At 38.9% G+C, this 144179-nt stretch overlaps 4 protein-coding genes across 9 annotated transcripts; 3 read left to right on the forward strand and 1 right to left on the reverse strand.

Annotated features, from left to right (window-relative positions):
* Positions 1–2967: 2967 nt before the first annotated feature.
* VIRMA (vir like m6A methyltransferase associated) lies at positions 2968–32745 on the forward strand. Of its 3 annotated transcripts, none has more exons than XM_062570503.1 (24): positions 2968–3053; positions 5862–5977; positions 6218–6304; positions 6726–6774; positions 7411–7579; positions 8460–8582; positions 9103–9387; positions 10129–11281; positions 12305–12796; positions 13176–13330; positions 14732–14814; positions 17148–17241; positions 17367–17911; positions 18526–18761; positions 19471–19723; positions 20902–21119; positions 22635–22767; positions 23774–23926; positions 25550–25710; positions 25878–25974; positions 27078–27244; positions 27420–27751; positions 28663–28806; positions 29265–32745. In XM_062570503.1, the coding sequence occupies exons 1-24, from the start codon at positions 2991–2993 to the stop codon at positions 29420–29422; spliced, it is 5466 nt and encodes a 1821-aa protein (XP_062426487.1). In that variant the 5' UTR covers positions 2968–2990; the 3' UTR covers positions 29423–32745. The 3 variants fall into 3 exon arrangements, with proteins under 3 accessions (XP_062426487.1, XP_062426488.1, XP_062426489.1); XM_062570504.1 differs by having other exon boundaries at positions 19474–19723; XM_062570505.1 differs by having other exon boundaries at positions 8463–8582.
* A 158-nt stretch (positions 32746–32903) lies between these two features.
* LOC134137482 (RING finger protein 151-like) lies at positions 32904–49074 on the reverse strand. Of its 4 annotated transcripts, none has more exons than XM_062570507.1 (9): positions 49004–49074; positions 48487–48589; positions 46674–46763; positions 42646–42871; positions 41280–41419; positions 39180–39342; positions 37876–37996; positions 37098–37337; positions 32904–36623 (listed from the first exon to the last, which is right to left on the reverse strand). In XM_062570507.1, the coding sequence occupies exons 4-8, from the start codon at positions 42849–42851 to the stop codon at positions 37104–37106; spliced, it is 864 nt and encodes a 287-aa protein (XP_062426491.1). In that variant the 5' UTR covers positions 42852–42871; positions 46674–46763; positions 48487–48589; positions 49004–49074; the 3' UTR covers positions 32904–36623; positions 37098–37103. The 4 variants fall into 4 exon arrangements, with proteins under 4 accessions (XP_062426491.1, XP_062426492.1, XP_062426490.1 ...); XM_062570508.1 differs by having other exon boundaries at positions 48816–49030; XM_062570506.1 differs by lacking the exons at positions 46674–46763; positions 48487–48589; positions 49004–49074 and adding an exon at positions 43756–43865.
* Positions 49075–51049: 1975 nt separating this feature from the next.
* RAD54B (RAD54 homolog B) lies at positions 51050–117007 on the forward strand. Its single transcript, XM_062568356.1, has 15 exons — positions 51050–51122; positions 52657–52810; positions 53737–53923; positions 92677–92877; positions 95999–96286; positions 98873–99035; positions 99696–99921; positions 105679–105886; positions 106136–106275; positions 107140–107430; positions 108821–108996; positions 111399–111660; positions 112992–113058; positions 113384–113584; positions 116646–117007. Exons 2-15 carry the CDS (start codon positions 52673–52675, stop codon positions 116861–116863), a joined length of 2766 nt encoding a protein of 921 aa, XP_062424340.1. The 5' UTR covers positions 51050–51122; positions 52657–52672; the 3' UTR covers positions 116864–117007.
* On the forward strand, positions 68849–75472 carry FSBP (fibrinogen silencer binding protein). The gene is made up of 2 exons (XM_062568357.1): positions 68849–69487; positions 73965–75472. The coding sequence occupies exons 1-2, from the start codon at positions 69117–69119 to the stop codon at positions 74488–74490; spliced, it is 897 nt and encodes a 298-aa protein (XP_062424341.1). The 5' UTR covers positions 68849–69116; the 3' UTR covers positions 74491–75472.
* Positions 117008–144179: the final 27172 nt, after the last annotated feature.

Below are 144179 nucleotides of genomic sequence, written 5' to 3' on the forward strand. Positions count from 1 at the left end.
CCAGTTCCTCCTGTTTGTTCCCCATGCTGTGTGCATTGGTGTACAGGCATTTCAAAGAGGTGGTCATGCCTGCAGGTTTCCCAGGAAGGGTGTACTGGGGTTCCCCATAGCCATGTCCCAAATGCACATCCACAGCTGCATGTTGGGCCCCTGTTGGAGGCCCCCCAACCCAACTGGTGTTTTGTTGTCTACCCTGTCTGTGTGACACCCTCCCTCCCCCTCCTACCTAGTTTAAAGCCCTCTTTACTAGGCTGGCTAACCTGTTTGCAAAGGCAAATGTGCCCCGCTTGATGAGGTGAATCCCATCTCTTCCCACCAGTTGTTGGTCTTCAAACCATGTTCCATGGTCATAGAATCCAAAACCCTGTTGCCAACACCAGCAAAATAGCCAGCTGTTGATTTGGAAAATCTTCCTACTCCTCCTCCCATGCCTCTCCCTAATCAGCAGGTCTTCCTGAAGCTTCCTCCCTCTCATCCTTCAACCCCTCACCTCATGGTTTCCTCGATGCAAACCCATGGCTCTGCATAGCTCTTCTTCTCCAGGTTTTCCCACAACCTTGAGTTCTGCATCTCGCACTGCTTTATTACCCTGTATGAGTCTTCTGTTCATCCCAGAGCCCCAGAGCCCATGACTCTCTTATTCTTCCCTGTGCAGACCTTTGCTCTGTGCTAGATCTCCCACTGCAGTTTCCTGTATCACTCTTCCCCATCAGCACTTAATGTTTTCTTCCACAATATCAACATTTTAAAACTGTAATGGGAGAATTAGCAGAGCTGTATCATTTTGTTGGAATGTGTTAATGGTTACCACCAACTGCTTTTTTAATCTAAGATAATTACTGCTGCTAACCTGATTGTTTTCTCCATTTTCATCGGTCAATAAATATCTATTGATATCTAAATCATTCCCTGAAATCATGCAACTAGAGATGAAGTAGAAACACTGCTGCTTTACCCTGAAGCACAGAAATGCCACTAACTTGTAAGCTCAGCCAAATACTGAAGTCAATGACATTACATTCATAGCCATCTGAATTTAATGCTGCTAATCTGATTCTTCTCATATCCAGAGCTGTAGCTCTCACTGACGGTGAGGGAGTCAGTGTAGACAAGAGCACAGGGCTGGAATTCCCCTGATGGTTACTGAAATTACTAGTGTTATCTGACCTCATTGTAGGTCAGTTGTCCCACACTGTCCCAAGAGAGAAGCCATCTGACTGGGACTGCACCCCCTTAGCACAGTGGTATGGACTACAATGTCCATGTTTGGAGAAGATCTACAAAAACTGTTCTTGCATAAAAGTCTACAAAGAGCACTATTAGCATAAGTAATAATAAATAAGTCATGGCAAGCGTAAGCCGTGCCTATAAGGCAATGAGCTATTTTAGCAAAATATATATAAATTCAAGATTTTGTTTTTCTACACAAAAGCTGTATACAAACTCCAGAAGTTTAGATCAGGTTAAGGATATCCATGAGGGCAAGAGTGGGTCTCTGTTTAGGGCTAGAATGAGAGCTGGCAAATCTTCTGCCAATATTGCCAAGAAGGCCCCTTGATTCTCAAATCCTGGAATATTTCCATGAAGAGATTTGCAAATATTTTAACTAGATCTGCTGAAATGTATGAGGAGGCAGTACCATGATTTCAGCAGATTCATAAGCGATTCCAGTTTATGGAGCTCCCTGAACTGCAGCAAAACACACCTTCATTTGTGCCAATAAAACTTGACTGTAGAACTGTGCGTTGTGACCCAGCTACCCAATACACAGTGTGGGCACAGGAACTTCCTGAACTAGTTTCACTACTGAAAATGGGAATGTAGAACCACACCTGTGTTTGAACTGATGCAGCTTTTCATATAAAGACCAACAAAGAGGACTACAACTCCTGGTACAAGTGAATCTCTGGAGTGCTGAGAAAGAAGCAAGTTTAGCTATTGAAACAAAAAGGGGACTCATGGTTTCCTGGTTTGTGTGTGCAAAACTGCTTACCTCTTTAAGAAGCTAATCCAGAACAAGACACAGATAACAAGGAATAACTGTTGTCGCTATCAACATTAAGGAAAGTGCAGGGATGTGGCTGGCGCTCGGGCTGGCTGTTCTGGGAACATGCTGCACATCCTTCTCTGGACTGCCTCTCAAAGACACACGGAGCAGCCTTCAGTCATCGGAGACCCACACCTAGTACCGAAGCTTGCAGAAGCACACACTGTTCGCGTAAGATCAGCCCTACTGCCTTCTCCCGAGCACAGGCTGACTTTGGCTTCTTGGCATCTCTAACACATCTAAGACTGCTGCTGTTATGGGGCAGCAGTTATCATTAAGCTCTGTGAAAATGCTGTATGGAATCGTTCCACATGTGTTTAAGATAAATGGCATTTTCTTATGTCCGAAAAGGGTTAAAGACAGGCTGGAAAATAAAGTTCTGAGGCTGGGCTGCATTTACTATACAGTTAATGTTGAGCGGGAGCTAGAACGGGTGGAGTCAAGCGCGGACAAGCTTTGGAGCAGACAGAAAGCACGAGCGCTTAGCCGGGATGCTCTCTGGAGAGCACAGGCGGCGGCGGGAGGACTCGGAGGCCGCTGCCTCGGTGTTTACAGGCCCTCCCGCGGGCACAAGTGCCACAGCAGCGGCCGTGCCGCTGGCCGCGGGGGCCATCCCCGGCGCCCAGTCCGCGGCTCCCGACGGGCAGGGAGCCGCCGCACGGCGCCCCTCGCTGCCCCCGCCCTCACCGCCGCTTTGCTCTCCTTCGGGCCGCCGCAGCGCCGCGGGGGATCCCGACGGCTGCCGCCCCCCGGGCCCCGCGCAGCGCCACAGCCCCGACGGCGGCGGCGGCGGGCGCGCTGTAACGGTCAGCGCCCCGCCCCGCGCCCCGCCCCGCGCCCCGCCCCGCGCCCCGCCCCGCGCCCCGCCCGCCGCCAACGGTCGCGCCGGCCCCGGAAGCGCTCGCGCGCCGCCCGGAAGCGCTTCCCCCTCGGCCGAGGCAAAATGGCGGTGGACACCGCGACGGAGCTGCTGTTTTTAGACACGTTCAAGCACCAGAGCGCGGAGGTAACGTGGCGGGGTGTGCCTCCTTCCTCCCCGCCAGTGTCTTGCCGCCCGCTCCTCGAGCAGGCCCGCGGTCCGCAGAGCCGCGGCAGGGCCGAGCGGCCCGGCGCGGAGGCTGGCCTAGGCCCGGCGCGGTACGGGCGACCGGGCCCGTGCAGCAGCCGCTGGCCCGGGTGCCCGCCGAGGGGGCGCCTCCGCCGCCCGGCCCACCTAGCCCGCCAAAGCCTTGCCGCGGCCCAGGGCTCCGCGGTGCCCGCCGCTTCGGAGCATCCTGACAGCCCCGGGCGCCGCTGGCAGGGGGCAAAAGAGAAGTATGTCCGTGGGGAAGAGGCGAAGACTCAGGCTTTAGGAGCTTAGTACCCTTCCCTTTTCTCTTGCTTAGCGAAAAATAAAGAGGAGAGGCTCGCTGAAAACAAAGGGGATACACTGGTTTGAAATGTGTGCGAGGGAAGATGTCAGGAAGACAGCTACATCCTGGGAACTTGTGAGACACATGTGCCCCTCTGCTGTTAGTGAGCATGTGTGTGAGACATGCCTTTAGATTTAGGCAGCCTGCCTGTATTCATGTGCAGCAGGAGCAAAACGAATATTTCAAACTTGCTTTAATAATGGGAGATCGTACGTGTTTTCTACTTAGGGGCTGCAGGGATCTTGAGCACCCTCAAAGCTCTTTGTGTTACAGCAGATTTGCTAAGGGTTTTGTCTGTTGTGCTGTTCAGGATGGAACAAGGGTAGTGTAGTTTGCATGACCGAGATGAGGAAGACCATAGAGAGGTGTTTTGCCTGTGGGTAGGCAGTAGGGAAAGAAAATGAAGTATTTTGAGCTAATGCTGCCGTAAAAACAAACCAGGAGTTATTTTGGACTTAGGATCACGGAGACTGAAATGTATTTTTAAACCAGCAACTTAAAATAGCAGTGAGTAGGAGACCCCAGCTACTTCTGTTCCCTTCTGGGACAGCACATTGTCTTAATGAAGTTTTTGAATTGCTTATAACTTTCTGGCGCTTTTGTCTTTGTCAATGACATCTTCTAAACCTGAACTATACTGAACTTTCACTAAAGAAAAAACTAAGTATGTTTTATATATTATAGAAAAGCTGCCTTGTCATTTTAATAATTTTCCAGCTAAATGGGTTGTGAAACTTGCTTTGGAAGTGGCATTTACTGCAAAGTACTGCTTAATTTCATAATAAAATTATTTATTTGGTCTAGCTGTGCATTTTAACATCCGTTTTGCAGCCCTCGTGTAATTTTTTTTAAAATGCTGTAGAGGAAAGGTGAATAAGATTCAGTTGTGGTCTTGATAAGGTTGCTGGTATGTCTTGGTAGTAGTTCCACATGATTTAACCGGGAATGCATCTTTGGCAGTGCTGCTGGTGGTACAGCCTTCTTAGCCGTATGTCTTCTCCCAGAAATGTGGCTCATACTTGATGCATATTCCTTTTTAAAGGCAAAGCAAATGGTTCCCATAGCTCTCTTTATCATTGATTATAGCCACTTTGAATAATGTGCATTCTGTTACAGCATGTTGTGCTTTTGTTCTACCATCCTGATGGTAATATGTCAGCCCCTAGGGCAAAATACTGTATTTGCATATCAAAAGATGTGTTTCTAGAATTCTAGTAATACGTGCCTCAAAGCACACACTTCAGCATTCTTTTAAAAACTTTACTTTTGATTGTTTCCTCATTTATTAGCTTTCTAAAAATCTTAGTACCTCCTTGCCTTATTCTGATAATTTTATGGGGTTTTTTTGCTTTCTAAGATCTTCTTCTGTGAAAGATGTTTTTCTGTGAAAGCTATATAATTTTTGATTGCAGATCAGATTTTTTTCATTTCATTTTTTTAAACTGTATTGGTAGACAAATATTGGTGGAAGCTTTTTTTGCTAGTGCATTCTTTGCTAATATAGCATTGGAAACAGTCAATAAGACTGTACTTCTGAGCTTGTGTTTAAGAAATAATCTTTATGTGCTTAAGGTTGGACATGTTTAATTTCCCTATTTTATGATTTTGTAGATAAAAATTATCTATAAATGTAATAATATCTAATATAATGAATTTAGTGAGAGGAGACTTTCAGCATTAACTGCTTAGTGGCTACTGCATGTGGAGTCAGTGTGACTTTTTGGTTGCTTCCTAGTTTGCTCAAACATAACTTTTAGGAGTGCCAAAGTGTAAATTGTCTTTATATTTGCCATATCTGTGTTGGAAATGGAAATGTTATTTCCAAAAGCGTTCAAGTGTTGTTACAAAATCAGAGAAATAAACATCATACATGATTTTGTATGTTTAAAAAAACAGTACTTACAGTATCATTAAGGTTTCTAACATTATGTTCCCTAATCTTTAAAATTAGAATACACACAGACACAGACACACACACACACACACACACACTTTTTCCTTTGATTATAAATTTGATATAGTTTGTTAAAAGGGAAACATATACTCGGAGTCCTTTTTTTTAATAATGTATGTTCAAATTTTTATCTTTACCAACATATCTTTCTATTAAAAGAAATCTATTGATGTTTAAAAGATTCTTGCAGGTAAAAGGAACTGATCATGAAGTGAAGTAATAACATTTTCTGTGAAGATGATATTAAATACAAGAAGTGTGAGAAGTTTATCTAAAAAAACCCACTTTCCTATTTAATAGTCAAAGAAGTTATACTCTTTACAGAGACACATTTTATAATTATTAGAGTTCCACCTTAATTTGGCTCTCTTTTAACAAGAAATGTATGAGTACGTTATTGTGTTTCCATTTTACATTTCTTAGGCTTTCTTTGTTTTTTGTTTTGCAGCAAAGTACCAATATAGATGTAGTTCGTTTTCCATGTGTCGTTTATATAAATGAAGTACGTGTCATTCCTCCAGGAGTAAGAGCTCACACCAGTTTGCCTGACAATAGAGCTTATGGGTAAGTGAAAGAAATGATGTGTCTGACTCAGATATGTCTTTCTATTATTGTGTTTAGAACTTGTATATCTCAGTAAAACTTCTTATGTAAAAAAGGTAAATTACGTTCATGTATATGTTGAACTTGTAATCATTTTTGGGAATTACTTTAACAATAAAAGTTTTTTTTTTCTTGTTTGTCCTACTTTTATTCTGACTAGGAGCTTGATGGGTTTAACTTTTGCCTTTACTTTGTTTCTAGAGAGACATCTCCACATACATTTCAACTGGATTTGTTTTTCAACAATGTCAGCAAGCCAAGTGCCCCTGTTTTTGATAGGCTGGGGAGGTATGTAGTTCCCAGATTACTTCATGATTTCATTGTCTACATTTTATTTTTCTTCCTGAGAATTTTTGAGTACAGAAGATGCACAATGGAAGATATGCATCTCCTATGCCTCTTGTTTGGTTTATCCTTTCCTAGTATGTATTCTTCTCGCCCTTTTCAATCAATCTGTGTGGGAGAAGCAGATGTTCATGCGTAAAAAATGAGAGTATTTTGTTATTTTTTAACTGACAGTACTCTTTCAGTCTGTGTATGTTAAAGAGAAGTATTTTATTAAAATAAATGTTTTTGCACTCTTGATAATTAAGCATGTATATTGTTCAATGTTCTATTATTAGCTTACCTGTTCAGTGCTGCCATGCTTCGTTTCTGTAAATGTGCTTTTTATTAATAGAAAAATAACTTTGTACATTTTACTTAACAGCCTTGAATATGATGAAAATACTTCAATTATTTTTAGACCTAATGCAAAGGTAATGCAGTGTCATTTAAACCTCCTCCTCTTTTTTACGTCTGTCATTTGAGTGCAGTATGGTTGTGCATGGTGTGTTAGCACTGTGTAAAGCATTTGTTGCTTAAGAGTGTTTAAGACCTTATTCTAAAACCTGCTTGTAGTTCTAATACTTATTACTTTAAAGCATGCCTAATAGATGCTGTGTAAATTGCATGAGTCTTAGATTATTTGTTTGCTTGACAATTCTTGTTGAGATTACCAAGAGTAGTATACATTACTTACCAGCAATGATAAATTAGAATGTTATGGCTGCAGGGCACAACCAAGCACGTCCTCTTCAGTTCTGTTTGAGTTTATTTAATTCCGGTCAGTGTTTGTGTGACTCATGCTAATTTTTTTATGAACTGGCTGTAGTAGATTAGGCAATACGTTGCAAGGAATTGAATGCTGTTAGAGAAAGATCAGTCATTTGTTGTAATGATTGATACATTTAAAGTTTTCTCAGTTTTCAAAATGCAAGGAAAAGAGATAGTGTAATGTTCCATTCTTGTTGCTTGCTTTTGTGCAGATACTGATACATCGATTTTAAAACAAAATAGCTTTTCTGAAATTCTCTTACGATGTTTTCAGCTGCTTTTTCTTTTAAAAAAAACAGGTCAACACAGATGGATTGGTTCTAAGAGGCTGGTACAACTGTCTGACTTTGGCAATATATGGCTCTGTCGATAGGGTAGTAAGTCATGACAGGGAATCACCTCCTCCACCCCCACCTCCACCACCTCCTCCCCAGCAACAGCCTGGTTTGAAAAGAAACCCAAAACATGGTAAGCCTGTTAGCATTAGTGGGAAGAAGACAGAGATTTTTTAGAAAACAAAATTACATTATTTCATCTGAAAAAAGCAATTCTTTCACATTTGAGATTTCATTTGGCTTATTTTGCTAACCTTATATCTTTGTCCTTTATCTTTCTTTTTTTAGATTTATGTTGAATGGTTTTGAGTAGATTTTTGTCTAGTGCTTTTTTTGAGAGTGGGTTAATCTGTTGCGAATTCCCTATGATAGTCAAAATTAAGTATTTTAATTTGTGTGAACTAATTAAAATTTAGATGATAAATCTCTTTACAAAAATTTGTAACAACAAAATTTCAGTCATGATTAACTTTCCTTTTGTGACCTGAAGGCAATAATATTACAGAAAAATATTTGCTTGTGTTGATGTTAGAATGGCCATGAGTGATTTTGTGAGGAAGTTTCTTTGTGCTTTAATTTTGTTTTTAGACTTAAAATTAGAACCGTCTTGTCCAATGTAGAGCTGTCATGCTGCAGAGATGGGAATACACTGTGCTGTAAAAAATCACTTGTAGATCAAAGTCTACAGAGATCACTTGTAGATTTTTTCTAAAGTAACTTCAGTTATTATTAGTAGTTACAATATTGCTAGATGTTGCAAGCTAAAAATGGCAATTATCCACCTTAATTTTAACTCAGTGTTATATTAACAAACATCTGTAGTGTTAATAGCTTTGCTGTTCTTCCTTATATCAGAAATGATTTCAGAAAACTCTGTCAGATACTACTTTATTGAAATATAGCTGAGAAATAAGGGTGCTTTCTAATGAGAAGTATCACTGAAATACTATAATGAACCGTTTCTATGCCTGTGATTCCTTTAAATACAATATTTATTTTCACAATAAATACAGTAGATGGGGAGAAAGAAGACCAGTTCAATGGTAGCCCTCCAAGACCACAACCTAGGGGACCAAGGACACCGCCAGGCCCCCCTCCTCCTGATGATGATGAGGATGAACCTATGCCAGTGTCAGGTAGGATGAGAGCAGACTGTTTTATCTGCTGCATATTATTACTTAGTGGAAGTAGAATTCTGCATTCCTATCTTGTGGTATGTTTCTTGTCTACTTCTACTGCTGCTGGACAGGTTGAGTTTTAGGAAAGAGATTTGTAAGAAAACCCGTTGGATATGTTAAGTTGTATCCGTTTAAGAGTTAGTACATTTGAGAGTATCAGCTGTTGACCAATACACTGATTGATCATATTTTATACAAAAATTCTGTTGACTTTGGTATTTATTATCCTCCTCCATCCCTCTGTTTGCATTATCTGCTGAGTTCTCTGGGCCCCATATCTGTTAAAAATGCTAAGAACTCTTTACATTATTCTTGTAGTCTTACTGAACTAAGTAATTGATGTTAGTGTTCAGTCAAATCATCTCAAATTTTCTCAGGATATTCTTTTTGTATCTCCACTGTGTAATGCTTAAGGTCTATTATTGAGCATTAAATTTCAGAGAATTACTCTTATTTTTGTATATTTTTCTTTTTTTAGTGGTTGGGGAAAAAGAAGATGATGTTGATCACAGGGAGGATTACTTTGAGCCCATTTCTCCTGATCGGACATCCATTCATCAAGAAAGTCAATATTCTGATGAGGGAGAAGTGGAAGAAGATCAACCAGAGGAAGGAGAGGATGAAGAAGAGGATGTGGATGTTGAGGAGGAGGAGGATGAGGAAGAAGACGATGGGCATACAGTAGAGAGTATTCCTGAGGAGGAAGAGGAAGAGGAGGAAGAAGATGAAGAGGAGGAGGGTGAAGAGGAAGAAGAAGGTGAAGGTAAGTAATCCTGTAAAAATCAAATAAAAAAAAATCGGTTTATAAAATTTTGATGGTTCTATTGTTGTGATGGCTGGGAGTGAAGAGAGCTGGGTCTCATTTTGCACTGGTCACTGCACCACTGCATTTATGGTTCTGACATCTCTCAAGGAGAACAGTGTTTTGCTGTGGAGTATTTATTCCTTTATGGTGAATCTTCCTGTTACTTTCTATAAAAAAAAAAAAAAGGAAAATAGATGCAACTTTTATAGGTGAGAATTAACCTGGTTATTTGTTTTGTTAAGAAAAAGTGGAAAGCTGTGGTATAAGCAATTTCTAAATTAAAAATAAAATTGTTTAACTCACCAAGAATGTGTATTATTTGCCATTAATCTTTATGTAAGAATGTCAGTAATCTCCTTGAATTATCTAAAGTTCCTATCCATGCTCATGCAAATCTAACTACACGTTTTATGATAGATACATCCTAGAAAGAAAATGAGACAATGTTCTTGTTATGATGTGTATCCCCGTTAAATGGACTTTTGTTTTCTGTGTACGTTTAAGTGTCTCAGTTGTTGTATAACAAGTATGTTAACAGGGGGATTCACTTACAGCTGGAGAGAGAAAGCTTCCTCTACATTTAATGTAGGATTGTTTCCTAAATTGTTCTTTTAATTTAGTTTCAGCAGTTTCTCAGCATTTATAAACAAGGTTATCCATAGTTGATTTTATTTCGTAAATGAATCTTTTTCTTCTTAGGAGATGATGGATATGAACAAATCTCAAGTGATGAAGATGGAATTGCTGATCTGGAACGTGAAACATTTAAATATCCAAGCTTTGATATTGAATATACTCCTGAGGATCTGGCATCTGTGCCTCCTGTGACATATGAGCCTTTTGAAAGGGAGCTTGGACCACTTTTATACTTCAGCTGCCCTTACAAGACTGTATTTGAGAATGAAGTTGGTAAAATAAAGGACCAGGACCCAGAAAAAGAAAATTCAGGGGTGGTGGAAGCCTCAGTTAAGTTAACTGAACTGTTGGAATTATATCAAGAGGAAAGGGGTGCGAAGTGGGTCACTGCATTAGAAGAAATTCCAAGTTTAATAGTAAAAGGATTGAGCTACCTGCAAGTGAAAGACACAAAGCAAGGCTATATTACCCAGCTAGTAGACTGGACCCTGCAAGCATTAAGCCTTCAGGTAGCTCTCAAACAGCCCATTGCTTTGAATGTCCGACAGCTGAAGGCTGGGACGAAACTGGTGTCGTCATTAGCAGAATGTGGGACTCAAGGAATAATGGCACTCTTGCAGGCAGGAGTTATTAATGTGTTATTTGAACTGTTGTTTGCAGATCATGTATCATCCTCCCTTAAACTTAATGCTTTTAAAGCTTTGGATAGTGTTGTTAGTATGACTGAGGGAATGGAAATGTTTCTAAGAGGTAGTGTAGATGTACATGAAAAAAGTGGTTATCAGAAACTCCTGGAACTCATACTGTTAGATCAGACTGTGAGAGTGGTTACTGCTGGTTCTGCAATTCTCCAGAAATGTCACTTCTATGAGATTCTGTCAGATATTAAAAAGGTGGTTGACCAATTAGCAGAGAACACTCCTTCTCTTCCTAATCACACTGAGCCAGAGCAGGACCAAGACTTGACAGGACTGGACAGAACCAACCAAGAATATGAAAACGATGTGGAGGCTCCTATGGATATGGATCATCTTTTGGAATCTTCTAATATAAGCGAAGGAGAGGTGGAAAAGCTTGTTAGCCTTCTTGAAGAAATCTTCCATTTGATGGAAACTGCTCCTCATACAATGATTCAGCCACCTGTGAAATCCTTCCCAACCATGGCACGCATTACAGGCCCTCCAGAAAGGGATGATCCTTACCCTGTCCTGTTTAGGTATGACAGCTGGAAGTTCACTTTCTGGTGTGTCTTTCACCCCCCCCCCCCCCCCCCCGAAAAAAAAATTGCTATAGGTAATAATTAGAGATGACCTTGTTGACTAACACTTTTCTAGATTTTTTCTGGGTTTTTCTCATAAAAGTCAGAGAATTGAACAATTAATGTTAACTGTTGATTTGTTGGCTTTCAATCAAGTCAACAGTGCCTGTAATGGAAAGTTAACATTTTGTTATTCCTGGTACTTCAGTCTCACTCACAGATCCTAAAAGCTGTGCTAGGTGCTGTACAAGTGCATAGCTGAAGATTGTTATGGATCTGGAGTTTTATTGCTTTGTGGTCTTGGGATGTGTCTATGCACATGGATAAAACCAAACTGGAATATCTCTGACTATATGCTGAACTGACTAGATATGTAATCCAGACCTTGTTGGAAGTCACGTAGTTGTGTCAGCATATCTTGCTGTTTCAGAGCATGGGGAGAGAAGATGAGGCCTGTCTGCATTCAGCTATATAAAAATTAACATTGGTTAATTCTTTGTTAGAAGGTTTCTATCTAAACATTCTATCTTAACACTCGTAGCTTTTTTTGATAGTAGCAGTGTAGGTCAGAGCTGAATATAAGTATTTAGAAGAAAGCAGCTTTCAAAGTAACCCCTTTCATATGCTTTAATGATTGTTTTCTTAGCACATTAAAAAACTACAAACTCTGTGTTAATAATAATTCAAATACAAGAGATTTAATAGAAGACAAAGGGGGTTTTGTGTAATGATAAGGTGGTTCAATGTTTGTTTTTTTATAATTAGTTCTTTATATGTCAAGGATTTAGGTCTTGTAGGTATTAAAGCAATTATGTGTTATGATTAGAATTTTTCTGCTACTTCATAACTGGTTGTTATTTTTCATAGTCCATAGAAGAGTAGAGACTGAAGCTCGGAAGCATATATTCTTATATTCTGTTACTGTATGGTGTTGACAGATGGTTGTAATATTACTGATTCTTTTCCTGGACATTTTTGCAGATATCTTCATAGTCACCATTTTTTGGAATGCATTACTTTGCTACTGTCTATTCCAGTGACAAGTGCTCATCCAGGTGTGCTTCCAGCTATACGAGATGTATTGCGTTTCCTGGCACAGTCGCAGAAGGGTCTTCTTTTCTTTCTCGCTGAGTACGAAGCAACAAACTTGTTGGTTAGAGCGCTTTGTCAGTTGTCTGATCCGGATCAAGAGGAAGGTCTCCAATCAGACAGTGCAAATGAGGATACTTTTGCCCTGTGGCTCCTGCACTCAACACAGACTTTACAGTGCATTTCTGAATTATTCTGCCACTTTCAGCGGTGCACAGCCAGTGAAGAAACTGACCATTCGGATCTGTTGGGAACACTTCACAACCTCTACTTGATTACCTTTAACCCTGTTGGACGATCTGCTGTGGCTCATGTATTCAGTCTGGAGAAAAACCTCCAAAGTCTTATAACTTTAATGGAGTACTATTCCAAAGAAGCCTTAGGGTAATTTATGTATTTATTTACCTTCTTTAGTTTTTTATATTTAAAAAGTGTCTACGCCTAAAAATAGTTCAGTAAATCTAAAAAGCCTTTAATTCTGTTAGACCATGATCTTTTTACAAAAACTTTTAAGTGGAACAGCATAATAGAAAGTCAGGCCTGTCATTTGTAATCAAGTACCTAATGCCCAGAAATTATGTAGGTCATCCAGAGAGGTGCTATGATGTATGTCAGACTTTTGGCTCATAAGAAAAGATTAATAAGCAGAGTTTTCATTCAAGCATAACTTCTGACTGTGAACAAGGCCTGGGGAAACTGAGCAGTATGAGAAATACCGGTTGCATTAGCTGAGACTTAAAGAAAATCTTTATCCTCGTTTCAGGGACTCAAAGTCTAAGAAATCAGTTGCTTATAATTATGCCTGCATCCTTGTTTTGCTGGTGGTTCAATCTTCCAGTGATGTCCAAATGCTGGAACAGCACGCAGCGCCTTTGCTGAAGCTTTGTAAGGCAGACGAAAATAACACCAAATTGCAAGGTACAGTATATGTCATTATCAACTGAATTGTTTGAATGTATAGAAGAAACCTTTTATGTGTGGGTAATTGGTACTTCACAGTCATCTGGTCTGGATAATGTATGTAACAAAATTCCTTTTCCAGCTGCATCTGTTTAGTTGAGTCACAGAGAAGATGTGTAATTCTTTTCTGTTAATGAGAGTTTAATAGGAAATTCTTTCTAGTTAAAATATTTTTCAAGTGATATTAACTGCTCTGAATTTTGGATAATTACAGGAAGTTTGCAGTTATTTTTGTGTTGAAAATAACTTAGGGCAGCAAGTTTTAGTAAAAATGGACTAGTCATTCAGTGAGCTGGCTTTACCTTGTTTCCTTTGGCGATACAGACTGTAGACTAAGAAAAAGAATGTTCCTGGAACTGTTTTGTGGCAGCTAGACCAACTGGCATGGTCTAAATCCCTATTACCAAAACCTTTGGCCTCCAGATTATCTCTTAGAGACATTTGCTGGCATGTGGTGACTTAGGTCATGCCTGAGTTATTGGGAATGGAGCTGGTCAAACACAATGTTGCTGGAGACCATTCTGGCATATGAGCAGTGAAGCTGTGCTGTGCAGGGATTCTCTCCTCTGCTTAACTGACTAGTATAAATGTACCATTAATTTCTCCCAAAGCTTAAATGCTCTAAAAGAAATCAGAACTCTTTTTAAAGAGTTTTAGTGTGATTTCCTCTTCTGCTGGGATCTTACTCTGTTTCTCTTTGCGTGGTCATTAGACCATTTCATGAGAAGAGGAGCTGGTTTATTAAACCAAATCATGAAGTCAAACTGAAAATCGTTGTCAGTTCCCAGCTGTTTGACCTTTGAACCTTCACATTCTTCTGAATATTTTTTTTAAGGAACAATAGGTTTTGAAAAGTTGCCCAAGAGGTAGGGACATTCAAGTTCTTTTAGACTAAGAGTATATCAGAGGATTTGTCCTACCAGCAGGGATGGGCTCCATTTGGGCACTTAATGAAAGGTTTGGAATTAGTTTGTAACAATATGCTATGTACAACAAGGGAAATGTACTTTGGTCCTTGTCTTTTTATTTAGTGATAAGTGGGACCCTTAGTGTCCTTTATCAGGTATGGTTAATCACAGATAATACAAATAATAAGCTGAAAATTATTTGACTGTTCAACTTGATCTGAGCAGAATTTTATCCATGAAGAAGAGATGGATTGACTATTCTGAAGTCTTACTGTTTTTGGTGATGCTTTTCAGCTGGCTATGACTACAGTGTGTTCCTCAAATTTCACATTTGGGCTTAGCACCTATTTTGTAATTTAAGTGTATTTGTATTTCAAAAAGTTCTATGTTATTAAATGCATTGACAAGATATTTGATTAAATGTAAATAACTTTTTATTTTTTTTCCCCAGAGCTCAGCAAGTGGCTTGAACCTTTGAAAAATCTTAGATTTGAAATTAACTGTATTCCAAATCTCATTGAATATATCAAACAGGTCAGTAAAATACTGATAGTGCTAACTTTTAGTGATGTCCTATGATCTTGCACTTTTTTAAGTTTAGTATTTATCTTCTCATATGTGTACTACAATGATTGCTTAAAAATGTATATTCAAAACATAAGTTTTTATTAAAGCTTATGCTCTAGGCCACTTGTTGCCCTCGCTTATCTTAATGGAACCAAAACTAAGGTAAATGTGAGATGCAAAGTTTATCTTATGCAAACTATCAAGATATAATTTGGAAAAATAAACAGATCCTTTTTATATATACATTTTTCTCTATTCCAAACACTCATGTAGCAAAACAAAATATAAAAACTTTGATTTAAATGATACAAATTTTTGGTTTACAGTGTGTTCTCATTAGTTGAAGAACTTTCAATGTTAGATCTGTTACTATATAGTGATCAAGAATAGCTGCATTGCTGTGATCAAAATAGAAAAGGTATGTTCTAATTTATTACAAAGACTGTAAGTAGGAGCTGACCTGAAAACCACAGATGCAAAGAAGAAATTTAAGAATTTAATTAGAAAAGCTGTCACGTCATCCAGCAATGTAGTGGGGATGAAGAGGCATTCTACAGTTACGTGGGGAAAATATATATATATGTATATATATAAAATCTATAAAATAATAGCTTGTTTCAGTGTTCAAAATTGTACTGCTGCTCAACTTTTTTTGGGTGGAATTGTTGTGGTTGTCTCAGAGACACTATAACTGCTTGATTTTTGGAAGAGTTTGGCTAAAATTACTGGAAGTTTTTTTACCTACTCTGATTTTTTTTCCCCTTCTGTCCATGCAGAGATCCAACCATTTTAATCTTTTAGCTTTCCATAAAACCAGAAAGAAAATCTTGGCCCTGTTTCCTTTTTCTTCTGGCATATTTGTGACTGCTTCCCAAAAAGTGGAGTAACTGAACTTAACTTTTAGAGAATACTTGCAGTAACTAAAAACAGAACTTGAGTAAGTGTTATTCTAAAAAGATGTATTTGCCTCAGGTAGGTTTTTAGAAAAGGGGTGATTAGAACTTAAAATGTTATTCTTTTTAGTATTTTTAATTTTTTAAAGATACGGGACATGATAGATTGTAATTTCCTCAATGCTTAATTTTGTTCATTTGACTTGAAGAATATATTTTCAGTCTTTCCCAACAAAACTTGAAAATTGCACATATCACAGCTTGGTTCAACTTCGAATTTGTGCTCTATTCAGAAGGGACTTCATTCTAAACTTATATTTTTTCCTAATGAAGAAATGTCCAAGGTGTCAATAGAAGGGAGCAGCAGTTTATTATAATCTCATGTAGGGTAAGCAAGTTATTCCAGTGCATTTTATTATTTATTTATTTATTTAATCTTCATAATAACATATCTGAAGAAGCTGCGTAGGGTCTCTATCAAATTCTGAGAATGCACAAAGGCTTACAGAATGGAGCTAAGATATATGATGCATGGAATATTTTAAACCTGAAGTATTTTAAAGGATATGCCTTAGTTGCCTAAACAGGAACAGGTTTTCCAAAGCTGAATACAGAGATCTCTTGGAAGACCAAGTGAAACCCAAGAGAGACTTAGGATAGGTGTGACTTCGAATTAAGCCAGTAATACTTCGTTAGAGACAAGAACCCTAGACTAGTATGTCTCAGGTATGCAAGGAGCCAAATTAATTAATCCAGAATTGAAGTTGCTGGGAAAAGCTTGGATGGCCTTCTGAAAGCTAGATTGTTAGCACACCCTGCCCTGCTTGTCTGCAGCACTCAAAGAACTGCATCTCAAGTCTGTTAATGATAAAAAAATATATAAAAAAAAAAAAAAAAAAAGAGAGAGAGAGAGAGAAGTCCTGTTAAGAATAAGGTGGATCATGTTGTTTTGTGCATGGCCTTGTTCCCAAACTATGCGACTACTCCTTCTTCTGAATCTTTGCTCAATCTTTGCTGTTACAAGTCTTTCCTTTTTTCATTGCCAGTTTGCGTATTGTCATGAGTATACATAAAGTGAGGTGAAACTGATAGCACACTACTTCTGTAAATGCAGCCAGTCAGTATAAAGATGGATCTGCCTCTGGACTGTAGAGACATGTATCCTGGACCTGTGCATTGGGAACCTGGGGTGTAGGGGTGTGTATTATGAGTCTGAAGAGGAGTCAGCATGGGTGCTTGAGCGGTCAGCTACCAGTTCTTGGTATTCTTCATCTGTGTAATTAGATGTCTTGGTGACTATGTAACTGATTGCCAAGCTATGTTTTTATGCCTGTTCAGAAAACTAAGCTAGTAATATATTTGTCATAAAGTTCTCTCTTGTAATACAGTTGTTTTGTTTTGTTTAAGAATATTGACAGTTTGATGACCCCAGATGGAGTTGGTCTTCCTACTGCACTTCGTGTTCTTTGCCATGTTGCATGTCCACCACCTCTGGTAGAAGGTATGACAAATGTCATGTGTACCACTTAACACAGAAATCTCAGATTTTTAAACTGTGTTGGAAGCATGACTGTGATTTCTGTACATCAAATTTCTCTTGGGCAATGTTATTTCTTTTCTGTACAGGTCAACAGAAAGATCTTAAATGGAATCTTGCAGTTATTCAGCTCTTCTCTTCTGAAGGAATGGACACCTTCATTCGGGTTCTACAGAAGCTGAACAGCATACTTATTCAGCCTTGGCGACTCCATGTTAACATGGGCACCACACTCCATAGAGTTACTACTATTTCTATGGCCCGCTGTACACTTACTCTCCTTAAAACCATGCTCACAGAACTGCTGAGAGGTGGATCTTTTGAATTCAAAGACATGCGTGTTCCATCAGCACTTGTCTCCTTACACATGCTGCTGTGTTCTATTCCTCTCTCAGGCCGCTTAGATAGTGATGAACAAAAAATTCAGAATGACATTGTTGATATCTTACTGACTTTTACACAGGGTGTTAATGAAAAACTTACCATTTCAGAAGAAACTTTGGCGAATAATACTTGGTCTTTAATGCTAAAAGAAGTTCTCTCTTCAATTTTGAGAATTCCTGAAGGCTTTTTCTCTGGACTTATACTGCTTTCAGAATTGTTGCCTCTTCCACTACCCATGCAGACAACTCAGGTATAATTCAGACTTATTTAGTTTTTGAAGACTTGTAATTATGCATAACCCTTTAGACCATTCTTATTTGTGGAAAAAACAGAGATCTATGAAAGGATAAATAACAGTTTCTATAAAGCACTTGTGTTCAGACACATTGGTTGGAGATGCATTTCTTCATCAGAAATAAAATTTTTCTTACTTGAAACATCTTTTTAAATTAATAGTTATATGTTTTTCTTTTGGCCCTTGTCAAATTCTCTAGAATTTCATTGTGTTACTTAAATGATTGATTCTGAAGCCTTTGAATTTAACACTGAATGCTAAACTCCTGGTGTATTAAGACTCTCCCTTCTTTTGTCATTAATCTTGAATTTGTTATCTTGAACAAAAAAGTCTGCATAAAAGGTGTGTGACTGCAGGTGTTCCCAAAGGAATACCTAATTTGTTGGAATTACTTTTTGATTTGTTCTTTTATGATCAAATTCTGCTCTGTCATTCAGTGATACTAATGAAAATGGCATTGCATGTTTTTGATGGACACAGTATTTTGTATTTATTTATGCCTTGTGGTAGAATTTAGGTTTTATGATAGAAGTCGAAAGTGAAACCCTTTTATTTTTCTGTTCCTTCAGGTAATTGAACCTCATGATATTTCAGTGGCACTCAACACCAGGAAGCTGTGGAGCATGCACCTTCATGTTCAAGCTAAGCTACTACAAGAGATAGTTCGATCTTTCTCTGGTTCATCTTGCCAGCCTATTCAGCATATGTTGAGACGTATTTGTGTTCAGTTGTGTGACTTGGCTTCACCTACTGCCCTTCTTATCATGAGAACTGTGTTGGATCTGATTGTAGAAGATCTACAAAGGTATTTGTTTTCTGTTGCAGAAATTTTATACTTTAAATTCACCTTTGTTCCATGCAGTAGGTTTATCATGAGAAAAATACTTAACTTTAGAGGTACTGTTTATCCTTTGTGAACTTGAGTGAGTTCTCAGTCCAGTACATAGTGCTTAGTGTTGCCAACCAACACCGTATCTTTTTTTTTTTTTTTTGATATACACAGCTTCACATTGTATGTTTATAGTAAGTGTTTTTAGGAAGGTGTTTTTCAAGTCCCTGTACAACCTTTTCAGTTTATGTGGGCTACTTCTAAGGGATCATTTGAAATAAATAAGAAAAGTAGGCCTACTGTTGGTTGAGTAAAACTTACTCTGTTGGGATGTGCATCTCAGCTGGAAAATATATAGGTGTCTGTAAGCTGGAAGAAGTTGACCATCACCATTTTAGAGGTTATTTAAACAAAGAGTACCATGTGTTTGAAAGCACATCTAATTAGATGCAGTATAGTATGTAAAATGAATGATAGATTAGTTAATTTATAATACAACCAAAAGTCAGCTAGTGGAATTTGAGCAGTTTTCCAAGAATACCAAAACTAGAAGTTTAAGTACGTAAACTAGGTGTTTTGTCTAAAATGCAGAATTATGGTTTGTGTAGTGGTTGCTTTTATAGTTTTAAAAATCACTTTAAAACAGCTTTTCCTACATATTCACAGTGCATTGATTTCCTTTCAGCAGCACAGAAGATAAAGAGAAGCAATACACTGGACAGACCACCCGATTACTTGCTTTATTGGATGCCCTGGCTTCACACAAAGCTTGTAAATCAGCTATTTTGCATCTCATCAGTGGAACTAGTAAAGGTGATGAAAAATATGCGGAAGTTTTCCAGGAGCTCTTGTCTTTAATGCGATCGGCTGGGGACAATGTTATACATCAACAGAGTGCTGAATGTGTAGCTTCCCTTTTGCAGTCCCTCTGTGATCAGGTATTTAAATATATAACACACAATATCTGTGGAAATTTTAATTATAGGAGACAAATTTAGTAAGGTTATTTCTTAGGTGCCTTTTTTTTTCTCAAAAGAAAAGCCCCATCAACATTGTTACAACACAAAAAGAAAAAAATTGTATGGTTGGCTGCTTTCACAGACTTGCTGTGGGTCTTATTGCTCTCTAATGTAAATCCTTTTATTTGTGACATCTCTTTTGCAGTAAACACACTATTCTTATAGGTCATTAGAGATTAAGAATTCAGTAGCACAAAGATTGACTGTCCTTCCAGCTGAGAGGGATGTCCTCTTTCTTTGTTGGAAGATTTTGGATTTTTTTTAATTCAACTTTTGCCCAGTTGAATAAATGTGTCTGTCTTAGCTGTCTAGATGATACCTCTTAAGAATTTATTCCAGGTGTAAAGATATAAGCAAAAAGCAAGAATGATATACTATTACCATAAAATTCCACCATTAAAACAAAGTATCATTACTCAAGCAAAACAAGAAATGTTACGTGGCAATTGATTCATGGACTAGACCAGCTAGTTTTTCATTGGCTGCATGCATAGACTTACATGCTGCTGTCTGTCTTACTAGCTGCACGTATTTGTTTGCTATAGTGCTTACCCATTTATGCAAAAGATATTTTGGCACTGTTGGCCAGTAAAGAGATCAGTCAGGCATATACATATAAATAAGAACTCTTTGCCTATGCAGATTTATTGTAAAATATTGTTTTATGTTGTATAAAATATGGAGGGGACAGTAGATCTTAAACTTTACAGATGGTATTTGCAACCTTTTAATTTTGATGAATATTTTGAAATCAAGGGACGGTTTGACTACCTAAGCAAGAAACTATATGCAAGTATGAAACATTATTCAGTGATAGTTTGGCTTTTAGTTTTGGCTCTGCTCTCAGTTTTTAGCCTATGAAGCTTTTATATTTTTAAAAATCAATAATTGTTTGTAACCTCTCAAAGAATCAAATTTAAAAGGGTACACTGGGTTAGTGTTTTACTGGTCAATAATCAGCTTTGTCAAATACAAGATTAAGATGATAGTGGGGTAGTGAGATAATTTAGTGTTTTCTGGATTAAAGTATGGTTTGTATTTATTGCTGGTATACTGAATATATTTTTTACTATGTATATAATAATCACTTCTTACAGGACATTGCACTCATTATACCAAATTCGTCAGAAGGTTCTGTCTCTGAATTAGAACAGCTTTCCAATTCCTTACCAAACAAAGAGATGATGCCCTTAATTTGTGACTGCCTGATGGAAACATTAACTAATGCTGAGAGCAGTTACAGTTGTCTGTTGACGTGTATCCGAACAATGATGTTCCTTACAGAGCATGACTATGGCTTCTATCACTTAAAGAGGTATGGTGTTTTAAGATAACTGTGACAACTTAAGATTTTAAAAAACTTCTGTAATGTGAAATCAGTGATGTGTTTAGAAAGATTTAGAGATTTTGTAAATTACTACTTCTCTGTCTAAAAGCACAAAAAACAATTGAAATAGTGATGTGCTAGAAAGACAATATTCAATGACAGTCTGCAAGATTTACGGTTTAAAATGAAAAAAAGACCATTGGGAAGACCACTGAGAAGTAGAGGTCTTTCTGTGTGTGTGTGGGTAGGGGAGGATAATCAAACGATCACAGTTTTGATCTAGGTAGGATTTTAAACACTGCAGAGTTCATCGTTTGGGTCCTATAAAGGAAAAGTGCGTAAGCTCTTTTATACTTTGCATGTGAAAAATGAAGTATCTTAACAATGAAATATTAGCAATATCCAACACACCAAGTAAGTTATTGCTGTACACAAATAAGAAATTCTGAGGATAAATCATCTGAACTTTCATTTTCTTGGGGCTTTGATGTTTTACTCTGTACTTTGATCTCCCTTCACTTGAATTTTTTAACTGACAATTATTCCTGTAATATGCACACAGAGGCACTTCTTTCAAAAAAAAAAAAAAAAAAAAAAAAAACAAACAAAACAAAACCCAAAAGCAAAAAAAAAAAAAAAAAAAAAAAAAGAAAAACATTTGTACCCTCATTTTCTTCACTCCAAGGCAAGAGGATTAGAGTAAGATATAGAGCTTTTGTAGTTCCATTCTATGCTATTCCATTTTGAATGGAATATACACGTGCATTGGACAGTACTGTGTCCTTTTGACACTTTATCACTTGTCTTGTATTTGGACTAATTTCTTTCTATTAAGGTGATGTGTAAACAGGCAAAAGTGTTGTGAGGCTCCAGAGGAGAAAAAGGCAGTACCTGGAGCCTCGCCAGTAAAAGGCTATGCCAGCCACTGTTCTATGTGGCGTTGCGGAGTTGTGCCGCTCAGGCTGCAAGAAGCTGCACTATCCACGAATGAAAGATAAGTAGGTTAAAGCTGCTGTTGTTTCTGTGACTCCTTTGCATCTGGCAATCGGCTTCAGTACGTGGCCTTGTTCTTTCTACGTTGATGATTACCTTTCTGGTTTTGTTCTCGTAGTTAAGCATTGTGGGATGCAATGAAATTGTAATGGCAAGCATAGTACCGCTGTACACACGAGACACTTGTTCAAGTGAATATTTCTGTACTACTATCCCTTGTCCACCAGAGCTGGAAATTTCATTTCTTACAGTTTTTAGAGATACTGTTATAGTATATATGACTGTATGTGCAGTCTGAAATATCTGCAGATGCCGCCAGTGAGAACAGCAGGTTAGTACAGAGAAAATAATGAAGCTCCAGCTTCATAATCAAATCCCAACATTGATAATTACCAAACTACCGTACTTGTTTTGTGTATGTTTTGATTTCTTCTTACAGCAAGTTACAGTGGAATGTGTTCACAATATATGTGTTAATAAAGTATTCTCTCTTTTTTATTGTGCAAACAGCTCCCTAAGAAAACACAGCAGTGCTCTGTACACTGTACTAAAGCGAGTAATAAGTAGCTTTAGCAAAGACACAGGTGAACTGGCCTCTTCTTTCTTGGATTTTATGCGACAGATTCTAAATTCTGATACACTGGTAAGTGAGTTTGTGTTAAATACTTAGAAAAATTCAGCTGCATCTCCTTGAAGTCTGCAGTGTGAGATGCATTTAAGAACTCATGTCAGAAAGCAGTTGACTATAGATTGTTGTGTAAACCTTTTCCATCAGTATTTTTAGTGACAGCTTTATTTTTTTAAATAAAAATAATCTGCCAACTTTTGTAAAAGCTGGGCAGATTATACATTTAGTAAGTTTTTCTTCAGTAGGAAGAAATGGTGTTGTGGCCCTTTAAGGAGAAAAGTGCAGTTACTTGTTTTCAAAATGGAAATTATATATTAAAAGAAGTCATTGGCAGTACCAATAAAGGGAAAGGCCTGAGCAAGCATTCCAAATGCTTACCCTGTGCAGAAAAAATATTTGTAGAACTGTTTAAACTGAATTCAATACATCTTATGAAAGCCAAAGTTCACTTATAGTTCTTGGTAGGAACTTTGGAAAAATGTGAAATATTTTAGTCCTTGCAGATTTTCATTTCTCAGGTAAAGTAAGAAAATTGATGGTAAAATATGTAATGTTTATGGGGGAAGAAAAGACTTTTGAAATATCGGTTTTATCTAAGTGTATATATTCAAAACTATCAGTGCTGTAAATTAGGTGTACCAACTATCCTAAGTGAACTGCATGTTCTTGTGTCCAGGTTTTAGGTTCATGTTATCCTGCTAGAGAGTTGCTGGGGTTTTAATTTAAAAGAAAAATAGCATAAATATTTAGTGCAGAAAGGAATCTAAAATATTTATTAGTTCTCTGATACAAACCCCAGCTTATACAGGAAAGGATTGCATTCATTTTGATACAGCAGCTGAACTTCCATATAGGATTGTACTTTATTAAAAATACTTTGCACAATATATTTTTGAAGCAGTAAAAATTACTCTTGTTTTCCTAGATTTGCTCTAATGTACATTTGAATTCTATGGGGTTGCAATCCAGGAGTATAATGAATATTTAAATATACTTATTTCCCACTTGTCATATTTTTCAGGGATGTTGTGGTGAAGACGGAAACCTTATGGAGGTAGATGGATCTCATCCAGGCAGAACACTAGGTCTAACCACAGCAGAGTTAAAACATCTGTTGCAGAACAAAGAAGAAACTCCAGAAAACCTACTGCTTGAGCTGGAGAAACATGTTATGGTAATCACCTTGTGCTGAGAGTGCTTATGCAGCACAAGAACTTAAGTAGTTAATTGTGTGATGAAAGGCAACCAGGGTATACAGTAGGGACCACTGGACACTGAGGAGCTGATTCTTAATGTAATAGCCAGCAGTTCCTGTTGCTCAGCACTGTTGTAAGCACACAGAGCTGAAAAGAATAACCTGAATATGATCTATGGTTTGATGTCCAGCTGGTGAGTAACAAGTGGAGCCCTCAGGAGTCAATACTGGCACCCATATGGTTGGACATTTTCAGCAGAGACCTAGATGATGATACGTGTTCAGCAAATTTGTGGATGACACTAAGCTGAGGTAGTTGCTAATGTGACGAACAGCAGAGCCTTGATCCAGAGGGGCCTGGATAAACTTTTGAGGATTGGATTGACAAGAGCCTACTGTGGTGCATTAGAAAAAATGAAAAGCTCTTCACCTAGAGCAGAATAAACCCATGGCTTGATGCAGACTGAGTAGCCATGGACAGAGTAGGAGCTAAGCTGAAAAGGGCCTATGGTGGATGTCAGGTTGCACATGCTCATTACAAAGAAGGCAGACTGTACTCTGAGCTGTACTGGAAGAAGCGGGGGCAGCAAACCAAGGGATATTATTGTGTCCCTCCACAGGGGGTTGGTGGATTGTCTTTTGGAATGTGGCGACCAACTTTGGCTGGCTTTGTCCTCTTCCTAGATGTAGAGAAACTGGAGAGGGTCCTACCAACATGGTCTGGGGCCTAGAGTACATGTGCTGTGGAGAAGGGTTGAGGGAGCTGGGTTGATTGCTCTGGTGAAGAGGGCTAAGGAGCCATCTAAAAGCTTTTTACAGCTCTTTGGAAGGTGATGTAACCAAACTCATCTTTGTAATATCAGATGATAAAACAAGGCAGTGGCCCCAGATGGTGGTTTTGGAGGTCCAGGTTGGACATTAGCAAAAAAAATTTCACTAAGAGGTTGTGGAATCTCTTTCATTGGAGTTCTTTTTATTTTAGACTTGGCGAAATAAAGCCATGGTTTACCTGATTTGGTTTTAGTGATAGTCCTGCTTCAGGCCCAGAGGTTGGACTAAATGACCTGCAGAACTTCCTCCATCCACTGTTTTTATGATCCTAATACTGGAATCTAATCTTCCATGATTTATGATAGCAGTGCAGTAGAGGGCTAATTTAAGACTTCAAAGAATATCTGTCCCACCAGCTGTTGGCCACAAATGCATTCCAGTGCTATATAATACCCTCTCCTTTCTTCTACCTCCTAAATGTATGGTAAACAAAAGCCATAGTTCTGCTGAAGGAGAAAGACCATTCCCAACGCCCTGTAGCAAAGGACTTATTAACTAAAAGCTGAGGTGGTTCCACAGACTAGACTGTGTTACAGTGACTGTTTCATCAGCTAGTAGCTAAGCCTAGCATGTACATATGCTGACTTGGTTTGTTTTATAGTATACTGAGGAGCGCTCTGCTGTTTGTGTGTTTAGGTGTATCAGTTTCAGTATTTATGGACAGCGGGACTGTTTTGTCTAGTGTCTCATTTTCTTTTATTAATCAACAAAAACATATTTACTCCTCTGGGAAGGGGAAGAAAGTTTCTGATTTGTCATGTGTTGACCTAGGATCGTTCTAAAGAAGATGATGGCCTTGAATCCTTACTGGACAACATTGTTGGTGTCAGGCAAATGTTGGAATCAGCAGGTGATTCTTGTCCGCTAAGTGACCAAGATGCAGAGCCAGTTCTTTCTGCACCAGACTCTCTTCAAAATTTATTTAACAACAGGTAAAATTGTTAAATATGGGAGTAACAAATTTTATTTGAAAAACAGTGTACTTAATTTCATTTAAATATCAAGGGTAAGGCAGCAGTAGGCACTCCAAATTCTCTCGTGCTATGTGTGCTTGCAGTTGTTCACAGTCAGAAAGGCATTTGACATTGCTATGTTGCAGGACTACGTATGTGTTGGCAGAAGTGATGGATGACCAGCTGAAGTCTATGTGGTTCTCACCCTTTCAGGCTGAAGAAATTGATACTGATCTGGATATGGTAAAAGGCTTTATTACTGTAACGGAAGTAGATTTAAAAATGAGGATTAACATGAGCTGGTAGCATCAGAGATTCACTTGGCTAAGTGATTTGTTTTCCTTAGCTTACTCTTTTAAATTGAGCCAGCCTGTAGAGTTTGTCATTTTTTAAAGTTTGTTATCAAATGCCTTCAGAGTCATATGGAAACAACCAGAAAATTAGCCTCATCCCCAGTGTCCTAGTGTGGGAGTCATCTCCTTTAGAGCCACAGTTGGTGCATCAGTCCTAGCCTACTTCTGTATTGCTGCTGGGCATTTTCAGCAATTTGAAATAAGTGTGGAAAAGGAGCATGATATCTTTGCTCTTTTTGTTGCTTACCTTCTATCTTTGCAGTAATATCCAAAGAACGTGGTAACTACACTGTGTTTTAAAATCTTCACTCTAAAGTGACAAAAGTGGAAAAAATGGCAGTAGTAAATGAAATTACTTGTACAAAAACTTTTCACTATACTTACAACTTGATTTTATAACCTAAAATGTAGTTGTCATTTTGAAAGATAACAATAACTCTCATATTTTATTCCTTATTATTTTTTTTACCTAAGCAACTGTTACAGTATCTTTGTTTCTTATGTGGAAAACTGTCAGCCTCTGCTGGCTTCATTCTTTTCTCTTTTTTTTTTCTAGCTTCACTCCTTTTTATGGTTACACACAAATAAATTTTTACTTCAGTTTCTGTAATTTCTTCAACAAAATCAAAACTGGTCATTCCTTTGTCAGTGCTGCTTTTATAAATTTGTAGAGCTGTATCTTAGGCAAAAGGAGGCCTTGCTGCAGGTCTTCTAGTGACAAGACAGCTGTTTGTATTTGAAACCTAAGCCTTTGCTTTCTTGAGATTCAGGACTGTAAAGATAGTAATGCTGCAGCTCGGCTTAGTTTGTTATTGCTGCTTTTTGTTTTAAGCCACACTAATGCATTAAAAGGGGGAGGATGGGGCTTTGTACCCTATAGCAAAGGAGGACCTAGAGTAGGTTAGGATCCTAGCTGATCCCTGCTGCAGCATGTTTTTTTCTTCAGAAGTACGAGAAAGATTGTTGTGATAAAGTTAAACTCTCTCACTGCAGGTAAAAGTTGACCTAATTGAACTGTCAGAGAAAGGCTGCAGTGACTTTGACTTGCAAGCTGAACTAGAAAGGTCATTTTTGTCAGAACCATCATCTCCTGGCCGTACCAAAACTACAAAAGGGTTCAAACTTGGCAAACACAAGCATGAGACCTTCATAACTTCAAGGTAAGATGATTTTAAACAGTTAATATGTTCTTGCTGTGAGAATTGGTAAATAATGTTTTGTATAGTCTCAAAATGTAGGCTGCTTTTTAAATTACATCTCCAATATGGAGAATGGCTGATATTCAGTAAGAACAAATTTTTACATTAACTAAATTATCACTGTTTGTCACAACAGTGGAAAATCTGAGTACATAGAGCCTGCAAAGAGAGCTCATGTTGTGCCACCACCACGAGGAAGAGGCAGGGGAGGATTTGGACAAGGGATTCGACCACACGATATCTTTCGTCAGAGGAAACAGAATACAAGCAGACCACCTTCCATGCATGTGGACGATTTTGTTGCTGCAGAGAGCAAAGAAGTGGTTGCTCCAGATGGAATACCACCAGCCAAACGACCACCAAAAGTATCACAGAAGATATCTTCCCGTGGTGGGTTCTCAGGGAATCGTGGAGGACGAGGAGCTTTTCACAGTCAGAACAGGTTCTTTACACCACCTGCTTCAAAAGGTGTGTTGTCTCTTAAAATTAGAATTGGAGTAAATGAATTAATGATGCTAAAAAATGCTTCAGTAGAACCCCACTTAACTAACAAAAATTAATCGTCCTTGCTGTGAATTGTTCTGGAGCAGTGTGTCTGAGAAGGAGATAAAACTCTTGAGCACTAGAAAAGTTCTCTGGAGTGCTGTGGAGTTAAACCAACGCTGCAAGTTGCTGTGTTGCCTACCTCTCTAGCCCTCTGGTAATCTTAGAAAAGTAGTTAGCTGTTTTCTTTTTGATCTAATGGTCTTGTGTATAACAACTGTTGGAGTGCCTCAGGGCTGTAGTGAGGGGAAAGAAAAACCCTTCTCTGCCATTTGTGATACGGTAGTTTCTAAAATGAGGCATTACAGTACATCTCTGCACTTAAATGAGACTTGAATAGAAAGGATGGAGGAGCCTAACAAGAATGAGACATAATTTTCAATGCATTTGGAGATTCTGCTAGAATGTTAAGTTTCTTTTATTTACAGACAAGGTTGCATTCCTTTTGTTTGCATCTTCTAATAAAGGCAAGTATTACCTTGCACAGTAGAAGCAGGAAATACTGGCGATTAGTAAAGTTATAAATACCAGGATTTACCTTGGCATAAAAACTTAAAATATAAGAGTCCATCTTAATACAGCAGGTAATGTTGTCTTTTTTTAAAAAAACTAGAGTTCATATCTGAAAAATGGATATTTTTTTCCTGATTCTGTGCATAATACAATAATGTGTAGACTGTGATGAGTTAGAATACTAGGGGCATGTTGATGCAGAGTTAGTTGTATTTATTTGAATTATGTAAATACTGCAATTACTCTCCCTGAGCATTGCAAAGATTAAAATGGAAAAAACGTGAGATTTACTCAAATGTGTGGGTTTTTTTCTCCATATCTAGGAAATTACAGTCGTCGCGAAGGTGCTCGAGGCTCAAGCTGGAGTGCACAGAGTACGCCCAGGGGAACCTACAATGACAGTAGAGGTGGTCAAAGCAATTTTAACAGGGGTCCACTGCCACCACTGAGACCATTAAGTTCAGCAGGTACATGGTATTCATATGGGCATCGAACTATAGAAAATTCCTTGAATTTCATTTTTGCTTTACAAATGAAACCATGCAAGGATGCTACAGACACCTTGAAATTCAGCAAATGTTTTAAGCATATATGAACCGTTGTCACTGAGACTGTCAAATACATGCTTTCATACGAACTGTCCTGTAATCCATAAAACTTGCTGAATTGAACACTTGATCGCAGAATCTTAATTTTGCATTCAGATTTTTGCAATTCAGTTGTCTTCGTAACTACATGGTAATTATAGAGCCAGTCAAAATGCTTGCCTAAAAGAAAAGTGAAAATTAAAAGGAGAAAACAGACCCAGTTTGTGTCTCGTCTTGTTTTTGTTTCTTATGTTTTCACAGCACCTACTACGCCTAGGGTTTTTTTCTTTTTTTTTTTTTTTTTTTTTTCAACTGAGTATACTTTTCTTTGCTTTAAGGCTACCGACCGAGTCCTCGCGATCGTGCTTCCAGAGGCCGGGGTGGAATTGGACCGTCTTGGACAAGTGCTAATAGTAGTAGCAGTGGTGGCTCAAGAGGGAAGTTTGTTAGTGGAGGCAGTGGAAGAGGTCGTCATGTACGTTCCTTCACACGATAAAATGAGAGCTAAAGGAAAAGCCAATCACGTGGACTTCTTGTGAAGATGACAAAGAAAAATGGAGGCACTAAAGGACTAATTTGGAGTTACTGGGTATCTGGAGGACACCAAGAGAATATTTTTGTCTGAAGAAAACAGTTTTTGTTTGATACAAGACTTGAAATTTCAATAAAATTCAAGACTTTTTATGTACAATTGTATATTTTTTGTTCCTTTTGAAAGAACGTTTTAATTTTTGTGGACTTCAGTACACAATATTCAGTAAAGAAACTCTCTGAGTTAAGACTTGAAGGACTTTTAAAATACTCATTGTGCCAAAAGAAAGGTACAGGTGTGTTGTATGTGACTTATTACTGCAAGAAAATTAAAAAAAAAAAACGTGTAAGGCAATTTTAGTTTTTTCTCTCAGGTTTAGAGCTGTTAGCCCTTTTTTTCTTTTTTTTTAAGCCAGTCTGTAATGAATGATTAAGGTATATTGGCCCCACAGTTGAAGTAGCAGGAGAAACATTTAATAGAAGATTGACTTAATCTGTGAAAGAAAACAAATGTATAAATGTAGTTTATATAAATTTTGTTGTACATCCTTGATGCCATGATTAGACATGTAAATAAGATCCTGCACCTGTTGAAATCCATAGAAAATCTTTCATTGACTTCAGTGAGAACAGGATAACATCCTAGCATTTACTTTACCGCTCCAGCTTCTCTATTAGGAATATAAATATCCTTTCACTGGAAAACAGAATATGCTTCAAGGCTAGAAGGCAAGATGCTCTTGCTTTGAGAGTCTGGAGTTTGCTTACCTGGCTGCAGGCTTGTGATATTTGGTGAGAGGGGCTAGAGACAGATGTGTAAACTGAACAATTTCATAGTGAAGCATTGACACCAAACCTTTCCTTTGAATAGATGGTTTGGATTTGTGTTCCTATAATTTGTTTTAGATTGACACATTACAAAAAGAGAAATTTTAGGAAGTAGGAACTCACAAAGAAATGTTACCACTAGATTTACCTCCAAATTTAATTTTATATTAAACTCAGTGACTGAAATAAGCTTTTAACAAGCCTGGATTCCTTTGAGCTCCATGAGGTTTCATAGAAATAACCAGTTCCAATAACCTTGCGTTGGATATTTGTAATGGGCTGAGCAGTGGTAGCTTTTTCTTAAAGATGATATAAAACTTTTGCATATGATTTCCACCATTAGACTTCACTGAGCTTGATTTTCACTTACCCTTTCATACAGAAGTGCTATGAAGGGGTCTCTGTCTACTCAAGCAAGGGCTGTTCTTGTTTTAAGTAATTGTCCATCTTGTCCTGTTCTTGTTTTAAGTAATCTTACTTCAGACAGCCAGTCTGCATAGTATCATAAGCTTTAACACTATATTTTAAGTGTTCCCTAAAATATGAGCATACTTTAAAATGAAAAAATTCAGCTTTGTGCTGACTGGCTGGATTAAGTAGGTTTCTGTCTGAACCGTAGAAGAGGCCCCCTTTTGCGTGTAGTTTCCTCTCCGGGTGAAGGCTGGGCCACACTGTCCCACTGAGAGCTGATTAGTTTGCACAAAGCCAATTAACATTAACCTATAAAAGTGGTAAATTTTTCTATTAGTCGGTGTGAATAATACTGGTTCACAGAGGTATGTATTTTAACATTGTTTAGATAATAGGGTAAACAAAAATTGCTTGAAAGTCAAAACTTTCTGAATGCTAAAACAGGAAGATATAATTTTACAATAATAAACTGTAATGACTAAAATGGGTGGAGCTCTTAGACATTACAGGTATTAATACTATTTTTTTTAAGGAGCACTGCATAAGTATTTTTAAAGCTGACTAGCTCCTTTATGCCACGTGTTTAAGGTTTTTTATTTTTTTTAGAAACTACAGCTTTTGAAACTAGCAGGGATGTGAATGATTTGTTTTCAATCAGGGAATTTGAAATGAGAAGTGAAGAAAAATACCAAGCGTGAAATAAAAGTGTAAATGTACTGGTTCTTGAAAATATGAAATGTGGCATGTCACGCTGTTCACTTTCAAACTAGGAAGAAATGAAGGGTTGGTTACATTGTTCAAGATGAACACAATCTTTGTAAATTTAGTCAAACTTGAAAAGTGTGTCTATTTTTTTTGAAAATAATTTAGTTCTGAGGTCCTTCACTGCACAGTGGTTCCTTTCTTGGATAAAGTTAACTTGAAATAATGCTGTAAATACCATGTTTAAAATTTTGAATTATTTGGTTTGACTCTTAATTCTTACCTTAAGTAAGTAACATTTAAGTCATTAAATTTCACTTTTTATACCATGCCGAAAAAAGAATTTAAGTTTCGTTTCCTAACTGAACCACTAGAAGTGGCTAATGCCAATGTCAAAATGCTATTTAGTATCATACCCTTACCTGATGAGCAAAGCACTTGGGAAGAGCAAGTAATGTTGCACAGTTCCACAATAGAATTCTTTCTCCTAAAGTCCTATGGTTGAGTACACAGACTGTATGTATGTCTGACAGTGTATGTTAAGAAAAGTTATACTAAAAGAGCTGCTTTTTAGATTTAAATTTGTAAGAACTGCCTCAGTTAATTTAATGTCCTAGTTAAAGGACTGATAAATGCATCGAATGCATAGTTCATGGGTTAATGGCGAGACAAGTTGTGTGCGTTTTTTTTTTTTAATATTTTCAAACTCTTCAGCAGCTTGTTGCTTGTTATTCTGTATTGTCTGAAGGCCAGATGAAGTCGATGTATATAAGCAGATAAACAGGTTATCTGCAAGATGTCACAGCTTAAAAGCGTAGTATATACAAGCTTTTAGCATTTTTTTTTCACTGAATAACTAGTCCTATCAGGTAAAATAATAAGCATGAGCAAATGCATGCTCTGGCTTCCCCTGTATCCTGACTGTTAATGTTTAATCAAATGCATCTCAAGGTTACAACCTATGAAGTGAAAGTTTTGAAAGACTTGTTTCCCTGATCTTACGTGTTCTTACCTCACATGTAGGATATATAGTGGATATGGAAAACCTACATTAAGGATAAGATCCCTTTAACTGATAATGTATTTTTCCCTTCTTGACAGTTTATTATCCTGCTGTCTCTGCAGGATTGGCCGTCTTACTCCTGTATTCTAGTTTTTGGCTTTGCTAGTTCTTCTCTCCTTCGAAATGGCTGCTTATCCCCGTTGGAAATTCCCATCTGGAAAGCAGGGAAAACATCCTTGAACAAGATGCTGTTTGATCAAATGCTTGCCTTATTTATTACTAAATATAGCCTCTGTACTTGGCATGTAACAAAAAGTTACATGACTGACTGGTATGTAGCCTTACCTACTTAATGCATTGCACCTCTACTACAGTTTGGTCATGGCTTTCTGTACTGTGCATCCAGTATACGTGATGTATGCTATTTCATCTGATAAAGAGGATACTCAAAATCAACAGAAAGAAGTGAAGCAAATTGCATTCATCATTATATACATATATATATATACACACACACCCTTTATTAATTCAACTTTTATACAAAGCGTATTTCAAATTGATACAAATACTGTTATTGTTTCTTTTACAGACTAGAGTTTAAGGTCCAAGATACCACTGTTTTATCCTTCTTGTATATATAAAGGTAGAAAATGTAAATAGATTGGCAGTGAACCATAATGCTGGAAGACAATTCAGTGTTTATTTGTTAATATAAAGTTGCATAGAATTGTAGGTCTTTATGAAGGCATCCATCTGTGCGATAAAATCTCCCTGACCTACCATTATTCATCCAAGAAGCAATACATGAGGAAGAAAAAGGCTAGTACTGCTCCATTTAAGTATTATCCAGCACTTCTAAATAAAACAGCTGTAGAAAAGCACCATGCCAAAAGCATCAAGGAGAACAGCATATGGAAAATTTAATTTGCAAGGCTCCCCATTCTAATTTATATCAGGAACTGTTAAATTTATCTGTCTTAAATGACTATTAATCTAGTACTAGAATCATACTAACTAAAAACACTTTGCTTAATTAGTAAGGCCAGCAAAACTCTACTGTACAGCTCTGATTGATAGAAATCACAGAATCAGGAAGGTTGGAAGGGACCTCTGGAGATCATCTAGTCCAACCTCCCACAGATCTCCTGGTGCTCGTTCCACTGAGGCTTGAACCCAGGACCTTCAGCATGTAAAGCAGATGTGATTACCACTACATCTTAGATGTGTGTTTGTTTATTCTAGAAACCTTTTGGAAAGTCATTTAAACCTAGAAGAAGCTTTCCCAAAAATTCCTGTCCCCTTTCACTATAGAATGAAAGCCTCGCCACAATGGTCCATACTGGCCAAGCCCATGGACAGTATTTTGCTTTGGGAGGAAAGGAGGACAGGGCATGTAGATTTAATACTGAATGAAGCGGAGGAAGCATGTTGTGAACTTGACCTCTCAAACGCAGAAGTCAGCGTAAGGGAGCTAATTTAAATATATCTGAATTGACCTCTTACGTCTTCAGAACAAACATGTAAATTCTGATTAAATTTTGATTTTCTTTCAAAGATAAACTTACCACTGACTTTAAAATGCTAATTAATATAGACCTTTAGTGTTACTATTACCCAGTTCAACGTGGTTGTTGGGATTTGCTCAACTCCTTGTAATTTCATGTACTTGATGACTTGTTCTCTATCAGAGTTTTATTAGAGAATCTCCCAGGTTTGGTACTGGTGCCTTTAGTACCCACTTAGTTGTGGATAAAGGTTTCATTTCCTTTTAATTCTAATGCTATTTTAATTGTAATGCCACAAGCTAACAAGCTAACAGTTATAATGGTGAGCTGGTACACAGGCACCTGGTCAGGTCAGGTGCAGCTGAATCATTGCTCTCAGGCTGAGGGAAGTTGACAGAACTGCAGTTACTCTTTCTTGCTGCCCTCCATTAACCTGGGCCTCCTCTACAGTTTGTGCTCTCCTTTTTCTAGCTGCAAAGTGCTATTAGAAGCCACTAATGGTTACTGGTCCATTTGAGTAACTGTTCAACTCCCTATCAGCACAGTCTCCACTGCGAGGAAACAGTCAAGATGTGAATCAGTCTGAGAATATTTAGGAACCTTGTTATGAGTAATTCAATGCTTGAACTTTCCTGTAATACAATTTTAGCAGTCTTTCATATAATCCTAAAATATGATTTTGACTAGGGAACTATGTATTTCAAAGTGAACATCTGCGCTTGTCTTACTTACTTGTCTGCTACAATATTTGGACCCTTAGTTTTTATGAAGAGGATTAACAGAGTATTTGAAAGGAAAAAAACCTTTTGCTTCTGTCATGTATTACAGCTTTTAGTAACAATTGAGATTGGAAAGCCTAAATTTAGATAAAATTCTAATATAACTGGCTATTTAATTTCACTCTAGTTTAAGAAATAGGTAAAATGGTGACTGTATTCACACATACACAACCCCATGTGTGAGTGGTTCATTAGCAGAAGAAAATCTTAATTGCATCAGTTATCATCACGAAGGAAAGTGATTAACCTCAGAATTGAATGATTTTCCAGTATAACTGGAGATATCTGGTGTTATTTGCTAATATACCTCCATTAAAAATATCACTGAGTGCTTTATGGAAATCTAAGCTGACAGGTCATTTCACCTGCAGATGGGCCCAAAGAATCTCATTTTTGAACACTGGAAGTTCAAACTCCATGCTGACAACTAGGAGCTACATACATTGCATAGCAGAAAGTGCTTACTTTACACCGAGGAGTAGTTTTCTTGTGGAGTTTTATGTCTGTCCCCTTAGGATACAGACAGCAGACCAAATGCTAAGTAAATATTAAATAAACCCTATTTTCTGCACTAAAATTAGGAATGTCACCCTCTTATTTATAACTAAAAACAAATACAGAGACCCAGTTAGGCAAAAAGCATGGAGCTAATAATGTTCTTTTTTGTGGTCAGAATGTAAAAGATAAGATGATCATACTGTCCTCCAATTCAGGAAGGATGATCCAGCTCATCTTGATAGGATGAAGGATACAGGATTTTGAAGGAATTTTCTTCTTTCACTTTAAGCAAGGTATATAAAGTTACATCAAAGAACCACACAGTTACAGTACACGGCAAAACATCCGGAAAAAACACTGATTCTAATGCATGAAATCTGGAATGGCCAAGCAGCTTCAAAATTAGTGAATGCTGAAACAGAACCACAAAGACCACAAACACTAACAGCTTGCTTATTTAGAGCACAAGATAATAAAAACATTTCTAGGTTCTAACTACTTTAATGTGTCCACTGATGTTTGTGTAGTGACCACTGAATACTTGGTGTGAATGAAGGTTAAATCAGCTACTATTTTACTGTCTCATATTGTTAGATATAGCTGCTTAAGAGATGTACTATGACATCTCTATGTCATGAGTTGGGAAAAATTACTGTAATGATCTAAATACTGTCAACAATTGTAATTCCATCTAGAATTTAAGTGTGAACTAAAACAAACAAACAAACAAAAAAAAAAAACAAATAAAATTTGGAAATAGCTATGAATGTTTTCTTCCAGAAAAAACCTTTACAGGAGAGTTATTTCAATCAATTTCTAAGTACGCACAACAGCTGAACAGGTATACATTTCCTTTCAGTGGCACTAATGAAAAAAGTGAATTAGAAGGTTTTATTAATGCCTGAAATTTAATTAAGAGAGCTCTAACCACACTTCTTTATAATGTAGTGTACGTGCTAAAGAAGGTTGCTGTCTCTCTCTTTGGTTACATTGTTAGCCATGAAAGCTTTGATCTGAGTGACAGCAAGGCACACACAGTAGTGAATTTGCTCCTAAACTAGAAAACTAGCTTATTAAGACTGTTGCACCTGCATACCATTTTCCTGAAAGTTCAGGACTGATTTAGCACATTCATTAAACAGGAGGCCAAGTTTCCCCCTAGTTACTCCACTGAAGAACTGCAACAGAGGACAGAATATGGCTCAATTATAGCACTGAAAACAACACAAATAGGCTGTGTGAGAAGTTTAGAGAAAACTCTTTGAACTGTACAAATTTTCCAATGCCTTACAGGCAAGTACCCCCTTGTTCCACAATTTGTGGGTCTACTATAAATTCTTCTTGTATAGTATACTTGACTACTAGTAAGGAAGTCCGAAGTCCATATGACTGGGCAAATTTTTGTCCATTGTGGATACTGATGTTCAAGTAGCTTTAAACCTGCCAAAAGAAAGTTAAAGATACTAAGATATTCATATATGCTTTAAAGATACTGAGTACTGCATAGTCTGGTCTTCAGCTCATAAGTCTCTGTAGAAATAGCTGATACACTCTAAAGGATCAGGAAGGAGAAAAACTTAATGTGTTACTTAATTAAAAAAGTTCTAATTTCCAGGCTTGAAGGAATCATGTAAATGATGCACCGAAGAGCTACAAATCAAGCCTTCTCACCCCCATTTTACAAAAATATTAGCTAAAAATGTCTTTTTAAATTACGGGGTTTAAAGTCCAACATTCCATAGGAGAAAATTCCCATCCATAGTTTTCACAGCCTAAGAGGAAAAAAGTAGTAATTTGGATTTAAAAAGAAAAAGAGTAAATCACAAGTTTTATAAAGTTCATCAATCTTTCATTCATAGAAAGCAGAAACATTTGCCAGTCAAAGAAATTAGAAAAAAATATTTTTGAGCTTACGTCTATTTAGATAACCGTAACTTCCCTAGGTTTTCGTTTTACACTTTCTAGCCGCGTCAGAGGACGGAAGTTTGACTTCTTGCTTCCTTCTGTAGTATTTAATCGACAGTCTTTCTGTAGGCCTTTCAGAAGCTCCATTAATTCGCGCTTCTCTAGCTCTGCCTGCTCCAGCTCTTGACGATGCTGTCTCTCTGCAGCCATTAAAGACCGTACATCCGACATCATTCGTGACATCTGACTCTGAAAAGCAAATAGAATCTACTGCAAGAAGCAAAACCAAACTCTTTTCTAGTGACAGTGATATGAAGGTGAAATGGCCATGCATGCAGGGCAATCGATTCTAAAGAACAGGCAACACTGAAATTATCTAGCATGTTTTTTGATAGCAGAACAAACATAAACAAGGTGAGACACAATCCAAATCTTGTTTCAAAGATTCCAATACAGTTTCCCCAAGAAGTACAAAAAGCTTCCTATAATGTGTAATATTCAGCAGTAGATTTAGCTAGCTGCTGCTTAGATTTTGTATTTCAAGACCCCAGCAGCACTCAGCTGGCTTCTCAGCAGAACTCATTAGCCTAGGCAAAGCACTGTGTTAACATCTGTCTTGTTTCCCATATTTAATGGGAACTCTTATGTCTATGAAATTCCATTTATAAAATTTGAAAAGAAATGCAAGTTTCTTTGCATACAAAAAAAAATAGAGACTTTTACTGGGAAGAGGAAAAAAAAAGAAATTATCAGGAGTTAAAAAAAAAAAAGAAAAGATCCCATTTACCTTTAGTTCTTCTATTTCATTTTGCAGAATACTCTCTTTCTGGACCATATGTCTTCTCTGTGAATCTAATCTGGACTCCATCTCATGCTTTGCCTCCTCCACTCTGCAGATCATTTCTGACCTAAAAAAGTTTACTTCTCCTTTTAAATCTTGTAAATATGGCCAAAAATATAATTTCAAATTCCAGAAAGACTTCTTGCAGCCAAACAGCCTGAACCTATTCCCATTGTACTCTCTAGGGCATCTCTCATTCTTGTTGCTCATCATGCAATATTCAGTATCTTTCTTATTCATGGCCAAAATGTCCCAGTCAAAAAGATACTAGCATCAAAGAAGAGGGTTTATGTTTAGCCTTAAATGATTTATTGCCTTTTCCCTATAGTATATACTTGGTTAATATTACTAAGCACAACTTGTCAAGATATAAACTATGAGTGCTACACTATCTGTAAACACATGATCTAATCACTTTTATGCTGGACATCAAAAAATAGAATACACTAAACTATCAATAAATATGATACACTAAACTATTAAAAACTTATTACAGCCAAGAACTGTTACTTTATTAACCTTTTGAGATTAGAAACTAGGCAAGCTAGCATCCTTATTACCAGAATTCCTTTGTGTCCCAATGCATTTAAAAAAGATTTGAGCCTGACTTCACAGAAATGTTCAAGATCACAGGACTTAAAGAACAAGTTAAGAGAGAGAAATGAGAAGAAACATGGGGAAAAACAGTCCAAATGGAAAATTATGGAAAAAAAGGGCATACTCACTGACCTGCCATGATTTTAATCAAAATTTAAAACTAGATTCTCAAAGGGAAAATATAGTAGAGAGAGGGAGAATACAGCTGAAGAGAGATTCTCCACCAGTTGGTATCTGCTTTTAACTGCTAAAATGATTAGAGATTTTTATTTTCAAGACTTAAAAAAAATTAATTATTAAATAATGTGACTCTGCCTCCATACCAGGCAAAGGGAAAAATGAAATTGTTTGTTAGCTTCAGTTTAGTTCCTAGTAAGTATTTGCAATTTTATGTTGTCAGTTCACAATTTGGTTCAATTGCAGCCAATGGTATTTTAACATTTGTAATGACTCAGACAAAAGAACAACAGCAAAAAAGTCAAAACAGTGAGTTTAAAGACTGCACTGACATATAATAATACTCTGGCCCATTAATATCAACAGGTTAACGGATTATTTAACAGATACCACAATCCAGTGCTAGTATTTGAAATGCTCTATGCAGTGACTTTAGGCCTAGATTAACAAACATGAAAGAAACAGAAGATTTGTACCGAAGTAGTTCTAGCTCAGTTCTTAGCTCTGCTACACAATTATGCTGGGTATCTTCTGCGCTGAGAATGGTGTAACCACAACCATTGGGGCACTCACGACTCCGATATTCACACACTGCCAAATGACCGTCTAAATTACGTCGTTCAATCTGAACTGTACAACCTGAACAAGGAACAGTAAGATAAGCCAGCCATTTACAACAAAAGCATTTTAATTAATTCCCCCCAAAAACCAAAAAAACAAAACACTCAAGCAAGCAAGTCACAATACCTTGAGCTAAACAACTGTCAATTTGTTAAAGCAATGAAAAGAAGTCATTTCTTCAGACTATGGATTGATAGGATTGTAACCAACATACTAGTAATAATACAGACTAAGTATCTTATCGGTGGTACGTATTTCCTGTAAATTATTCTGTAACTAGTCTAGTACTAGTGCAACTTTAGAAATGACAAAACTGATGTCAAGCTGAAACTATTGCAGCTTGTCTGCACTTCTACCACCGACTGCAATGATTTGGACTGAAGAAGAATGAAAATGTGTTAAAAAAAGGAAAAAAAAGTATATCTCAAAAATAGGAAAAAAAAAAGCGTAAGGACGCATAAGTAAACCAGTGGGTGAGCTGGAATGGTCCTTGTTTTCCTGACCATTGATACTGGATATGACATACCAGACCATATAAATAGTTGAAAACATTTATTTATGAACCTTTAAGAACCAGCTGCAAAAAAAGAAGCATTTACACAAAATTTCTAGGACACAAACTTTATAAATCTGTAGCGACTAAAAATAAAATGTGGAGAACTGAAAAAGAATACCAGATAAATTGTTGTCATGTTTAACACTCTAAAATCTGAAGTTTGTACTCTTTTAATCTTAGACACTGTTTGCTGTAGTATATATTTTTAGCTTGCATTTCATTTAAAAATAAGAGATGTTAAGAAAACTGAAAGAAAAATAGCACAACAAAACCTGTCAACAAACTATTCCAGAAAATTACAAAAGACAGCTCTCTAATGGAGATTTACTAATAAATATTATGATATGTAATCGAGGTACTTTGGCAAATGCTCTGATGTACTTTCGAGGAAAAGTTCAAGGTATTTCAGAATCCTCAGTTCCCAGAACATGATACATCAGAGCGATGTATGGTAACTATATAAATGCTACTAATCTGTTTCAGAAGAAAGTAAAACTAGTTAATTTAAAGCACCTACAATAGTTGCTTACTGCTGACAGAAACGTTAACTTTCAGTAGAGCTATACTAGCATCTCAATCTTTTCATTATTATTTACAATAGCAGACTTGACTGTGCTCTTTGTATCATTTATTAGATACTGAGTCTACCTAGTAACATAGCCTTTTGAATAAAGCTCACTGGGAAATTTTAATAGTATGTTTCTTCCTCAGGAAATGCAGGTTTGTTTAAAATAAAGACATGAACATTTCAATGCTGACAGAACTTTAGTTCAAAAAAATTCTCACATACAAGATAAGGTTTTGTTAAACCAAGAGAAAGTGAGTGATATTGTATGAAGGGCATATACCTAGGCAACTGGCCGTTTTAAAAATAAATGACCTATAAGCATGTGACTTCTGTAGATGCTATTACATTGATTCAGTGACAACAATAAACAGCCAAAGCTGAAAGACATACTCAGAACTTGACAAAAAGCAAAACAAATGCACTATTACATTTTGGCAAATTTGAAGTAGATCTTTCTGATTCAATTTAGTTTTTGCATAAGAGATTGTTGCTCATGATCAGAATTGCCGTAAACTGGAATAAATTTTGTACAAAGACTGCTGTAAGGAGTACAGCAAAAAAGAGCTGTTTAGCTCTTTTTTTGTACGTTTGCTGAACAATAGCACTCACGTACCAGAGATCATGTCCATACAGAGAGGCACTATGGGTAATACCTACTTGTTTCTGCCAAAAGAATATTTTCTTGGCTCATTTTGGTATTGCATTCAGAAGATCATGCAGAGTTCAACCTAGAAGCAAATGAATGGCCATTTTTGCCATTCCATTGGACAAAAGATGAAAAATACATGTTCTCTGAACAAAGATGATTTAACTTCTTTGACTATTACTCACCAGCATTGGAGCAAAGTATCTGACTGTATTCACATTCCCTTTCATGCCTGTCTATAGACTCTAGAGAACAAACCATTCCACAGCCATACTCTCTGTTTTTGCAATGTAGCTGAAGACGATTTAAATCGTTTTTCATATATCTATGTGTAAAAAAAACAAAACAAAACAAAACCAAAAAAAAAAAAATCAAATTCTGGATGGAGAATACATCATTGAAAATCCGTATTTTCCACTTTCAGGAAGAGAAAGTAGAATTCTAATTTCCATGAGGAAAACTGATGAATAACCTGTCTAAAATTTCTTTTTAGCATTCAAGCGACCATATTGGAAGAAAATGCGGAAGACCATGTTAGCTTACAAGAGAGAAGCAATCTAATGGAAAAGTTAGCCTCCAAAACCAACCATGCAAATGAATTCCTGAATAAAGTGATAACTGTATCCTTCAATTAGCTCAGTAGATATCAACAATAATAAACACCCATTTACTATTTACATTTTTTGTTTCCAAACACACCAAAATAAATTAACTACAATAAGCACAGACAATACAAAGTATAAATTAAACTTTGGGACTCTGTCCACATTATATTTCAGCTTTCCATACAGTATAATCTCATTATTGATAAAAATAATGGGAACACCAACAGAGTTAAAACTCTCAGTAATAGGAATTAAATTAAGCATAACATGATTTGTTAATTTGCTTGAGCAAAATTACAAGACACGGGGGTTAAAGAAACAGCAGTGTCTACTGATGAAACTGTGTGCTGGCAATAGTAGGAATTGCAGAAAAGTGACTTGTGAAAACAGCTTGCTTTGTGTGACAAGGACTAAAACAGATACTCTTACGGCTAAAGACCTTTTCTTAAAAGGGATTTGAAAGTAAGAAGTCTTATTCATATATACAGGAACCTATTCATTACAAATCCAACTACAAAAATACTGAAGTATGGTTGAGCAGAAAAAAATAAAGATATACAATGCTTAGTGACAGCTGTTGTCAAGAGCTGCATTGCCTCTTTCTCTAAAAGAGATGGGAAAGTATTTTAGTGCTGTAAAAGAGATTCAGAATAATAATCAGAAAGATATCTAAAATCAACCCTCACAATATAAAAAGGTGGAGAACACATAAGTGTTCTATCCATTTTGAAATCTTCAATACCTTTGAAGTCAGTTAAAATAAATAGAAAACATTAATGTTCTCATCCAAGTGATCAGTTGCTGCCATAGGTATCTGAGTTGCTGCCATAGGCACATTTGGTAAGAACAATCTGACAGATAGTAAATGAGAAGAGATGAAGCTCTGCAGGCAAAGGTGAGAAATCCTGTATTTATACAATTTCAACATAGCGCAATTGTTGCATACCTGTAGAGAGGTCGTAGTAAAGACACATCAAGTGTTTGTCTGTCTTCAGGGCAGTTACTGTGATGAATGAGCCACCCATGTATACAAGCAGTACAGAAAGCATGCTCACATGGAGCCTGTAATGGATCTTCTAACACATCTCGGCAGATGGAGCATAGCAGTCCTTCATTAACGTAGCCAACAAAACGTTCAATATCATAGCCCATGCCTTCCGCACACTTTCAACCTATTAAAACAACATACAGAAAAAAAATAGTTGTCCTGAATCCACAGGGCTAGATCCACAAGGGACCTGGAAGCAGATAGAGAAAACTGGAGAACTTAAGGTGCATGCAGAACTTAATTGGTGAGAATGCAAACACTTGCATAGTTTTGTATCAAGATTCTCGGAATGCTGAAAGCAAAGACATTAGCAGATACATGATCCTTGCTTGTTCTAAACTCTGCTACAGAACATGGTTCTCATAGCCATTGTGAAATATACAGGTTCTATTTACCTGAATTCTACCCAAAGTAGAAACATCAAAATGTTCAAATACAAGTGCTTGCTTTTTATTTTATTGCGTTTTATATAATGCCTAACAAACTTAAAAATAATATCCCTACAGATTTCAGCCGAGGTACTTTCAGCCAACAGATTTTGTATTTTATGCTGCTTTACCCCTCCCCCCCCCAAAAAAAAAAAAAAAAAAAAAAATCCTAAGATTCCCTGTACACTGTAGACTTCCATTCCAGAAGGAACAGGACAAAAACTCCACATGCCTAGAGAAGTACACAATCTTCAGGAAGAAAAAGAAGCCAGAACTGTAGCTAACCTTGAAGTATCTTCTCCTTCAGGGTCTTTTTTATAATACTGATTGCTTTTTAAACTGATTTGAAAGTTTTTTGAAGAAGAATTAATAAGCAATCAGTCTTTATCAAAACTGTATCAGCAAAAACTTACTTGAATGTGGTAAGACTCCACAGAACTCACTTAAAAGAATACAAAGGCTAAAACACTGTCCCTCTTAATCATATAGGTTTACATTTCCAACCCCACTGAGAATTACAAAACAAGTTTTCATTATTTTTGAAGTTTTCTAAATAAAATAGAAAAGTAAGAAATTCTACCTTTTTAGATTTAACTACATAAACACCTGGTTTGTCCAAAGACTTTGGAAACAGTTTTCAGATCAGTAAGATAGTAGTACTTCCTTCCTTCAGTTTCTCTTCAGTGCTTTATGTCTACGAGAAAATTAAAAAGAATAAGACTCAGCTGCATCCCCTAAGTTACTGAGTCCAATGTCTAACCAGCTAGCTGTGGAGTAAAATTCTGTCCTAGCAGCCCATTAAAACAAAGCTTCCAGAAGCATGTCACCACGAAACCTACCACTGAACACAAGAGATTTGATTAGAAAAAAAATCAAGAGTGCTAATGTAAGGTTTTTGGAAAGTGTCTGGTGTTTTAAGACAATGGATCTAGGCAATGAAATGTTTGTAAGACAAAGTTATAACCACAAACTGTTATAATAATAGATTTTTAAAGTTATTTCTGCCAAATTATACTTTTTAAGGTACTGATTTATAGATAGAATTAAAAGGAACATTTTAAAATGATTTTAAAAAAGCTAGGAGTACACACGCCCTGGTTTTAACTGGCATTAGATCATTCCCGGTGAAAGCCCATATTAAATCTTTTAATTATCACTAGTAATACATTTGAGACATGAAAAGGTAAAATAAAAAAAATACACATTTTTCCCAAAGTGTTTTACTTTAGAAAAACAGAGCAAGCTTTTCCTTTCCATTTTAATTCCCATTATGATTTCCGTACCTTAAAAGAAATCTCAAAGTCAGGACTTGCAGCTGTTAACTTTTCACTATAAACAAAAAGTAACTGTAGGAATCCCAACAGCACTGAAAGCTCTGACCTAAGTGTACTGAACTCCGCAGCTAGATGAAGCAAGAGAGAGCTTCTCTGAAGAAAACAAAATTCAGTATTATTAAAACTTTGCAACTAAAATCTATTAAAATTGTATTTCTTAAAATGATGAAAGATTCTTACCTAACCTGGTTTTATCCACACATGATACGCAGCTCATCTTTCAAACAGAACTGTCACAGACAAGTTCATAGTACTGACAAAAAACCATGGCTCTGATTCTTAGCATTACTAAGGATGCTCCCTTAGCACAAAAAATTAAAAAGGAAATCATTGCTTAAACACTCTATGCTGGTATCTAATTATTTTGATGACTTTCAAAGAGAATTCGTATCACCTAGTCAGAGTTCTGATGTATTTATCTACGCTGCTTTCAATCTGAATCAGAACTTTCTAAGAACAATATGAATCTGTAAGGACTAATGTTAAATTTTGTTCTAAAGTGAGAAACTACATTTGTAATTCCTTTTAAATGAGTAAAATAGTAACCTGGAATTGAGAAGAACCTATGTTATGTGTCCAGCTAGCAAAGCATACTTTCATTGATTATGAAAAGTGCTTCTGTTAATGGCATGTTAAGATTAGAGTCAGTAAAATCTGTAATGAAAATGTACAGAATACAAACAAGTGTACAATTAGCCAGACAGAAGACTCATCATTTGCTACACAGTTTAAACATTGCATTTTTTTTTCTACTGGTATGCTGTAGTACAACCAACTCCATGGCTTGTAGATATGCCTGAGCTAGCTTTAGATTAGCTGGGTCACCCACCAGCTCAGTGACCTAGTGACGGCTTTGCCACAGAAGCATGGAGCGTAACCCTTAAAAACTCCTGACAAAGTAGTTTTCACAGCCTGCATTTAGCTTTGTGCTTCTGTAGCTACACTGTTATCAGCAACAGAAACTAAACAAATTTACAGGTATCCTGGATATGCTATTCCTTCAGCTGCAATACAGATATTCTACGTTTTAGAAGAGTCTGCTCAAGAAAATACTGCTTTATGAAGATGATAACCAATTCTTTTCTTACTGTGTTCTCTTTTATGCGTCTCCTGTAAAGACAGAAGTTCAGAACTTTGCTAGGTCAGGGTGAACATAACAAGCAGTAGCTTTGCACAAAGTTGTGATTGTAAGGAGTGGTCAGCAAGGAACATAATGCAGAATTTAAGAAGTCGAAAACAATGCTAATCATTAGCAGTGAAGTCAAGTACCAGCTCCCAATACTGATGTAAGCATTGAAACATACAGTACGTTTTTGCTGGAAGACTGTTTACTGGCACATGCACTTTCTACCATTTGAATAGTGAGTCTAAAATTTTAGGTTGGCTTGGTGAATCTCAAAGGATCCAGCTTTCAGAATATTTTCATAGAGATATAATACTTTTAACAAAACTGTATACATTTTTGCTGTCCTAAAGTTTCTGTATTAATGGAACTGTAGGGGCAGTAAATTATATGCACTTTGCTGAGATCTGAACAGTGAGCCTTCAAGACACTCTTTGGCTTATTTTTAGCATCTTTGATGTCTATCAGAATGGAGGAAAGAATATTTTCATCAAGTGAGAAACAAAAATTTCATTTGAACTTGAAATAAAAATGAAGTGCCTCGAATATATATATGAAAAACATCAAATCAAAGGAGAATTTAAATGGAAGGTAGATGGGAACTCTGAGGTAAATGATACACTCAAAGTGGTTTTGATAAAACTTCAGTAAGATTTAAAGACTGATGTTGCAGCAGCACGTACACAATGCTAGGATCCTTGCGGCTGATATAATGAGTCAAGGCGTGTTTTCACTCTGAAACCTAAGACAACATCTTTCACTAAAGTTCCTGTCATGCCCTCTGCCGTAGTAAATTCTTGACCTGAAGAACTGGAGATGTTTTATCTTCTGCCAACTTCAAGAGATGTTCATTAGTCAGAAGACAAGGAGAATGAGAGCAGCAGATATATGACAACCTATCTAGCATTACAGACAGCTTATTTCAACCAAACAAATTGCATCAATTTCAACTTCTATTCTTTCCCAGCGATTTTTCTTTTCTTGACTTTGACCTCAAAACCTCTTCTCATGCTTTGACAGCATTTCCAAACCTTGACTTGCCTTTGCTTTCTCTAGTCCTCAAGCTTGCCCATTGCCTGGCTGTTACAAGCAACAGTATCCCTGTGGAGCTGGAATTTGCAGGTGTTAAACCTAGAAGGCAAGAAAAGACAAAATGTGACATGTTGCTTGGTTTCTGTTGTTTCAAATATATTTTATTTCTCCCTCCAGTTTTTGCTGTGCCACAGTCTTTCCTCATACCAGAGATATTATGTACTTTTTTAGTAGCTGTCACCCCATGCTGTCTGCAGATACACATCCACACCAGCCATGGTGCAGGCTATGGCCTGCATTGCCTTCACACAGATTCTGCAAATGTATACTAGCAGGAAGAAGGGTGGGGTGCAGTTCCCAAATAATTAATGGCAAAGCTTGCTAAATGCTGGCCTTGATCAAGGATACTACATTGGAAATCAAGACAGTGAAATAAGATTAATGACTTGCAGTTTTTTCTTCTGCACTAGTTTCTAATTTTGGAAAAAAAATGTTATTGCTCCAGGTGACAAAATAAAGCAAAGCTGTTTGAAAGGCTGAAAGGAGTCATGAATCATTGGATGTCTAGCACTAAGATAGCACTTCCACAAGTCCCATGTGAATAGGGAAAAAGCAATCTATGCAGGGCTCACAGAAGAGGTGACATTAAGATTCTGCTAAAACCCACTACTGCTGCTGCTTCTATTTTCACAAGTCATTATGGTCAAAAATATAGTGTGCTTTAAAACCTCCTATATAGCAAAATTTTAGAGTGTCTTATGCCACTGTCAGTCACTGTAACCCAGTTTAAGTCAGCATTAATGTCAAAGGAAGCACCCTCATTCATTCAACTATGACAGCAGAAGCCTGATGAATTGTAGGAATAATTGAACTGGTTTAAGACTGAACTGGCAAAAAAAAAAAAAAAAAAGGGTGTTTTAACTTTAACTGTGTTCCTACAGTAGTGTAAGTCAATCTACTACTAATTAATGTCCTTTTACCCTTTTTCTGCTTCTTCTCTTGAATCAGAACAGTTCATGTGGCCCTTTCCTCAGCTGGCTCAATACACTAACCAGACAGAAAACTTTTCACTGATTTGCCAAGTTAGGCTTTGTAGTATTAATAGGCTAAGATGGCTTAACACGAGTTACAATGATTGAGAAATTGGTGCAAGACAGTAGATGAGAACCTGCAGCAAGGGCAGAAAGGAAAAAAACCCAGCAGCACTGATCCTAGCTAAGCCTGCTACAGAACTACAGTTTCAGACCAGTTCCCCAAATTGGTACATCATGCAGCCACATTAATGTTTGTGCCAGCAAAATAAAGGAAGCAGAAGGGTCGAGTCTAAGCATAAATGGCTAGCTAATAGTGATGAAAAAAAAAGTGCCGTCAGCAACTTCTATGATAACCAGCAAGAGCCATACTGTCAATTTAAGGTCAATGCCTCTATCAGCAATCATTTAAGAAACTGAAACTACTTTGATAAGCAAATTTTAACACAACATTTTAATTTGCTCTCCTATTGCTCCTAACCCACTCTTCAAGCAGAGCAATACAAGATATTTATCTGATAGATTTTTTTCATGGTTTTTAAAGTCTGAAACTCAGGTGCACAAAGACGAAGGACAAACGACAGAAAAGTGTTGCTCAAGGGCTCTGGTGGAGAGGACCTTTGCATAGGTAAGAGAAAACGCGATGGGGAAATTGTTCTGTAACCACAGTTAATCATCTGCTTAGTTTAGAAAGAAACAGAATTGGAACAGATATTGACCCATACTAGAGCAGCAGCACAAACACTGAGCAACCACTCCTAAGCAGATTCAAACAGTTAACACATGCTTACCGTTATCCCTTTGATCTCTTCCAGAAAACAGCTGAAGAAGCCACCATCTGTCAGGCACAGGGACACAACTTCCAGCCTGCACTGCCTACAAAACTGGCCAGGCCTGCATGTGGCAAATAAACCTAAGCAAACACTAAGTTCCTTGCACAGCACCTCCAGTCCCCCTCCGCCCTGCCCCACAGCTCAGCTCAGCTCCGCAAAGGGCTTCGGCGGCTGCCACCCCCCAGTGCGATCTGCCTGCCAGTTCCTCGCCCACCGGCTCGGTGGGCACGGCGCTTCCGCCCCGCCGATTTCCTTCAGGCGGGATTTCTCGCCTCCCTTCCCCTCACCCGCGCAGGCGGAGGGCGAGCAGCGGCCCGCCCAGGTGTAACGGTCGCCACTTCGGCCCCGCTCCAGCCCCAGCCCCATCCGCAGCACGGCTCCCGGGGCGCCCCCACGGCAGGGGAGGGCAGAGCCCGCCAAAGCCGAGCCCGCCAAAGCCGAGCCCGCCAAAGCCGAGCCCGCCGCTGCCCCGCACCGGCTCGGCTCGGCTCGGCTCGGCTCGCCCAGCCCGCCGCCGCCGCCGCCGCCTCCCGCCGGCCCCCTCCGCACTGGCGTCGCGAAAGGGCGAGGCTGCTTTTGCTACCGATGTTGCTTGACGGCCGCGCGTCACTCCCCGCGGAATACGGCCTCTCGGCCATACTGAGTGCGGCACCAGACCTTCGCGCATGCGCAGCCGACAGGCAGGTCGGGGTGGGGCTAGGTGGCATTGCGCACGCGCACAACAGCTGTTCCCGGGCGGGTAAGGTCAGGCACGCGCAATTGAGCTAACGGCAGGCACGCGCCAGGAGCATGCGCACTTGGCGGAGAGCCCGGCTCTCGGCGGGCTGAGCCGCCAAGGGCGCGTGCGCGCCGCGCCGCGCGGGCTGACGGGAGCCGGCGGCTACGGCGGGACGCTTGAGTGGCGGGTGCGGGGCTCGGCGAGCGGCCGAGCTGGGGCCGCCGCGCAGGTACGGCCGCGGCGGGGCCGCTGCTCCTCCTCCCCCCTTCCCCCCTCTCCCCTCCTCGCCGGGGAGGCGGCCGGGCCTCCCCCCCACCCCCACCCCGGTGACCGTCCCCGGCGGGCCCGGGCCGGCTGCCGCGCGGCCTCGAGCGGCTCCCTCCTCACGGCCGCCCGCCGGGCAGGCGACCTGATTGGCTCGTAGCGCGGTAATCGGGGGCGTTCGGGGGCTTGGTTTCGATTTTTGAACTTGTAACGCTTTAATTTTCTTTAAAATCCATATTGAAATGTTTCATTGCCCAACTCCTGATACCGATTAGCATCTGGCCCAGGTTGTTTCTTCTCAGAGAACCTCTGTGAATCTCGTATGTGCATCTTGTGTAGGGCAGGCTTCTTTAATGGTTTTTTCTTTCACTATGGATGCGAGCACCATTGCGGTAACAGCCATTCGAGTACCATTGCGTTTTGTAGCTCCCCCAGTCCTCACAGCTACTGCTCGTCTAGAGTGATTTTTCACCAATACGATATACGAGAAGATACATTTGTTGTCTCTGGTAACTGTGTAAAACTTACCTTGTGTCTCATATTTGCAGCTGCGTGCAAAAAAATATGTAGCCCAGTCGTATATGCCAGGAATCTCTTAATATTCAAAAAAGCAGCATGTTAGATTTGTGCTAAAACTGGAATGTAATGGGTCGTGCAGCTGTCTTTAATGGGGCTCCATGCATAATACTCTGTTGGAGGTATAAAATTTTGAAATATCGTTTGTAATATACTTCATTTTAATGCAGCCGTTAAGCTATTTTAAGGAAATAATTGTTGCCTATTTTAATGCTTGCGAAAACAGATACATTTTGTGAGACATCTTAGGCTGTGGTTTCATGGTACACTTAATCTGGTCGGGCTACTTTGCTAATGAAAGTGGCAGCAGTGCTCTTCTCATTACATCCAGCTGTTTCCTTGGAACAGCACTTTACAGTATTTTCAGGACAGGGTGATTCAACTTGCTGGTGCCTATCTGATCAGAAGGAGTACACTTGGTTGCCTGTTGTTTTAGCTGTAATGTGGTACTGTTTCTTGAAACACATTTTTGGCTAAACTAGACTCAGCTACGTGTATTCTGAGTGTATGCAAAAAATCTAGTATCAATCACTTGTTGCACATCTGTAATGGCTTGTTTTCTGTATAGTATTATAGAAAGTTTATGTTTTATATTTTGATTTGTTAGGTTTTATGAAAGCTTGTATTTTGAGGATCTTGAGAGAGAAAATATGTATTACTAGAAGCAGTATTATATTTAAAAAAGCAGAAAATGCTAATGGTTTTCATAGTTGTGAATAGGTGCTACTCATAATACTCTTGGATGTTCTTAAATTTAACATGAATGAGGTTACTGAGTTATCAAGGGTCATATCTTTAAGCTTTTTCAGAATTTTTAGAACTCTTCTTACAAATCTATTGTTGAGATTTAAAATCAAACGGTGATGTGGAGACTAAATGGATTTGAAGGCCAAAACACTTTATTAATAGATAAATGCAATTTTATGAATATCATGGCTTGTAGGGCAGGTGAGCGAAGTGGTTCCAGCTGTGCTTGGCGTAGTCCTCATGCAGCGTTGGGGGCACCCTGGTCTCTCTCGCAGCATGTCACCATCAGGTACAGGATTGAGTAGAGAACACCTGATTCTGGACTGGCTTGTTCAAGTTCACATGGCATCTAATAGCTGGCTGTGGTTTGTGCTGGCAGTCTGCTCCTCTGGAAGGTTCTTGGCACCTTTGCAGCTTTCAGCGATTAACAGTTGTTAATGCTGCACGTGCTCCTCCACTCTTACGGTGAGGCTAACCCCTTCTCATATAGGGTTAACTGAAGTGCTTGTGCTAACACTGTGTCAAGTAGGCCCAACTTAATGTGAACTGCTAAACCTATTGACACAGAGACTTTCCTTGCATTTTTTAATAGCCAATCTATAATGGAAATTGTAGCAGTTAAGGCCGTTTTGCCATTAAGGTTTACCTCTACTAACAGCATTGTATATGTGCTCTTTGTTCAGTTATGAGGTGGAGGTGCTCCTACAGGTGTCTGTCTGCATGTTTGCAAAGTATTTTGACAGTACTCCTGTCAGTAACTTTTTTTTTTTTTTTTAACAAAAAGAGGCTGCTGTGTAGATAGTAGGCCACTAGAGTGCAGAGTAGCATAAAAAAGTGCAGATACACAGTGATTTTTAGACCAGTACTACAATGTGCTTTCTATGCTGTAGAGATGTTTGTGTCTGTAAATCATATTATGGCTTACTCTTACCTAATAGTTAGAGCAGCAATTAAAATAAACAGTCCACTTAGAAATGCAGAAAAAAACCAAAGGATGTTTCAGTAATTGCTGTACCATGCTAGTCATAATTTGTTCTGCTGGGTAACAATACTGGATTTTTTTGTTGTTGTTGTTTCCACTGCTTTAGAGTATGAATGATGATTTTTTTTTTTTTTGTAATGATTGGAAATATACTTTGTCATATTAACTTTATATGTTTGGTTTTGTCCTGTGTTTTTTTGGGAGAATAATGGTCTTCTACATTATATTCCTTCTGCTGTTCAAATACAGATAATACAAATTGATAATCTCCATTATAAGTTTGAGATCATTCTTTACTGATTCTTGTCTTATTATAGTGAGTCTGAATGATCAATATAATTGACCTGAATGCAAAATACTTCTCCCATATATTTCATATAACTTAAATATTCATTGCTCGTTGTGCGCTAATAATCATTTCTTTTCAAAATTAGATATTTCAAGTGTTTAGAACAGTTAGTTCTGTTTCAGATTCTCTTTTTTCATAGACTGATGTAAGTTTGATAAGAAGCTCCATGTTGCTCATTTTGAGAGCTCCAGTTGTTCTTGAACTGCATTATTTGGTTTTCAAATGAAAAAGTGTTCAACTGCTGAAGTTATATAGTGGAAATGTAGTCCATCTTTGTCTTACTTAACGCATTGCTGTTACATTAGTTTTTCATAATTGCATTATACTTGGGAATTAAAATTGTTACTTGGAATTGGAATTTTTTTAAAAGCTTTCAAGCTTTTTTTTTTCAATAATGCTTATATTGTTATCTGTGGATGTATTTTTATATTTAAAGCCTGTTCTGGGTACAGTTGTCTTATCTGCTTCCTTCCTTCCTTCTCCACCATCCAGAGCAATACAACTAAGTATGAGGCGATCAGCAGCTCCTAGTCAAGTGCTAGGAAGTGTAGCCAAAAGGCCAAGGTTTATACCACCAGGAAAAAGTAATGCGGTTTGTCTCGAGAGTGAAACTAAGGAATCGGATCAAGAAATGAAATCAAAAGAGGTAAACTGAACAGTGCCCTAAAAAGCATATTTGTTTGTACAGTCTTGCTATTAAAAGATAGCATCTGAGCTCACCACAAACAATCCTTGTTTAAATTACCAGCCTGTTTAGATTAAACTTTCATATCTCTGCTTTTACTGAATCTGATCCTGCTTCTCAGATTTCTCTCACCTCTGTGAAGCAGGAGAAAAAAATGTTTTCCAAATTGAAGTAATTGGTACTGAGCCCAAATGTAAGTTTCAGTGTAGCTGAGGCATGGATTGCATCTTGGCCTGGGCTTTGTTGGATTTGAATGTTTGGAAGCTTTGACAAAAGCAGTGCAGAAAATAACATTAAGAAATGTCAGTACATTAAGTTGTGGTTTTGCTGCAAGAAACTTTCTCTGAAACTTTTGATATCTAAAAAAGTATCACAATTTTTATTAATGTTATTATGAATGGAAGACTTCTGTTAAATGCAGTTCATAACACTGTATGCACACTACTTGTGTATATGGTGTTTGGTATTGTGTGCATGCATTTATTTTCATGAGCATTGGATGTACACAATGTACATGTTACATAGATAGTTTGGTATTTTTCATTCATAAATATGAACAATATCTGATTTATAGTACCAGTTAAGTCAGTAACACCTTGCTTTATTAAAAGATGTCAGAATTTGTATGTAACTTGTAAAGCTGCCATGGTAATATGGGTCATTCTGTTTTTCAGACTTGTGAAGAAATGCCCAAGTCTGCATGACAGCTGTAGCAAATTATCATCTTGAATTCTAATTTTCTCTTGTCTTTTATCAGTAAAAATGATACTTACTACATTTTACTAATGAGGATTATGCATCTACTAAGATCTTTTTGTTGTTCTGTTTTCCATTTTTCTTTGTCTGCATGAATGAAATACTATGCTGATCTTGTTTCTCTTTTGCAGGTAGATGAGAAACAGGGAAGTGCTCCAGGACATGCAAGAGCCCTTTCTAAAATACATAGCCAGAATCAAAATGTAAATTTTACACAGTCTGTGGAGTCAACTGGAAAAGTAAAGACTACAAAAGCGTGTAATGGAGTTAATAAATCTTGGAGGCTGGAAATGAAAACACTAAATCCACCCAAAGCTGGTAAGTGCTTGTTAACTACTGTCATGTACAGTGAGAGAATTTAAAAGCTTATGAGTGATGCAATGCTTATTTACATTAGTATTTCATAGAAGTTTGTTGTCATGTAATGGTGACGTTATTTGGTTGTTAGTATAACTTGTGTAATTATAGCTCTGGATGTTTTCTTTTGCTGTGTATCATAATTGTATAAAATGATTTATAAAGAAAATACATCCAAGAATTACCATGTTTTTTTTCAGTATGTTAATATTGAGATCTCTATTGGGAAGATAGTGAAAGGAACAAATGTTAAAAATTTTTTTTAACCTTTTTGAATTTAAATTCAAATTAATTGACCCTTTAGAAGCCAACTGGTAGTGCTGCTATTCATGTGTGTGGCTTTTGGAAGAGTATTATGGTCAACTCACTCTAATCCAGAGTAATACAAAGAAGAGAGTTGGGATACCTGAAATAATGGAAAACATGTGAGATGGATACCTTGCTGGCCTTGTGTGGCCACTCCTAACCACGCAGAGTAGATTCACATTTTTCAGGATTCATGAGTTTTTCACTGCAAGATTTGAGTTATCCTCAATATCTCCAGCAGGCACTCCAAATTCAAGCCTGGGTTATTGACTCTTGTGTAGCACCAGACCCAGATTGGCCTTTTTCATCTGTGTGTGTATATTCATTTGTTAGCCCCAGTAATGTGAATTACTCCATAAAGTTAGATGGTAAGCGCTGTAACGGTATTAAAGGGTCTCTGAACTGTAGCAAAGATCCCTTGATGGGCCTGACTGACTTGGTGGGATTGTGTGTCTTCATTTCACGCTTTTCACATGCCTTGCCCACAGATGTAGTGTATGGGCATTCCACGCTTTGTGAATGCAGATGCGTTGCCTCTTTCTCTTTGATTTACATTTAATTTAATTGATAATACTTCATAATGTTTAATGAGACCTGAAGTTTTAAATATCATTTAATGACTGCTTATCACTCTGACTCTGTTATGGCTGGAAATATAATTTAGAAGGCTATAACAAAATCATATTCAATTCTGTCCATGTGAAGAGCTGCTGAACCTATAGCCTGACAAAGGTGAACCTGCTATAGTTTCATGACCCCAGGCCCAGCCACTAGAGAGACTGAGCCTCTATTCCTGTTAGGCACATATGTATACATACATACATACACACACATATAATATATATAAATTTTATATATATATATATATATATATATGTATTTTATATATATTTTTTATATACACACACACACACAAACACACGCATGTATATGTACCTGGCTAGTAACATAGGTCTGCAGAAACAGAAGACAGCATTTTATGCAAACATAAGATGAGGCCATTGGCACCATCTGTTTCCCCTCTCTGGCTGAGCAGGATGAAATCCTGTTCATGCAAAATATATTTACAACATGAATCCCACCAGTAACCAGTCTTGGACATGCAGTCTGCCCAGTAGCTGGCTCCTGGATTCCTTGGTCACCCCAGTTGCTGGCGCCTTTATCAGTTGCTGGTATTCAGACCTATATACATACGGGCCCACACAGATAAAGACACTGTGTATCTCTTTGATAAAGGGCCTTAGGTACTTACTGTACCAATAGTTTGCCCCTAGATCCCCTAGTCTCCCAGTTGTCCCACGCACATGTAAACGTGCCTCTTCGGTAGTCCAGGCTTACCGGTAGGCAAACCCCAGGTGTCCTGGTCTCTCCAGTAACTGGCTTGTAACTCCTGCTCCCTACACGAGCCAGCTCTTTAACCCCTCTGGTCTCTCTGTTATCTGGCTCAGACTTGTAGCCACTCCATACTTGGCTCCTAAGCCTCTTACCCTACGTGTTTTGGGGGGCAGGTTTAGCTCAGTTGGTTAGAGCATGGTGTTGCTAATGCCAAGGTTGTGGGTTCAATCCCCGTATGGGGCTATGCTGAGGGTTGGACTAGATGATCACCAAAGGTCTCTTCCAACTTGAACCATTCTGTGATTCTGTGTCAGCTAGCTATCTTTATGTCCCCTAGCAGTCCCACGCTGACGCACATACTTGGACAATACGTGTGCACTCTGACCTCCGGTTGCTGGCACCTGAGGCCCCTGTGATCTAACTGCAGTTGCTGGAACTTAGACCTCCACGCACATGCATTCATGCAAATTAGAGTCACCTTACTCAGGAAAATAGTTAGAGATGGAGTTTAATAAGAAGATAGGACAAGCTGTGGTGGTAGCATGCAGAGCATGGGTGGACAAGTATACTGACCAGCCACATCTTTGCATGCAGCTGGCCCCTTTTATCCCTTTATCCTTCTGTTTTCACATGCTTGTTCCTTCCCAGACAGCCTTGATGTTCCTTTTCCCTGCCTTTCCAAACATCCTGAAATGATGCCTATACAATCCCAAACTGATCTTTTTGGCATCTCATAGTAAGTTCCATACTCTGGTAGGGAGTACCACCTTCAGGTTGTAAAGCGATCAGAGAGCCTCTCCCAGTGATACCTCTTGCAGCCCCATCATTGTCGGGTGAAACGTAGCAATAGCCTGGGGAGGATACTGCAGTCACCACATTTTGTGACCCAGAGCATGTGTTTTGCAGACTAACCCAGGAAAATGCAGCCTCTTTGTATGTCTCAAGTCCCTCTGGATCTAAGGCTTTAGTGTTCATCTGCCTTATACTGTAACTTCTGTTACTTCTCATAATGCTTGTAATTGCAGAAAATTTTCAGTGTGTATGGGACAAGGCTCTTTGAGTCCCTGTAGCTATATCTGCAAAAACTTATGTCTGCTGCTCATAGCTAACAGTACACCTGAAAGATAACTAGATTTCTTTCCAAAATATCTTCCTGTCATCTGGAGACAAATTAAGTCTTTCCAAAAAGAAAATTTGAAGCAAAATAAGATATTAAATGTTTTTTCAGTGTTATGAATTTCAAGTACAGCTGACATGGCTTCTCTGTGATTACTCTAGAAAAACAAAAAGTTATGGAGGGTTGACTGGGAGACCTGGCTTCTGTTGGTGCTGTGCTGCTAGCTTTCTGAGTGACTGAACAAACTATTTGTACTCTCTGTTCTATAGTACTTCTACATCTGTAGAATGGAGTTCATCTACCAGATTTTGTAAAGCAATGATTAAACGTGGTATAAAACAATTAAGGATATCTAATGTAAATGTTAGTTATGGTCATCAGGTTAGCTGGTGATATAAGCACTGTACAGTGAAGATACTGGGTGAAGGTTGCTGTATATCTTAAGTAATTTTTTTAATAACTTAGATTTTCCAAGACAACTTCTGCCCTTTATTTCACTTTTATTTGCTACTGATTACAGCTGAGGTAGCAATTACACAGACCATATAAACCATAACCTCCTCTGTAGTTTGAAGCTGAATTGTTTTGTCAAACCTGTTCTGGTATGAAATTCAAAAGTAATGGAAACCCACTGTGGAAGCTAGTCTTTTTTTTTTCATTATTGTAATGGAATTTTATCTGAATGTTAATCTCTTCAACCAAAGACTTCTATTAAATGGATGTTAAAATAATTTAAAAATTGAAAAAAATCTGTATGTGCGTTTTGGTTCTGTTATTTTGGTTTATCTATATCATTTAATGCAGATAACAAAGCTGTTTATATCATGCTCAAAGCTGTTGTGTTTGAGATACCAGTTTCAGCAGTGGAATGTGTAAATACATACCCTAGTTTCCATTGAAATTCTTATGAAACACCTGTAGACAGTCGGACAACTGTATAGAGCTAATCTTTCTAAAACCCAGCCTGAGAATGCTGCATATTCTTTCTGACAAACAGTATCCATTTCCTGGAGTAGACAAGTAAGGATTTAATCAGATAGCATCAATCTAAGAATTATAGCTTATCTAGATTTTTTTTTTAATCTTGTTTTGTTAGATTTCTTTTCAAAATGCACTTTTTGCCTGGAAATCTTGCTAATAAAGGTAAAATCAAATTAACTACAAACTTCTGTAAGATGACATTTTTTTAAATAGATTTCAGTAAGATTGTAGCAAGCATTGTAGAGTGGAACCTTTGCATGTGTTGTAATTCTAGGACAGTTTTGGTGATATCAGGGTTTGAATTTTTAAGTTATTTCAGATCTAAGTTCATAGAAACATTCTGTTCAACAGGCAGATTAGTAATCATGAGTATGATTTGTTACAGTAACAAACAGAGGCAAACAGTGTGGCAGTGTCTATGGTACTTTTTGGTATTCAGAATATGAACATATTGATGCTGACAATGGATGTGTTGATGGAAGATAATTTGTTTAACTTTCATTACTGCTTTTTCTCACGTGATCCACAGAATTCTATGAAATGTCTGTATGATCTTAAAAATGAAAATTGCTTTACCATACTAAAAATATTTAACAGAAATTGGATCCTCTTCAATATTAAATACGATCTATTTGGAAGAAGAATATTATTGTAGCTCTTAAATGTCTCTTCTTCTTGTCTCGTGAATTCTGAGGTCTTGAGCAATTATAAGAAATACAAATAATCTGCATTTGAAATAACAATGAACAGGTGGATGCCTGAAATACACTTACTATCTCCTCGGTGTCCTAGTACTCTGTCTGTATTAAATTTTTGGATATGTACTCTGTGAAACAGTCAGTTCTGTGCAGTGCTGATACATTTTTAGTAAGCAGGGCCATCCAGAACTCAGGTTCTCACCTATACTGCCTTCTTTAACATTATATAGTTAAAATGAATCTAACATTAATTTATGCCTACTATCTCTGTTTGCACCTTACGTTCTGCTGCTGTTTTTAGTTAGGAGGATGTTGTCCTGTTTTTCTTTGGGCTTTTTATAGCGTGTGTGGAGGTGAATGGATCTACCACTTGCCTACTTAAACATAACATTACAGTTGGACTGAGATTTCATTGTTTGAACCTTCTGTAAGTGAACAGAAAAGCTGGATACAGTCTGTCAGAAATTCTGTTACAACTCACCTCTTGTTTGGTTTTTGGTTTAGGAGTACTTTGTCTTTCACCCATGACTAATGTCTGTTAATACTTCTAAGAGCAACTTTGTCAGAAATCTTATATTCAAATATTTGAACTAATAATGCAGAGATTGTAACCCTTTTTCACCATATGTCTCTTGATGATGTTTTTCAGTGTCTTTTGTGCTTATGATATTAACCATGTTTATTATTTCATATAGTTTTGAAGCATATTTTTCCAAGTCTGCTGGGATGCTGATATTTACAGAGTGCATTTGGTTTATAAAATTTAGACCCTTTGTACATTTCAGTCAGTTTATTTCTGTAATAGGAATTTTTGGCCCCTTCGGCTTTCTAGAATATTTTTTCAGGTTAGTCTGATATCTCCTGTTGTTTGATATGAATACAAGGTCTTCTTAACTAAATCTTATGAATGTTATAAGAGAAAATCCAATTTTCATTCAGTTCTAGCAGCACCAACAATTGCTTATTGCTTTTAATCAGAAGATTAAAAAATGTTGTGTATTCAGGATTTGATTTCAGGCTAATTGCCTACTCATTTCTACATAACACATCTAAAAATGTTCAGACCTGATATCTCAGAATTAAGGATATTACTGCTAGAATTGCTTAGGTCTCTGCAAAAGTAGAAGTATTAATTCTAATTTCTATTACAGTCACTTTTATATTTTACAATTGAACTGTAAAAGAAATTCTAGATGAGTATTTTGATTTTTTTTTCTGTCCATATTAGTGGTGGAACTGCATATATGGCTGCAATTCAGTGGTCCCCTCAAACTTTATCTGATAAATGGTTAGTAAAGCACTTTAGATCTTTGAGTAGAAGATACTGCAGAAATGCCAGTAGCTTGTAGTAATAACTAGCACAGCTAAGGCATTACTGGATTCCTAAATGCAAATAACGTATTACTCCATTTCTTTGCAAGTAAGTTCTTACAAATTTGTAAGATTTGATACAGTTTCTTATTTGAAATAATATTAAACTACTTTGCTACCTCTTTGATTTTAAATTTACTCCTCCCTGTGGTGTTCTGGACAGAGTGGTTTAGAGTGAATAGACTAGCTGTTGCTAAGTTCAAGAATTTCTTTACTATGCAGGTATCTTCTGTAACTGATCAGTTCATTTCATGAGATGAGGTCTGATTAAGACAACTTGATTAGAGCTAAAGTGAATGTATCTGGAGAGAAACCATCCTTACTTCTGCTTTGACACTGGTTCCACAAATGTTCCTTCATGTTACCCATGGTAGGTAAACATGCAGATTGTCACCAGTTTGCCCTGCAACCCACTGTACAGCAGTCAACATGCTGTAGGTATACAAGACTGGTCACTAAGACTCCTGTGATTTGTTTAGTCCTATGACATCTTTTCCTTGGTGATCTTCTCTGGGATGTAGGATCATGTACTCTACTTTGCTGCTGGCATCTGATCTTATCTGGCCTTTCCACAACAGATTATGCACACTCAGTTTCCCCCTCGCTGTGGTTGCCTTTGGCTTTCAGCTATGTATAGAGGTGGTATGGTAGCAAAGCATTAATCTTAAAGCATTCAAAACTCTCAGGAGTTTAAAAAATAAACTACTAAGAGGTTTTCTGCCTTTGTCTGCCATTGCTTGTTCTCATCACTTTTGAGATTCTTTTTCCTTGACTCCTCCTTATAGATGATTCATCACCCTCTGTGTGGTAGTGGCCAGACCATGTACAGAACAAAACACTACCCTTCAGGGCTTCTGCTTCTGTGATACGCTTCAAACTCTGAAGGACCAAATGCAGCAGCCATGACTTACCTACTTTTCTAGTTTTAAGGTCTGTCTGTGGAGAAACCATTATTGTGCAGGTCTGTAGCAAAAGTCAAATAATTTAGAGTCAGTTGCTGTAGACTGAAAGCCAGCAAAAGAGTACAGCATGGTTACATGATACACTGGCCTGTTAAAGAAGTTCATATCCCTAATAACTAATGTTACTCAACTCGAATTTGGGCTGCCAACCACCTGAGTGGTAAAATACACTGTGGTAGTAGGAGCAAGCAGCCAAGAGTGAGATAGCAGGAAGGCACTTAGGCCAGCTTTGCCACCAAAGGGAACATATCATATAACCTTCAGTGAGTGCAAAGCTGCTTCCCTGGACAGGGTAGCCATCTGCAATGCAGTGTATTAGGCTGTGGTTAAAAAAAAAAAAAAAAAAAAAAAAAAAAAAAACAGACTTACGTAATTTTAGTGTGATATTTCCAGAGATAGTACAACATAATTTATAATTTGATATGATCTTATCTTGCTGTCATGTGAATAACTCTGCTTTATGTAATGAAAGATGACATAACCAGGATATTCACACATTTGAGAAAAGGGCAGTGAATTGCCAGTGAAATGTACTTTTCATGTGTCCTAGTTCAGTGAGCTCTGTTTGTGTAGTTGAACTAATAGGGGTAACGAAGGAGAGAGAAAAGAGACTAGAAATCAGAAGGATGTTACATGGAAAACAAATAAGAATAGAACTATCCTAGATGTAAAAGATCCAACATTTTCCAAAAAGTTGGGGGAGTCGAATGAAAATTTGCAGTAGTAACTTGCTTATGAAACTGGACCATATTTGCTGCTTTCAAACGAGAGGAAAAAAAGTACTGCTAGGCTTTTTACTTTTGAGTAATGACAGATATATCCACTGTTGAAGAGAACTGTGTTACACAGAAAGATACACTCATCTCTTATGCATATTTTCTTAGTTTTTGACAAATCAAAAATAAGGAAATTGTAGAGAAGAAGACTTACATACTCTGAAAGTTGTGTATATACAGAGACCTAATGTTGAAATTGCAGATATAGAAGAAACTCATCTCTTCAAAGGTATTTTGGGAAATGAATCTATTATCTCTGTATGTTTATTGTAACTTAAATCTTTTGAATTTGCATGTGAACAAATGGCACATATTCTGTGCTACATAGAAAATGAAATTATCTAATAGTTACTTTTGAAATAAGGAACTTAAGAAATATTCTGTATAGAAAGGATTGAGGCTTAGCAGTAATAATAATTCTTTCACTTTCCTCAATCATTCTGAGGGAGATATTTCACATAATTTCTTCTTAGTTTTTTCTTGACTTTCAAAATCTCTGATCGGGCCATGTATGTGGAAGAAATGAAGAAGGGCAAAAGAGAAAATACATGGCTGTTGTAAATCTTTTGAATCTCTTCTTTTCCACTTCCTCACCCTTTGGAAAATGCGAGGTTGGGGATGTGTGTGTTGTGTGTCTCTAGCCCCTCCCCTGTCCAATCCTCCTGTCTCTAATAGATATGAATATGGATTTAAGGGAAGATGGGAGAGAATGTAGCTACTGGGAAGAGGGACAAGAGATGCTTTATTCAAATGAACTGGGAGGTTTGGGGAGTTTTAAAGCACATTATTACAGACTTGGCCTGGATCCCTTCAAAAATAGCCACCAAATCTTTCTGTAGCTAGACCTATTGTTTGGATGCCCTTTGCTGACACACCAGTGTAACCAGTCAGCATGCCACTTCAGTCCCAGTTTTGGGCCTTAAGTTTCCCACTAAAACAGAAGCTTTGTCACAATACGATTTTCATGAAATCAGGAAGGTGGTGGTAAGATGGTTATCTCCGAGTCCTCAAAATATCCACAAAATTAGAAGAATAGAGAATGCTGCTCCTGTGTCAAATGCAGGGAGCCGTGCATTGGTGAAATATTTGGAGGTTAGTATTTAAAAGCATAATCTCTAAAAGATAGGAGAATTGCAAAAACCTGATTTCTCTCAGCTTCTAGAAAAAAATGGATGTGCTTTGCTATCAGGGACTTCAAGAATTAAACAAGATATCCAGAGAAAATCATAATTTTTAATCTTCCTATATTTCTCATCTGCTTTTGATTGGTGATCAGAAAGCTTGTTGGGAAAGAAGATCAGAAAAGTGCAAGCATGTATTAGGAACTGGAGACAGTTTGACAGTTCTGGATTTGTAAGGAATGATGCTATTAGCTTTTTCTTTGACATGACTTACAAAGTGAAAAGCTAACTTATGATGTTATATAGGCAATTATAATTCCTGTAGGTTTAAGTCCTTAGGTTTAAGCTGGACATAATTTGAAGGAATGCCTGGAATTTTAGATGATGTAATAAGTTTTGGAGTAGGCCATGCATAATAATGCTACTTTTAAGAGTGATGTAAAGGTAAAAATTACATTTAGTTTCTATGTTTTTTCTGCTTGTCAGGAGATATGTGTGCCCAGAGGCTGTAAGAACTGTTAGATGTTAGGAGTTAACACATGGCGGATGGTGATGATGAAAACAAAATGCAGCAAAACAGATGCAGCAAAAGAAGAGTTAAAGCTTCTCTCTGTTCCTTACCCCCCTCCTCCCTCAAAAAAAAGACAGGTTTAGAATGATCAGAATTAACTGCAGGAGAAAGGAAAGGAGTGGTCTGAGAAGTTCAGGTAGAGCACAAGAGGAGGAAAAGTGCAAAACTGATGATGGAAGTTTTGAGAAAGGGAAGAAGAAACATTGAGTCAAACTAGAAATGTCATCCTCCTCCCTTCCAGTAATGCGTGCAAACCTTAATTTTGGCGATCACCTATGAAACAAGCTCCTGAAATTTCATGAAGGATCACCAGACTCTGTGGGTTGTTACACTAGACCCTGATCTGCCCCAGGCTCTTAAGCCAGATCAAATGACTTGGCACCGTCTTGGGGCCCTGTCAGAAGTGAGGGCTGTATGATGAGCTAACGGAACTTCTGCAGCCCTTCATACCTATAGACACTCTCAAGTCATCTCATGCAGCTGCTAAATTCATTTGCAAAAGTAAGCAATTGCCTCAGTACCTGCCAAATGTGTCTGCTGCCAGTACGCCCAGTGTACTCAGTGATGTGTAACCTAGGCCATCCCAGCTGCTGAGTCCTGTTAGAGTTCCTATTTAGTGCAAGGTTATCAGGATTTTACCTCAGCTGAGGATCAAATCTACCTGCCATTCTGCTCTTTTTAAGATTCTGACTCCTGGGTGATGGTGAATACCAAACTCGGGTCTGGCCCAGGTCTAGTTTGCTTAGACATCATGAAATAAAATAAGAATGGACATCTTTCAGACTGGGGCTACCGATCTGTGGGCAGAGCACCTTCACAGAGTTAGCAATTCTTTTTTTGTCTGCTGACTCAAGATTTCTTACACTGAAAGGTCCCAGCCTGAATCTCTTCAGCCAGTGTCATTTTCTTCAATGTTCAAGTTTGCTGTCTGATCTAAACTATGTATTTCAAGATGCACTTTTTTAATAGCCTCCTTAATTCTCTCAAATATTTTATCTTTTGGTCAGGTACCGTATAGCAGTATTTATTTCCCCCCCCCCCCCAGCTGATACAAAGAGACTCTTCCTTGGTTCTGTGTGAAAAAGGATTTTCCCCCTCTCTCTTCCCCAGGTGTTCCCCTAATAACCCTTCTCCTATAGGGTGTTCTATCCCATACATGTCTAAATTTATACGGATCGCTTGATACAATTATTGGCCATGATCCAAATCTGTCATTTCACTCATAATTTGAGCCTTTTAAAATTATTTTTGTAGTCATTTGGCTACTTTAATCCCTGACTGTATTCTCTCTGTTATTCATTCTTCTCTTGATAGTTTTCCAGGAAGCACTGTTTGAATCCTTTTCTTGGTAATTATTCTAGACTGTTTTCCAAGGCAAAAACTTGAATTTACCTATTACCTGTAGTTTTGAGTCTCATTTCCCAACTGTTTAAGTTCTAGAACCCCATCAAGGGACTATTGCTTTTGAATAATCATGCTGATTTTCATTTTCACAGAAAAATATTTGGAACTACTCCCATAGCTTCCATTTGGTTCTGAACTCCCAAGTTCAACAGAACAGAAATGAAGATTTAATCCACTGGAAAGCTGGGTTTTTAAACATTAACATTTAAAATGTGAAGCATCTGGTATCTTTAAAAGAAAATTCAAGCAAATCCCCCCAAAATTACTGCTGAATGTAAGGCTGTCCTTTTTCCTTTTTTAAGGACAGAATTCTGAGTAGATTAGTGAATTTCACTCTGAAGATATGAAGGAAATAGTATCCTGGGGTGCATTGGGAAGAGTGTTGCCAGCAGGTCAAAGGAGGTGATCCTGCCCCTCTCCTCAGCCCTGGGGAGGCCTCATCTCGAGCACTGTGTCCAGTTCTGGGCTCCCCAGTCCAAGAGAGACATGGAGCTACTGGAGAGAGTCCAGCGTAGGGCTACAAAGATGATCAGAGGGCTGGAGCACCTGCCCCATGAGGAACGGCTGCGAGAGCTGGGCCTCTTCAGCCTGGGGAAGAGAAGACGGTGGGGGGGGATCAGAAAACTGTGTACAAGTACCTGAAGGGAGGGTGTCAAGGGGACGGGGACAAACTCCTTTCAGTTGTCCCATGTGACAGGACAGGAGGCAATGGGCAGAAACTGAAGCACAGGAAGTTCCGCCTGACCGTGAGGGGGAATTTCTTCCCTGTGAGAGTGACGGAGCACTGGAACAGGTTGCCCAGCGAGGTTGTGGAGTCTCCTTCTCTGGAGATCTTCAAGGCCCGCCTGGATGCAACCCTGTCTAACATGCTGTAGGTGACCCTGCTGAGCAGAGAGGTTGGACTAGATAATCTCCGGAGGTCCCTTCCAACCTTACCGATTCTATGATTCTATGGAAAACGAGCTGTGCCTTGTTCATAGGATTAAAGCAGGAGGTAGAGAAGGCATAATGAAGTGATGTGTGAGAGTACATGTATGAGTATTTTCTTCAGCAGTGGTAATTTCTTCCCCACCAGCTATGGGTTGCTGTCCTCACTGTTATGTCAGTACAAGTGTATGTAGGGCATGATCCAGATTGAAAAACTTTCTTTGGAGGCTGTATTTATCTCTTTTGTGCTGGTTCTTTGTCCTGTGGAGCACTGGATCAGGGGACTGATGTTGCTTAAAACTAACCTAGCTTAAAAAAATGATTAATTTGCAGACAATCAGTTCCCTGGTCTGCCTTTCTCAGAAGCTTTGTTAAGTGCTAATATCAGCACAGTGAAGGGATCAGGAATGTGGCAGGGATGGGGGGGTAGGACAGGACTGCCTGGTTTGGCAGTGTCTTAAAATTATATTGACTTAAACCAAATATTAAACTGTATACCTGCCTGCCAAAAATGTTGATTTGTTTTTAGCTGGATCATCTCCCGGATCTGGCTGTGCACGGTGTTGCATAAATGCTAGTGTTGCTGGAAGATACAGGATGGAGTGTGGACTGCGGCAACAGTTTTGGCTTGTAGGTTTTGTTATGTTTTGTAGTTTTCTTGGAATTGCACCTATTGTTTTGGCTGAAAAGTCTAAATGTTCATTAACATTCAGGCTTTTCACCTTCTATGATTTCTCATCCAAGTACTGACATGACCTTAGGCTGATGAGCACTGATTAATTTTTTTTTTTTTTTTTAAGGAACAAAAAGAAATATTGGTAGGCAGCCAGCTTCATTTTTACAAGGGTTATTTTACACTCCAGCTGAACAATATGTAATTCAGACTCTGATTCCTTCAGGCACTTGCTCAGAAGAAATCATTGTAGTGGTATATTGCTAAAATTGCATTAGTGTGGAAATATGGTCTCTCTAGCAACATTAAGCAGTAAGGTGATAAAATAACACAGCTTTAGCTAGGTCTGTATTAGGAGTTGCTGCACCTGGTAGCCCAATAGAGGCTATAGCTTCATGTTGCCAGGGCCAGCCTGTAGCAAGGATGAGAATATATTCCTGTGCACGCATGTGCACGATACATACGTACACAAAAACACAAGCCTGGCCAGCGGATCAACACAGAAACCACAGCGCTCACGCAGATGTAAACAGCACCGTGGCCTCATCCCTTCCTCTCTATGGCTGATCAAGATGAAAGCCTGTTTTGTGGAGAATAAATGCATGCTATGCATCCCTCCAGTAACTGTTCTTAGATGCTTACTCTACGTGGTAGCTGGCCCCTGGATCCCCCAGTCTCCTGGTTGCCACATGCACAGAGACATAAACCTGTAACGGGTCTTTCTGGTAACTGGTCCAAATTTACAACCTTATAAGCAGGCAACCTCCCAGCGCCACAGTCGCTCCGGTAGCTGACTTGGACCCGGTCCTCCATGCTGACGGACACGCCGGGCAGCAGCTGGGCCGGGAGGCTCCGTCCCTTCGGCCGGGGTTGGTGGCGTTCCTTCGCCTGTCGCCCTTTGGCTGTGCGCCTTTGTGGCCGGGCAGAGGAGGAGCCTTTCCTCATACAGTTTGATACCGTCTTTATTTATTTATTTATTTATTGTCACTAAAATGCCGAGAGATTAGGTACTGCAGAACAACTTAAACATCAGAGGGTATATGGTGTAAACGCTTCCGTGACTCCTTAATTCTGCTACTGCCAGCTAGTTAAAATGTGAGGCATATTCTGTTTTTCTGTTGCAGTTGCTGAAGAACAATCAAATATGTCAATTTAAAAAAATAATTGTCAGGAAAAAGTATTTACTCTTAATGTTAGTAAAGAGTGAAGTGTGTGGGGATATACAGAGGGCAAGATGATTAAATGCGATGGTTTTCATAAAGTGCTTCTAACCACATGAGTATTTAGTTTCTTAAATTCTATTGAAATAGGCTTCAGACTATAAAATGCTTTATTTCATCTTGGCTTGAAAGCCGTTCCAGCAAAGCAGACTGGTCCAATTTTGCTAGGTGCTACAAACAAGCCAAGTTTCAGAAATTCTTTAAAAAATGCTTGCTATTCTAAACGGCAATTGACTCTTTGCAGTTAAAGTCTCCCTTTGTTTAGTTGAATTTCATGTTTTGAATATGGCTTGTGTCTGCTTTGTTTTTCCCCCTTTGAGCAAACAAGTTCCTACTTAGATCTTTATTGCCTTACGATATTTCAAACTATAATTAGATTTCTCTTTTTGTGTGCCTCCTGCCCCCCTCCCGCCCCCGGGCTCCCTTGGTTTCAAGGCTGGACATGTAAAGCTTGAGGAGCCGTTGCCACCAGCCTCTGAGGCTGTGTGTTTCCACCCTTTGGCCTCTTGCAACGATGCACGTAATGTTTCAGGCTTAATTTTTGCTTTGTGTATTTGTGAGGACCTTTTCTTATCTCTGCAAGCTCTTCTGAGATTTGTTGTGGTTTAGTTTAGACTACGGATGTTTAAAACCTTGTGTTTTTATGTTAAAACTTGGCTTACGGTGATGTATTTCTGAGCAAACATTAGAAATGCACAAGCATAACGTGCACATCTTGTTACTAAAAAGATCAGATTTTATCCTGAAGGAATGCCTGGAGGTTATCACCACAGGAGCAGATCGTTTCCTGGTGGCTATGAGGAAAACCCTCGGACCCAGGGGCTGTAACGCGCGCGGTGAATCTGTCCTGACCGACCGTAACCCTTCTCGCGCGCAGCCCGCGCCGCTGCTCGCTGCCCGCGGCCCGGCGGCCGCGCACACAGGCCCGCGGGGGCGGCCGCGGGGCGCAGCCGCAGGCCGCGGGCGGGCGGGCGGGGCGCTCGCTCTGCCGCGCGCACCGCGGCCTCTTTAAGACGCGGCGGCGGGAGCCGCAGCCGAGCTTTGCTGCGGCGCCCGGGTGTAACCTAACGCGCTGGGGGATCCGCGCCGCCTGACTGACAGCGGGAGCGGCGCTATGCAAATGCGGCGGGGGCGCGGCGGCGGCGCGGGGCGGCGGCGCGCGCCGCGCTCGGCCGCCCGCCCGCGGGTTCCGCGCTCCCCCCTGCGCCCTGCCGCCCGCCCCGCAGCGCGCTGGCCCCGGGCGGTCGTGCCTGCTCCTCGCCGTCGGCACATTCAGAACCCCGAGCGCGGTTTCTGCTCGATATATGTGCGAGAGAGCTGGAGATATGTGTCACAGCTTGTTACTCGAGCTAAATTAGGTAATTTTTAGCCGGGTAATGTGCTAATCTTTAAACCTTTATGTTTTCAAATCCTGCGTGTGTCTGGGCTCTTCACACAAAAGTGTATTTTGCTTGTTTCTTCTCGTCTTCTTCAGTCTGAAGCCTTATGTAGGTCAGGCTTGGCTTAAGCAGATTTCCTGAACCTGCGTCAGCTTAAGCTGAAGGAATTTTAATAAACCCTCCCTTGTAGGCGTGGGCCTAAATGAGACTAGCCTAGTTAAGCCTGATCTTTTTCTGTTTGTGAAAAAGAGCTGAGCAGAGCTAGGGACTGCATGGTGGCTTCAGGAACTGCTTCCTTAATTCAAAGATAACAATGGTTGGGAAGGCCAGATCTTCTAATTTTACCTTATCTGAAAAGCTTGATTTGCTAAAACTCGTGAAGCCGTATGTTCAAATTCTTGAAGAACATACTAATAAGCATTCTGTAATAGTGGAAAAAAACAAATGCTGGGATATCATAGCTGATAACTACAATGCCATCGGAGTAGATCGCCCTCCTCGCACTGCACAGGGCCTGCGCACGCTGTACAAGAGGCTCAAAGAATATGCCAAACAGGAGCTATTGCAGCAAAAGGAGACTTATTCAGACTGTAAAAGCAGCATTTCCGAGCCAACCAAGAAAGTTGTAGAGATGATTCCACAGATTTCCAATGTGTGTTTAAGAGACAGGAGCATTTCACAAAGGTGAGATAATTTTTTTTTTTCCCCTGAATGAAAATTATGGCGCCTCCTACCTACTCTGTAAGGCTTTTCTTAACTTGTGTTCAGTGTCCTAAAGAAAAGGCTTATAAGAGAACATCCCAAAATTGGGAGCCATGGCAAAATAATAGTTCTTTTGTTTTTATGGCAAGCTTGATGGTTATTTAGCACTGCATTCATTTTTCAATTCTGGTTTCAAAGCCTGTTTCAGAGTCTTTGTCATACTCTGGAAAGTGAGGGTTAAGAGGGAATCAAAGAGAAATAGTAGCTCCAACCTCTACCCCTCCCCTACCTTTTAATAGGCAGATTATTCAAACACTGGCAAAGTCATGGCTATTCTCCTCCATTTAAGGTAATACTGCAGTCATTTTGCAGCATATGGAACAATTACTAGTTTATGTAAGATCTTCAATAAAGTTAGCTCATAGGATTAAGCAACCTTGTTCATATACCTTTTTTCTCTCATTTACTGTGATATTTGTATATTATTTTAACTGATCTCAGTCCTTAAAAAAAAAAAAAAAAGACTCCCTACACCACAGTGCCTTTGTGAGTGCATATGTATTTTTATATTATACTTCTCTTGCACTGACAGTCATTCTCTGAAACTGGAGCAAAGCTAATCTCGATCTAAACTCCAAATAGTTTTGTATTGTATGTTAGGTAGTTTAAATAGAGAGAGAAACTGAGAGGTACAGCAGCAGAAGTTTTCTTTTTTGTAGTGTGTTTTTTTTTTTTTTTTTCTTAGCTGCTCAGGAAAGTGAGACACACTGTCTAGATTTGAGCCAGACATAATACAGGCAGGCAGCATGCAGGCTTTCTCACACAGCTGGCTCTGACTTGCCACACTCTGCTGGATCTGTATGGGTCCTGGAGGGATCAAAAAATGCCTGGGTCAGGTTTTGGTTCCACTAGATAAAAAAACTAAGATGGAGTGGGGAGGGGGGGAGTCAAATCACTCCACAGCAATCTTAAGAAAGCTCTGATTTTTATTATTTTCGCTGGCAGATTAATGGGAAATGAACTTGCCATATTTTAATCAGATATACTGATGGCTGGTGCCACAGCTGAACTCTAAGAGAAGCTGGCGTGTGCACACAGGATGAATTTTATTCATGGTGCCACTGGTTGAATTGAATGCTGACAATTGTCTAAATCCCAACGTGCCAGATGCTCTAAAAATATGCTGTTGTGGGTCCTGGCGTAAAGCATGCTGAGGCAACTGGGCTGCATTGCTGCTGCTGGTGAATGGCCTTGGAGGAGCAGCGCCAAAGGAACAAAACAGGGCTTTTAATTGCGCTAATAAAGGTTGCAGTGTCTTGACTACCAACCTTTTTGTAAAGAAAGAGGGAGGGAAAAGAAAGTGTGAGAACTTTGGTTTGTAGATCAGCTTATAAAAAGCAGTGACGCTTTTTATGAATGGTTAAGAGCTAATGATGTCCATAGTTTGTCTTCTGTAATTTAAACATCTTTTGCAGGCCTTTATGACTCTGGGAGCATTGACTTGATTACTGCTTACCCAAAATGGTTCCTAGGATCAGCCAATACACCATGTGCTGAAGTAGTAGAATATAATGAAAAAAAAATTTTTTTGCTGCACAAATACATCAGTTAAAATTGGAACTATCGACTAACGAGAGTTATATTTTCCCCTGATTTTGAGTAATATATTGGGTTTTAACCTGCTGGAGTATGGCTTAGGCTTTTGGAGGGAAATACGACTTACTATGATTCCAAATTCTTAGTCGCACCTTTAAGTGATTTCTAGCTCACTGTGATTAAATGAAACCTAATGAATCATGGGTGCTTCTAGGGTTATAAATACCATCCCCCGATTGTGGTAAGTGTTATGTGTCTGTCTTCCAGTCAAGTTGTCAGAAACAACATTTGTAACCACTATGCAGGAGTTTCTTTTGTTTCTCAATTCCTTGTTTTTCTTTTCACTGTTGAATTGTTTTCCTCTTGAGACTGACTTTTTTTTTTTTTTTTTTTAAAAAAAAAAGCCGCCTCTGAGTTACCTGAATATTTGGTAACTTGCTACTATCATTAAGGAACGAATTACACTGTAGGAGATAGATCAGAGCCTCCAAACAGTGAAAAATCTATGTGAGACCAAATCTTACCTTCCTTTCTTCTCCTTAACCTCTCTCACTTTCTCTTTCTTCTCTCTGTTTCCCTTTGTCAGAATGACCTGCTTCTGCAGCTAGTAGCTTCCACTTTTCTCAGGCTACAAGCTGGCTAAGAGCCAGGAAATAAGAAAGAGGGAAGCTGTATTAGAAGCTGTTGGTTGTGAACAGGGGGAAACTCAGAATTATAGTCAGCACTGGGGAAAACAGTGGAAATTTGTATGATGAAAACAAAGCATAGTTTGGAAGAAAAGACTTCTGGTGCTCAGTGAGAGGAGTAAATGGAATGTGAGAAAGGGGCATACTAAAAAAGTGAAGCTTTGTGGGATGAGGAGGAAGTGAGGTCTTAAAACCGATACTTTATAGGCAGCTCAGATAACATTAGAATTAAGAGTATCTGATGCTTCCTTCTGCGATAAATGAGTTCTGGTCTAGATACCTGCTTTGGATGGATTTTTTTTTTAAAAAAAACTTCAATTGAAATAGTTTGGGTGGTTGGCAGAATTAATTTGTGGAAAGTATATTGCTCTCATCCTATTAAAGAGCCTTGAGTTTAGCTCAGTTGGTTAGAGCATGGTGTTGCTAATGCCAAGGTTGCAGGTTCAATCCCCGTACGGGGCTATGCTGAGGGTTGGACTAGATGATCTCCAGAGGTCCCTTCCAACCTTACCATTCTATGATTCTAACTGAGCATTGGAAAACTTCCATGCTTTTATTCTAGAAGTTGCACCTTCATGTTAATGGATAGGGGGCTAGATCAGGTCCTACAGAAATTTTAGCCATGACCATTTATGTCTTTTGAGGCAAGAGCTTTGAAGACTATGGAGCAGAGGCACAGGAGGTGATAATGCCTCCTTTTGATATCATTATTAAGGAGTTCAATTTACACAAAATGCAGAATATACAAATTAAAATCCTAATTTGCTTCTGGGTAGTTGAACCCACATCTACCAGTAACCAGGGCAATGTGCTAATAGTTAGATAGTTTCTGGAATTGTGGATTGTAGGGCTTACAAGGAGTTTAAAAAGTTTAAACACCCTCTTCCCCCCCCCCCCCCAGCCCCCCAGCTTTTGGTAGCAACTCGGGTCCTTCAGCATTGGGAAACATCTGTAATTACTGCTCTGAATTTATATTAATCATGGATGCAGTCACTGCTTCTTAACTGCTAGAGCAGATCAATTCTTTCAGAGTTGGAGAATGTCTCATATCTGCATCTACTAGCTACAGCCCCTGTTTTAGAGAATCATTGCCATGATGATGCACTCTGGTAGCAGTGTCAGCTTAATGTGTTCCTATTTCCATATTATAGTATATTGCCTCCCAAGTCATACTGAAAGTATTATTTGTGGATCTGTACAGTAAAACAAGTCAGGAAGCTGATCTTGCTTAAAAATTTTCCTGAATAAAGAGGCGATGTGTAGAACTGTACGGCTTTGAAGCAAAGCTAATGGTAGAGAAGTAGGCAGGGACAGCTTGAGCCATTATTATAATCAAAGCTAGAGTAATGTCAAATCCTGATTTGAGGTGCTGCTGACTCAGGGGTTTACACAAAGACATATGAGTCAAGAGGGTGTTGTACTTATGAAAAGCTGGGGAAACGCTGTGCAGAACTAAAGCATGTTTTTAATGGAAACATCTTGAACAAGCCTTCTCTTGAAGCTTCAGAAAAATACTGAGATCACTGATGCAAAGGGAAGGAGCTAGAATTAGCTTGACTCCATAATCTACTGGTAGGATCATCAGTAGATGATGCTTTGGTTTCTTCTCCCAAGACTCTGTAATTTTGTCATCAGTAGATGATGCTTTGGTTTCTTCTCCCAAGACTCTGTAATTTTGTTCAGTGATTGTTTTACATAAAAACACAATTGGGTGCATGAATTGGCAATAGGGAGCACATTAGAACAGAAGATGGAGTAAGTTTGGGAGATGGACAGGTTTCTACCATAGTCCACTCCATCTAAATTTATGCTTCTCCCCCTCCCCCACTCTGTATTGTACAAACTGTTTCCTGTATCATTTGCATTACCTGCTGCTGCTTTGCTTTTGTTCTTGTTTCTCACTAAAAGTCCTTTTTGCTTATCCTGTTTCAGGATAAGGACCTGCCAGAGTGGTTCTCCAATAGGCTATACTGTTCACTTAGTACTCTTAGCACCTGAAAAAGAGGGTTATATGTGTGTGGTGGAAAGAAAGAGGGATACAGCTAGTGTTATGTAATGAAGTAGAATCATAAACATGGCAAAGAGTAATATTTCGAATGAAACTTTGGTTACCTACAATCACTCTTTTAAAAAATGGATTTTCATGGATGATTTAAATATGATTTTGTGTGTTCTAGTTCTGTTACCAGTAAAGAAACAATTGCTGGTACCAGTTCACCACAGGCAATGTTGGATCATCATCCTGCAACAGTCATGATGGAGCTGCAATTGGAAGAGGATGTCAAACCTCCTCCCTCTTTGGTTATAGATTCACAGCAAAGTGAAAACTTAGGACAAGAGGAAGAACACCAATTGGTGCATGTTATGGAAAGGTCTCCTTCAACATCAGTATCTTCAGTTGATATGAGAGTGATGATGTCTCCTTCTCCTATTCCAAGAAGAGATGAGCTTTTTAGGCTTGAGGTTGGAGAACGCTTTAGACCAATGTGTGGGTATGACCCACAGATGTTGCAAATGCTGAAAGAAGAGCATCAAATAATATTGGAAAATCAAAGAAGAATTGGGCTTTATGTCCAAGAAAAAAGGGATGGTTTGAAAAGAAAGCAGCAGCTGGAAGAGGAACTGTTGCGAGCGAAAATCAAAGTAGAGAAGCTGAAGGCAATACAACTACGGTGTGGTCTGCCAGAATACAGCAATATCTAAATATTTTATTACTTCTGACATATTCTTTGAAATACTTAATAATAAATGCTTTTGCCCTAGCAAAATTCTTATGTTAAAAATTGTTTATGTCAAAATCTGGTCTTGAGAGATGAAAATATATTTTCCATTTTGTTGTTTATGTATCTTAATAAAAATGTCTTGTATAGGTTTGAATCCACTGACTCTTCCAAAATATAATAAAATCCTGTAGCTCTGAGTGTTTAGGATGATAAAAATCCCAATGTTTTGAATATTTTTCACTTATCTCTAGCAGGGTTATGATGAGCTAATGGAAATTTAGTCCCGCTTTTAAAATTTTTAATCATATTCATATTTTTTTTTCAAATAAACCTATCCTCTAACAATCTTTATGAAGTTACAGGTTATTAAATATATATAAAAAAGGAAGTGTTAGAGGCTATGTTTAAATATCTTTCATTCATTTTAAGTTGGTAAATCTTGCAGCAGTGGTGCGATTTTGCTGATATATCAGCTTGTAAAAAATTACTGGATTGTTATTTTTTTAATGTTCCGTAGACAGTTGAATAAATATACGTCTTCTAAAAAGTTAAAACTTTTTATTGTTTTCAGTGGATGAGTGTTTCCATAAGACATTATCAAAGTAGATACAATGAATGCAACACTTCAGGTTTTTAAAACTGCATGCATGCGCAATTTGTGTGTGTATAGTTACCAAGATCATGTATTCTGTTGCAGTAATTATACTGGTAAGCAACCACAAAAATGTCTAATTTGTTCATTTGCATGCATAATTACTACAGTGCATGTGCAACCAAGACTGTTGCAGGTGCCTTTTGATCAATATGACTGTAAGCTACCAAAATGGAATAGTTTCCGTATGTAAGTAACATGTGACTTGAAATCAACAGAATATTCTTTGTTATTCTGGGTACCTTTTATAAATGCTGTTGTTCTGGTCCTTTGATTAGTTTCAAATAAAAAGCCCCAAATGAAAAAGAAATTGATTTTTTTTTCCCCTCTCTGTCCCAGGAGTGGCCCTTTCCTATGCTGTTAAGATCAACATTCAGGAACTTGAAGCAAAATGTCAGGAAAGCATAAGGCCCAGACTATTCATTTCCTCATAATTCTTGGTCTCTTGTCTGTTGCGAATAGATCCTCAACTGCTTTAGACCTCTGGCTTCTTATTCCGTCTAACTGTATTTTCTCCTTCCTCTAGCCTTTAGTGCAAGAAAAGGAAATTAAGTATAGAATCAAGGAAATAAGGAGACCAAAGGAGATGTAATTCCTCCTGTGTCTCCTGTCTTGGACAGCCCAAGCAACAGAAAGAGCAAAACCAACAGGAAGGAGAATATTTCTTCCTGTGGCTGCTTGTTCCCCTCTGTCACGACTGTTTCCCAAATTTGCTGCTTTGCCCATCCCCGCAGAGCCCCAGCCTGTGAGCACGAGGCATTGGTCTGCCTGAGCAGGCTCTTTGAATAAGGTAAGCGTTACTGCTCCTTCCAGGCTCCTGGCTGAATCAGGTTATCTCTCACCACAGGGATAAGTGCTTGTTAAAAACTGAAGGCTGGAGGTATGTAAGTTTGGTCGAGGGACTTGCTGAGCTTAAAGACTTGTAGTTAAAATTTTAAGGAAGTAATGTGAGAGAAGTCATGTTGACTGTTGGTGGGCAGGATAACTTTAACAGGTTACATGTGGGAAAGATAGAGGAAGTAAGTCTTCTGTTTACAAACTGAGGAGAAATAGAGACAATAAAAACAGCTGCTATCAGTCTGGAATTTCCCCAATACTTTTTCTGTTCCAATGTTTTTCTAAGACGTGCTAGCACATTAATTGTTTGTTCTTTTGGGAGTTTTTTGTGTACTGAAAATGATAATGTCTAAATAAGTGGCCTCTGTCTCTTAATAGTCCTTAGCTTTCTTCAGTATTTTTTCAGTTTCAGGAGATTGATCCGTTTTTTATATAGGGGAGAACATATCAGTGAGCTACTTGCATCCCTAAGATTACAAGACTCAAAATCTGGCTTTAAAAATTAAATAAGGATATTATTTATTGCACTTGGCTGTCTGAAATGTGGTTTCTGAGAAATGGGAAAGCACTAAATTCTCTGCATTTGTATGTAACCTCTGAATACCTGATTTTATATTATTCTTTCAGCTAGGAATCAAAATTTTGGTTTCCAGTGGTAAGGAGCTAATTTCTAATTGTTTTTTCTGTCTTTATGCATAATACAAGTGAGCAAACTTTTAATAGTCCAGAAAATAATTCCCATAGGGCTTGTTACCTTGTGTGGTTTTGAACTACAGCTATTCTTTCTTCGGCCACTGAGTGCTCTACATCAACTTCATGAAATTTTCTGCTGAGTTCTCAGTCCTCCTTGAGCTAGATCAAGAGGAGACCTCCAGGGTTTCTCTAGGCATGGTATTTTTTTTCAGGTACTAGAACTAGAGGAATTTCTAATCTTTGAAAGCCTGCATTTGTTTCTGAGCTGAAATGCAATGTAGATGCAAAAATCAGACTCTAGGTAGAGCAAACTCTCCCTTGTATTGCACATAAGGAGGAGCAGGAAGGATGTAAACGAGTAAAGAAAGAACAAAATACACAGGTCTGTGTATTAAGAATTGGCTCACTGGAATCAGTGTGCCCCGTTTGGTTGGTCTGGCTGTGTTTTGTTTGTTAGTGAAGGCCTTTCTTCCATAATTGCAGGCGGCATCTCTAGTTCAAGGTCTCTCATGCTTCCAGTTTCCTTTGTTCTCTGTTCTGTTTCTTTTGTTTTGGGGGATTTCTTTTCAGGGAGGGGAAACCTTTTAGGTCCCTGTGCACCTTGGTCATTTCTTTATGTGCAACATCACGTTTATTCCATATATTTGTTCCTTTGGTGACATCGTTTTGTTCTATTAGTGTATCATGGTGCTGATGATATATTTTGTCTTTCTATGCTGGTGGATACACATTTCTTTCTCAACTCCACATCTGTTTTATAGTATCAAGTTATCTGTTGGAGTCAGATATCTCATTTCTCAGTGCCTGTTCTTGTTTTTTTTTTCCAAGTGTTTCCTAATGCAAATACATGTGCTACAGCTGTGCCTAGTCCTTCTGGACCTTGGAAGTACTATGAATTTTTACTGTTCCAGCAAATAATATTTCATCAGCATGTGTGAAAGGGATGGTGGGAAGCCCTTCTCTCCTTCACCACTTTCCTTATCTTATTACTCCCTTCACTACATCTGGCAGGGCCATATTTACAATGTACTGTGTACAGCAGAATAATTTTAGGCAAGGACAAATTTCTGCTATATATCTATGTCATTCTACTAATATAACCAAAATAAGCAGGCACTAGAAGTAATTTAATTCTCAATATTTAATGGATTTATTTAAGATTACAGTAAAAAAATTGTAACTGTAATACCTTTGTGATAATTGTAATAACATCTTCTGTAACTTCATCTGTCTGAGTAATTGTCTAATTTTCATTGTATGCTTTTAACCACTCTCTCTTTTTTCTCCCCTTGTGACCTCCCATAAGCTCTCAGCTCCTCTGAAATAATCTTATTTGCTGTGCTTGCCTTATATTAGAATTCTTATCAAGTAAAATAGTAGGGGAGAGAGATGTACTGCAAGATAGTGAAAGATTACTTATAGCTAATCTTGCTTGTCCTGTGCCTCTCTTTTAGCATCCTTCACCTTGTTTACTTTGTTTTCTTTTTTTCATTTTTTTTGTTTTGGGTTTTTTTCCCCATACAGTGAAAATACATAGACTTGAACTTGTATACTGTCTTTTGTGGGCAGACTTTGTGCCAGTTTGATTTTCAGTAGGCAAAGCCATAAGGTTGCTTAAAATCGAGAGAGGTTTTCTAAGTGGGAGGAATAAAGAGAGCATGCAGGGTCATTGGGTAAGGTGTCTTTCCATAGTTCAAATTAAATGCATTTGAAAAGGGGCAATCCTTTTTAACCAATAGCCTTCTGTGGTGGGAGGACTGGCTGGGTAAACAAGGGGAGAGCAGTGGATGTTGCCTGCCTTGGCTTTCAACACTGTCTCCCATAACATCCTCATAGACAAGCTCAGGAAACATGGGTTAGACAAGTGGAGAGTGATGTGCATTGAGAACTGGCTGAAAGGCAGAGCTCAGAGGGTCGTCTTCAGTGGTGTGGAGTCTAGTTGGAGGCCTGTGGCTAGCAGTGTTCTCCAAGGCTCAATACTGGCTCCCGTCCTGTTCAACTTTTTCATCGTGACCTGGATGAGGGGACAGAGTGCCTCCTCAGCAGGTTTGCTGATGATACCAAGCTGAGAGGAATGGCTGATACAGCAGAAGGCTGTGCTGCTGTTCAGAGAGACCTGGCCAGGCTGGAGAGCTGGGCGGAGAGGAACCTCCTGAGGTTCAACAAGGGCGAGTGCCGAGTCCTGCACCTAGGGAGGAATAACCCTAGGCACCAGGACAAGCTGGGGGCTGACCTTCTGGAAAGCAGCTCTGCAGAGAAGGACCTGGCAGTGCTCATGGACAAGCTGACCGTGAGCCAGCAATGTGCCCTTGTGGCCAAGACGGCTGGTGGTATCCTGGTCTGCATTAAGCAGAGTGCTGCTGGTAGGTTGAGGAAGTTCATCCTTCCCCTCTACTCAGCCCTGGTGAAGCTGTGTCTGGAGTGGTGTGTCCAGTTCTGGGCTCCCCAATACAAGAGAGAGATGGAGCTACTGGAGAGAGTCCAGGGTAGGGCCATGAAGTTGATGAAGGGTTTGGAGCATCTGTTGTACCAGGAGAGACTGAGAGAGCTGAGCTTGTTCAGCCGGAGGAGAGAAGACTGAGAGGTATCTTACCAAGGTCTATAAGTATCTGAAGAAAGGGTGTAGAGAGGGTGGGGCTGGACTCTTTTTGGTGATGTGCAGTGACAGGATGAGTTACAGTAGGCACAGACTGAAACACAGGCAGCTCTGTCTGAACATGAGGAAAAGCTTAACAGTGAGGGTGACAGAGCATCGGAGCGGGTTGCTCAGAGAGATTGTGGAATCTCCATCCTTGGAAATACTCAACAGCCATCTGGACATTTTTATAAGGATATTGAACCTCATGTTGATGACATTCCTCATATTGCCACTGCTGTGCTCCTTGAGAGTAGGGAGATAATAAATGTAACAATTTCTTTACTTTTTTTGTTTTTTTAATTAATTTTGCTCTAAAATGCGTTATACAAAGGTTAAGCCTAAACAAACTTTACATGCATTTGACCTACAGCAGTCAGATTTGAATTGTGATGTGTTAAGGTTTTTTTAAAAAAGGTTTAGATAGTATATGTAACTTCTAAAATTCCTTAGATCATATTTTACAGTGCAATGTAATAGTTCTGTCAGGATTTTAATTTTGGTAAAATCATAATAAGGTTACTCCCTGTAGATGATAAACTGTTGTTTTCCTGGTAGGTTGATTAATTTTATGTTCTACATATGAAAAAAAAGAGAAGCCTTGAGGAAAGAATGCTAACTAGCATTTTAAAACATTTTAAAGTATATGAAATGTAGCTATTCAATGTGTGTTCCTAACAAGTCACGTTTTCATTTTGTTCTCAGATAACCAGTTCTTCAGTCATTTGAAAATTTCATTGTCTAAGTCTTAGAAAAGAAGTTGACTGCTTATATTAGTTAAAACAATACGAGTCTGATAGCAGGGTTGTGTAACAGAAAACTAAATTTCAGTCATCCTGAGGTACGTTTCTTTGTGTAATCTCTGTTAAAAATAAACACGCTCACTTTGATGTCAGACAGGCTGCTGACGTAGCAACGGTTGCTATTAAACGGCATCCAGTTACTTTGGACAAAGTTTCCTCCATAATAGCGATATGATTTCTTTAAATTTTACTGAATACCAGCTAATAAAATTAGTCCCTGTGAATTCTTGCTTGTAAAACCTGCAGTTGTTCAGTGCTAAAGTGGCTGTAAACATTATTTGTGAGCCTTGTTTAAGGGGAGGGTGAGAGACAGAGCCCGACAGAAAACCCAGCCTGCTGCTGGCGCTGACTTTCACCAGCATCCCTGCCTGCCTCCTGTGCTATAGGATTGCAGGCTGTTTATCCTAGTGACCACAGAGGATGGCTTGCGGATGTATCCAAACATCTCTGAGTGAACATAACCCCTTGCTTGACTGGGTATTGTTCCGATGAGAAGAATATCATGTAAGTTGCACTGAGTATGTTATTTTAATCGTCAGTTACTCTGCATCATTTGTTTGCTGTTTAGCAAAACTGCAGGCTTGAAAATCCTACTTCATTTTTTCATATTTCATTTATGCAAAAACAACTACGAAAGAAAAACGATGTTTGTGGTTTCCTGACTGTTTCCTGTTGCTGCTCAATTTTGATTGGTAGTATAATCACAATAATTAGCATATGTTAACATAAATCTCAGTTATAAAATAATTCATCTGGCTTATGATGCCCCTCCAGACCCAGCTGATGTCAGAACCTAGTTTGGTTAAGAGTTGCTCAGTGTGTTCCCAGTACTGTGTGTGTTACCATTTGCTTACTTTACATGTGTTTGTATAATCCATGCCTATATTCTTAATGCTTTTTCAAAATGTGTTTATTTTTAAAGTTTAGATATTTCTACATGCTTGTAATAAGTAAATGAGTTTATACATTATGAGTTGTATTTTTTAGATTTAATTGACAGTGATACAATAGGAGAAAAATAGTTTGGGAGTGGGGCAGAAGAGCTATGGTACTGTCTATGGTTGTTACTACGACATTATTTGTTTCCTCTGTATTGTGTCAGATAAAATCTGTTGCAGTAATCTCAAGTCGGATCTATTATTTATCGTTGAAGGTTTCATGCAAAAGAAAATAAGTTATCGTAACTCAGCAGTAGTTGGCAGGTAAACTTTACTGATTTACCTGCTGCTATTAAGATTACATTTCTGTAGAATCTAGGAACATTTGCATTTGGCATGAATCAAAATTCAGAACTGAAACCACAGATATGCACAATTTTACTACTGTTATTGATATATTTTATAGCATTATATGTCATTCATTTAGAGGTTCATGCATTAATCAAAATGTTTTTTGTTTTTTGTTTTTTTTTAATTTATAAACTCTGCAGCTTTTGGCCAGGTGATGTTTACATTATTTGGCATTGTAAGTAATCTTTGAGAGTAAGTTGTATAATACCGTGATGGCTTTCAGATGACAGTAGTACCATCAACAACCAATTTGACCAAAACATTTTATGCTTGGTTATCTCTATTCAGGCTGAAATGTGTGTGTGTCTATTTATGTCTATTTATACTTTGTCAAAGCAGCTTAGTTTTTTCTGAGACCCAGATTGAGGGGAGACTTATTTTGCGTGTTTTGAATTCTGACGATCTTTCCTACATAGTATTCTAGTTTCCCTATGCTTTTGAAAAAGTGCCTGAAGTTAAGCATCAAGATGGCCTTCGACCATTCCTGTAAAAAACTCATGCAAATGTGTCCAAATTTAAGCCATGGAAAACCACAGGATTTGGTCATTTTCGATAAAGTTTGTTATGTTTCATATATAGTCCCCAATAGCTGAATTCCTCGGAGAGCCTGTGCGTACTGGGCACGTTATGATGAGAGGGCAGAACTGTGGTTTTGTTTCTTGACTGTGGACACATGAATGAAAGCCAGAAAGCCTCAGTGAGATAGCGCCTTGGTTCGGACCCAGGGAGGATGCCCGGTGACGGCAAGAATCGTCTACCACTGCTCTTCTTTCAGCAGATACCTGAGAACTGATTGGCAAAGTGTTTTCTCGGCATTTAGTGTTGGTCCAAATACAAAGGAGAGCCTACAGCCACATCAGTTCCTATGTTTTTGCTTTCCCATCTGTAAAATGGAGATATTACTATCTCCTCATCTCAGAATAAGGTGAAAATAAGTAAGGTTGTAAAAAACATTGAACTAAACGGCTGAATTACTAATTGGTAAAGTATAGAATTAACTGATTTATGGGCAAAGTTAAAACCAGCAATAGTGTGGAAACTATAGTTTGTACTTACTGTGATTTAGACTACTTCATAATCTGTGCACAGAAGAGGGCTGAATTTAGCTTTCTCAGGCAATCTAACCATTGTAGTTTGTTAGAATTACTTCTGCTAGATATTTTTTTAATTTCAGAAAAGTTTTTGTTATATAACTATTTATGCTGATTATGGAAGCTTAGTTTTGAAAAGTAAATCGGTCTTAAATCAATTTTGAAGATGGTACTAAAGACATTTTTTAACAGTCCAGAAGTCAAATATATTTTGTCATGTTCAGACACTTTAATTCTTAAGAATATAATGGACAATTGTAAACATTGTTTTTAGCTGCAATATAGTAGAGAGAAATTTGATCATTTTTCTTAGCTTGTCCTTCACTGATGAGTATGCACTTGTACGTGCATACACGTGCGAACACGCACACAAATACACACACAAAATCAGATCTACATACCGTAATTTGAGAAACGCTAAAGTTGCACGTGCTGCAGGGGCTGGTTGAACAGCTTACAAGTGACATCAAAGGTAGAAGCAATCCCTTGGGAGCAGCACATGGAACTGGAGCGTATTGATGGAAAGCTGCCACATCTCCATGTGTTTTAGTGTTTCTATATATAAGTGGTCAGTTCAGAACCAAAAACAGACAGGACTGACACAAAGTCAGCTCTGTTGAAGGCATCTCTATGGCTCCCTGCCGGGAGTCATCTTATTAATTTGCATTGGAATTTCTATGCAATTTAAATTTTTTTTTTAAACTATCAAGAACCAGCAAAGGCAGTGCATTAAGCAGCACTGACTCCACAGCAATGTATTTCTCCTTTTCCCTCCTCCCTCATCTTCTCTGTTACAGTTTTTCCTGGTAATAATTACAACTGAAAAACTAGGTTTTTGTGCTTAGGCCATAAATACTACTTTTCTATGTGGACTCTTGACTGGATTACATTTATGTAAATCAAAGTTATGTAACTTGATTTGGAAAGATTACTCTTTCCAAATATTTCGTCAGCCAGTCTGTAAGCAATCATTGCTGTATAACACATGAAAATTCTCAAAAATATGACTCATCCTCTGTGCGCCTCTTTCTAGGGTAATGCCATAAATTTTAACAAGTCTCGTTAAATAATTTTGACATGTTAGGAATACTTTGCATCTGGTACTTTATGGAAATTGATCTAGTATTTCTTATTGGTTATTTTTATTTTCAAGACTCTCTATTATCATTCAGGATCACCAAAGATGGCCATTAACAAACACAAGAAACAATTCATTAAAATGAATTTCCTTCAAATATGTGCTAAAATAGATGTAAATACCGAGAATGCATAATCTTAATAAATCCATTTCTGCCTACTTGCTATTTGTTACAGAGATAAAAGTCTTGGGGTTTTTGGAAACAATTGTAGAGCACAGAAATACAGTTTTCTTTTTATAAAAAGCAGTAACAGCAACTCTCTAGAAATAATAGCAAATGTTTAGAGAATGCCAAAGTATATATTTTCAAAGTACTACACTGGGATTTAGCTATGTACCTTCTATTAACATTTAACACAAGAGACTGCTTGCCTAAATCTCTGCAAGCTGCTTTGAAAATTGCCTGTTTTTGAGATGGCTACAATTAACCTATAATTGCTTGATGTTCTAATTATTTTGCTTGACTCACTGTATGCTTCTTAGTAATTTGGAATTTTAGGTAATTTATATATTTGGAACTTTTCCACTTATACACTATGTAAACTATCATATATTGCAATAGCATTCAATATTTACAGAACCCAAGTATAGATGTTGCTTTTTGATGTCACTTTTGCATTTATTTTTGAAGTAAAAGAGCCGTTAGTTGACAATTAAATCAAAACAGCTTTCAGTGTGGACTAAATGCAAAATGGCAGCCTTAAGCGTACTAAACAGACAACTTGGATGGCATGCGAATGGTTCCAGCATTTTCTTGAGCCGATCTGGTTTACTGCACTGTGTGATGCCTGCAGCATTTCTCAGTGATGCTGCTTTTTCCTTTGATAATAAGACTGGCACATCTATTTCTGTGGGCTTGACAGAAGCTTTCAGCATAGTTCATTAAATTTTTACAGTGGAAGCTGGAGTCGGTTGGATTTTTAGACAGTTGAGAGCTTTAAGAAGAATAGGGTTTTTTTTGTTTGTTTTTGACCAAGGAGCTGTAATTTTGAAATGATTTGCTGTCTTCCTTCCCCCACTCTCACCCATAGCTGGTATCCCTAAGAGCTAGATGTTTTGTTAAAAGGTGGCACTGTTCCTGACTGTTTCAAATTAAGTACCTCTAGCATCTCTATTATTGTGCATCGAAAGTTCAGATTTGAAAATAAAATTACTAAGATTACAAACTCGAGTACTAAAAAAACTTGCAGATACGCACAACCTGCGTTCAGCCTTTTTGTGCATTACAGTGTAGCCATGAGTTACATGATCTTGTATTCTTATTATTCCATGGGTTTCCTTGCCAGTTTCAGTTCATAGAATGGCCTGAATCTACTTAATGAGCAGCTATTCAGTATTTTCTTTTCTCCTTCCTGATCAGTGATAGACTTTTGCCATGTTTTCAGCACACCACTATTCAAACTACTCTGAATTAATTTCCTAATGGGTTTTTCTCTGGTGCCCATCATGATAGCATCTGAGTGCTTCACAAATGTAATTACTTTTCACAACATCCTTGTGAGATGAGAGGTTGGTATAATCTCCGCTTTATGGGAGATAAAGTGGGAGTTGAGGCACAGAAAGAATAGAAACAAAAAGTCCCATTAGTACTGAAGGTGCAGTTTGAATCAACTAGGACTGTATTATCTCAGTACTTCAGCGCACTGTAGAATTCATCTGTTCAAGGCACAGCTTCCAGTTGCACCTGTGAGGGCTCAGCGCGGCTGCAAATGAGACTGAATCTCAGTTCAGACACTCAGCAAATGACTACTGCTGATACGTTTGGGTGAAATGACTCCTTGTACCACAAAGGAACTCTTGCAGAAATGTGAGTATCCAGTTCTTTAAGGCACTGTTCAGAAGATCTAACCATGAGAGTAGACTTTCTCTCCTTGCAGCCTCTACCTCCTTCATCACCCACCTTTTGCCTTTGGTAACACAGGAGCTCGAGGACCCTGTAGGCATTAGCCTCCTTTTCCCGCAGCTGCAGAGCGGTTCAGTTCTGTGCACTGAATGAGAAAGATGTCCCATGGAAAAGTAGTGTAATGGGTATCCTGTCTTCTGTAAAGACTGTATTATTAATGCATATGCACAAAGGGGCAGATCAGGTCACTGGAACAATCTTATTTTTGACATTTCTGAACTTTGAGAGCCTAACTGCACAAACTTAATACTGTTCTCTTAATGTAAGGTGCTTTTTTTTTTTTTCTTTTTTTCTTCAGGAAGGGTAATGGTAGTTTTGTACCAGAGGGTTGTAAATATTATTTTTATTCACTTCTAAAGTAACATTTCTAAGCAGATTATTCCATGTAATGTGATGTTTTCACCAATATAAGGCATAAGCAAGGTTGAAACTTCTAACTTTAGCCTGCGGTATGAGGTTGCTGAATTCAGTGTAGACCATTAGCGTAGTGGCATACAGTGTTTTGCCCAGTGGGTTTAGCATGTATTTACTGACAGTAAATGAACTGAAAATTTTCCAGGCTGAAGAGCAGAATGCACCCAAGGGAGCTGCAGAAAAACGGCAAGAGGATCCAAGCTTTAGCTCCTGTTCTGGCTCCCCTGACTTGTCCATTACATAATCAAATGCTTTCCTGATTCTGGCTCCTCTGCCTGCCCTAAACTTGGAATTGATTCCAGCTGGTCTCGCAGGGCACAATCAGTCAAACGGGTCTAGTGCAGAACTTAACTGCCTCCATCTTGTATGTTGTATATAAATCTCCCCTTGCTTGAGACCTGCTGCTGAATCAGATTCTGCTAAATACTTTGGAATTTCTTTTAAAAGATTTGTAATTGTTTTTCTGATGTTTTTAACCTTGGCAACCCTAAAAATTGAATTAGGGAAGAACAGTTAAGCTGGAAGGATGGGGAAAGCAGAGTGGACCCTATTTACTTATTTTATTTAAGGAAATTTGAGTGCCCTCAGTGTCTTTGTATAGCCACCTCCTTTCCAGACTCACCTACTCACCATCTTTTCTGTTGCAACTCCTTCTTGTCCATAACTATTTTTTCCCTGTCACTTCTCATTTTATTTTCCCTGTCTCTGCCTGGTCAGCTCGTTTCCATTTCCTTCTTCCAGGTCTTCCTGTGATTTTCTTTGACAGCTTCCAGCAAGCCATACGTTCTTGACCAAACCCTGAATTTTCAAGGACAGAGATCAGATGCCGTAGTTTTTCTTGCTCCCGTTCTTTTTGCTCAGAAAATCCCAGCTTGCTTTGCTGCTTGAATTTTACGTTAGCTTCCAGACCCAGTCATCCTCTTCATCCGTTGTCTTCCTACTCTTTTTATTCCCTCACTGGCTTCCAGCCTTTCCCTGGGTGCTCTGCTCCAGCTCGCACTTGCAGTCGCTTACCCAGCTCTCAGCTTTTGCCTTTCGTTAGGTCAGCCTTTCCTTCCAGTTGTAGGCTTTCTTCTCAAGCTGCTTCTCCTAAGCAGCTCTCCCTTGTAGCTGTCCTTGTCGCCTCTGCCATCTTTTCCTGCTTGGTTCCTGAAGGAGAAACGTTGTCTCTGAATGAGTAGGACAAGGAGAAACTCCCCGCTGGAGCGCTTGGAGCCGACCCAGCTCTGGTCAGAGCACTGAGAGCCGTGACTACAGAGAAAGTTATTCTCGGCCTCAGTTAGAGCATGTCCAGTGGGTAATCCTCAGGAAATTAAGCTGCAGAGAATGTGCAAACTGCATTTATTTCCAAAAGCTCTTAGCTTTCAGGAATGGAAAAAGTTTTACCCCAGCCAAAAGAAAAAACATGCTACCTTCTCCCCACATTTCTAGATTCTTCTCCAGGGTATTGAGTTGTTAGAGCTTTACAATGAATAATAGTTTACTGTGACTAAAACTGTATTTATCTGTGATTTTTTTCGTTCCATAAACAATGATTTTTATTTTGCCTAAAGCTTTTATGGATGTTGCATGTGCGTGTTTGCGTGTATGTAGACACCTAGCATGGAAGACTTCAGCTAGCCTGGTGAAAGTCTGGCAAAGTTATCAGCTATGTAAAATAAGACCTATTAATGGAAATCTCCACAGTAATTCACATTCCTCAATCTAGATGCTAGTTTGGGATGAAATTTCAGAGAAAAGCTATACATATAAAGTGACTTTGACACAGATGTTAAAAACTATTAAATCATTTACTTTTTAAAAAAAACTGTTTAAAATAGTTCTGGGTGTAAAACAATGGTGTGTTTTTTCAAAGAAAATATTACTTCTTGAAATAGCAGTCTTTAGGTGAGATTGCTAACGTTCACATTCCACAAGCTCATTCAACAGCTAGGGCGAAATGGAAAATATTTTACTTGCTTTTGTTTTTAAAACACATTAAACCAAAAACATACTACAGATCTCAGTGCTCTACTCTTAAAATTGGGCTGTTCTCTGCTAGGGCTTGAAGTCTCTACAGATCGCCCACGCAACTTAAATACTGGTAAGACTGTGGGTCTCGCCAGGTCTCCCCAGGTAACAGCTGGTGGTTTCATTTTGGCAATGATGTTGATTTGTGCAAGACGAATTACATATTATACATTTTATGTGTAAAAGAGAGGTACTAAACACTGGATTGTAATCAAGGAAATCTGAGATGTTATCCCAGCTGTCACTGATTTCTGTGGTTTTAGAGCAAGTCAGCTCAATGCTTTCTGCTTGTGTTCTCCATAAAAAGTCTCATAGAAATGCTCTGCAGAGTTATTGCATATTTATCCATCTTCACTGCATAGTAATATACATTTACATGTTAGCCTAGTATTAAATTTAGCATGTTAAAATTAATTTGCAAATGAAGGATGATACTCTCTCTATAACATTTCTTTGAATATTACGGGGGATCTCTTAGAATTGTTTAACATACAGATATTTCATACAGAACAGGATATTTAACTACTATGTAAACATTTGTTCTCTGAACATTACAAATGAATTTGATTATGCAACTTTGTGATTACTGTAAAAGTGAGCTTCTATAGATTTTTTTACTGCTCAGAAGACAGCAGTGCCCTTGGCTCTACGGAGCCAAAGATTGCAGGTATGCAGCAGTGGCTGCAGAGGCTACAGCAGAGCACTGAGCTCGAGTTTCCGCTGTGATTCATTCTGAGTCCAGATTTTCTTTTGTGCCAATCTAGACCTTTGGCTCTGCCCCCTCTTTTTTTTTTATTTACTTTTTTATTCTTTAGCACCATAGAGTGCAGTTTGAACCATTTTTTTGTTCAAACTGTAATGTAACTTTGACAATTTGACAATCATTTTGACAATGATTTTTTGTTTAGCAGATTTAAAACAATTAAGAGAAAGGTCCCTATCATTTGATACATACAATGCGAAAATTCAGGTATAGAGTCATTAAATAATTTGACAGACTCTATGCTTTTAAAATGCTCTAATCTAACAGCAGCTGGCATTGAAAGGGGACAGTCCCATAGTCTCCTTGTTGAGCTGCACTCTTGTGTTGACTCTGGTTGCTCAAGAGATCAGTTAATGTGACTTGCCCTGGCTGTTCAGTCGCTAAAGCTGGGGGATGAAAGCAGTGGGGGAGAGGGAAGGAAGGGGAAGCTCGTGGCATCTGGCAGCAGCCTTCAGTTAGGTGGTGTTAAGCCATCCATTAAACTACACCTCAGGTTGAGGTGTCTAGTGTCCTGTTCACTGGAGCGTGCTGCACTCCTTATGCTAATGCACATTTACAGTGCTGCAAGCTACAGTCTGTATTCTACTGAACATGCACATTTGACTTACATTTTGCGGTCTTTCATAATTAGGCTCTGTTTTCTTACTGCACTGAGAGTAACCTAATGCATTTAATCAATACATTTTCTCTAAATCCTCTTCATCAGAAACTGGTTAAACTAGTTTGCCATTGAAACACTTCCCCCCTTCCCCTTTCCTGGATCCTGTCCCATTTTCTGTAAATCATCACCTTCACGAAGGTTGCTGAAACATTTCCTCGTATCAAGTAAGCTATGGTTTATATCTTGAAACTTAAGCCTTTGCTTTCTCAGCTGGCTATGTTTCTATTTGTGCAAGCTTTTTCAAATCTTTTTACCCATATTTTCAAGGTTTCCAAGCCTTTCATGCTGAAAGAAAGACAATGCCATTTGCTACAGTTCTTCACGGTTAAGGAAACTGCACTTCCACTCTAGGCAGCTTACTAGTTGGGAGAGAAATGAATGGGCCTGATTTCCTGATCTTTTTCTTATTTCAGAGATAATAAAAAAGCAGTTTGGACTGAAACAGCCGAGCTCAGAATTTACAGTTGCAGTTTATCTTCCAGGATCTCGGCAAAAGCATCTCTATTTAGATACTGTCTCCTAGCAGTGAGCAGAAACAGTTTTACTGTCCCAAGTTTGTTGCCCCCCTGTATTCGTATATCAAACACTGATTCACACAGCATACCAGTCTCATTTCAATTCATGAAAAGTTCCTGACACCACATTTACAACATTTGGATATTCTGGTATTGCACTGAAATACATCTTCAAGGTTAAATAGATGAGGTGCTGAATACAAACAAAAGTGACAAGCTGAGCATGTCATAAGGGGACGGTTGAAGGCAAGTAACTGAACAGCACTGGTGGTGAACAGGTTTGGGTTTGCTGTTCCAGGGAATTCTGCAGAAGATAATTTTGAGTTTTTTTTAAATCAAAAAATGTTTTTTTTTAAAAAAAGAAGAAAAATGTCTTAACACTTTTACCCAGAACTCTGCTGTAGTTATAAGTAAAAGTGAAATAAGTTATACAGCAGAGAAACAAATCATTATTGAGTTGTTCTAAAAGAAGAAATTACAATAATTCAGAGGACAAATTGAGGGGAGAAATCTGAGCATTACAGAGTCTGTTGGTTTTCAGTTTTCCCCTAGAAACATGTAATATGTGTCCAGTTTTCTTCTCACTGGGGGTATATTGCTTTAGAATGCTTCTTTCTCTGCTCAAGCCACTATTATAAAATGCTAGCAGTTTCCAGCACTGTTTCTATACTATTGTTTTTTTATATTGTTTTAAAAGAAGTATGGAAAAGAAGAATTTGAAGAATTGTTATTGACCTTAAAGTTAATCTACCAGTGATTCAGATAACACCAAGCAGGATTCCCCGGGTAAAAGCGCAGTGACCGTAAAACAGACCTCAGGGGTCACCAAACTCATGTGGGGGTCAGTGGAGGAGACAAGGAGATGGCCATTCGTTTACAGACGGCCATCCTTCAAGACCGAAGAAGCAAGTTCTGCAACGAAATCTCCTGTTCTTTTGAAACAGTTATTTAAAATCTGAAAAGGAGGAAACAAGTAGAAGTTGCTGATTAAAAGATGAGAATTCGTTCCAAGGACAAAGACAAAGTAATCTTTTGTTTTGTTGATCCAGTTTACATTTAGAAGCTCAAAATAGAAACAATTTTAGTCTTTTGTATTTTTAGCTGTGTAAGCATTTTCTTCTCCTCTTTTCTCCTTCATCCTCCAAATCTTATTAATCATGGTTACTAAAGATGCAATAGTGCCCTTGTGCTTTTTTTGCAAAACTACAAAGGTTTATTCTTGTTCTCTGGATCATTTCCTAGGTTTCATCTAAATACAGTTCTCTACATTTCGGAAAGTAGCAGTCTGTTCTCTTTTCTAATCATCGTATGGTATGTCAGTCTTCAGTAGCTTTCTGTTGCCGCCTGGAGATGGGGTCATCTGTGGTGCATGAAACACTCAACAGTTGTAGAGGGCTAATGCCCTGAAAAAAGATCAACCTATGGAAAATCCTATATTTAGGGTCTCTGCTGGCCTAGAGTTCTATGTACAAAATAAAACTTGTAGAGGGCTTTGGGAAGATAATCCTTTTCCATAAATATACTTTGCAAATATTTAATACTTTTGTTAATAAAGGGTAGTCTGAACAATTACTCTGATATCAGACCTATAACTTGCATACAAGTGTTTTGCAATTCTAAGAAAATGCAGACTTGATGTCTAGGTTATTAGGCTGCCCTCTTTATTAGACCATTATTATGAGCAAAGTTTTACTCTTGGTGCTTCTCCTTTAAATACCAGCATAGTTGGAAAGTTTGGAAAAGTTAGTCTTTGGCATAAGCAGTTTTTTTTTTTTTGTATCAGATTTGTATAGTGTTGAATCCCAGATGGAATCAAAGCAGTAAACTGATTTGAGCCTTTAACCAGCTTGCAAGGGTGTTTTAATGAAAATTAGTCTGATTCTCTCTTTGAAGTTGTGCATGTGCTGAAAAGGAATGCTACAGATACTCATTTAGATAATGCTGAGGACTTACCTACCCTTACTTGACTCATGTCAGATTCCTAATCTTGAAAGCATGTGCTTATTCTTAATCCATATTATAAGCAACTGTTATTTGTTCTATTATGATTTCTTAACCTTATTAACCTAAGTATTCCCTATTAATACTTACATCCATGATACTTATAATTAGTAAACTGCTGACAAATCTAAATTAATGTAAGCCTAGTAACATTTGAGATGCTGCAAGCTCAGGAGATGGTCTTTTTCAAGATTTGCATAATTATTTATTTTTAAAAGGATATAAAGAAAGCACTTGAAGCAATCTTTTGCTGTATTATGATTATAGTGATTTTGCAATTTAGTACTGTGGACTCCAGATCTGGTTACTGGCCTCTTTTACTGTCTTTCTTGAGTTCTGTATTCCTGTCCTTGCTTCCGGAACATTGCCTAGCACCAGCTTATCAGGCCTCTTATTTTCATTTTCTCCTAGCTTCATTTCCCTTCTGTTTTGTACAGCCTTTCCTTTTATTCTTTTTCCACTCTCATTACCTTCTATGCCAAATCAGAAGCTCTCTTATTAATATACCAAGTAGTGTCCTGTTCCTGAAAGTGCATACTTTCCAAAAACAGTTTAGTAAGGCAGGTTCATATTTCAGGTTGAGTCCTTATGTGTTGTTCTGTCCCACTCCAAATTTAACATAAGCTACCCAGGACAGGAAATACACTTTGTTTATACAAGATGAAATGTGTAGATTGTCCTTGATTTCTTTGAAAAGAAAATAACTGCTTGCTTCATCAAGAGAATTTTAGATACTCTGTGTTATTTTATTTCCCTTTTAGATGCACTGTATTTCCCAACATCAGGAGCGGCAGAAGAAGGAGCAGCTCAAGAAGAACCTGACTGCCTTACAAAATATTTCAGTGTTGTGTGGTGTAAGGCGTCAAAGAAAAAGCACAAGAAGTGGGAAGGTGATGCTGTCCTTATTACAAAAGGGAAGTCTGTAATACTGAAAGATATGGAAGGCAAAGACATTGGAAAAGGTACTGTAGATTTGCATATGTGTGTAAGTGAAGAACTGGCTTAAAAATAATGTGCTTTGAATAAAAGAAACACAGCTCTTTTGATAGCTTAGAATTCCTAACACTAAGCTGTCGACCACAGGATGCAAAAAAAGTAGATTTTCTTTTTAGCAAAATAAAGCTTTATACTTCTTATACATGAAGCAGATGCATAGAGGAGACCGGGGCATGCTGAATAACATTATTCACAGAAACACCAAGTACTAGTCTGGGGGAGGAGGAGGGGCAGATCTAGAAACAAACTGCTGCACTAATTCATCAGAGCTGCTAAATGGAGGATGAGAAGTCGATTTTTGTTGCTTGGGTAATGCAGCAGAGAAAATGTTAGAATTAGAGGAAGGTATACAGGTAAGTTGCAGTTATTCCAGTCAGTAATATAATAATGGGAAATGTCTAAGATTGGATCTGGACTTCTCAGCTAGTCAAGCGGCTAAAAATATTATCTTTGTTGGAAAGACAAGCAACAGCGACATTTTCCAGCCAAGCCAAAGTCAACTGTGTAGCAATTTTTAGTCTTGCAGTTTTAGCAGCAGCTGCTGCTGTAAGACACAGTTTGGGTTGATATCAGAGTTAAAAATAAGACTAGTAAACTATAGGCTGCAGTCAGCTCAGAAGCAATAATTTCTTTTATTGAAAGCAAAGCCAGAATTAAATGTACTAACTGAGCCAAAGGTATTTAGTAAGGGAGTATGATTGGACAATGTTGCTACAAAACACAATTTGATTAATTTTAGGACATGGCTTCTCTGCTGTTTTGTTACAATGCTGACATTGTGAGCCTTGTTACAACCAGGCAGTTTTAATTTGCAAATCAGTCTCTGACTTACAAGCTAATTTGAATTCATTTATAGCAAGCAATATATGTACTGGCTTGCTTCTTTTTGAAGAAAGCGAGAAGGAGAGTAATGCCTGGAATGCATCAGCCACCACCCTCTTGTTTTTGTGTTTTTTTTTTTTTTTTAAGTCCTGTCCTCTTGAATTAGCAGAAAATACAATAGGAAAATGAATATTCTAGTTTTCGCTGATAAAAATCTTTTTGCTATGATTGATGGTGTCAGGGAGCACAATGATGTCAATGTCATTGGTGCTACTCCCCCCTTCAGAGTTATTTTCATTGCTCTGATGCCATATAGCTCATTGATTTTTTTTTTTTAAAGCATAAATTCACCAATTTAAGAAGCCTTAAGTTTTAAATTTATACAATTATTCTACATGCCCATTGAGTGAGAAGGAAAAGGATTATGTCCTGTAGTGGTGATTACCTCAAAAAGTGTGTTTAATACTAGGAAGTTTACAGTGAGTAAATGAAGATTATTATTTTAAAATCAAAAAAAGTGCTAAGGAAATAATTTTTTTAACTCAGGTATTTCAGAGCTGGATCTGGGAAAGGGTAGGAGAATGCAAAAACAGCACTGGCTTTAGCTTGGTTTTGAAGTTAGGCAGCAGAACTTCTTGTATTTCTTCTGATTTGCTCTATTTTAAGAAATAATTCTTTCTGGTAGCCAGAAAAAAGTTTGAGTTTTGTAGATTTGTTTTTTTTTTTTTGCCTCTCCTGAGTTCCCATTTATCCTTAAAGCCAATCCTGTCTTAGAGTTAGAGCCTTCAGACCTGAATTCAAGAGTCTATGCAGAGAGGCACCTGTATTCAGCATGCTCAGCTTGCAGCTACATAGAGGTAGTATTAGGAAAAAAAATGCTGAACAAAGGTAAGTCAAAAATCCCCTCTCCAGGCAGCTCATTTACGAAGGCATTTGCATTCACTTATGTTCAGGCATCTTGCTCTTTCCTGAAAGCAGATGTCCTTTCAAGAACCAAGCAAAAATCGCTTTGTGTTTTTTGAATGCATTTAGAGAGAATAAAAATACATCCTTTTCCTTTTGGGCTAGACTGTTTTTCAACACTTGCTTAGATTGTGGAACACCTCAGTTAATTCCTTCCTCTTAGAGGAATTCAAATGCAGATCTTCACCTGCGTTTTGAGGAAAGACACTTATCCCTAGAAGTGATATGGGCTTTGGAACAACTCCCAGGCTCTTTATATATAATTATTGTTGGATTAAATGTGTATAACCTTGGGGAAATTTGCTTCTATCACAGGCCAGTGCTTTACCTGCTAGTCTATGGAGTAATGCTCTTTATTTTTTTTGGCCTAACTAAAGATTCAAGCCTGTTTACCCTAAATAGTACAAACTTGATAATTGGAGTAAAAGATATGCCTGCTTCTAATTTCCAGGTAGAGATGTTGCTTTGAGCTCCCTGAGTTAGGAGAAGAAATTATGTATGAGCACCCCATTTTTATGTGAGAGCTTTAACCACTAGAATGCTCGTTAAAAGAAGGAACAACCACTCTTTCCGTCACCATCATCTTAAAAGAAGGTGGCAGCTGTTGCTGTATTTTGTAATAAGACTAACAGTACCTGCTAGGTGGTCTGAGAATGCCCACCTGACCAAGTCTCTAAGGGGGCATGGAAGAATGCACCAGATCTGTTTTCCTGATAGGTTTTGGAATGAACAAAGTATTGAGTTGATAAAGCTAGTCAAAAATCAGAGTGTATAAGATTTAGGGCATATGTGGAAGTAAAGCTTTCAGATGTATAGGAAACCCTAATTTTAAAAAGCTAGTTTAGAACAAATTTTCAATTGTTCATTTAAATCATCAGCAAGCGGAGCTAGTGGTGTTTAGGCGTGAAAGGAAGGAAAAAGAACCCAGAGCAGTCAGTAGTTTTGAACAAGCTTAAAGCTAAGGCAAGCTACTGCTTTTTATGATATGCCGCTGATTTTTTTGCTGAAATTCCCTGAATCAAATACTTGATATTCAATAGAACTAGTCTTAGATGTGGATGGATGATAGAATGTTTGCTCCTGTAGCCTTGTATCTTCTTGTAATTCTGATTATTTTCGCTGAAATATCAAGCTCTGGTAAGTAGAGAAAGGCTTTATGAATTCAAATGTCCAAAAATTCAATTGCTTAACAATCCAGTACCTGTTGACAGTTTTGTTTTTCTTTCCTGCAGGTGAGTATTGATGTTAAGGAAGTAGTATTTGCTGTGTTGTCCTAATTACTAGATTTTTATTTTCTTTTAGGTACTGGATACAAATCTAAGGAGCTGGAAAATCTTGATGAAGGTCAGACACTAAGGATTGGAGGAAAAGAAATTGAAGTGATGGGTGTAATTTCAGCACAAGACTTCAGCAGTGGCAGATGTTTTCAGACTGGAATAGAGACTCATAACACAATTCCAACTACTTTATCGCAAGCTACTACAAAACCATTCTATAATCCATTCAAAAGACACTGTCAGCCCAATACTAAAGAGAATATGCTCAAAGATTCTCAAAGCTGCAAACCTCGCCATGATCCAAATGCTTCAAGTAAGATTTAGATTTTTAAGTTTATTTAAGCATGCTCTGTCTTATAATAATAAAGTTGAGCATGTAATCAAAATTTCTGTATTCTCCAATGTATTACTGAAGTATTTCTGAGATACAGTAGTAATGTTTCTATTAACACCATATTAGGATTTTATCATGTGTGCTTTTAATAAGTGTAAAATCCAGAAATGCTCTGAGCTACATAAAGTTTTTCATAGGTAATGAAAGTTAATATTGAGTTAAGAGTGATTTCTAAGAGTTTTGCCAAGATAAATGAGCATGTTGAACAGAGAAACAGTTTGACATATGCTAAATGTTCAATATGAGTTCCCACTGGGGTCAGTGAAGTACTGACAGAATACAGCAGCATAGTAATTACAGTGGAGGATCAGTAATAAAGAGGTTAAGCCAGATTCAGATAATTGCTCCTGACATTGCATGATCCTTCACAGCCAGTGAATGTAATTAAACTGCCTAAACTCAACAGGATATGTTTTGGAATAAAAGTTTTTTGTTTTGTAATGCTAGACCTACCCTGTGCTGAAGAGCCACAAGAATTCACAAATTATATGGAAACAGGCTGGATAAGCAGTTGTATAAGAGGGATCTTGTAAACATTTGATAGTCACAGGAAGTGGCATTGCTTATCTAAACAAGGAATTCTCATCTCTCTATTAATAACAAACCAGGCATACAGCCTGCTGATTAGGAACAATGTTCTGCTGAAGGCTTTATCTTTCAGATGAAAGCTAAAACTGTTCAAAGAAATGTTATTAAGTAGAGCAGTTGTTACTTTTTAAATAAAAATGTTCGTTGCTCATTCTTACTACAGTTTTGCCCCATCCTATTTCTTACCTCCTATCCTGAAAAGCACAGCAGGTTTCAAAGCTGCTACTTGGCTTACTGTTCTGTAAATTTCCTATCATCCTCTCCCCATGTAAATAAACAATGAGATCCTAATCACGTGGTAATTATTGATATCAGTTGCACTTCTGTAAGAGCGGTCTTATTAGCACAGTCTTCTGATCTGAATTCAGCTCACATTATGCTGTGCCTAATAATGTTCCTTCCCGTGATTGCAAGGTGATACTGCATTAATTTTTTTAACCTGAAATCTTTAAAAGAGCTGAAATATTCACTGCGCAAATTAATTCCTTACACTGTTTAGTTCAAAACCTAGGTTTTATTCTAATTCTTATTCTTCTGTGGCTTATCTGCTGGTAAATTCGAGTACCCCCTATGAGATGTCCCTAAACTGATAGCCCTAAATACGTCAAGAGGTGGGATCTTCAGTCATTAGCATTGCTCGCATAGGAGAATCACATGGTTTATTTAAAGTTTTGTTACATAACCCTTTTCAGAAGTTACCTGAGACACTTTCCTAGACCAGGACTTTGGGACATAGTTCGCTGAATACGAACCATGTTAGTTCAGTAGAGCTAGCTGGTATTGGATTGTTCAGAAGTGTCTGCGTGGATGTCTGTAGCAGTAGTCGAACGAATGCAGTTTCTTCAAAATGGAATAACATTTATCCTCTTGCTTGAGGGTACCGGGCACACATGACCAAGATGTAAAGCCTGTCTTCCATGTATGATTTCTAAGCTTTTTGTCCATAGCTTGTCTAAGCCTTGTTTATTCCCCATCTCCGAAGCTGAAAAATTTTGTCAGAAAAGTTGTCTTTTTGTCACCATTGGATTTTGTATATTCACAGCCACAAGTGGATGTAATCCCTGAACAATACAAGCCTTCAGCCAACCTACTCTCTTGAACAAAGTATCAATACAGATGTACTCTAATGGCATAAGATATCAGAAGCTGTTGCCCATTCTGTCCTCTAACAATTCAGCTTTTCAATGAGGATGCGTAACGTCAGTTTAAGCAACGGAGTATGGACATCGTCTAGTAAAATAATGACTTTAGAGTTTATAAAATCAATAATAAAAATTATGGCAAGCAAAACTTTTTCAGATGGAGCCATAGTATATAGTCCTATACTTCATGCCCTCACTGCCTCTGTATATCTTCCAACCTGTCAACTTTTATGTGTACACTCTGGCAGCCTTTGTCAGCTCACTCTCAGTTCAGCTGTCTTTTTTAACAAATCATTGTCTTTTCATCTCTCTCTCTTGGGCAGAGAAGTCTTTCTGGGTATCTACAAGAATATCCCTTTGAAATACAGTGTCAAGACTTTAGCTAGGTCTTTGTTTACATTCTTTTCCCTAAACTTTTCTTTAAGAAGTCTTAGAGCTGCTTCTGATTAGCATCCAAAGTAGTTGTGCAATATTTATTAGGTAGGCAGTTTCTCATTATCATGCAAAATACTCAGAAATTTTCCAGTTTGTTACCTTTACATTTGAGAAAAGTGCAAACCATTTTAGAGTCGTATGTAAAGGATTTTTGTTTAGAAAGCTATCTAGATGCTCTGTTATTAAATGTATTTTCTGTCTGAGAACAAACAACATATTAAACAGTATTTTTAGTGGTTGTGAAATCATGTGTTTATAGTTAAATTAGAGAAATAACACTTTGTTAATAGAGTAGAAATAAATGATTTGTACAATACTTGCATATGTTTTGAACTTCAAGATTCTTTAGTTATGCCAAGACCAAATGCAAGTCATCAGTGGATGTTCAATAAGGCTGGTTTACCTGTGGTGGATGTAGTTGTGGATCCTTACGTTGTAAATAATCTCCGACCACATCAGAAAGAAGGAATTATATTTCTGTATGAATGTATAATGGGAATGAGGTAAGAAGATAATTATCCTTTTGGCTTTCAATTTTCATGTCCATGTTAGAAATTTGGCAATTTGAGGAAATTGTTCAATTAATTCATATTAATGTTTCACTCAATAAAGGTTGCACAGTTTTTTTCTCATCTGTATGTAGCTTCATGCTTTCTTGACTTTGCCAGATGTGATGAGAAGCTAGTACACTGAAAGGTCTGTCAGTTCTAATAAAATATTAAGCCTTGTAAAGACAGATACTGTCTGACCTATGCTAAAGCCCACTGCTTTCTGGTAATTCAGGTATTTGTAATACAGAAGCTGAAATACTAACCTGTTCGAAAAGACAGAGTACTATTTTCAGAAGTGTTTTCTCAAGTTACAGATTCTTTAAGGTATATGGAAGCATTAAAAAGATAATGCATTTTGTAACATTTCTAACTGTAAGAAAAGATTCAAACTACTTGGTTTTGGAAGACTAGTGGATTAACCTAGAAAACAACAAGAGTTTCACCCTAAGGACTTCTGGTGTAACTGAATGAAAAGCTACAGTAGAGCGTAGTAAGTATAAGTAGAATCTTCATATTTCAGGAAACAATCACAAAAAATGATCCCCAAACCAGCTGTAATTAAAAAGGATATGCCTTTTTAAATGTTATTACAGCTTAATTATTTTTTTACAGAGTTAGTGGCAGATTTGGAGCTATTCTTGCTGATGAAATGGGTTTAGGAAAAACACTGCAATGCATTTCGCTTGTCTGGACTCTTCTGCGTCAGGGGGTCTATGGATGTAAACCTGTAGTAAAGCGAGCACTAATTGTCACCCCTGGGAGTCTGGTAAAAAACTGGAAAAAAGAATTTCAGAAATGGCTGGGAAGTGAAAGGATCAAAGTCTTTACAGTTGATCAGGTAAGATTTATTTTAGAAAGGAGATTGGGTCATGTTTGACACTCAAAATAGGACTTTGTGTGTTTTTTTTTCTTTTTCTTTGAAACAGGAGACAAAAACTAATATTTCTAACTAATATTTATCTGGAATACTTCATCTCTTCTTCAGGTAATTGTCCGTGTGTCCATTTAGCTGTCAGTGCCCTGGTGATAACTCAAGCTCACCTGCCTGTGTTAGCATATATCTGTCCAATCTTTCTTCAGGCTTCACCTTTGAAGATGTAGGAGGTGATGTGGTCCTCCTTGTGCCTCTTCCATTTATAATGTTGAAGAAGAACTTTCTGCTGTATGCCACAGTGCATTTATGTAACAGAGCTTCTGGCTCACTTTTACTCAGTTGCTTGGGTAGTTCCGTTTACTCTGTACTGGAAACCTTTTCTTCTTTGCTTCAGCTGTCTACTTCAGGTTACTTTAGAAGGTTGTTCACTTTACTGTTACTGCCAAGAGGTAGATTTCTGTGAGGATGATTTAAAATCTCAGGATGATAGGTACATGTCTTAGAACAAGAAGCTGGATGATGCTGATCCCTGTCCCTCCTACAGTGGAGCTGTTGCATCTGGTAAGAGCACTCCCGTGTTGCTGTATTGCCTCAGTGAATCCTATGTGCTGACAAAGTCTCTTGCCTTTGTTTTTGAAACACAAAACTCTGGGTACTGTACTGCAGAGACTAAAAGCTGTAGCATGGACTATGTGCTTCAGAGGCCTTTACTGACCACAAGTAAGCACTTAGTAAAGTAAAAGACAGGTTTAAGGGATAAGATCACTGACTGAGGTCTTTCTCTGGAGGAGATCTGCATCTTGCTCTAGTGATCCAGTAAGACTTTTCTTGCCGTGTGTATTTTCCCTTAAAGTTTAGCTTAATACCTCAGTCAGGGGGTTGGATCCCCTCAGGGCTTGTATTTGTGAAATTGTAAACAAGAGACTTGCTCATGCCTTTGTTAACACTTGTGAAACTTCCAAATTTAAGCTCCTTTTCCTTTTCCTTTTTCTTCTTTTCCTTTTTCCTTTTTCCTTTTTCCTTTTTCCTTTTTCCTTTTTCCTTTTTCCTTTTCCTTTTCCTTTTCCTTTTCCTTTTCCTTTTCCTGTTCCTGTTCCTTTTCCTTTTCCTTTTCCTTTTCCTTTTCCTTTTCCTTTTCCTTTTCCTTTTCCTTTTCCTTTTTTTTTTTTTTTTTTGTAATTTACACTCCAATATTAATTTTCCTAGAATTTCTGGTCCCCATGCCCCTATGGAGTGGGCATTCACAGTACAGAGAGAGACAAGTTATTTAGCAGACACACAGCTCTGTTGTCTATGTGTACATGCAACAATCTGCACTACCTCTACTTTTTCCTCTGTCCTGTATATTTGAATTGCACCAGTGGAAGGTAGTGGAAACACTGGAGGCCTGTGCCTCTAAAATGTAAGGGAGAAGTATGAGGGGTACCTGTATATAGACGAAGCTACTTAAAATGTCTGAATAAAGCACTCCGGCTCTAAGGTACCACAACAGTAAAGTGTGTTAGACTGTATCTGTGTTACAGACATGTTTTGGCTACTTTTTGAAGTAACCAGACACTTAGTCACAAGTGTTTGCTAGGCAGGACTAGATGGAAACACTGAATGAAGTAGAATGGAAACTCAGTGGACAGCTTTGCTTGTGGTAAACGAGGGAAATAAAAAATCTGAATGATAAACCTGCAGTATCTACATCGGTGCCTGCAGCAGAGATACAGATATTTATTTTCTGAAGTTATTTTTAAATCTAATAGTTCCATACAAGTAAATCGAAGAAACTAGCAGTACTTCATTCCAAAGATGACCTAATTCTTAAAGCAACCAGATTTGCTTTTAGTTTCTTACATTATCTTTACAGTCTATATGGGAGAGTGAATATGTTGGACAAAATGAAAGTTTTTAAACTCTCTTTTATAGATTTTACAAAATTATGTAAACAAATTCTTTATATTTTTATGTAAAGATAATTTGTAGTTCTTTGTATTCCACTCTTATTATCATTAAATCCCCCAAAACCCTGAAATTAGCTTATATTCCAGTGGGGCCCATACACACATCTGCCTAGGTAATAAGTGCTCTTATTAAATAAAAAAAAAAATATAAAATGCATCACCTGCATTTTTAGTAACTTGTTTCAAGACATGGCAATGAAGAAAATTGACTTGTCAGGAACTGTAATGTAATGTGATTGAGGTTGAGAAAGTTTCTAAAAGAAGTAGGTACAAGGCAAAATATAGCATGGTAATACTTTTACCTGAAAAATGAGCTAGAAATAATTGAATGTTTTTCTCAATTATTATGACCCCAAATGACAATACGCTTTTTTCCCCTTTAATTTAAATAGTTTTAATATTCTTATCCACCTGACTGGAGCTGTTTGGAATTGAGGGCATGCAGCAGCTTTTAAGATTGTATTCCCAAATAGCAAGGAATACATTGTCATGCAAAGCAAGACACAATGTGACTTTCCTGGGGTATAATGAGGGATTTCAAAATTACTTCCTGTCTATCTTCTAGGGAAAAACAGCAATTATCATGCTGCTATTTTTTCAGTATAACTTAAAAGGAAGAGCTTGTCTCAGAGTTTTTTTCTGGTCTTGCATATAAGGAGTACATTCAAAGAACTGGCAGAATTGTTAAGATGTGAGGTGTGTTTTCTTCACTTTCACAGTGAAGCACTAAGAACTGATTCTAACCCCTCAGTAATAAACTCTCTAAAGAACCAGTACATTTAATTTCATCTGCTTTTAAAATGTGATTACAGTTTATTTCTGTTAAATGGAAGTGTCATGTAGAGGACATTTGGTCTTAAATGAGGGCATATCCACAAAGGTTGCATTCAGGTCTCATTAATCCATGTTACCAGCATTTGAGATGTATCTGAGAGAATAATTCCATTATCTGTTGACTGAGAATATCATTTCTGCTGGGGTTGTTTTGATTTGTTTTTTTAAGTCAAAATGTCTGGAGAATGAATTAATTCAAGATTTACACTGCTTTGTGATTCAGTACTTTTTAATTTCCACTTCAGTGGCTACCTTGGATTTGAATTGTTGCAAAGAAGGGTCTGTTCACAGAGTAGGTCTGGGATATTATGGAGCTCTAATACTGATTGACAATTGCTCCATATGTAGCTCTGAGCAACTCGCTTAAACCTTTCAAGTCACTTTGGGTAATTGCAAATGTATCTTGTAGCTAATTAAGAGGATAAATTAATTATTCAAAATTAACTTATAAATTTATTTTATTTTTTACTCCATCATTTTTCTGCTGTTATTATATACAGTGGTGGATATATTACGTTTGGATGTAGGGGGCTTATAATATGTAAGGACTCTCCTGATCTTTCTAAGAGGTGCAAGTAGGCCAGAAGAGTTGCTGAATTCCCAGGAGAGGGAAGACGGGGGCAGTTCCTCCGTACCCCAGTACCTCAGCGCTTTTCCTGTAATCTCAGCTCATGCCCAGAAAGCATAGGAAAACAAAATGCTTTCTGCACCCTGGACATCTTCTGATGCATGACGACCCCCCCAAAAGGCAGAGCTCTTCACTCTCTTCACTGCAGTCTGGGAAGCAACAGAAATGCGCTGATCCAGTCCAGACCCGTGGGGGAGGCAGGGGAAGGGTGGCATGTCCTTGTTACCTGCTTGGCACCTCTTCTTGCTGCCTCTGTCACAGGCTTGTCCTCTCAGAGCAGGGTGTGGGCACTGGTCTACCAGAAGCTACTTTGTGGGACTTAGCATGCCAAATCTGGCCCATAAATTGGTTTGAATCACCTGCTAGGAGGTTATAAAGATTGTGAGAAGTAAGTAGGGTTGCTTTTTCAGTGTATTACACCATCTGGCTCCAGACTTAGTTGTCTGTGTCTGATAGCTGATCTTGTTTGGTAATAAAAATACGCTCTTAGACTCTAACTAGATTTGCTCTCAAAATTAAAGAGGTCCTTCAGCTTCTGAGCTGGGACCATAGTCTGCTTAGCTCATGAATGCAGTTAGGGAATAGTGGGTTTATTATCAGGCAAAAGTATTTGCCTTGTTAAGAAAGCCATCCTTCTTGTCTCCCGAAGAGAAATGATTCCTTGCTTTGAATCATCTCAGCAGTCATGAGAACGTATTGTGCCTCCTTCTTCTGGGAGAGCATGTAAAATGTTGACTTTTCAGATTATAATGAAGGTTTCCTTTGTTCTCCTGGGATTGCCAAGTAGGTGTATCTTGAATACTCACTGGGAGGTGAGGCAGTTGCAGATTAATAGTATTAATAACTTGTTGCTCATGAGTCACTGGAGTGTTAAGGAAGCTATTCTATTAAATGGTATTGAACATTTTCTTGCAAGTTTCTTTATCCCTTCATTAATTTTTGAACATGGTTAAAAGCATAGAGATACTGCATGTGCTTATTATCTAGTTACTCTTTACATCAAGCTGTATATAACTGTCCAGCTGTATAACTGACTGGTTGCAAGTGTTTAGTCTTGTACTTTTCCTCACTGTCTGATTCACTGAGTGATTTGATTTTAGTAACTTTTGAGGTATTGTTTAGTGTCAGTACTAAAGAAACTATGTTCTGGCATGTGTAGCAATTAAAAATAAAAATGTACTATTTTAGTGAGAGCTGTGTAAAATCTATGTTGCATAGGGGCTGCTTGGGAATAGGAAGGAGTGTGGAGGCAATTCGTGTCTGGAGCTAAGGTAAAGGACGTGTTCACAGCAGAATTTTCCACTTTTAGACATAATCATAAGAAAGGCTATTTTTTTCCAGTTCTTCTTTCCGTTATAGGTTGCACTTCAGAAGCAAACTAAACAACCTCAATACATTCACAGAACTGTTTGGAAATGTAACTATTTCTAGGAATCTTTTGGGGAAAAAATAGTTTCAGTGACTTTTTGTGTTTCTTTTTAAAGTTAGTTCTATCTCTAAGGTCTAGAACTGTTCATCTCCTGCTCTGTTCAGACTCCAGTGCTATGGTATGGACAGCTCTTGGTTTTCTTCATTGTCATGTTTGATAATAAATAAACAAACTAACCAGAGTTAAGAGTTCAAAAGTATTGATGTCCATTGAAGGAAAAGGGCTTCAAGGCTGATATAAAGGTGGAGGGGCTCACAACCACTTTCTGACCATTAATACAGTCTTTAGGAATCAATTCCATTTGTAGATGGACAGGCATGTTTTCTGGGGATAATTACTGGCTTCATGCTCTGGGTCCCAGCTTGCTCTTACCTGTCAGCCAACCTGTCGATGTTAAGGGTTTGCTGCAAAGTGAGTCTCATATTCTGTTTATAAGAGAAATTTTAGGTTGGTGGAATACCTGTGGTAACTTGTTGAGCAGTTCAACACTGCAGCTCGAGATCCCAAAGTGAGTGTATGGGCAGTTACTTAGGCCTGTTCATTATCTCAATTTTAATTATCCATCTGAAGCTCACCTAAATGCTAAGACTGGGAAGCTGTCACGGGGAGTCTGTGCTTTTCACCTTCATGGTAATGTGTCTTAGGGGATCTGAAGGCCTGAAAGAATAATAAACTGTCAGTGGTAAAATTCTAAATCGCTGTGTCATATCCCATATTTCTTTTGCAAATTAGGAAAGAATCAATAATCCAAACTCTTGGAGGGGGTAGTAAATGTTTTGTGTCAGGTTGGAAAAATTTCTGTAGACACTGGGTGATTAAGTAATATGATGAGTGATCTTCAAATAGATAGTTGTGTCATATATTTTCTTTTATGCTTGCAGGATCACAAAGTAGAAGAATTCATCAGTTCTCCGCTTTATTCAGTTATGATAATCAGTTATGAGATGCTACTGCGCTCATTGGATCCAATTCAGGCTACAGAATTTAACCTCCTAATCTGTGATGAAGGACATCGTCTGAAAAATAGCTCTATTAAGACAACTACAGCCCTTGCTGGTCTATCTTGTGAGAGGCGAATTATCCTTACTGGTTGGTATCTATGGTTACTTCTAATATTTAGTTATGCTAGAAGCGGAAGGTGAGGTAAAAGATAAAAGATATTGTAAGTACTGCTGTATAAGCACAGTATAAGTTTGGGGAGTTGGTATTAAATACACAAATTCAGTAATTCACATTGAAATATGCATTCTCAGCATTAAACTCTGAATTCAATGATTGTACTTCTATCATTTGCAATAAAAAACTAACAAATGCAGAATTATTTTTTTCTCTTTTCAGGTACTCCAATTCAAAATGACTTGCAAGAATTTTATGCATTAATAGAGTTTGTAAATCCAGGAATACTTGGTTCTTTATCCACTTATAGAAAGATATATGAGGAGCCTATAGTCAGGTCCAGAGAACCTTCAGCAACAAAGGTATATTATTAAAAAAAAAAAGAAAAAAAAAAAGAGGGAGAAAAAAACAAGCAATCATAGTGGAAAATTCATAGACAGTATTATGAAATTTACTTCCTATGGAATAAAATGAGATTTAAATACTTAAACTCTGACTAGCTTATTCAAAGTAACCAACATTTTTGCCTCATTTGAGGATTCTAGATCTAATATATTTGGGGGGGGGGGGAGGGGTTGGATGCTACTGTGCATTCTCTTGTCTTTTTTTGTGTGTGTAAGGTCCTAGCTCAGCTTATGTTTAAAGTGGTTTAGGGCACGAAAATAATTGGAAAAGGTGACATTTTGACATTGTTCAGGACTACTAATCGTAAGAAAAGCTTTCCACCCTCCTATTTGAAATAAAATATTGTTGTTCTCCAAAGGGAGATGGAGGAATACATGTACCTTGAGACCATAGCACTTTAGCTGCTTATTCATAATCAGGCAAAATGTATTCTTCCAGCACCTTGCATTCCCACAAATGCCATGCAAATTGCCGTATGATGATATGCTGTTCATTCATGCTTTCTTCACAGCATTGCAAAATCTACATGATTTTGTTCCATCAGTCAAGAAATTCTGGAAGATAATTGAACCTTGCCTGTCTTCTGGGACGTTATCTTCCTTTGTTTAAATCTTTAGAAGGCAGACCTAGAGCTAAGCTAGTGCAGGAGTACTAACTGGAGAAGAACCAGTCGTTACAGCCCCATGTCAGAAAGTGTTATTGTACATTTAAACTGTTCATTTCTACATAATTAAAATCACGTAGAAAATTATTGTGATCACATAGAAAATTATTGTGATGGAATGCAAGATTAGCACTAATTTTGTGCTTTATCCTTTTAGGAAGAAAAGGAACTAGGAGAAAAAAGAGCAACAGAACTCACACGCCTAACTGGACTCTTTATTCTTAGGAGAACACAGGAAGTTATAAACAAATTTCTCCCCCCTAAGAAGGAAAGCATAATCTTCTGCCAACCAACAGCACTGCAACTTGAACTGTATCGAAAACTGCTTAATTCTCGAGTTATTAGGTCCTGTCTACAAGGCAGGCTAGAAAATAGTTCTCATCTAATATGTATAGGAGCTTTGAAAAAACTTTGCAATCATCCTTGTCTTCTCTTTAAAGCCTTAAAGGTATCTGTCTGTGTGTGTAGAGCGGATGGCTGTGAAGGTCACTAGAAAAAATGTTATGGTCAACGTGTGTGTTCCCAAAGATCATTTTATACTCTCTCCTCATATATGACTTGCTTTTTAGGACACAGGCTTTCAAAAATGCAAGTGTTAGGAAATGCACACAGGGAGTGTATCTAATCCGTTTCCTGTTGCCTTAGAGTAATTTACCCTCTTAATCTAGTCTGTGAATGCTCGTAAAAATACATAAAAATGTGAATTTTACAAACAACAATCATGATAAAATAAATTTTCTAAAGGAATGTAATTTTGAATGCTAATGCATCTGGATAAATCTCACTTGAAGTTCTAACTGTAGTGTCAGTTGGAGGATACTCTGCTCATTTCTCTAGAAACTCCCCGTCTGCATGATGATTTTCACCCTTTCTTGCATACCCTTCACTGTCACTTCAGTGACAGTGGGAGCTGCAGGGGCTGTGTGTCAGAGATGCTAGATGTCTCCAGTTCCAGTTTTACTGGAATCCTATCACTGTGCAGCTTGTTATTTATACAGAAATGTTCTCAATCCTATAGGCAAATAGTGTGATAGAAGTTAGTAATACTTCTATAGCCACTAATCAAAGTGGAAATGTAAATCTTTCTTTAAAGACGTTCTTCCAGACTTTGTAGGTATGTCCATAGCATGACGTGCCTGTGACTGACAAAACTGCCTACGTTCACTGAATTTACTTCATAGTATAAGTATCAGAAATTTTTCATAAGCGAAAGTTTAAATCTTTAGAAACTATTAAGGTGGAAAGGTGAATGAATGCATGCCATTTATCACTGTTGTGCTTTTGGGATTTGGTTAGTTTGACTCTTTCCTCTCTGTGAAACAATGATTTTCAAACTGCAGCAAAATATTACCTGTATTTTTTTTCTATTTTATTTTAACTCTGTTATTACTTGCCAGCTTTTCTTCATTTCCAGTTACATAACTGAATCTTAATGACACCATCTTTTTAAAAAAATTAATGCTTGTGGAGTTCCTTAATAAGGTGTCATGGAATTTGGAACGAATAAACAGAGCATTGATTTCTTTTTCTAAGTTTTAGATATGACTTTACTGTGTGAATATCTGTTTGATCTTTTAGAAAGAGAACTAGAACTGAAACGCATTTTTCAATTTTTAGTATTTCAACTTGTTCTCTACTAAGTTGTAAGTATGTCTTAGATTATAGGGTATAAACCAAGGTGTAAATGCTATCAGTATTTTAAAGTGATGCCCACAGGACACACTAGTTTATGTTGGCTTTTGATGTTTCACTTTTTCTTTGTAATAAAAATATTAGCAAAGTTTAAACAGAATTATTTTAGAGAGGACAAGGAGCTTAAATCTTTCTATTTTTCGTAGGAAAAAACTAGTGACTCTGTATGTGACGAACATGACGAATCCAGTCTCTATGAAGGTTTGAGAGAGGTCTTCCCACAAGATTATACTTCTGACACTTCCTCTGAAACTGACTCAGGAAAGTTGCAGGTGCTGGTGAAGCTATTAGCAGCAATCCATGAACTCAGCTCTTCTGAAAGGCAAGTGTGAAAGAAAAGTTAAAGGGAGATGTGGAGGTGATCTTCTGGTTATTCTGTTTTGTTTTCAAACGTATAGTGATATAACATTCAAAATAAAGGCTTTGCAGAGCTGCTAAATATATTTGTGTGTTACATTTCTGGCTTTTCCTTGTTAAATTACTAAACTAGGATTTGGAGCTGGCATAATTTTCAAAGTTACTCCTTGTATTATTTCCAGCTAAATGAACTTTTCATACTGAGTTTCAACAGCTAAGAAAGAGTTTGCTACAACCCCTGTACCAGGCATACTACCTGCACTTGCACAGATTTCCTAATGCTTTGCATCTCCTTGAGGCAACTATTTAATGTATTAAATATTTAAAATTGCACAAAAATATTTTTAATTCATAGATTATGAGTTCTTTGCTCTTTTATCATGTTTGATTGTTCAGTGCTTGCTGCCTTTTCTGTGTAGGGCATGTTCACAGGAGTGAATCCTAGCAGGTGAACCGGCACAGCAGCTGCCTGTGTCCCCCATGGTAAATGGTGCTGACACGCAGCATTTTGGTTCATGCTGGGGTTATAGAATACACAAGGCCAGTTCCTGGGGGATTGCTCGTTATTGGGGATCTCACATACTCTTGTATTCCAGGATAAGATTTTTGTGCGCCCATGCCCTAAAGTCCAGCTGCTCCAAAAGTATTTATCTTTCAAAATTTTTAAGTTGATGTAAATTGGTGCCTACATAGGACATGCTGCAATTCAGTAGTGGGAAGTATTAGCAGATCTCTTGGCACTGTTACAATGGAATTTGTTTCTTTCTGATACTCTTTTTTTTTTACAAATCAGAAAAGCTGAGCTTGTCATAGGAATATGCTTAACATCCATTGAAACCAGGGTCAGCTAAATACCTGAATGAGTTAGCCTTATTCCTGTAGCTAAAAAGTATGGGAAGGAAAAAGCAGTTTCCCCTGTATCAGTGCTGTGGGAGCAGCTGTGTTGCAACTAGTGTTGAGGCTTTATTTTGCAACTTTAAAAATTTTACTGATTAAATTCAGTACTATTTATGTTTCTCTTTGTTTGTTTTTCTGCTGTCATTTACTGTCATCAGTACTAAGTAGTTTTGCAGCATACAGACTCAGTTCCAAGCTCCTTAGAAAGTATATATTCTATTTGCGAGTGAAAGCAAAGGTATGAATTTTAGTTTGGACAAAAACATCAATCTTGCAAAATCTTACAAATAAGTCTTGAATATAGTTCATTTGTAAAATAAGCTGTATACTTATTTTATACTTACTTCAAAACAGTTTTAAAATGCTAATTTACCAGATTTCTTCAAATCATCTGTCTAGTTCTTCTGTATTTATTTTTAAGAATTAAAAGAATTAAAAGAATACAGCATTTTTGATGGAATTCTGTAAATTCAGTTTAGATTGTAAAAGACCTCCAAACCAGATATTGCAGCAAATGCCTTATCTGCTTATTATTTTATTTATGGTTTAAATTCAATAGATCTTTCTATGTTCTCTTAGCAGAATTGTGCTCAATACCTGGAAGGATAGAAGTTTTAAATTTGCAGATCTCTGAAACTTATGTAGTCAAAATTTCTGAGAAAAAACATTGACATAGTATAGGCCATTAGTTTAAGGGACCAAGAGACTGAATTTGCATTAACACTTTCCAAAACTGAATTGCTTATGAAGTCCTTTGCCATCCCTCATTCCCTTTCCTTTCAGTCTCAAGATGTAGGCAAGAGGCGCTGTCTTCCTATTTGACAGGCATGATTTTGTTTCTCATAATTCTTCTAGATTGTGTACATAACTCCACTGTAGCTTTTTTTTAAAGTTGTGCCACTTATAATCTACTATTTATGGGGTTTTTGTATTGTTTCTCTGCTGTCATCAGTACTAAATAATTTTTTCAATATACAGGCTCAATTCCAATCTCCTTAAAAAGTATAAGTAAAAATGTAGAGCCTCTAAGTATAAGTATAAGTAAAAAGTAAAAAGTAAAAGTAAAAAGTATAAGTAAAAATATGTGTTAGCCTCTATGACACCCTTTGCAAATGCCTATACTTTTTCTTAACAACAGCTATTTTGTATAAGTAGAGATTAAAAAAAAAATCTATCTCTGTGGTTGGTCCTGGACCCCTGCAGTCTATGCATTAAGTCAAATTCTGTTGGAAAAAAAATACTTAACATGTGAATGCTTGACAATAGATATAATGCATCCAAATCTTGTATATGCTTCAAATTAATATTAAGTGTTTTATGTTTTACGATTTATGAGTAATCTCAGGTTCATGTGTAATTTTTACTTGAGTTGTGATTTTTATTTCCTTAGATGTCTTCAGTAATTTGTTATTGTACTTTGACTTCATCAAGGTCTAAGATAACAAGATCACCTTCTCTCCTGTTTGACAGAGTTGTGCTGGTATCCAATTACACTCAGACACTGAATATATTGCAAGAGACATGCAAACGTCATGGATACTCTTATACTAGACTTGATGGACATACTCCTGTCTCCCAGAGGCAACAGATTGTTGATAGTTTTAATAATAAATTCAGCCCAGCTTTTATCTTTTTGCTGAGTTCAAAGGCTGGTGGGGTAGGACTGAATCTGGTTGGAGCATCTCATTTGATCCTGTATGATATCGACTGGAATCCAGCTACAGATATTCAGGTCTGACACAACTGTGTACTTGTGGGTTGGGATGGGCATCGAATGAGTTTTTGATTGATTCTGAAATGTTTGACTTATCATGTCTCACTGCTACCTGATTATCATTCCATTGCGTCGGGATGAGTATGATGTTGGATGAAAGCTCTACCAGAGGGAAAAAAAGGAGAAACATTTCTCTGTCAAATTATATATATTGGTATCATTAGAAGCCCCCTTGCAGTAAAAAATGAAAAGAGTAAATTCTAGTTTCCTTTGAGAAATGAGTCATGTGCCCCCTGTGTCTCCTGATCGCCTATTAACTGGAAAGCTACTGTTTTCTAAAAAGAAAAGAAAATTATGATTAGATTGTGTAGTGAGTGTTGCTGAGGAAAAGAAAAAAAAAAAAACTTTTTGTTATACCTGAGAAAAGGAAGAGGTCCTGATGAGAATTAAGAGAACGAGAAAATCACGTGGCAGCCATGCTAAAAGAAAGAAAACAAAGCCAAGTGCCAGGCTATTCTTGTAATGATACTTTTAATCTAAAGAAATTATTTAGTTGGCATAAGAATGTTTGGTTAAAATACTTCTTAACAATGGCAGTTTTTAAAAAATCCTTGTACAAACATAGTAAGAAACCTCCTATTATACGCTAATGCTAAGTAGTTAATACCTGAAATAAGCTCTGATTCTTGGCCTTACTCCTGTTTTAAGTGTGAATCAGTACCCTCATGTGGTCACTTGTCTAGTTGGTTGAAACAGAGTCAGGTAAATCAGTGAAAATTGCTACAGCTTGCCAAATACTGCATGCTGTGTTGTGAGTACCTGTACCAAATATACATTTGTAATCCTATGTTTTTGACAAAAGTCCTGTAACTGTGCTCTCTCAGTTACTTTTTTCTTTGCTTAAGACTTAAAGGGTGTGCAAAACACTGATTTTACAATTTTAATAGAAATGGAAATGTCATTTTTAAAGATATACTGTGGCAAAAATGTTTTGGGAGAAGAAGAGAATGATGAATATTCCTGTGAGACATTAAACTGTTATTAAGACTTTGAAAATATGAAGAGAGTGTTAGTAGCAGAAAACAAATGGAACCCCTAGTTTCTTACACAGAGAAAGAGGAGCATAAATGTTAGAAAGTAAATTACATTTTAGAAATTATTTAGAGTTAACACCAGAAGATTTTTATAAAAAAAATCACAGACATCTATTAAGGAATGCTTTGTTTGGACAACATCCTTTTGAATGAGCTAGCAGAACTGGTAATTTGATGAGAAAAGGGTGCATGTTTTACCTAAAATACAATTGTAGAGCAGGCTATTAAGAATTTTAATCTTTTTGCTTCTTTTAGGCAATGGCGAGGGTGTGGAGAGATGGTCAGAAACATACTGTGTGCATCTACAGACTGCTAACCACAGGTTGGAGGTGATGTTCAGACATATCCTAGAGTGAGAATAGCTATTGATATTTTGTCAATAAAATAAGCAGAGGGAATATTTTTGGAAATCACTCATTCTTTAAAAAATATTTAAAAATATAAAAGATATAATTCACTCTGAACTGAGTTAGAATAGAGATATCACATTGATTCATTTGCCTTTGCTTTGCTCTTGTTTTAATAGCTGAAAATAATAGTTCAGTATTTCCTATGAATATTGTTAGAAAAAATGGATTTGACTTTTCTTTTTGAGAAGTATTGGCCAAAAATTAACTTTGTGCATCTACTTTTTTTTTTCAATACAGGCTCAATAGAAGAGAAGATTTATCAAAGACAGATCAGCAAGCAAGACCTTTCTGGGGCAGTTGTAGACCTTTCCAAGACCTCTGAACACATCCACTTTTCCATTGAGGAGCTTAGAAATCTCTTTACACTTCATGAAGATTCCAGCTGTGTTACCCATGACTTGCTTGAGTGCAATTGTATGGGAAAGAAAGACCATCAAAGTGAGTTTCTTTTTCATTATCTCTAGCCGTTGCTGAGGAAGGGCATCCATTTTCAGTATTTGGTCTGTCACTGGAAAAAACTCTTGACACCCGGAAAAATAGGATTAAAGTAATGAAATTCTTTATAGGATCTTCCAGATATTGCCTGATTTTTCTAACCCATAGGGCCCCTTCACAAGATTAAGAAAAAATTCACTCCTTGCAGTAACAATCAGTGTATATATCCCACCTCTTAATTCCTTGAATTAGCTATGGCCAGCAGGACTAGTGATGGTTAACTATCCAATGAGGTTATATAGTATTTTGTTTCTAACTATTCAAGGACAATAATGATTATTTGGTAAAAATGCAGCAAGTTGGTTCAAAAGCTGCTTACCCATGGACAGCTACACCAGCAACTACCAGATGAAGATCTGGATAATGCTAGACCAAATCTCTGAAAATATCTTCTTTTCTTTCATTTCACAGTTATTAGCTAATGTTGACGCAGGACGATTGAAATAATCATTTGAGAAATGTTGGAAGATAACCTGGCAGTCATAAACCCAAATTGTAGATTTTTGCATTTATCCTTTCTGCAGAAACATGACTGTTGTTCTTTCTGCATGTCAGAATTGTGTTAACTCTGTGTTGTATGTAGGTTTAAGTGAAAAGCAGGATTATATATATATATATAAAAAAAAGTATTACCTTGTTTAAGTTATGTCTACACTCCATCCATTTTAGTTTTTATAGCTCATCTAGTTTCTCAAAGGAAAGAGTTTCTATTACCCTGATATATTTCTTTCCTTTGGGCATGAAATACCCATATACAATATTTAAAAATGTGATTATGAGGTGCAAATATAGATCTCTTCTAAGTGTCACAGTAAAACCATGATAAAATACCATAGTAAGATATCACTGTAAAAAGAGCAAAAGAAATGGCTACCAGAGTGTTCATATTCTTGACAAACACAAATAATGAATTAAGTAATACAGACTCAGTGTGACTATTTTGCTTGATGGTTTCAATGTCTTCAGGTAATAGGGTAAAGCTGTATTCCTTTCTCATCTCATTCTACCCAAAGTAGGGGGGGGCTTGGTTATTGAAATGCATAATACTTCTGTGGCCTTAAGAATTTAACTTTCTCCTTTATTTTTCCTCCAAATATTAATTGTCTTTGTACCCTTCTTTAATAGTTGAAGAATTCGACCTTCTGTTTTTACATAGGGAAATATATAGCTCAGGTGTTGTTCAGATCTGTGTGGAAAAGGCACCTTTGCTGTTAAATGTTAGTCGTGTTTTCTCACTAATGTGCAATGAGGCAGAGAGTAGAGCTCTTGGACTGCGGAGATACAAACAGATTTTAAAACATTACTTCTATGGTGAATACAGGTGCATATAATTTTATTTAGCATTTTGCAATTGTATTATTGCTCTTGACTGCTTTTCTTACGCTTTGAACACATATTAGTTCCATCAGTTCAACCACAGCTTCAGTCTCTTGAACTTCAGGGCAGTGAATGTAATCAGAACTTCAAAGGTAATCATGTCTTAGTTATAGTGAACAGAACCTTTGTGGTGGTAAATCATGGAAAAACCTGAAGATTATTCTTAAATTTTAGAGCTGGAAATGAGCAGGGGAAGGTTTGGCTTCCTAAAGAGCAGGCAACTGACTCAGCAGTTCCCTAGTCAAATTGTTGTGAGTGGTGGTCTTCAGTTTGATCACCCCAGAATTCAGCTACCATTAGTTGGTCTCTTTGCCTTTCTCAAGGCTCATATCTCCTACATTTCTAGCAATCTTGATTCAAAAGATAAACTGAAAGGGAACAAAGCAATACGATACAGGCTGCACAATATCTGAGCTTAAAATTAATTTAAGACCTAATTATCTTGGCGCTGGGATCTCTCTTAGAACTACCAATAAGACTGGGTATTCTTGATCAAGACCCTTTTGTTCTCATACTGAGGACATCTTTAGCAAACCACAGGACTCTCGAAAGGAAGTAATTAACTGCAATATGGATCTTGCAGATGGGTTGCTTGCTCTTCTGGTTTTCAGATGAGCTACAAACCTGAAAGTTTATAATTTTATCTGATCATGGTTCAGTTTACGGAGTTAACAATGCAGAATCCCTAAGAACTTGAGAAGTGCTAATCCTAAATTTTCTTCTGGACAGTAAAAGAAGATGTCTAGCACAAATGTGAATCATATGTCAGTTAGAAGGAAAGTCTTTTATGTAGGAGTTTTTATGGGGTCTCCAGGTAAAAGTTTCAAAATCTTAAGAATACTCTGAATCATCATGCTGCTCATATCACTGATATTTCCTAGGAAACACTACTATGAAAATATTTGACCACATATTTTAAACCAATAACAACAATGATGCAATTTTGTCCATCCAAACTTGTTGTTTTTGTCACGTGTGTGAGATGAATCATGAAGTCAGCAAAACATAGGATACTCTGCAATGACCTTGTATTGCTTGGGGCTTTAGAATCCTTTGTGCAAAGTGAATTTCTGGCTATGTGCTTTATAGGAAACAGTCCTCTCCTTATTGTGACTCACAATATATACAGTACACTGTTAAACAACTTGGCATAACCAGGACGTTCAAAGTGCACTAGAGATCAACCTCTAGTGTCCTGAGTCAATGAAATAGCTATCCAAGCTATTCTTAGCTGATCGGAATGACTCCTCTGAGAGGAAACAGAAGCCAGCATGAGATTTGGTGCAGGATACTTCCATATTCAGAGTTACTTAAAGAACATGGACAGCTGAAGTATCACAGAATTAGGAAGAGAGCACAAGGGAAATTGCCAGATAAGGCATTTCCTTTTCCATCTATTTATAAAAGGATTTTTCTTTGCGCTACATGCAGTGATTTTGATAATCAAGGCAAGAAACACCCTTTCCTCTCTGACCGTGGACACATATGTTTGGTTTTCATTGACATAGAAGGATTACACTTACTGTTCTATTTTTCCCACATTCATTACCACGAACTGGCTTATTGATTCAGACTAAGAAATTTCTGTCTCAGCTTTCTCTGATTAGTCTGCTGTATCATTTTTCAGATCATTCGTCAGAAAAGCCTTCTGTATCTAGAGGTTGCCAACTTGGACAAAACCATGGGAAGCCTAATTCAAAGAAACCACTCTCCATGTCACAGCTGATGCAATGGAAACATTTCTCTGGGCGACATCAGACTCTAGATGATCCTTTCCTCGAAAGGATAAATGAGAATGTTTCTTTCATTTTCCAGAATGTAACTAGTCCAACTTCCCCCACCTAATATAACTTAAACTGCAGAGAAGCTTGTTTTTCCCTAAAATTCTCATCCTCCTCCTCATAGATATAATGAGCAAAAGATATGCAGTTACCTTTTGTTCTTTTTGCCAAATTCTTTTGTGTCTTTCTGATGAGGTTTCTGTGCAAATGTTATTCCTGATGGTTATACAAAGTTACAGCTATTACTATGATAGCCATATTTACAATAATTATAATACAGATTTATAAACCTATTTTTTCTTTCAACTATTCTATTCTTTTAGTATCATAATTAGTAAGATTGTTTTTATACATTTTTACATGTGTGTTTTCTCTGTTTTATAGTTTTCACTTGATCGTAATGATTTATTACTTGTAAATGTGAAGTTGGCAACTCCTTCAGCCAGATTTTAAAAGATGGTAGGCAATATACACATAGATACATAAGTATATATGCTGTTTACAAGAGTCTGATTGGATTTCTGTTTTGATAACTAAGTTATAGATCTGCATAACTGCAGCTCATACCATAACAAGATGGCTGATTTTTCCTTGGATTTATAATTGAATGAAACAAGGAGTAGTTGCCACTGAGGTTCAAAATTCTGAGACCACAGCTTAATATTATGTCAAAATCTTAAGAAACTCTTCTGATGCTTTTACTTGGGAAAATAAACACACTTCATTCCTCAGACATGCAGAGTGAAGGCTTATCTCATTTTTAGCTAACTGCATACAGGGCCTCGTTTGGTGAACACTGAAGTATTGCGCACACTTTCATTGTATACTTTTATTATGACCATATTTTCCTTCTGTTTGTGAAGGTGCAAAAGTCTGAAATCAAATTATGGCTTTTAAGTGAACTTTGACTTTGGACTTTGAAAGGATCAGAAGAATGAATGATTAGATATTTTTCAGAAATACTGCAAACTTAGAAGATTTGCAAGGCCTTGAGCAAGGAAAGATCTCCATTCTGGTGATCCTGCATTGTGCTATATGATATACAACCTCTTAATATTTGGTGTATGTTGTGATACTGGTGGCCCATTAAAAAGCCCAATCAACTTTCAGAAAAAAATTAAAATTGCTTTGTTCTACACATTATAGCAGTTTAGTGCTCTCCTTGAGTTCAGTCCATTCTAACCCATCATCAAACTTTTTCCTTACATTTTGATGCTGTTTGGAAACTGGAAATCCCATGCACCATGCAATACAGGCATAGTAACTAACTTCTCTTCATCATCCATATCTATTTCAGAGGATTTTTGAATTTCCTTTGCCCCTGATAACTAAATGTCACAAGCCAATAATGAAAAATGAAGTGAGGGAATGACTGAGAAAGTCATTAAATACAAACTTTACACATGGTAAGTTTTGTTGGCATGAAGTTTGTGTTCTTGGTGATAAACAGAATGATGTTAATGTCAGTGTTGGCAAGGTCAGTGTGTTGCTGTTGATAGATTTTAATTCTTTAAACTTTTAAATTCTTTAGACTTTGTTACAAAGAGCCTGTTTTTCACCCTGTATATGATGGAGCCTGGTGGACATGTTTACCCAGGTGCTGTGCTGTTGTGGTAGTCATTTTCTGTTAGACAAAGGCTGTCAGATGTCTTACAGTTCCCACAGCTTATTTTAATTAACATAGGCCAAAATTTGCCTGTGGCTGTGTAAGTCAAAGCCAGATTCTAGCCAGTTTTTATATTAATGATTAATGTAATTAATAGTAATCTGAGACCAATAATACTGGGATCTGTGCTGGCCAAAAGTTTCTAAAAGTTCTGCTCTTTTCATTGGTTGTAGGAAGCATGCCAGCTTCTCTGCTGATGCTGATCCCATATGCAATTTCTTGCATCTACATGAAATAGTGGATGCCAGTATGGTTCTATTGCTGTTATGCCTGTGGAACCCTGGCCATTTCCACTGAATACATTAGTCCACTCTGATGTGGAGCAAACCAGCTGGAAACACTGTTGAGGAAACTTGGACATGAAACAGGAGAAAGTTTGCTTCAAGGTCCACACCACACCATGTTTCATCTTCTCTGCCTGAGGCAGTCCTTCAGGGGTATCTCACCAGGCCTTTTAAGCTCATGTGTTGATTTCTGCCCTCAGACAATCCTACTTTTTGTCGTGCTATGCACCAGTTCACACAACACTACTGTAGCTACATGCTGGCAGAACACAGGTCTGGCAGAGAAGCTCTGTTACTGTTTGGCCTGCAGGATAGCTTTATTTTTGGCAGCTTGAAAAAAAAATGTTGCTGGACCACCATAAAGCTCCTGGGGTCAGAGGTGACAAGCCCCCAGACACGTATTGCTGTATGTGTGAAGATGATCCAGGCTCAGGTCATCTTCTGGGACAGATTCTTTGTGGCCATTATGAGGAGGTAAGCTGTAGCACTACGTAATGCTGTCTCAAGGTTAAAAAGCCCATAGTATCCTCTACAAAGACATGCAATGCCAGTTACTGCTTTGATATGATTCTCCCTTATCTTGGGCCCCAGCTGAGTGCAATAACTGGCAATGCCCAGGGCTGACCAGGGGGAACTAGCTGATACTGGTTGCAACTGGTGAAGCCAGAAATGGACATAAGGTCAGCAAAGAAGGGTGTATTTTCCCCAACACAGCATGAGGTCAGCAAAAAAGGTACATCTCCACACCAAATATTGTATGACCATGAATTATCCCCTTGAGCTGGGACACCTCTCAAGGTTATTTTCCAGGAGCTAAGAGAACCTCTGACAAGAAACTATTGGAGAGGTAAGAAACCAAGACTTGGGCAATAACAAATGTACAGTAAGATTCACTTGCTATAACTACACTGTATAGCCAACTTCAATAAATCTATTTGCAATAAACCCACAGTTAATAACACCGTAATACCACCCCTCCACGATGTGACAGCATGACTGCAGCATGTATGTGCTTCTTAGTTGCTCAGGGAAGACTTATGATCCAAATAACAGGTTGCATATGGCATCAGCCATGATGCAAGTTGAAACTCTGATCCTGAAATTTGATATCTCCTGGAAAATGTGAGTTCTTACTGGAAGAATAGATTGTGGGAGGTATAGGAAGCATGAATTCAGACTCGAATTTATTATGCCTTCTGTGATCCTCCCATAGTAGTCTACAAAAACCTGCAAAATTAGACTATTAGCCCATCCTGCTGACATAATCATAGTATAATCAGTATTTTCAAATACAGGGTGCTATATATGGGGATGTGAATTTCTCTACCCATAGCTGAAAGGTTTCTGCTAGACAAAGGCCTCATGGTGATTTTACCCTAATCTAGTTGTTCACTGATCAGGGTATGTTGAGGATTTCAAGTCTCTGCAAGGTCGTGTTGCCCCTTTTAGTCTGCCTGGAACCTTAGAGGCTGAAGGAGGTGGCTGGTGCTGAAGGGCAAGTGTTAGGTCCTAGCAGATGGTCTCAGATGTGGCTTCTGGATTTACTCCTAGTGATGCCAGGTGTAAAGCCCTATGAGGTTTACGTTGTGTGGTCCCACGAATCATTACTAGCCTCCAACACCCAAATCCTGCTGTGTAGAAGGGGAGAGGCTACAGCTGTCGGAGTCACAGCTGTGTTCTAGTGCAGTGCTTGAAACATGAGGTGTTAGCTGATGTCCTTGGCTGCCTATTCCAGTTTTTGCCAGATGCAAAATTTCATCTATCTAGTAGTCATTCACACGGATCCACCCCCAATCACGAGGCAGGCCTAGCAATAGCTCTGAAATGGTGGCTTCCTGAGTGCCACAAGAAAAGCAAGAGCAGCAGAGACCACAACTGTAAGCACAATGGCAGGCAGCTTATTTTTCCAAGAAAGGCTAAGCAAAGGTTGCCAATTAGTGTTTGACATTTATCAGTGCTACAGAATCAGTAAAAACATATGGAGTATAGTGGTGTGCACGAGGCAGCAAGGGGTGAGTGCAGTGCCTGCTAAACAGACCTGTGCCATTATAGATGTGAAAGTTTGGGGATTATCAAGTTACTAACCATCAGCACCCTTCTAAATTGCAGTCTAGACATGTTGTAGGGCACTTGCACTGAATGACACAGATTTGAGGTGGTTTGCACCAGTTAGCCTAGAGAGCAAGTGCTCACTCTGGCAGAGGAACAGATCACAAAGATGATATACACGTATTCTCAGGGAACAGCCTGCTGATCTTTGAATGGCTGCTTCAGAGCTCTGAATCCTACTGGGCAAGGAGGATTGTCAACCAGCCCTCAGATTCAGCAATCAATATTCTGTTCCTTGCCAGCTCGCAGCTGGGAGGAGGTGATTTTAGAGGAATTCTGTTATTCTGGTGCAGGGCATACTGCCAAGGAGACAAGTGTACTGTACATTCTGGATGTAGACCTACTATGATTTTAAAAAAATAGAAGGGGTGCTTGTTTTATTTACTTCTTAGTGCAGCATCAAGTTTTATTAGCCAGATTCATATGACTGATTTTGTTAATTCAATTTTTATGCATACTACTGCACTTTTTGTAATTCAGATGATGATCCCATGTCATTATTCACTTGCAGACTAGCAGTCCAAACTATATTCAATATTGTTTCAATTGTTCAATTATTGTCAATGAAACGTATAGCTTTGGGTGTCATTCAAGTTTTTATGATAAGTGCAACAGACATATTTTGCATTATCACGAGAGGCTGACATCAAGTCTAGTTAAGGGTCTGCCTTTTTCAGAGATCATGAAGTTCTTTGACTTGTCATCTGCTGCAGAAAGGGTGCCAAATGGTGACTGAATGATTCTGTAATGGAATAAACTCACAGGAATTTCTTAAAATGCCAGATAGGGAACAAACTTTTTCAACAGCCTGGGGTTATCAGCAGGATTTTGCGAAGAGAGATTCCAGCCCTTGCAGGCATACACGAAAGGAAAATAGTTCTTTCATGTGTTTTCCACTGAATGAAAATTTGATGTAAATCATGGTTGTTTATGTGTGGCTTAAATAATGTGCTTGTGGCTAGAAGATGTGGGAAGGCTACACAAAACACTGAGGAAAACCACTTTTGGCTTTATACAATAACTGAAGGATGAACAGAATTGAAATCTGTTTTTAGAAAGGCCTTGTGCACTGTTAGTACAAAAACTAGACTGGTCTCTTAAAAACGTAGACAGAATTTACTGTACTTATAGAAGTCACAATGTATGATGCAGTGTTTCAAAGGGCTAAGTGGAAATAAGTGTTTGCACAAGCACCACAGAATCAGGAGCCAGACAAATGATACGGAACACTATAGCCATCTAGTAAAATACTAGAAACTTCCCTGATTAGACATATTGGTTGCTATTACCTTTCACCCAACTTTTCATCAGTGTGTTGAAATCTATATGTCTATTTATAAGTATCAACTGCCTTTGTTTCTTCCAGTCTCTACTCCCTCAATATCAGCTTGAGTTCTCTCTATGCTCTTTTGTTTGCTTCCTTTGATTTACACCCACTTATGGTGGTTATTAGAGCATAACATATGCTTTAATTCATTTGCTTCCAAATAGGGAAGATGTCAATCCCTGAGACAAATGCCTGTGATCCTACAAACTATTTTTGGGGTATTTTCTGTCAGTTAATCCAAAGTCTTTCTTTTCTCTTTATTATGCCTGCCTTGGGACAGGTTTTAGTTTTTGAGTGTGAGTTATGTCATGTAGCAACAAGCTCCCTCATGACCCTTCACTTTTCAAGGTTCTGTTTGAGGGATGGGGCTTGCTAAAGAGTAAAAAGTGCAACCTGAAATTTCCTCTCTCCAGTTGGAACCTGTTGCCTTCGCTGGGGTTTTCATCTTATCACATATCTGGTTTTAACATACAGGTCTGGACACAGCCTCATTAAGACAACAGAGTTTTGTTCATGGGTCAAGGTTTACCCATAAACCTTGCAGATCTGGATTGGATGTCCAAGTCATTGAGTTAAGCAGATGGCACTTTGTGGCTTGCTTATACCAACTACAAATTTGACGTATTTGCTATAAATGTAGATGGGTCAGCAGTACTTTTTAATGCTAAAGCTTCCCGATACTTCTTGCCAAAGACCATTTTTCTCATTTGCTTGTTACTTTAAAACTTTTTGGTGTTTGGACTAAAATTTCCCCCATCATTTTCTGCAGCCAGGATGATATATTTTTGTATTGAGTAGAAAGCTTCTAAAAAATGGCTGCTCCATTCCTAGGAATGGGGGTAGGAGAAAATAGTTAGTTTTGTCTATATTCTAGAACCTAAAACTCTTCTTCTGAAATGCTTTCCTGCATTCCTTCATATTATGGCTTAGGACTTAAAAGAGAGATGAAAGTGATGAGAGGAACAGGCATGACTTTTGTATTAGAATGCTTTCCACTATTCCCCTTAAAATCTGCACCAATATAGTCAAGTTTAGAAATTTATGCAGAAAGAAAAGCGTTAGGAACATGTATTGGAAAGACTTCCTTCTGAGCAGCTAAAATATCTTCTGATTCCTTCCACACTGGGCATGTGTGAGGCTCACAACTGTTAGAGTTTACTAATTCGAGCAGACTGCATTCCCTCATGGCTTTTACCTGTGATCAGCCCCTGTATACACATCATCCGCAGAGTGACTAAATACAAACCCAAAGGTCTGGAGTTATTTCAGAAGATTCTTTATGTAATTCTTGCTTTCAGTTGTTCTTTGCTGGGCAGGGTCCAAATGCAGCAGCTGACAACACGGAAGTGTCTCATCTGTGTGTTAAATCACCCTACCAACATCCCACCAGCCTTAAGGAGGAAAAAGAATCAATTCAGAGCAGTAAAACCAGACCCAAGGAGAAGGCCAGGTGGTATGGGATAAGAGAACTGGTACAGTCAGGACTGAGGCAGAGAGAAAAGGAAGTGAGGGGGACCAGGGGAGTGAGGAGATAGACAGGTAGAGGGAGGGCTGAAACTGGGTAGACAAAGGCTAGGATGGGAATTAGAGTCAGAGAAGCCAAGGAAAACTAGGTCCTGCTGAATGAACAGAATGAATGGGGAGAAGACAGTGAAGAAACTGAGGTGGAACTAGATGCCATCGCTAAAAAAAAAAAAAAAAAAAAAAAAAAAAAAGAGCAGAAGTTTTGGTGAAACGAAGGAGAATGCTCTTCTCTAGCTTCTGTGATGGACCCTTTCATTCCTGAGTCTCACCGTTTTCCCTCTCTTAGCAAATACCTATAAAGTTATTGGTACAGTGATTGTTTCCTTTCAGCTACCATCTGTGATTTTTTACAGAGTCACTGGATTCTCTTTGCTAGTGATTTGTGAGTCACTAAAAATTTGAAAGTATGATCCAGATAAAAATATTTACAACCTTAACTGCAGCAGAGACTCTCAAAGGATACAAACACTATTTTGCCAGCTGCAAGCACTGGATTAAAGTTGTTTTGTGGATTTTTCATGGCTTTGTAAGTATGCATCATAATGAAGTCCTGCATGAACACGTATTCTGTTTTCTTGCCTCATTTGGCTTAGAGGATGGACAGTGATCTGGGAAAAAGTTGAATCTGTGTAATAAGGAAGGTCATTGAAAAACAGTTGTTGCTTCAGTCTAAAAGTATGTGACAAATGAAGTAAAGAGCTGCCAAAAGAAGAAAGAAAGTCACAGTTTAAGGCAGCTAGCTACAGCCCAAAGAAACTGAGCTTCTTGGTTGTATATCAGAGCAAGCCTTTAAAATCAAAGTTGTCTAAGAATTGCTACTTACATTTTCTTGATTTCTGATAACTTTCAGTCTGACTGGCAGAGTAAGTTTTGCAACTGATGGGAACAGAATTTGTGCTTTCTATTATGGACATCTGGTCCCACTTGCCTTAGCAAGGGTGTTCCAAATTAGTGGATGTCTTTGACTTTAATTTTTGTGTGCCTCTATTCTCCATCTCTGGAGTGCGGTTAATAACTCCTCACCTGTTAGCAGTGGTGTGTAGATAAATTAATCAAATTGTCTGCAACCATTGGGTGTAAAAGGGAAAGATCTGATCTAGAGTTTATAGAGAAGAGGATCTAGATTTAGACTTTTGTCAGGGGTAGGCTTCAAAAGGACAAGTGACAACAATTACTAACTGCAGAAAGAAAAATTCTGACTGAATATGAGGAAAAAAATTCACAGTAAGAGAGATTAACACTGAAACAGGTCTCCCAGAAGGCTGTGGAATCTCTGTCCTTAGTAGTTTTCAGAATTGTGCTGGACAAGATCCTGAGGAACCTGATCTAACTTTGAAGTTGGCTGGGCTTTGAGTAGAGGACTTTTAAGTGGAGGACTAGATGACCTCCAAAGGTTCTTTCTAAATCTGAATTGTTCTGTCATTCAGTGATCCCCTGGACTTTGTTAGGCATATGGGAAAGCATGAATCTGTGAGGAGAAATAGCCACCGACTATCTTCAGAAGTTCCTTGAGATTTGAAATCTGTGATGTATTTAGACAAAAAGATCTGGTCAGGAACTATGAGATTTAAAAATCTGATATGAAAAGAATTCAAGAATTCTATTTTGTGGTGAGAGACTTGATGCTGACATTATGAAATACAGGCCTTGAAAGGATTCTGAGGTCTTCTTTTACTAAGCCAAGAAGATAGTTTTGAGAGTTGGGAGTGCTTGAGTGGAAGAGGCAGCTCCTAGGAGCCCATGTTAACCAAGGAGTCTTTGGCATGTCAGTGGACAGTGAAAGAATGGGTAAACTTGAGGGCTACTTGAAATTTTAACACCAGCTTCCCCCAGGCTGCTTTTAGCCATGGCTTTGTCAGGTCATTGAGTCCTTCTGTCCTTGCTTAACTGTTAGATTAAAACAAAAACCAAAAAACCAAAGCAATAGTAATCCATATTTGCCCTCCTCTCCCAAGTATGTTGCAAGCTTTAGTGACCTGAAAAGATCTTTGAGATCTTGCTAAAGTGTTGTAAGTTCTAAAGTCTCAACTTTAATTTGAAAGATGAGCAGAGCTCAGAAATCACCTTGCTAGAGCTTTCATTCCCTAGTAGCTGTGATAGTCTCAGAATTAAACAAATACTAGGAGAGAAGAATATACTAGGGACAAAAATATTCCTGACCATGATGAGTTGAAACTCTTATGAGCAAAACCTGTTTAGAGAATTTTTATTTCCTCTCTACTTCAGTGTGCAGGGAATCACTGGAAACAAGCTTCCAGGAAAAATCCTCACTGCTAACAATGTCCTTAAGTGAACACAGTCAAGGAGGATATAAAGTATTTTCCCCAGGCATGGTTTATTTAGTTATGTGCTTGTATGCACCAGTAAAAGTGGACTCTAGACAATTAAATTCTTTTTTTCTTCAGAGAATTGTAGAAGTATCACAGAGCTGGCAAGATCATAGATATAGCAGGAAAGCAATAGGAATAAAGACTTTTCCCACCTTCAAATTAATTTTTGTTTAACTAGGAAGACAGCAAAAGTCAGCTTTCTGGTTACAAATGAGTGTGCAGAACCTAAGTTTACTCAGCTGAACTCATCCCTGCTTCAGCAGCCTGGAACCAAGGAGGGGCACTGGCTGACTTCAGAGCAACACAGGAGCTTGCAGCACATCTGAATTTTCCCCATTGCTATCTCATATGAAGTATGTCAAGACCTGTGCCTCTCAGCTTGTACAAGCTGATGCAGTCGTGGTCTGTAGTGGCATAAATGCAAGCAAAATACTTGTTAAAAACCAATTAAGATTACTTCAATTAAGATTACTTGACACAAACACTCTTTTCCAGCCTTTACCACAGCTGTGAGTTTAGCTGCAAATGCGCTCTTACTGCTGGGAAAAGGAGTGTAGCAGTATGCGTGTGTCTAATCCATCTGTGGATTTACCTGGGGACTTGGAGGTGGGGAATGAAGGTGACTTTAGGCCATCTCCTTTTTCATCTCTGGTTTCAATTCCCTCTTGTTGTTCCAGCCCTTGCAGCCAACACATTTCCAAGACCCACAGCTTGTTTTGAGTTTCTTGTTCCTGCAAGCCTAATGCAGGTGACTGGCCTGTTGCCCAAGTATTCCTGGCTTGGAGGTTTTTGGGTAGCAGAGAGTTGAGGCATTGTGCAGCAGTGAGGAAATACGTGCTTCTCCCTGGCTGTGGGTATGCACTGCAGTTTCATTTCTGGGCCCTCCGGTCCAAGCTCAAGGAAACCAGCTCAATCATGAGATGTTCCTGGGGCCCTGACAGTCCTCTTGCATCTGCTCCATCCACATTAGAGCTGCTTCTGCTCCTAATCTTACACAGCACGATTTAGATTAAAAAGCTTGATTCATCCATGGCAAGCAGTATCATCATGCCAATAAGGTGCACAAGTCATTTTGGCTGATGACTCTACTGAGTGTGCTTGTAATTGTTTGTTTTAGAGACAACAGTAACCAAAAGTTGAAAGAGCTTTAATGCAAGAGTGACCTGAGGGTGGCAGCAGCTGCTCGCAGTACTGTTTATCTGCATTATGCAGTGCTTAAGTGATGGTACAGTAGGATTTGATCGGAGAGACCGCAAAGCCCTTTGTGATAGAGCATCTAGCACTGGATTATGGAGTGGGTGTTAAAGGGAGCCTTCAAAGGTAAGGATGACACACGACCATTATCCTGTCAAGCATCAGGAGTGTTTGTGGGTCAAAAGGAGACTTTGCTATAAAGGAGACCTTATGTGAAGTTGGCTGCTGCTTCCAGACAGAAGTAAGACATGATTACCATTTTTCTGTATTGAAATCAATGATGTGCATGTTGGTCTGATGAACAGCTCTGTCATAAATGAATTACAATATGATCGTACCTTTCTGTGAAGACAGCCACTCTCCCTAAGCATTGCAGAGTACCTATGTACCTAACTGAGGGCCATGGATAAGGCACTGAAAAGCTTGGTGCTATAATGCTGAGTTTTGAAGTACCTGTGTCTTGGTAAGTCTGGCTAATACTGGCATCTTTCTCCAAGACATGCCAACTAGCCAAGAGGGAGAGAGAGAGAGATGACTGCATAACACTGCTGTGTTTCTTTAATCTCTGGGACTAGCAGAAGAAAGTAGGATCTCATCACTAATTCAAGTCAGCCTGAGGGCTTCTCTAAATTACAATGCCTGGTAATAGTTCAAAGCGTTTGATACATGATAACCCATTATAACCTTCAAACATGCCCTGAGTTGTGGTTAAGGCTATGGAAGGTCCCAACCCTATCCATTGTCAAATTTGGCCACTTTGCATCATCACACCAGGGATTAGGATCGTGGCTTTTCTTTGGGAGGGCCAAAATCCTATGGGACAGAATTAATTCTTCCTACATTACCATTAGGCAATAAAATGTTGAGACCACACACAAAATTTCTTTCAGGCTACACTTCTCCTGAAATCCTTGAGTAAGAACCGAGCAGGAACAATGCTTCAAGTTTGGCCCATTGTTTTTTCCAAATCATGAATATGCTCAGGGCCAGTTGCTTTTCCCCCTATGCCAAGGTGTCATTGTATCCTAAGAATGCTCAGCTGGGGCCAGAAGAGAAAGCATAAGACCCAGAGAGTATCTGCGAAGAATGAAACTAGTGTGGCGTTCCCCAAATTACTCATTTTTCTCCTCGTATGTTCCTCAGCTTCTGTTCCACCTCAGGGTGCTCACCATGTGAACAGTGAACTAACTCATATCTGTTACAGCATCCAAACCAACCTGAGCTGGGCTGATTTCAGTTTGGTGACATGTTTGAAATATATTTCTAAGAACCAAGAAAACACCATCTGAGAAAGGCCATAAGGAAAAGTCTAGTAAAAACAGGGAAATATTTGTTATGCATCACTGATAACTGTCTGCTAGCAGTTAGGTAAGTGCCATTGTCTCCATCCCACTCTGCAATGATCTTGGTAGCTAACTTTTGGTGACCAGCAATCCATAGTAGAGGTTATTATTAACACCTGAACTGGAGGCTGTGCTCTGGGCCAGGGTTAACCCCTTATCACCCCGGTGAAAGGTGGTTGGTGGCTTTGAACACAGTGGGAGGTTTGGCTGCTCAGCTGAATAATCCGTATTCTGCACCTGGGGAAGAGAGGCTTTCCTGGGCCATCCTGCTCCATCTGAAATGCCTGCTGGGTCCTGGCAGCAGCTGAACCTGCCAGAGGCTCTCACCAAGGCCTTGCATCCACCTCAGTGGGAGCCTTTCTCTCCAAATGGTGTTATGTGCATCTTAAAAGAGGATACACAGTTTACTGCACTTTGAACATGGGACAAATACAAGAAAATAGGCAAGGTAGCAAAAGCCAGGAGTTGGGAAGGAGAATTTGAAAATACACTCAGCAGATGTTCCCCTTAGATTGGAAAGGAGTTGCTGGGGTAATGCACTATCATCTGTGCTGATCTTCTCTGATGCTCCCAGTTCCTCCACTGGCAGCACCACCTTTACTGGTCACACGGCCGCAGCCAGCGAGGGGCTGTAGCTGGGGGCCAGGGCTGGGGGATGTGGAGACACAGCAGCCCCTGTGCACAGCAGGTGGAAAAGTAATGGCTTGCTTTCAACCAGGTGGCATTCAGCATCTTTTCCCCCCCTCCTCCATCTCCCCACATGATTTCAAAGCCAGAAAATATATGGTACTTTGTTTTTAGATTCTGGTATTTAGATTCTGCAGAATATGTAATCTGTAATGATCAACAGTTGTGGTGATCCGTTGTGCTGATAAGAAGCCCCAATCCTGTGCTGCCTTGGAGAGAAGGCAGCTGTCTCCTGCCCTGTGCCCGAGCCCAGCTCCTGGGTTTTGGCCCTTGTGCGAGGTCTGCTGCCTCATCCCCCGGCTGCTCAGAGCACTGTGCCCTGAGGCTGCTGCGACAGGCCCAGCGGTGCGGTGGCAGCTCCTCTCCGACCTGCCCGGCTGGGGATCCATTCCAGCAGGATCCTCCGGCACCGCTCGGAAGCTTGGATGTACCTTTTTCTCTGGAACCACCAAGGAGATAAGAGCCCTGGAAACATGTGTCTGTTTGTCCTCTGCGTCCCTGGAGCTTCTCATGGGAGACCAAGAGGGCAGAGGATCCCCGAAAGGTGTGAGCGAGTGGGAAGTGGGAGGAGAGATCCGTCCCTTGCTTTCTCAGAAGAAATCTTTGCCTTCCTGCTTTTTCTCTCGGTGAAAGAAAGCCTGTGCAGTCAGTCTGATGGGGAGAGGTCTGGGTTTCTCACTGCATGTCTGGTGTGTGAGTGAGGCTAGGGGAAAGGGTAGAGAAAGGTCTGCAGCTTTTTTAGGAAGGGAGTCACTGCTTAGGGAGGGAGGAAATGCTAGAACTGTGTGCGAGAAGAGAAATGCGGAGAAGATAGCGTCATGGTGACTTGGCGTGCTGCTCAGAAGAGGAGTATCTTATAAGGAATCCCCAATAGTATCCAAGCGAAGAGTGCTGGCATTTCCCAGACCACTTTGAAATCCCTCTCAAAACTGGAGAAAATAATGAAATACATTTTACTGTGCTAAAATACAGAATTCAAACCCAAGTTGTTAGAATTCAGAAAGTCAGTTACAATATTAGAACAGAAATTTGTAGTCACTGATAACTTCGATGCAGACCCCAGAGGCTCCCCTTTGTGCATCAGCACTAACAGAATTAATTTGCAGCTATTAAGTGTCAGCCCCGTCCATCAAGAGTAACTTCAAGCTCCGAGTATGTGACCTCAAGTAGGGGCCTTAATCCCAAATGGTTTCCATTAGCATATAGCCTTATTTCCTGGAGAGTTCGCTGGTTATAAGCACACTCCTAGGACTTCCCTGTGAGAAAGAGCATTAAAAATTAATTAATTATGATTTTAATTTCTGCTTCTCTTGTTAATTAACTTCAGCAAAGAGCATATACGCTGACCTCCTGTAGCTGGTAAAACACAGCATGTGGATATGTATGCATTTAAATGTAAATTAGTTACTCTAGGTGAATCAATTAAATTGATTGCAGAGTCTCCTGGTTTGTCTCAAGTGTAAACATTGGAAGTCAGCTACATTTCTGCTAACATTTATGGATGCCTGAAATCATTCTCACTGCTAGCTTTGCTTAGCTAAGATTTTCTAGTAAAAGATGCATCTTGAGACCCCAAAGTTAGATACGTACTTCAGTAATGTCATAAAACCTGTCAGTGCCAAGTCAAGTAGAGCTTTAATGTAATGCTACTGAAAGCAGATTTAGTGGTGGCATGCCACTTTGCACTCACTACTAGATTTGGGAAACTTCATTGCTGGAGGCTATATTGCTTTTGTAGTGGGTGTACTAGAGAGTATCAACACTTTACACTGTACAAACTGAGTGACGGAAATTCACCATTTTACATGTTTTATAGAAAGGTACCAATTTTGTGCTCTGAAATTGCTTACACTTTGCCGTAGTGGAAACATGGAGTCATGGTCTGGCTGGGTGGCTTCATCAGCCTTTTGGGAGACCGGAAGAGCTGGTAATTGTAAATACATACTTTGGCATGACACCTTTTCTTCCTGCTGTGACTAGTCTGTCCGATGGTCGTCCGCTCCCTCCAGCCACTGATGGCATCTCAGGGAAAGCATGTATGTAGGTAATGTTTCCTTTAAAGACTTCTGAGCTCATAAGAATGAGATAGTGCATTCCCATGCGGTTAAGTTATGCTCTTACAAGTCCCAGCGAGAAGTATTAGAAAAAACAACTTTTGGTTGCTAGGAGGTGCTGTATGGGGATTAATTAATCAGGATGGTTGAGCCTTCTGTTTGCTATCATTGCTGATATAAAATAGAGATTTCCAAAGCCCGAAAGTTGTGATGGAGTCCTGTTGGGCTGAGAGCTTTACTTATAGGCACACACACACTAACACTGTTGTGGCAAATGTTAGTCATTATGAAATACTGCAAAGAAAAAGAAATCTAAAATGTGAGGCCCACAAGAGGTGTTCAGGCTCTCTGTAGAAACTGTTCCTCTGTCCACATTATTTTGGGCAGAAGTGGCATAGATAGCAGCTCAGACTCTGCTACTATGAAAGATTTTCCTTCTCCCACTAAATAGGTAAAAGAGGTTGATATTTAGGTTTTAAAGCAACATGCAAAACTTTCTTAACACACACGTAAGAGGTTTGGTTTGCCCCTTCCAGGAGCTGAAAACATTCCATTGGTTCCAGCTCCCTGTTGCCAGCTGAGCTGCCAGGGTGGTTGTTTTCTAGTGTATTTCCAGTAACGTACAGCTTAAGTTTAATTTAACTAAAATAGACGGGGGAGTAAATGGAGTAATAGTAACTCAGCGCGCAAAACAAAAAGGCCGTGAGGAGGGTGGTAAAACACAATAGAGAGCAAGTTTGCAGGAATCGTCTCCTCAACTAGATGCTGACGTGTGTCCAAAGCCCCAAATTACAAGAGACACAATGCAGTCTTAATGGCATTCACATATACAGGATTAAACCCACACAGCTTTTAAATGCTATTAGACATTAAACTCACTGGACTAGCTGCTAGCTGGCTCCAAGCATCCGTTCCTCAGGAGGTACTATCCAAACAAAAATATTTAGTTTTCCCTCAGCTGAAGCCAGATATTTCAGAGACTCTTTGACAAATGTGTAGAAGGCAGGCAGGCATGAAGGTCAAATACCAGAAAGCCCTTCGTGTGCTGACATGGCATAGCTAAGTCTAAGATGACTGGCCCCAGAGCTCATGTACACCCTGTGCACCGAACCAGCCGGCAGGCAACGCCGCAGAGAGACGCGGGCCCCAGGTCTGTGTCTCCTGGGATGGACTCCCCTCTTTGCAGGGCTTGGTTGAGTGCACAAGGACGGGATTCAGAGCCCAAGCCAGAAAAGGCAGTGGCTGTAATCGCTTCACCACACCTAGCACTTGTGCGAGGGACAGTAGGAAGGGAGAAGGCTAGATCCAAATACAAGCACATGAACTCTTGAAGCACAGTGTAGGTGGTATTTGGGGGACTAACTGTGACAGAGTAAGCCACAAAATCAGACTCAACCTCCTTGTGCTCCTGAGATATTTCTTTTATCTTTGTCTCTCTTTTAACCTTTGAAAGAGGGGCCTGAACAGAAGATGACGCAACCTTTTATGTAATGTCCAGATGCTCACACCATTCATCCATAACAGCTCTGTCCTGAAGGGATTCAAAACTACATCTTCCTCTTCTCAGGAACCTGCCCGAAACACTAGTTTTTAAAAGAACGTTAGATGATAGGGAGCATCTTGCTAAAACTGAGACATTAGGCTGATAGTATTCACGAAAGCCATCCAGTATGTAGGGTCATAAATGTAGTCTAGTGGCTAAAAGAGTCAGTGAGAGGTGCAGGCCTAATTTTCAGTGCCTACACCCTGCATTGTTTCGTTGGAGGTAAATTGCAAAAACAGCCTAGGGAATAGGCTCTAAACCCTTCCAGTTGAAGAGAGAAGCAAATACTCTTTTCCCCTTTTCTGCACGAGTGCCCCATCCACAAGACTGTTAGGAAAAAAATGTGGGGAATTCATCCTCTAGCTATTTTTGAATGGAAATGACCACTGCTTTTATTTGTTTGTTTGATTGCCTTTTGCTAAATTGATATTGCTGAATACTGTAGCTGTATGCTGAGAATCCCTAGGGGACCAGGCTGTCAGGACAGCACTGGCACCAAAGCAGCTTGTGAATCTCAGAAGAGATACGGTCATCTTGGCCAAGGTACTGGCACTGGAGGGCATGCACAGCTCACTCTTAAGCAAAATCATATATGCCTAGATCCTCCCAGGTGCACAAGTGTGGTTGGTGGGGTTTGCTAGCTTGTTCTGCTAGAGTTAACACTCACGCATTTGTTTTTGGGCCAAGGCCTCACATTTTCCCTCCCTTGTGTCCCTTGCACAAGTGCTATACAGGATGACTGATTACAGTCACCTCCTTTTCTGTACCCACTGAACAATATTGCCACCAAACGGTCCCCTACACAAGTGCTAGATATAATTATAGCCACTGCTTTCTCCTAAATGCTGCGCAGTCTCCTTCCTAGGATCAGAGTGGAAGAATTCAAACCCAAAGCCAAGTCAGGGGGAAGGCTGGCTAATTTTGTCTCTTCTGGGCAAAAGGGAATTTTCTCCTGGGCTTCAAGCACAGGCACTGTGGCATCACTGTTGTGGTGCTGCATTCACTGTTGTGCAACGCTGAAGTATCAAGTATTGCTCACCGTAAGCTGTTTTGCAGCCTGCAGTTACGACCATCTGATATTTAAGGTGAACAGGATTACTGAAATGCTGTAAGAGCAGCCAATGAACTCGCCGTGCAGGCGGTTCATCTACCGTAAATCAACATGGAATTCCCCAGGCACTTCCAGAAAAGGAAGGTAGATGGGTGCAGGAATAACATACTGCCCCAGTGGTGCTGGCTCCTCTCTTTTGGCAGTCCCAAAAAGTTCTAGCAAAAAGTTTTCATAAAAGAGATATTGCCTTGCAGCCCTGTATTTCAAACGTTCGTTTACTGGTATCAATGTGCAAGAGTTTATTGCCTCACGAGAGACCTGTAGGGACCTACCTGTGTTAGCAGATAAAATGACAGTCAAGTGGCACCCTGGAGTGTGTGGAATAGATCTGAGGTCTGCAGAACCAGGGCTGCTAGTGACTTCTCCGAGCTGCTCTTACCAGTGGTGTTTAACATGCAGTCAGAAAAGAAGCTAGTTTTTACTTTGTGCCCTGATCCTGCAAGATATTTAGGTTCCTTACTGTTATTAAAATCAATAGGGTCAAGTTGTCTAAATATTTTTCAGACTACGAGACGTGAGTCACTGTACTGCTCGCTGCAATTCAAATGCATAGAAGGATCTCTATAAATATTTCATGGCCTCAGAGACAAACTATGATGTGGCTCCAAACTAGACGCAAATATGTAGCCACAAGAATAACCACACTGCAACAGCAATGAAGAAAGCCTGCTCCTAACTCATCAGTACTCATAGAAAGACTGAAACATTGTTAGTGTTTCAGAAATATATTTTGTACCTATGTAAATTTTCAAATTTCAATATGTCTTTCAAATGGAACAGAAATTACATGCCAACCTGCCCTCAGATTTCACTCATTAGAATTCATCAAGTACACTTGCTTACAGATGAATTCGATTAGAGATCACATATACTCTTAGGAACCAAAAATAACCAATCATGACTTGGGTGTATGTGCTGTCTGCAGCTTGCTCACGTTGCTGCTTGGTATCTGCTACGGCAATGAACTGACAGGAAAACCCTCCTAGAGCGGGAATCCAGATCATTGGCAGCAGGAGATGGTAAATGGCACACTTGAAATAAAGAAAATACGACCACACAAAATGGAAAAGCTATAAAGTAAACAGTCAATTAAACGACTGCATGTGTGGTTGAAATTCTTTACTTTCTGACATAGAAAGAGCTATAACGAAGCACTTAAGCTCCATCTACGTATAGGCAAATATTTTTGCATGTATGTAGTAAATGGCATACAGTTTGTAGCTGTTAGATTCGTGAGGTTACTCAGATGTCTTGTTTTACAATATCAACAGCATCTTCTGCTTTCTTTTAGCATTGAAGACAAAAAGATGAGCTCTTAAAAGAGAAAGGTGCCTTTAGGTTGTGCTTCTCCCTGCAGGTACACTAGCACAGCTTTGTGCACAAATTTTGCTTTACGCACTCATCACTGCACGTTTATGTTTATTCAAAGCCCAGGTGCACGCACATCAGCTGAGAAGCTGGCAGGGGATGCCAGTATTGCATCGCATGCAAAATAATCTTTGTTGAGGAAAATAAAAAAAAGGAGAATGGAGGGAAGAGGGCTTTGTTTCTGTTTTGACAGTTTATTAATATTTCACATAAATTATTCTGACCTTCTGTCATCCTCTTTTGTTTCTTTTACAGTTTAGTTTTATTGTGCAGTAATCCTTATTCATGCACATATCACCAGTGAGGTCCATGAGGACTGTCTGTGTGAATTAGCAGATGTGAGGGCATGTATTATCTTATATCAGTGTTATGCAAACTGTCTGGGCCTTTGAGAGATCTAAAACATACTGTATCATTTACTTAAGTGCCAGGAAATGGCTGTAAGTGGATGAAAAGACGTATGAAAATGGAATAATACATAAACATCTGCATTTGAAATGATTTGTCATTGCTGGAAATGTCTTGGAGAACAATATATACATTTGGCGTAATGCTGTGCATGCAACACTACAGGTGTTTTAGCCTATTGGCAGGCCTTACCCGGGCCACAGTTTAGACTGAAAAACGTCTTTGAAGGTTTTATCATGTTTTTAAGATTCCTCTTGTGTGCATGGGCTGCAGATCCCTCCCACCAGGCTGCCCAGATCTGCACATTTTGGGGTGCAGAACTGCCCTTACCCCATAAGGCACTGGCTAAAAGTGAGGTGGCACAGCTAGGAGAAGGGATCACCCGGGGCTGGGTTAATGTTTTTTCATTAGTTACTTTCTCCTTTTCTTCTGCCATTTGCCATACCACCTGGCTGGCCCCTGGGTCTCCCTGTTGTGTCCCTCTTGGCAGTGTCTGACCTCCAAAGTGCTTGAGGGTCCCATCCCGCTGAGCCTCCCCCCGTCCCAGCATGTTCTGCTCCTTCACTGAAGCTCTCACGGAGAACCACCTCTCAAGGAAGCAATCCTGCCTGTGCCAACGCATGCACACGGTAAGTATGCTGCTAAGGCGCAACGCGACTGCAGGTTGGGAAACGGCAGGTGCTCCGCTCCGCGAGCCGCTGCGGGGTGGTGCAGCGCGCGGGCCTTTCCACAGTAACTCGCATAGAGCAACTCTCTTCTGGGGACCAGCAGTCACCTCGAGTTCTTTCCTATTGCTGTGATAACAGTACCAGATAGATGGTCACGGTGCTGCCTAACTTCTCACAAGAGAAAATGCACAGCCAAGAAGTCGCCCTGTAAGTGAACTGGTGAGACACCATCTCCAAGGGCTGGTGGGTATGGGGTGGTGGTGCAACCACCACGCTTCGACTGCCCGTTGTTTTACGAAGCACCAGAAGTGCTCAGGGTGGTTTGATGGCAAATATCGAGCTATTAGGCAAACACACAAAGAAAGGAAAGTCTGAAAAGGAGAAGCATATTTCATCTGAGCTTTTTTTAACGTACTTTTCAAGTGCAGATGTGCCAAACTGCTTCCAACTTTATATAAAATGATTAATGTAAAGGGATTCTGCAACTCTGGCATCTCTCTGCTGTCTCCAGAGAGCCGTCATGGCTCATGACAGCTCTGTTCTCTGTACGGGAAGCAGCCGCAGCTGGGAATTATCATTTGTTAGTCTTAGTCTTTCTGGAGCTCGATTCAGAGACTCCCCAGTAAGGAGCACTCTCGCCCTTTTACCTTCAGGATGGCTTGGAATGCTTCCTGCAGGGCCAGGAATCGCTCGTTTATAACCAGCAGAAAAAATCAGCATTTTATATGGTGTTCAGAGCAGTTCTGGGCATTCCTGAAATTCCTTCAGAGAACAAGCAGAGAGGCAGCCATGCCACTGTAGCTCGGGGCTCTTTTTCACCCACTGCTTTGCTTTTACATGATGACCTTAAAACCTCCTCCTTCTTTTCCCATCTTCCCAGCCTTTCCAAAGGTTTTAGCCAAGAGTTTTCAGACACCCTTCCTGCCTCTTTGCCTTGCTTTTCCTTTTTAACTTTAGAATTCCCTAAAGAAATCCCATCTCTTCCTTATGGTGCTGGTCGCTGAGTGAGGCTCTGGCGGTCCCCCCGCCCGGCTAAGGCACTTTCCCCAGCATGAGCTACTGCTTTGGTGGCACCGGTTGACCATGTGCTGGAATGTGACTTTCTTCTCAAAGAGGGAGAGATTAGGAGATCCATGAGTTTATGAAATGCTGCATGTGCCACGCAGCTTCTGGGACATTTGCTTAGATTGCCCCTTTACTGCAAAGTCACCTGCCCAAGCTGTACTGGAACGAAGCTTTTCCTGGAGACCATTTGCCTTCTCAGAAGGCAGGAAGAGTGTATTTTCTCTTTTTCCCTGGCTCAATGTTTGTGTGAAAAGGCTGACGCGAACTGAATCCTCTCATAGCAACAAGAGAAACTGTAGTGATGGGGTTGGTCCTAACCTGCCTTCTGGGTATGTCAGAGGAGTCTTGGAATAAATAGTGCAGAGGAGGAACAAGCTGCGAGTTGCAACCCATGACCGTCCCCAGTACAGCCTTTCCTTCCCAGTGCGCTCCCTGGAGTGCTGCACTCCCTGCCATCCTGCTCGGCCGGGGATCAGACCCGGGACCTATCCTTGCGTATAGCGGTGCGTGCACTCCGGTGCGTCCGCATTTCCTTCCAGAGGAGAGAGGATGCCCCTCGTCCCGCGAGCAGGACGCTCCCCGTGCCCGCGACATGGTGGAGAGCCCGGCCCTGCCGCCCCTGCGCCGGGGGCCACGGCTCCCAGCGGGGGCCCTGTTTGCAAAAAGCCCTTCTCCTCTCCCGGTTCCTGCGGATGCACCCGTTGAAGGAGCAGACGAGTCTGCCACAAGAATCTCATGTGAGGGGTTTGCATGTGCTATTAATAAAAATTGCCTTCAGCTTCTAAATTCAGGCTCTTAAAACCCACAATGAATGCATTTTTCATTAATGAAAAAAGCCACACTCCTTTTTATTGAAATTTAAATAGAGCCATGAACTTTTATATCATGCATGCTATTTTAAAACTGTAAATTATTCCTCTTTTTCCATTGTGGTTGTTTTTGTATTTCATTATGTTCTTACATGGCAAGTCTTTGGTCTTTTAATACAAAGGACTCTACCTTTCCAAGCACAGGTTTGGATGTCCAACTCAGCAGACCTGGAAAGAACCTAGTTTTCAGAAACTGATTTTTCTATGGTGTAAGTTAAAGAAAAAAGAATCAAAGAACATATTAAATCATCAAGGTATCAAGAAATCAATACTCACTTCTGGGAATTTAGATTAAGAAATTCAAAACATTTTTAAAAATAAAAAAATGAGAAGGCTGAAGTATGGGCAATTCAATTCTTTTCTGTGATTTTTGTTTTTCGGAAAAGCAAGAGGGACTCAAACTAACAGACTCTGTAAGGTCAGATACTATATTATGTCATAGATTATAAACATGGCATAAAACCAAATGATAAATTCTATAGGCAACATAAAGACATGATAAAAGCCCCAAAGCTATTTAGAATTCTGCCAGGAAATATATTCAACTGTGTCCCAAAGTAAAATGAAGAATTTCTTTCTTTTCCGTAGCAATGAGGGAAAATATTTTTTCATGGTCATGAAAACATTGAAAACCACATTTTCCACTCTCCCATGCTTTTTCCTGTCCTGTCCCTTGTGCCTGAAGAACATCTGTATGGACAGCCACAAAAATATTTCCGTCCCTGTCAAATTCTCCACAAAACTCTTCTGTGATTGTTCTACAAATGTTTTGATGTCCGTTAAGACGCTGATTTGCTCTAATTTAATAATGAGATTAATAGTTTTCTGGGACAAGGGCTGTTTTCCTTGATGTATGTTTGCACAGTGCCTGGCGTGATGGATTCTGGTCTCTGACTGCAGGTAAACTGATAATGATGTTGTTCCCAGTTCTTTCAATCTCCAGCCTTATAACCATGTGGGAAGTTCTCTTTTACACAGTTAGAAGCAAATTATTGTTTTAGCACCATTTTGCACATAGATAGTGATTTTTTTTCTAACAGCCTCAATGTTTTTTTCAGTACTCCTTACAAGAACTGTTTTGGGCACAGATTATTTTACTGATTTAATGCCCAAGACCTAAGGACATCTGAGATCTGCCACACATGTCTAAAAAACACCTAGCAGAACTGCTGAAAACCAAGGACTCCAGCTCCAGAGGACTCCAGCTCCAGCATGGCTAAATGAGAGCCAGGACGAGGAGCAGAATATGCGCCTTCAAATCCCTGGCATATGCCCTCACTGTCAGCCATAATTTAATCTTTAATGTTATTTCCTTGGAGTATTTACCGAGCTCATAATGCTTGTGGGATGCTCTTGTCTTAGCGTAAGAAATGACATAAATATCATAGACGTCAGAGCCTCTGTGATTCATAAACACCGCTCTTTTGTGAAACCCACTAGCAAACCCAGGTTTCTCCGTGTGACTCGCCTCTATTTTTATAGTCAAGTTAATCTCTTTCTATTTTGTAAGTGGTCTATCAGGATCTGCTTCTGTACTAAGTCTCTAAAGTAATCCTTGTGCTCAGCTAAACATAACCACAATCTATTTGTGTATAGGGCTATTCCCAATTAAGCTGCAAAATACTACAGCCTAGATCAGCAACTGGGTGGCACTAAGTATTAACAGTGGCTATTTATATCATTCAGATGTTTCAGACTTGCCATGTTCAACAGAAGCTTTGATCAAGCTCTGTAATGCTTGCTGGCGCTAACAGTGTGATGGGCCCCAAATTTTCTGGTTTGAGGTGGCTGTGCTGTGATCTCCTGCACCTTGCCTATTCTGAGGTTGCTGGCTTCCCCCGAGCCCTACAGAAAGCAGCTTTTTATGGCAGCTGTGAATGTTTTGATGCAGTTTTGAACTTGGCAGCCTCTCCCCTCTGCTGCATCTGGCAACGTGACAGCAAGTAGGAGGTTCTGTTCAACCTACTCAAGAACTTCTTTGGGCATGTTGGTGTTAAATAAGCTGATTTTCCCTTCAATGCAGTAAGAATAATTTATGCATTTAACCAGGAAGGATTCAGGAACTTGCTGCTTCGTTTGCAGAGAAGTATACTCTCTACAAGTGCATCATGGAAAGGCAATAACCAAAGCAGTGACGCAGGCTTTACAGTGTGCCCTGCAAGAGATATAAACAAAAGGCCACGATCAGGTGCTTTGTGTAGCTCAGATGAAATCAGCAATTAATAGTGCAGGCTGCACATTGCTTTTGACTCTCAGGGCACTGTATTCTCACATCCAGCCTTGGGGGTGTTTTGCTTTGCCACAGACCAGAGAGAGCTGCTCTGGCTGCTGATCTTCAGCCATGACCGCATTTGCTGCTGGTGCTAGTTTTTGTTTTAAAGAAAGGATAAATGGGTGCGGTTGCTATTTCTGTTGCACCTGGAGAGAGTGCTGGAGAGAGTCTAGCCGTAGGGCTACAAAGATGATCAGAGGGCAGGAGCACCTGCCCTATGAGGAACGGCTGCGAGAGCTGGGCCTCTTCAGCCTGGGGAAGAGAAGACTGAGGGGGGATCTGATCAATGTGTACAAGTACCTGAAGGGAGGGTGTCAAGGGGATGGGGACAAACTCTTTTCAGTTGCCCCGTGTGACAGGACAAGAGGCAATGGGCAGAAACTGAAGCACAGGAAGTTCCACCTGAGCGTGAGGGGGAATTTCTTCCCTCTGAGAGTGACGGAGCCCTGGCACAGGTTGCCCAGAGAGGTTGTGGAGTCTCCTTCTCTGGAGATCTTCAAGGCCCGCCTGGATGCAACCCTGTCTAATATGCTGTAGGTGACCCTGCTGAGCAGAGGGGTTGGAATAGAGATTCTCCAGAGGTCCCTTCCAACCTTACTGATTCTATGCGATTCTGTGAAATTGTCAGAACAGAACTTGCTATGTGATCCTATAATGAGAAAACATTTTGTCCCCTAAGGGTGTTGCTCATTTTAGCTTCATCTTTTTCTAAAGCTGTGAGTGAAGGATTGCGTGGGAGGCAATTCAGCACAGGAGCCTACCTTAGCTGCTGTGACTTCACTTGTGAATGAGCCTGTTTCCCTTCGCTGACTCACTAAGCCAAAGTTGCCTTTGTGAATACTCTGCTCATTAGCCAAAGAGCTTGTGGAGTCAGTGCTGCATAGTCCAGCAGTGATGATGTAATTCCGGCGGTGTAGTCTTAGGTTGGAAGTCAAAGAGAAGAGGGCTTGTAACTAGGAAACCAAAATATTTTCTATGCCTTTTGCAATGGGACGTGTCCGCACTGTTCCCTCTTGTGTCTCTTGCTGTTCTCTGTGATACGTTTTATCATCTTAGTTCATGTTTGTGGTACATTGGGTCTTACTTTATGATGTGGCAGAGTTGTTTCAAATCCATCAGACTGCAGTTCCAGAGAGTGGATAGTGCAATGGGAGGGCGAACGTGGCTTTGCAGCCTGCTTGCACTGTGTGCTTGATGGACCAAACTGTGAGCTACATAGAACTCACATCTCTACAGCATCAACAATCAGATCCAGTCTATGAATCATTCTAGAATTATGTCCTTTAGCTTGTGACTTTAAATTATGCATTATCTTTTAGCTTCTAAATCTGCCAGGCTGATCATTGATTAAATGACAGCAACATAGAGGCTTTATGAAAACCAGGACTGCTGTCTCTTCTTCTTGCGGGCTGTCTACATGTACACAAAATCAAAGCTTTTTCCTACCAGTTTCTTTAATTTTATACTTCATGGGCACAACGCATATCAGAGCAGCTCACTTGAGAAATGCGCTTGAGTAGTTGATGGGGAATCCTTTTTCTTTACCCAAATCTTTGAATCACGAGCATGCTCAGAGTCCTTGGCTTCACAAGAACAGGCCCTTAATGTGAAACCTTAGTAGCCTTTGGTGTAGAAAATGCTCAGAAAGCATTAAAGAATGTGTTAATTACCATGAGGGGGAAAAGTGTATGATGGAGACCTTGCAATTCACTGCTTCTGAAAAGGCCTGGGCTGTCCAACATGTCATCTCAGAGGTGTACATTTAGCAGGTGCCTGAGATGCACTGGAAACCATATAATGACAGTGTTAAAGGTTCTGCTAGTCATCACAGTCCTTGGTACTGTTTACTAATGCTGGCTTTCTTAATTATGCCCAGCTCCTGTGTTTACTGCCTGCTTTCAAAATGAACAGATTTTATGAGAACAGTAGAGAGAAAGCAAAAGACAGACAAGCAGTGGGCGTAGGAGGGCACCCGGTGGCTTGTGCATGCCCGTGTGAGTCCCAGAGAGGGGCCTGAGGAGAGCCTGCTGCAGCTGAGCCACTCCTTTCTGGTTCCTGCAGGAATGCAAGAGCCTGCAGTGCCAAGGAACTGGCGTTGTAAAGTGAGATTGAAGCTGACAGCATTGTAACTACTGGTATTTTGTTGAGTATGTTCCCTGTAAAAAGTGCTGGCTGTGATCTTTCTTTCTTCGGGAAACGGGATTCTTGGATTTGTGCATGCTCCATGTAAAGTAGAGCGTACTCTGTGTACGACAGTTGTTGCTCATATTTCAGTTAGGGTTTCTTGCAAAGCTGTCTCTGCCAAGTGCTTTTTAATATTGATGTGCATCTTTCAACACAGAATCCTGAGCTTTGTTAAAGGTGGATTCCTTGGACTGTGCAGCAGATGCCTGGGTGTGATGGGATTTATCTGCAGTGGTAGCACACACCGGCTTATAGAAGTGGGGCAGAAAACCCTAAGTCACCACAGGCCATGCTGCCACATGTCAGAGGCTGTAGTGTATTTTTATGGGCCATTTTATGGAAACAGTCATTGATATTCAGCCAGTGTGGACAGCAAGAGGAGTGTCCCAGTGGCTACTAGGGAAAGACCGCTGTTGCCATCCATGCTGACTGGGACACAGTGCAGGTTCCTCTAGTTTTGTAGCCAAGTTGCAGGTGCATTTATGCACCCTGTGTACCATAGCAGGATACTGTCTGAGCATTATGCTGTATTCAGCACTGCTTCTGTGATGATGGTATATTAAAACCTGTCTTCATACTCTACACCTCAAAAGGCATGGTAAAAATTTGACCTGAGTAGCTGTCTAACATGTAGACAGTTAAATTTAAGGCTAATATTAGTGCTGAGAGATTCATGCCCCCAAGTTGCCTCTGGTGTCTGTGGGGAGAGAAACATCTTCAGAGATGATTCATGCTACCTGTATTAGAGGAATCACCGTGGAGGTGCCTGTTTAACCCTGGTTCCCTTGGGAAGCAAGACAACTAGTTTAAATTATGTTAAAGGAATCCTACCTGCAGGGCCTGGCACTCAGTTGTCCTATACTGAAAACAGTGTAATACAGATGAAGAATTAGATCTTTTTTAAAAAAGAGCACGTCTTCAAATGTGTGTTCGTTTTCACATCTTTAATTTTGGCAAAGTGGAGAGTGCACACTGAACGACAAAGGCGTGAAGCTATGCAAATTAAAGAGGGGCTGTTGTTCAATTAAATAGACATTAATTACGTCTGGCCGTACACAGCGTCTTACTCAAAGGCATTTCGGGTGGCTCCAAGCCGCTTACATTCTGGTGCTGCAGAGAGCGTGTGTTTTGCTGATAAGCGCAAGCCTGGGAGCCAGAAAACCCAAACACGGCCGTGAATCACCGCGCGGTCCCGCGAGCCGTCCCTCCGCCAGGCAGCGAGCGCGCAGCCGAGCCTGGGAACGGGGGTCCTCGTTACAGCACACCGCAGGTGAGGCCAGGACAACGCGGCGTTACTGAACCTCTTGGAGCAGACCGTGTTTAGCTGTGGTTTTGCTGCTGTTCGTCCTCTGCACGGTAGGGAGACCGCAGGCG

Source organism: Rhea pennata, chromosome 2 (assembly GCF_028389875.1).
Source record: "Rhea pennata isolate bPtePen1 chromosome 2, bPtePen1.pri, whole genome shotgun sequence".
Lineage (NCBI taxonomy): Eukaryota > Metazoa > Chordata > Aves > Rheiformes > Rheidae > Rhea > Rhea pennata.

Bases quoted from the DNA above. Each gene is read 5' to 3' on its own strand.
- VIRMA (XM_062570503.1), top strand. From the start codon at position 2,991: ATGGCGGTGGACACCGCGACGGAGCTGCTGTTTTTAGACACGTTCAAG. The intron at 14,815-17,147 runs GTCAGTAAAATA...GTTTTGTTTAAG, and splicing joins TCATTGAATATATCAAACAG to AATATTGACAGTTTGATGAC. The intron at 27,752-28,662 runs GTGTGTTGTCTC...CTCCATATCTAG, and splicing joins TACACCACCTGCTTCAAAAG to GAAATTACAGTCGTCGCGAA.
- FSBP (XM_062568357.1), top strand. From the start codon at position 69,117: ATGGTTGGGAAGGCCAGATCTTCTAATTTTACCTTATCTGAAAAGCTT. The intron at 69,488-73,964 runs GTGAGATAATTT...TGTGTGTTCTAG, and splicing joins GACAGGAGCATTTCACAAAG to TTCTGTTACCAGTAAAGAAA.
- RAD54B (XM_062568356.1), top strand. From the start codon at position 52,673: ATGAGGCGATCAGCAGCTCCTAGTCAAGTGCTAGGAAGTGTAGCCAAA. The intron at 108,997-111,398 runs GCAAGTGTGAAA...CCTGTTTGACAG, and splicing joins GAACTCAGCTCTTCTGAAAG to AGTTGTGCTGGTATCCAATT. The intron at 111,661-112,991 runs GTCTGACACAAC...TGCTTCTTTTAG, and splicing joins ATCCAGCTACAGATATTCAG to GCAATGGCGAGGGTGTGGAG.
- LOC134137482 (XM_062570507.1), bottom strand. From the start codon at position 42,851: ATGGGCTATGATATTGAACGTTTTGTTGGCTACGTTAATGAAGGACTG. The intron at 37,997-39,179 runs GTACAAATCTTC...AAACTTTTTTAG, and splicing joins ACTGAGCTAGAACTACTTCG to GTCAGAAATGATCTGCAGAG. The intron at 37,338-37,875 runs GTAAATGGGATC...TTTGCTTTTCAG, and splicing joins ATGAAATAGAAGAACTAAAG to AGTCAGATGTCACGAATGAT.